Raw genomic sequence first — 128,816 nt, 5'->3', positions numbered from 1 at the left:
AGTTGGTTTTAACTTAAACAGTCACTTGGATCAAACAAAAAAAGATTTGGGTTGATGTGCAGGTTAATTAAAAATATTTCATTTTTCTCCCAAACACGTAGTTTGGTTGTTAAATTAGTGGTGTAAATGCTCTATATTGAAACAAAAACAACGGTTTTATTGTGTGTTGAGCCTAAAACTCTTTTCCATCAGAAAATAATCGTTCAATATGTTAAATTTACAAAACTTGTTTTATTTTGCTTATCTGAAGAGATATTGTAAATTCAGATGTCTTATTATGATAATCTAATTTAATCTAATTTTTACGAAACTTGTTTTATTTTGCTTATCTGAAGAGATATTGTAAATTCAGATGTCTTATTATGATAATCTAATTTAATCTAATTTTTACAAAACTTGTTTTATTTTGCTTATCTGAAGAGATATTGTAAATTCAGATGTCTTACTATGATAATCTAATTTAAACTACATAATTTTAGTTGGTTTTAACTTAAACAGTCACTTGGATCAAACAAAAAAAGATTTGGGTTTGATGTGCAGTTTAATTAAAAATATTTCATTTTTCTCCCAAACACGTAGTTTGGTTGTTAAATTAGTAGTGTAAATGCTTTATATTGAAACAAAAACAACGATTTTATTGTGTTTTGAGCTTAAAACCCTTTTCCATCAGAAAATAATCGATCAATATGTAAAATTTACAAAACTTGTTTTATTTTGCTTATCTGAAGAGATATTGTAAATTCAGATGTCTTATTATGATAATCTAATTTAAAGTGCATAATTTTAGTTGGTTTTAACTTAAACAGTCACTTGGATCAAACAAAAAAAGATTTGGGTTGGTGTGCAGGTTAATTAAAAATATTTCGTTTATCTCCCAAACGCACAGTTTGATTGTTAAATTAGTGGTGTAAATGCTCTATATTGTTACAAAAACAACGATTTTATTGTGTTTTAAGCCTAAAACTCTTTCCCATCAGAAAATAATCGTTCAATATGTAAAATTTACAAAACTTGTTTTATTTTGCTTATCTGAAGAGATATTGTAAATTCAGATGTCTTATTTTGATAATCTAATTTAAACTACATAATTTTAGTTGGTTTTAACTTAAACAGTCACTTGGATCAAACAAAAAAAGATTTGGGTTCGATGTGCAGGTTAATTAAAAATATTTCATTTTTCTCCCAAACACGTAGTTTGGTTGTTAAATTAGTAGTGTAAATGCTATATATTGAAACAAAAACAACGATTTTATTGTGTTTTGAGCCTAAACTCTTTTCCATTAGAAAATAATCTATCGATATGTAAAATTTACAAAACTTGTTTTATTTTGCTTATCTGAAGAGATATTGTAAATTCAGATGTCTTATTATGATAATCTAATTTACATAATTTTAGTTGGTTTTAACTTAAACAGTCACTTGGATCAAACAAAAAAAGATTTGGGTTGATGTGCAGGTTAATTAAAAATATTTCATTTTTCTCCCAAACACGTAGTTTGGTTGTTAAATTAGTGGTGTAAATGCTCTATATTGAAACAAAAACAACGGTTTTATTGTGTGTTGAGCCTAAAACTCTTTTCCATCAGAAAATAATCGTTCAATATGTTAAATTTACAAAACTTGTTTTATTTTGCTTATCTGAAGAGATATTGTAAATTCAGATGTCTTATTATGATAATCTAATTTAATCTAATTTTTACGAAACTTGTTTTATTTTGCTTATCTGAAGAGATATTGTAAATTCAGATGTCTTATTATGATAATCTAATTTAATCTAATTTTTACAAAACTTGTTTTATTTTGCTTATCTGAAGAGATATTGTAAATTCAGATGTCTTACTATGATAATCTAATTTAAACTACATAATTTTAGTTGGTTTTAACTTAAACAGTCACTTGGATCAAACAAAAAAAGATTTGGGTTTGATGTGCAGGTTAATTAAAAATATTTCATTTTTCTCCCAAACACGTAGTTTGGTTGTTAAATTAGTAGTGTAAATGCTTTATATTGAAACAAAAACAACGATTTTATTGTGTTTTGAGCTTAAAACCCTTTTCCATCAGAAAATAATCGATCAATATGTAAAATTTACAAAACTTGTTTTATTTTGCTTATCTGAAGAGATATTGTAAATTCAGATGTCTTATTATGATAATCTAATTTAAAGTGCATAATTTTAGTTGGTTTTAACTTAAACAGTCACTTGGATCAAACAAAAAAAGATTTGGGTTCGATGTGCAGGTTAATTAAAAATATTTCATTTTTCTCCCAAACGCGTAGTTTGGTTGTTAAATTAGTGGTGTAATTGCTCTATATTAAAACAAAAACAAGGATTTTATTGTGTTTTGAGCCTAAAACTCTTTCCCATCAGAAAATAATCGTTCAATATGTAAAATTTACAAAACTTGTTTTATGTTGCTTATCTGAAGAGATATTGTAAATTCAGATGTCTTATTATGATAATCTAATTTAAACTACATAATTTTAGTTGGTTTTAACTTAAACAGTCACTTGGATCAAACAAAAAAAGATTTGGGTTTGATGTGCAGGTTAGTTAAAAATATTTCATTTTTCTCCCAAACACGTAGTTTGGTTGTTAAATTAGTGGTGTAAATGCTCTATATTGAAACAAAAACAAAGATTTTATTGTGTGTTGAGCCTAAAACTCTTTTCCATCAGAAAATAATCGTTCAATATGTAAAATTTACAAAACTTGTTTTATTTTGCTTATCTGAAGAGATATTGTAAATTCAGATGTCTTATTTTGATAATCTAATTTAAATGCATAATTTTAGTTGGTTTTAACTTAAACAGTCACTTGGATCAAACAAAAAAAGATTTGGGTTCGATGTGCAGGTTAATTAAAAATATTTCGTTTATCTCCCAAACGCACAGTTTGATTGTTAAATTAGTGGTGTAAATGCTCTATATTGTTACAAAAACAACGATTTTATTGTGTTTTAAGCCTAAAACTCTTTCCCATCAGAAAATAATCGTTCAATATGTAAAATTTACAAAACTTGTTTTATTTTGCTTATCTGAAGAGATATTGTAAATTCAGATGTCTTATTATGATAATCTAATTTAAAGTGCATAATTTTAGTTGGTTTTAACTTAAACAGTCACTTGGAACAAACAAAAAAATATTTGGGTTTGATGTGGAGGTTAATTAAAAATATTTCATTGTTCTCCCAAACACGTAGTTTGGTTGTTAAATTAGTAGTGTAAATGCTCTATATTGAAACAAAAACAACGATTTTATTGTGTTTTGAGCCTAAAACTCTTTCTCATCAGAAAATAATCGTTCAATATGTAAAATTTACAAAACTTGTTTTATTTTGCTTATCTGAAGAGATATTGTAAATTCAGATGTCTTATTATAAAAATCTAATTTAAACTACATAATTTTAGTTGGTTTTAACTTAAACAGTAACTTGGATCAAACAAAAAAAATTTGGGTTTGATGTGCAGGTTAATTAAAAATATTTCATTTTTCTCCCAAACACGTAGTTTGGTTGTTAAATTAGTAGTGTAAATGCTCTATATTGAAACAAAAACAACGATTTTATTGTGTTTTGAGCCTAAAGGCATTTTTCCACTATGCGGTTTTTTCGGTATTTTTGTGTATTTTCGATGGGCAACGCGATAGGCGGACGTGAGGTGTTTCCATTGGCAAACGCGTCTGAAAACAGCTGTTCTGCTATTTTCATTTGCGAGCTGAAATAAACAATGGATTTAAACAATTTGTTATTGATAATTGTAATCGCAGAACAGCATTTGAACAGCGTGGAAACATTGCTGCAATGATGAAAGCAATCACGTCCCTCGTTATGCTGCTTGAACATTTATTGCGGCAGAAAGCAAAAGGATCTGCTGCAGAAGAAGTTCATATATATATATCTGAACAGTAATTTAAATAATTCTTTGACGCGACCCGCGACAGCAGTAGCTTCTGCGGCGGTAATAATATTTCCCGCTTCTTATCAGCCTCTTATCAGTTTCGGGTCCAGAAAAATGTCCATGCCTGGTTAATACTGCTAAAAAATACCACAAATTTCACTTTCTAGCCCTGTAACCGTTAAACGGTAAATGGATGCAAACGCGACGCGTCCATAATGAGCAGAGGGCATAAAACTCTTTTCCATCAGAAAATAATCGTTCAATATGTAAAATTTACAAAACTTGTTTTTTTTTGCTTATCTGAAGAGATATTGTAAATTCAGATGTCTTATTATGATAATCTAATTTAAAATGCATAATTTTAGTTGGTTTTAACTTAAACAGTCACTTGGATCAAACAAAAAAAAATTTGGGTTCGATGTGCAGGTTAATTAAAAATATTTAATTTTTCTCCCAAACGCGTAGTTTGGTTGTTAAATTAGTTGTGTAAATGCTCTATATTAAAACAAAAACAAGGATTTTATTGTGTTTTGAGCCTAAAACTCTTTCCCATCAGAAAATAATCGTTCAATATGTAAAATTTACAAAACTTGTTTTTTTTTGCTTATCTGAAGAGATATTGTAAATTCAGATGTCTTATTATGATAATCTAATTTAAACTACATAATTTTAGTTGGTTTTAACTTAAACAGTCACTTGTATCAAACAAAAAAAGATTTGGGTTCGATGTACAGGTTAATTAAAAATATTTCATTTTTCTCCCAAACACGTAGTTTGGTTGTTAAATTAGTAGTGTAAATGCTATATATTGAAACAAAAACAACGATTTTATTGTGTTTTGAGCCTAAAACTCTTTTCCATCAGAAAATAATCGTTCAATATGGAAAAATTACAAAACTTGTTTTTTTTTGCTTATCTGAAGAGATATTGTAAATTCAGATGTCTTATTATGATAATCTAATTTAAACTACGTAATTTTAGTTGGTTTTAACTTAAACAGTCACTTGGATCAAACAAAAAAAGATTTGGGTTGATGTGCAGGTTAATTAAAAATATTTCATTTTTCTCCCAAACACGTAGTTTGGTTGTTAAATTAGTGGTGTAAATGCTCTATATTGAAACAAAAACAACGGTTTTATTGTGTGTTGAGCCTAAAACTCTTTTCCATCAGAAAATAATCGTTCAATATGTTAAATTTACAAAACTTGTTTTATTTTGCTTATCTGAAGAGATATTGTAAATTCAGATGTCTTATTATGATAATCTAATTTAATCTAATTTTTACGAAACTTGTTTTATTTTGCTTATCTGAAGAGATATTGTAAATTCAGATGTCTTATTATGATAATCTAATTTAATCTAATTTTTACAAAACTTGTTTTATTTTGCTTATCTGAAGAGATATTGTAAATTCAGATGTCTTACTATGATAATCTAATTTAAACTACATAATTTTAGTTGGTTTTAACTTAAACAGTCACTTGGATCAAACAAAAAAAGATTTGGGTTTGATGTGCAGGTTAATTAAAAATATTTCATTTTTCTCCCAAACACGTAGTTTGGTTGTTAAATTAGTAGTGTAAATGCTTTATATTGAAACAAAAACAACGATTTTATTGTGTTTTGAGCTTAAAACCCTTTTCCATCAGAAAATAATCGATCAATATGTAAAATTTACAAAACTTGTTTTATTTTGCTTATCTGAAGAGATATTGTAAATTCAGATGTCTTATTATGATAATCTAATTTAAAGTGCATAATTTTAGTTGGTTTTAACTTAAACAGTCACTTGGATCAAACAAAAAAAGATTTGGGTTCGATGTGCAGGTTAATTAAAAATATTTCATTTTTCTCCCAAACGCGTAGTTTGGTTGTTAAATTAGTGGTGTAATTGCTCTATATTAAAACAAAAACAAGGATTTTATTGTGTTTTGAGCCTAAAACTCTTTCCCATCAGAAAATAATCGTTCAATATGTAAAATTTACAAAACTTGTTTTATGTTGCTTATCTGAAGAGATATTGTAAATTCAGATGTCTTATTATGATAATCTAATTTAAAATACATAATTTAGTTGGTTTTAACTCAAACAGTCACTTGGATCAAACAAAAAAAGATTTGGGTTGGTGTGCAGGTTAATTAAAAATATTTCGTTTATCTCCCAAACGCACAGTTTGATTGTTAAATTAGTGGTGTAAATGCTCTATATTGATACAAAAACAACGATTTTATTGTGTTTTAAGCCTAAAACTCTTTCCCATCAGAAAATAATCGTTCAATATGTAAAATTTACAAAACTTGTTTTATTTTGCTTATCTGAAGAGATATTGTAAATTCAGATGTCTTATTATGATAATCTAATTTAAACTACATAATTTTAGTTGGTTTTAACTTAAACAGTCACTTGGATCAAACAAAAAAAGATTTGGGTTTGATGTGCAGGTTAGTTAAAAATATTTCATTTTTCTCCCAAACACGTAATTTGGTTGTTAAATTAGTGGTGTAAATGCTCTATATTGAAACAAAAACTAGGATTTTATTGTGTGTTGAGCCTAAAACTCTTTTCCATCAGAAAATAATCGTTCAATATGTAAAATTTACAAAACTTGTTTTATTTTGCTTATCTGAAGAGATATTGTAAATTCAGATGTCTTATTTTGATAATCTAATTTAAATGCATAATTTTAGTTGGTTTTAACTTAAACAGTCACTTGGATCAAACAAAAAAAGATTTGGGTTCGATGTGCAGGTTAATTAAAAATATTTCGTTTATCTCCCAAACGCACAGTTTGATTGTTAAATTAGTGGTGTAAATGCTCTATATTGTTACAAAAACAACGATTTTATTGTGTTTTAAGCCTAAAACTCTTTCCCATCAGAAAATAATCGTTCAATATGTAAAATTTACAAAACTTGTTTTATTTTGCTTATCTGAAGAGATATTGTAAATTCAGATGTCTTATTATGATAATCTAATTTAAAGTGCATAATTTTAGTTGGTTTTAACTTAAACAGTCACTTGGAACAAACAAAAAAATATTTGGGTTTGATGTGGAGGTTAATTAAAAATATTTCATTGTTCTCCCAAACACGTAGTTTGGTTGTTAAATTAGTAGTGTAAATGCTCTATATTGAAACAAAAACAACGATTTTATTGTGTTTTGAGCCTAAAACTCTTTCTCATCAGAAAATAATCGTTCAATATGTAAAATTTACAAAACTTGTTTTATTTTGCTTATCTGAAGAGATATTGTAAATTCAGATGTCTTATTATAAAAATCTAATTTAAACTACATAATTTTAGTTGGTTTTAACTTAAACAGTAACTTGGATCAAACAAAAAAAATTTGGGTTTGATGTGCAGGTTAATTAAAAATATTTCATTTTTCTCCCAAACACGTAGTTTGGTTGTTAAATTAGTAGTGTAAATGCTCTATATTGAAACAAAAACAACGATTTTATTGTGTTTTGAGCCTAAAGGCATTTTTCCACTATGCGGTTTTTTCGGTATTTTTGTGTATTTTCGATGGGCAACGCGATAGGCGGACGTGAGGTGTTTCCATTGGCAAACGCGTCTGAAAACAGCTGTTCTGCTATTTTCATTTGCGAGCTGAAATAAACAATGGATTTAAACAATTTGTTATTGATAATTGTAATCGCAGAACAGCATTTGAACAGCGTGGAAACATTGCTGCAATGATGAAAGCAATCACGTCCCTCGTTATGCTGCTTGAACATTTATTGCGGCAGAAAGCAAAAGGATCTGCTGCAGAAGAAGTTCATATATATATATCTGAACAGTAATTTAAATAATTCTTTGACGCGACCCGCGACAGCAGTAGCTTCTGCGGCGGTAATAATATTTCCCGCTTCTTATCAGCCTCTTATCAGTTTCGGGTCCAGAAAAATGTCCATGCCTGGTTAATACTGCTAAAAAATACCACAAATTTCACTTTCTAGCCCTGTAACCGTTAAACGGTAAATGGATGCAAACGCGACGCGTCCATAATGAGCAGAGGGCATAAAACTCTTTTCCATCAGAAAATAATCGTTCAATATGTAAAATTTACAAAACTTGTTTTTTTTTGCTTATCTGAAGAGATATTGTAAATTCAGATGTCTTATTATGATAATCTAATTTAAAATGCATAATTTTAGTTGGTTTTAACTTAAACAGTCACTTGGATCAAACAAAAAAAAATTTGGGTTCGATGTGCAGGTTAATTAAAAATATTTAATTTTTCTCCCAAACGCGTAGTTTGGTTGTTAAATTAGTTGTGTAAATGCTCTATATTAAAACAAAAACAAGGATTTTATTGTGTTTTGAGCCTAAAACTCTTTCCCATCAGAAAATAATCGTTCAATATGTAAAATTTACAAAACTTGTTTTTTTTTGCTTATCTGAAGAGATATTGTAAATTCAGATGTCTTATTATGATAATCTAATTTAAACTACATAATTTTAGTTGGTTTTAACTTAAACAGTCACTTGTATCAAACAAAAAAAGATTTGGGTTCGATGTACAGGTTAATTAAAAATATTTCATTTTTCTCCCAAACACGTAGTTTGGTTGTTAAATTAGTAGTGTAAATGCTATATATTGAAACAAAAACAACGATTTTATTGTGTTTTGAGCCTAAAACTCTTTTCCATCAGAAAATAATCGTTCAATATGGAAAATTTACAAAACTTGTTTTTTTTTGCTTATCTGAAGAGATATTGTAAATTCAGATGTCTTATTATGATAATCTAATTTAAAATGCATAATTTTAGTTGGTTTTAACTTAAACAGTCACTTGGATCAAACAAAAAAAAATTTGGGTTCGATGTGCAGGTTAATTAAAAATATTTCATTTTTCTCCCAAACGCGTAGTTTGGTTGTTAAATTAGTTGTGTAAATGCTCTATATTGAAACAAAAACAAACGATTTTATTGTGTGTTGAGCCTAAAACTCTTTTCCATCAGAAAATAATCGTTCAATATGTAAAATTTACAAAACTTGTTTTATTTTGCTTATCTGAAGAGATATTGTAAATTCAGATGTCTTATTATGATAATCTAATTTAAAGTGCATAATTTTAGTTGGTTTTAACTTAAACAGTCACTTGGATCAAACAAAAAAAATTTGGGTTTGATGTGCAGGTTAATTAAAAATATTTCATTTTTCTCCCAAACACGTAGTTTGGTTATTAAATTAGTAGTGTAAATGCTCTATATTGAAACAAAAACAACGATTTTATTGTGTTTTGAGCCTAAAACTCTTTTCCATCAGAAAATAATCGTTCAATATGTAAAATTTACAAAACTTGTTTTTTTTTGCTTATCTGAAGAGATATTGTAAATTCAGATGTCTTATTATGATAATCTAATTTAAAATGCATAATTTTAGTTGGTTTTAACTTAAACAGTCACTTGGATCAAACAAAAAAAAATTTGGGTTCGATGTGCAGGTTAATTAAAAATATTTCATTTTTCTCCCAAACGCGTAGTTTGGTTGTTAAATTAGTTGTGTAAATGCTCTATATTAAAACAAAAACAAGGATTTTATTGTGTTTTGAGCCTAAAACTCTTTCCCATCAGAAAATAATCGTTCAATATGTAAAATTTACAAAACTTGTTTTTTTTTGCTTATCTGAAGAGATATTGTAAATTCAGATGTCTTATTATGATAATCTAATTTAAACTACATAATTTTAGTTGGTTTTAACTTAAACAGTCACTTGTATCAAACAAAAAAAGATTTGGGTTCGATGTACAGGTTAATTAAAAATATTTCATTTTTCTCCCAAACACGTAGTTTGGTTGTTAAATTAGTAGTGTAAATGCTATATATTGAAACAAAAACAACGATTTTATTGTGTTTTGAGCCTAAAACTCTTTTCCATCAGAAAATAATCGTTCAATATGTAAAATTTACAAAACTTGTTTTTTTTTTGCTTATCTGAAGAGATATTGTAAATTCAGATGTCTTATTATGATAATCTAATTTAAAATGCATAATTTTAGTTGGTTTTAACTTAAACAGTCACTTGGATCAAACAAAAAAAAATTTGGGTTCGATGTGCAGGTTAATTAAAAATATTTCATTTTTCTCCCAAACGCGTAGTTTGGTTGTTAAATTAGTTGTGTAAATGCTCTATATTAAAACAAAAACAAGGATTTTATTGTGTTTTGAGCCTAAAACTCTTTCCCATCAGAAAATAATCGTTCAATATGTAAAATTTACAAAACTTGTTTTTTTTTTGCTTATCTGAAGAGATATTGTAAATTCAGATGTCTTATTATGATAATCTAATTTAAACTACATAATTTTAGTTGGTTTTAACTTAAACAGTCACTTGTATCAAACAAAAAAAGATTTGGGTTCGATGTACAGGTTAATTAAAAATATTTCATTTTTCTCCCAAACACGTAGTTTGGTTGTTAAATTAGTAGTGTAAATGCTATATATTGAAACAAAAACAACGATTTTATTGTGTTTTGAGCCTAAAACTCTTTTCCACCAGAAAATAATCTATCGATATGTAAAATTTACAAAACTTGTTTTATTTTGCTTATCTGAAGAGATATTGTAAATTCAGATGTCTTATTATGATAATCTAATTTAAAATACATAATTTTAGTTGGTTTTAACTTAAACAGTCACTTGGATCAAACAAAAAAAGATTTGGGTTCGATGTGCAGGTTAATTAAAAATATTTCGTTTATCTCCCAAACGCACAGTTTGATTGTTAAATTAGTGGTGTAAATGCTCTATATTGTTACAAAAACAACGATTTTATTGTGTTTTAAGCCTAAAACTCTTTCCCATCAGAAAATAATCGTTCAATATGTAAAATTTACAAAACTTGTTTTATTTTGCTTATCTGAAGAGATATTGTAAATTCAGATGTCTTATTATGATAATCTAATTTAAACTACATAATTTTAGTTGGTTTTAACTTAAACAGTCACTTGGATCAAACAAAAAAAGATTTGGGTTGATGTGCAGGTTAATTAAAAATATTTAATTTTTCTCCCAAACACGTAGTTTGGTTGTTAAATTAGTGGTGTAAATGCTCTATATTGAAACAAAAACAACGGTTTTATTGTGTGTTGAGCCTAAAACTCTTTTCCATCAGAAAATAATCGTTCAATATGTAAAATTTACAAAACTTGTTTTATTTTGCTTATCTGAAGAGATATTGTAAATTCAGATGTCTTATTATGATAATCTAATTTAATCTAATTTTTACAAAACTTGTTTTATTTTGCTTATCTGAAGAGATATTGTAAATTCAGATGTCTTATTATGATAATCTAATTTAAAGTGCATAATTTTAGTTGGTTTTAACTTAAACAGTCACTTGGATCAAACAAAAAAAGATTTGGGTTCGATGTGCAGGTTAATTAAAAATATTTCATTTTTCTCCCAAACGCGTAGTTTGGTTGTTAAATTAGTGGTGTAAATGCTCTATATTAAAACAAAAACTAGGATTTTATTGTGTTTTGAGCCTAAAACTCTTTCCCATCAGAAAATAATCGTTCAATATGTAAAATTTACAAAACTTGTTTTATGTTGCTTATCTGAAGAGATATTGTAAATTCAGATGTCTTATTATGATAATCTAATTTAAAATACATAATTTAGTTGGTTTTAACTCAAACAGTCACTTGGATCAAACAAAATAAGATTTGGGTTGGTGTGCAGGTTAATTAAAAATATTTCGTTTATCTCCCAAACGCACAGTTTGATTGTTAAATTAGTGGTGTAAATGCTCTATATTGATACAAAAACAACGATTTTATTGTGTTTTAAGCCTAAAACTCTTTCCCATCAGAAAATAATCGTTCAATATGTAAAATTTACAAAACTTGTTTTATTTTGCTTATCTGAAGAGATATTGTAAATTCAGATGTCTTATTATGATAATCTAATTTAAAATGCATAATTTTAGTTGGTTTTAACTTAAACAGTCACTTGAATCAAACAAAAAAAAATTTGGGTTTGATGTGCAGGTTAATTAAAAATATTTCATTTTTCTCCCAAACGCGTAGTTTGGTTGTTAAATTAGTAGTGTAAATGCTCTATATTGAAACAAAAACAACGATTTTATTGTGTTTTGAGCCTAAAACTCTTTTCCATCAGAAAATAATCTATCAATATGTAAAATTTACAAAACTTGTTTTATTTTGCTTATCTGAAGAGATATTGTAAATTCAGATGTCTTATTATGATAATCTAATTTAATCTAATTTTTACAAAACTTGTTTTATTTTGCTTATCTGAAGAGATATTGTAAATTCAGATGTCTTATTATGATAATCTAATTTAATCTACATAATTTTAGTTGGTTTTAACTTAAACAGTCACTTGTATCAAACAAAAAAAGATTTGGGTTCGATGTACAGGTTAATTAAAAATATTTAATTTTTCTCCCAAACGCGTAGTTTGGTTGTTAAATTAGTTGTGTAAATGCTCTATATTAAAACAAAAACAAGGATTTTATTGTGTTTTGAGCCTAAAACTCTTTCCCATCAGAAAATAATCGTTCAATATGTAAAATTTACAAAACTTGTTTTTTTTTGCTTATCTGAAGAGATATTGTAAATTCAGATGTCTTATTATGATAATCTAATTTAAACTACATAATTTTAGTTGGTTTTAACTTAAACAGTCACTTGTATCAAACAAAAAAAGATTTGGGTTCGATGTACAGGTTAATTAAAAATATTTCATTTTTCTCCCAAACACGTAGTTTGGTTGTTAAATTAGTAGTGTAAATGCTATATATTGAAACAAAAACAACGATTTTATTGTGTTTTGAGCCTAAAACTCTTTTCCATCAGAAAATAATCGTTCAATATGGAAAATTTACAAAACTTGTTTTTTTTTGCTTATCTGAAGAGATATTGTAAATTCAGATGTCTTATTATGATAATCTAATTTAAAATGCATAATTTTAGTTGGTTTTAACTTAAACAGTCACTTGGATCAAACAAAAAAAAATTTGGGTTCGATGTGCAGGTTAATTAAAAATATTTCATTTTTCTCCCAAACGCGTAGTTTGGTTGTTAAATTAGTTGTGTAAATGCTCTATATTGAAACAAAAACAAACGATTTTATTGTGTGTTGAGCCTAAAACTCTTTTCCATCAGAAAATAATCGTTCAATATGTAAAATTTACAAAACTTGTTTTATTTTGCTTATCTGAAGAGATATTGTAAATTCAGATGTCTTATTATGATAATCTAATTTAAAGTGCATAATTTTAGTTGGTTTTAACTTAAACAGTCACTTGGAACAAACAAAAAAATATTTGGGTTTGATGTGGAGGTTAATTAAAAATATTTCATTTTTCTCCCAAACACGTAGTTTGGTTGTTAAATTAGTAGTGTAAATGCTCTATATTGAAACAAAAACAACGATTTTATTGTGTTTTGAGCCTAAAACTCTTTCTCATCAGAAAATAATCGTTCAATATGTAAAATTTACAAAACTTGTTTTATTTTGCTTATCTGAAGAGATATTGTAAATTCAGATGTCTTATTATGAAAATCTAATTTAAACTACATAATTTTAGTTGGTTTTAACTTAAACAGTCACTTGGATCAAACAAAAAAAATTTGGGTTTGATGTGCAGGTTAATTAAAAATATTTCATTTTTCTCCCAAACACGTAGTTTGGTTATTAAATTAGTAGTGTAAATGCTCTATATTGAAACAAAAACAACGATTTTATTGTGTTTTGAGCCTAAAACTCTTTTCCATCAGAAAATAATCGTTCAATATGTAAAATTTACAAAACTTGTTTTTTTTTGCTTATCTGAAGAGATATTGTAAATTCAGATGTCTTATTATGATAATCTAATTTAAAATGCATAATTTTAGTTGGTTTTAACTTAAACAGTCACTTGGATCAAACAAAAAAAAATTTGGGTTCGATGTGCAGGTTAATTAAAAATATTTCATTTTTCTCCCAAACGCGTAGTTTGGTTGTTAAATTAGTTGTGTAAATGCTCTATATTAAAACAAAAACAAGGATTTTATTGTGTTTTGAGCCTAAAACTCTTTCCCATCAGAAAATAATCGTTCAATATGTAAAATTTACAAAACTTGTTTTTTTTTTGCTTATCTGAAGAGATATTGTAAATTCAGATGTCTTATTATGATAATCTAATTTAAAATGCATAATTTTAGTTGGTTTTAACTTAAACAGTCACTTGGATCAAACAAAAAAAAATTTGGGTTCGATGTGCAGGTTAATTAAAAATATTTCATTTTTCTCCCAAACGCGTAGTTTGGTTGTTAAATTAGTTGTGTAAATGCTCTATATTAAAACAAAAACAAGGATTTTATTGTGTTTTGAGCCTAAAACTCTTTCCCATCAGAAAATAATCGTTCAATATGTAAAATTTACAAAACTTGTTTTTTTTTTGCTTATCTGAAGAGATATTGTAAATTCAGATGTCTTATTATGATAATCTAATTTAAACTACATAATTTTAGTTGGTTTTAACTTAAACAGTCACTTGTATCAAACAAAAAAAGATTTGGGTTCGATGTACAGGTTAATTAAAAATATTTCATTTTTCTCCCAAACACGTAGTTTGGTTGTTAAATTAGTAGTGTAAATGCTATATATTGAAACAAAAACAACGATTTTATTGTGTTTTGAGCCTAAAACTCTTTTCCACCAGAAAATAATCTATCGATATGTAAAATTTACAAAACTTGTTTTATTTTGCTTATCTGAAGAGATATTGTAAATTCAGATGTCTTATTATGATAATCTAATTTAAAATACATAATTTTAGTTGGTTTTAACTTAAACAGTCACTTGGATCAAACAAAAAAAGATTTGGGTTCGATGTGCAGGTTAATTAAAAATATTTCGTTTATCTCCCAAACGCACAGTTTGATTGTTAAATTAGTGGTGTAAATGCTCTATATTGTTACAAAAACAACGATTTTATTGTGTTTTAAGCCTAAAACTCTTTCCCATCAGAAAATAATCGTTCAATATGTAAAATTTACAAAACTTGTTTTATTTTGCTTATCTGAAGAGATATTGTAAATTCAGATGTCTTATTATGATAATCTAATTTAAACTACATAATTTTAGTTGGTTTTAACTTAAACAGTCACTTGGATCAAACAAAAAAAGATTTGGGTTGATGTGCAGGTTAATTAAAAATATTTAATTTTTCTCCCAAACACGTAGTTTGGTTGTTAAATTAGTGGTGTAAATGCTCTATATTGAAACAAAAACAACGGTTTTATTGTGTGTTGAGCCTAAAACTCTTTTCCATCAGAAAATAATCGTTCAATATGTAAAATTTACAAAACTTGTTTTATTTTGCTTATCTGAAGAGATATTGTAAATTCAGATGTCTTATTATGATAATCTAATTTAATCTAATTTTTACAAAACTTGTTTTATTTTGCTTATCTGAAGAGATATTGTAAATTCAGATGTCTTATTATGATAATCTAATTTAAAGTGCATAATTTTAGTTGGTTTTAACTTAAACAGTCACTTGGATCAAACAAAAAAAGATTTGGGTTCGATGTGCAGGTTAATTAAAAATATTTCATTTTTCTCCCAAACGCGTAGTTTGGTTGTTAAATTAGTGGTGTAAATGCTCTATATTAAAACAAAAACTAGGATTTTATTGTGTTTTGAGCCTAAAACTCTTTCCCATCAGAAAATAATCGTTCAATATGTAAAATTTACAAAACTTGTTTTATGTTGCTTATCTGAAGAGATATTGTAAATTCAGATGTCTTATTATGATAATCTAATTTAAAATACATAATTTAGTTGGTTTTAACTCAAACAGTCACTTGGATCAAACAAAATAAGATTTGGGTTGGTGTGCAGGTTAATTAAAAATATTTCGTTTATCTCCCAAACGCACAGTTTGATTGTTAAATTAGTGGTGTAAATGCTCTATATTGATACAAAAACAACGATTTTATTGTGTTTTAAGCCTAAAACTCTTTCCCATCAGAAAATAATCGTTCAATATGTAAAATTTACAAAACTTGTTTTATTTTGCTTATCTGAAGAGATATTGTAAATTCAGATGTCTTATTATGATAATCTAATTTAAAATGCATAATTTTAGTTGGTTTTAACTTAAACAGTCACTTGAATCAAACAAAAAAAAATTTGGGTTTGATGTGCAGGTTAATTAAAAATATTTCATTTTTCTCCCAAACGCGTAGTTTGGTTGTTAAATTAGTAGTGTAAATGCTCTATATTGAAACAAAAACAACGATTTTATTGTGTTTTGAGCCTAAAACTCTTTTCCATCAGAAAATAATCTATCAATATGTAAAATTTACAAAACTTGTTTTATTTTGCTTATCTGAAGAGATATTGTAAATTCAGATGTCTTATTATGATAATCTAATTTAATCTAATTTTTACAAAACTTGTTTTATTTTGCTTATCTGAAGAGATATTGTAAATTCAGATGTCTTATTATGATAATCTAATTTAATCTAATTTTTACAAAACTTGTTTTCTTTTGCTTATCTGAAGAGATATTGTAAATTCAGATGTCTTATTATGATAATCTAATTTAAACTACATAATTTTAGTTGGTTTTAACTTAAACAGTCACTTGTATCAAACAAAAAAAGATTTGGGTTCGATGTGCAGGTTAATTAAAAATATTTCATTTTTCTCCCAAACACGTAGTTTGGTTGTTAAATTAGTAGTGTAAATGCTATATATTGAAACAAAAACAACGATTTTATTGTGTTTTGAGCCTAAAACTCTTTTCCATCAGAAAATAATCTATCGATATGTAAAATTTACAAAACTTGTTTTATTTTGCTTATCTGAAGAGATATTGTAAATTCAGATGTCTTATTATGATAATCTAATTTAAAATACATAATTTTAGTTGGTTTTAACTTAAACAGTCACTTGGATCAAACAAAAAAAGATTTGGGTTCGATGTGCAGGTTAATTAAAAATATTTCGTTTATCTCCCAAACGCACAGTTTGATTGTTAAATTAGTGGTGTAAATGCTCTATATTGTTACAAAAACAACGATTTTATTGTGTTTTAAGCCTAAAACTCTTTCCCATCAGAAAATAATCGTTCAATATGTAAAATTTACAAAACTTGTTTTATTTTGCTTATCTGAAGAGATATTGTAAATTCAGATGTCTTATTATGATAATCTAATTTAAACTACATAATTTTAGTTGGTTTTAACTTAAACAGTCACTTGGATCAAACAAAAAAAGATTTGGGTTGATGTGCAGGTTAATTAAAAATATTTAATTTTTCTCCCAAACACGTAGTTTGGTTGTTAAATTAGTGGTGTAAATGCTCTATATTGAAACAAAAACAACGGTTTTATTGTGTGTTGAGCCTAAAACTCTTTTCCATCAGAAAATAATCGTTCAATATGTAAAATTTACAAAACTTGTTTTATTTTGCTTATCTGAAGAGATATTGTAAATTCAGATGTCTTATTATGATAATCTAATTTAATCTAATTTTTACAAAACTTGTTTTATTTTGCTTATCTGAAGAGATATTGTAAATTCAGATGTCTTATTATGATAATCTAATTTAATCTAATTTTTACAAAACTTGTTTTATTTTGCTTATCTGAAGAGATATTGTAAATTCAGATGTCTTATTAGGATAATCTAATTTAAACTACATAATTTTAGTTGGTTTTAACTTAAACAGTCACTTGGATCAAACAAAAAAAGATTTGGGTTTGATGTGCAGGTTAATTAAAAATATTTCATTTTTCTCCCAAACACGTAGTTTGGTTGTTAAATTAGTAGTGTAAATGCTCTATATTGAAACAAAAACAACGATTTTATTGTGTTTTGAGCCTAAAACTCTTTTCCATCAGAAAATAATCGATCAATATGTAAAATTTACAAAACTTGTTTTATTTTGCTTATCTGAAGAGATATTGTAAATTCAGATGTCTTATTATGATAATCTAATTTAAAGTGCATAATTTTAGTTGGTTTTAACTTAAACAGTCACTTGGATCAAACAAAAAAAGATTTGGGTTCGATGTGCATTAAAAATATTTAATGTTAATTAAAAATATTTCATTTTTCTCCCAAACGCGTAGTTTGGTTGTTAAATTAGTGGTGTAAATGCTATATATTAAAACAAAAACGAGGACGGAAGCTAACTTCGGCAAGCCGAAGTTTTAATACCCTTGCAGATTTCACCCTCTGATCTTGTAGCGAGTGTGGGCGTTAAAATGGGCGTGGCACATAAGCATAATAAACTTGCGCTGAATGGAAAGCAAATAATCCTAAATTTAAAAGCCCAACCCGATCAGAAAGAAAGTTCAATTATGATGGTAAAAAATTTGACAATTCCTTCAGGTTTATGGTCAAAAATTAGACAATTCCTTCAGGTTTAAAATGCATGGCGCATACACAACGGTTTTATGACAATATACTGATTTTGGGTGTTGCAGACTTTGCCGAAATTGCTATAATTGCAAAAGTTGCGGAAAAAATAAGAAAACTGTAAAATAAATCCGAAGTCTTCTTAATACAAAGGCCAAAGAACAAATATGTTAAAAACTGTTTCGGGAGTCACCACACTCCCTCATCAGCGACCTTATTAATCCAATGATGGATAAATGGTAGGTCGGACAGTTTTATACCTGCCAAGAGTATTAATCCTCTTTATTTTATATACCACCATATGATCTTTGCGTGGATTTTTCGTTATATTGTACGCCAAGTTTTAAGACCTTGTATCAAATATAATCTTGTAATAATATTTACAGCTGTTTTAACAGATTACTTACATACTAAATATTTTAATGATTACTTTAATATTGTGTGCCAAGTTTCATGCCCTTGTTCTAAATTTATACGCCAATATTAAATATGTTCACGCCAAAATGGCGTTTAATTTCTGAAAGCAGCCCTTCCGCTATGTTGTACTCTGCAAATTTGCATTTCCTTTTTGATTAGTTCATCGATCAACGATGAACTGTGTAGGTATATTAAACTATTTTAAAGTTATATTTTATATAACTGCCCTTGCGCTAAATTTATACCCGAATATTAAATATATTATTTAAATATATACAGATGTAACGTTTCAAACTTTACATATAGTAATGGAATATATATACATATACACATCGATATTAAACTATTTTAAAGTTATATTTTATATAACTTGTATAATAATATTAATTTGATTAACAATTAACTTTAATATTGTGCGCCAAGTTTCATGTCCCTGCTCTTAATTTATACGCCAATATTAAATATTTTATTTAAATATATACATAGGTAAAGATTCAAACATTACTTAGAGTAATGGAGAGTAATATATATACATATACACATTCCACTCAAGGAACACCATCCTTTTTGACTAGTTCGTCGGTTAGAAATAATTCCATTGCCGTCCAAAAGTCCTTCTCCCAGATTTATACGCCATACGTTAAGTTATATTTTATATAACTTGTCAAATATTAATACTTGGTTTAATCATATAGTTTTACTATTACTTACTAATTATATGTTATACATTTATCACAGGGAGAGAAAAATTCCGTCGTGATGACTGTAAGGAGTCTCATGCCCAATCTATGCTCGTGTTTTGTTTCGTTGTTGAAACTCGTTCCAAAAGCGCCGAGAAGTCTAGTTCATTTAGCTTCCTTTCCATTACAGATTCACTGGTTGAGCGGCATATATTAAAGTCACCCAAAATGACTATTTGATTTCTTACGCCCAATTCCTGCTCTAAGCAGTCTACAACTGCATTCCTTAACCTTGACACTGGAAATGAAGGATTTCTGTATAATAATACATATATGATTTGGAGGTGCTTAAATGCAATAATTTGGCATACCTCATTAATGTTTCCCGTTTCAATAGTTCGGTGAAAAATAAGTTCAATGTTTTGGAAAATGTGTGGCTTTGCAAATACAATTACTCCATTGTGAGCCCTTCTGTTTCCTTGGTTTATACCATTGATTTGAGCGACTTTATTAAATCCATTAATTTCGCAATCCTCTTCGTTAAGAGTCCAACTTTCGACAAAGCACAAGATGTCTGCTGATTTTATAAAAATGTCCGTTTGTATATCAGCCATTCGCAAATGTAATCCCTGAATGTTTTGATAGTAAATTATAATTTTCTCTTCGGGATTGTCAAAAATTTGCTTATGAAATGGTATAAGATTCTTCTCAGTTCTGAGGCTTTTTAGCTCAATATAAACTGAATCTGTTTCTTCCATTTTCCTGGGGGCAGAAAATTGTCCAATAATATATAAGCCAGAAGCTTTAGTTGCTCGGCTGCAGGCAACGTAAAGGGCAGCTCGGCTTATTCGACTTTCCACATTCACAACCACTTCGCTATATGTCGCTCCTTGACTCTTGTGTATCGTTATGGCTTCAGCAGGTACTACTGGAAACTGGAAGCGCTCTATCATAATTCGGTTACTATTACCGTATTGAAATGTTCTCAGAATTCGCTCTATTGGAGTCCAATCCGGGTGTGATCTGTTTGCTTTTTTTGTTCGAGCTTCGGATCCAATTGATGACTCTGTAAATTGCATCCAAAGAGTCGATATCGATCCGCTTGGTGTTTGGTCAATCTGCATAAGTTCACCACTTGCTCCATTTACTAATCCATCACTGGTGTCAATATTCACTGTTATCATATATTTAGCAGAAGTTTTTAATGTTAATGAATATGGGAGTCCTTGAGTATCCGACGTTTTATATGCCTTAACTTTTTCCAAAATCCTAAATTTATTTTCTGTTGAATCCGAAGCGGATTTTACCGTATCCTTTGCTGTTGATATAAACTCTTGTGTATCAATTTGCTCCAGTCTTAAGTAATTATATGCGTTTACTTTTGCGTTTGAATAGAATAGTCGAATCGCCTCTCTTGGAATTGATTCCAAATCTCTTGAATGAATCTCTCTCTCCTTTATTAAAGCAATGTCGGCATCTGTCATATTTCCCTCCGACATATTATTTAAGGCTACAGCAAAATCACAGTCTTCACGTTGTCTCATTATCTCCGTCAATTCAAAAAATTTAAACAAATCCCATAGTGGTGTTCCTATAATCGCGCTATATGCGTCTCTTGTGTTGGGTTTAAATATCCATTTGTCACCAACAGGCTGAAGCTGTTTAAGGTCTCCAAAAACTATTATGGAAATTCCTCCAAAATATTGGTTTGTTCTGAAAATTTGTTTTAACCGACAATCCAAATATGATAGCACTCTAGCTCCCACCATTGATATTTCATCAATTATAATTAATTTTATATCCATAAGTTTGGAATGTGTAGTATTCAACGTATCGGCGCTTAATGGCTTTAATCCAGCAGAAGACTGGTTTACGGGTAACGAAAACAATGAATGCAATGTATGTCCTTTTATTCCAAAGGCCGCTTTACCTGTTGGAGCGCAAAGTAAAACTTTAGCCGAATCTGGATTACTTCCAGCCAAAGTGTTAAATCTTAACATAAGTGACTGATAAATGGTCGAAATTAATCGACTCTTTCCTACTCCTGCGCCGCCTCCAATATACTCATAAACGAGGACGGAAGCTAACTTCGGCAAGCCGAAGTTTTAATACCCTTGCAGATTTCACCCTCTGATCTTGTAGCGAGTGTGGGCGTTAAAATGGGCGTGGCACATAAGCATAATAAACTTGCGCTGAATGGAAAGCAAATAATCCTAAATTTAAAAGCCCAACCCGATCAGAAAGAAAGTTCAATTATGATGGTAAAAAATTTGACAATTCCTTCAGGTTTATGGTCAAAAATTAGACAATTCCTTCAGGTTTAAAATGCATGGCGCATACACAACGGTTTTATGACAATATACTGATTTTGGGTGTTGCAGACTTTGCCGAAATTGCTATAATTGCAAAAGTTGCGGAAAAAATAAGAAAACTGTAAAATAAATCCGAAGTCTTCTTAATACAAAGGCCAAAGAACAAATATGTTAAAAACTGTTTCGGGAGTCACCACACTCCCTCATCAGCGACCTTATTAATCCAATGATGGATAAATGGTAGGTCGGACAGTTTTATACCTGCCAAGAGTATTAATCCTCTTTATTTTATATACCACCATATGATCTTTGCGTGGATTTTTCGTTATATTGTACGCCAAGTTTTAAGACCTTGTATCAAATATAATCTTGTAATAATATTTACAGCTGTTTTAACAGATTACTTACATACTAAATATTTTAATGATTACTTTAATATTGTGTGCCAAGTTTCATGCCCTTGTTCTAAATTTATACGCCAATATTAAATATGTTCACGCCAAAATGGCGTTTAATTTCTGAAAGCAGCCCTTCCGCTATGTTGTACTCTGCAAATTTGCATTTCCTTTTTGATTAGTTCATCGATCAACGATGAACTGTGTAGGTATATTACACTATTTTAAAGTTATATTTTATATAACTTATAGAATAATATTAATTTAATATTGTGCGCCAAGTTCCATGCCCTTGCGCTAAATTTATACCCGAATATTAAATATATTATTTAAATATATACAGATGTAAAGTTTCAAACTTTACATATAGTAATGGAATATATATACATATACACATCGATATTAAACTATTTTAAAGTTATATTTTATATAACTTGTATAATAATATTAATTTGATTAACAATTAACTTTAATATTGTGCGCCAAGTTTCATGTCCCTGCTCTTAATTTATACGCCAATATTAAATATTTTATTTAAATATATACATAGGTAAAGATTCAAACATTACTTAGAGTAATGGAGAGTAATATATATACATATACACATTCCACTCAAGGAACACCATCCTTTTTGACTAGTTCGTCGGTTAGAAATAATTCCATTGCCGTCCAAAAGTCCTTCTCCCAGATTTATACGCCATACGTTAAGTTATATTTTATATAACTTGTCAAATATTAATACTTGGTTTAATCATATAGTTTTACTATTACTTACTAATTATATGTTATACATTTATCACAGAGAGAGAAAAATTCCGTCGTGATGACTGTAAGGAGTCTCATACACGAAAGCTCTTGGTAAAGAAAAATTTGAAAATGCCCAATCTATGCTCGTGTTTTGTTTCGTTGTTGAAACTCGTTCCAAAAGCGCCGAGAAGTCTAGTTCATTTAGCTTCCTTTCCATTACAGATTCACTGGTTGAGCGGCATATATTAAAGTCACCCAAAATGACTATTTGATTTCTTACGCCCAATTCCTGCTCTAAGCAGTCTACAACTGCATTCCTTAACCTTGACACTGGAAATGAAGGATTTCTGTATAATAATACATATATGATTTGGAGGTGCTTAAATGCAATAATTTGGCATACCTCATTAATGTTTCCCGTTTCAATAGTTCGGTGAAAAATAAGTTCAATGTTTTGGAAAATGTGTGGCTTTGCAAATACAATTACTCCATTGTGAGCCCTTCTGTTTCCTTGGTTTATACCATTGATTTGAGCGACTTTATTAAATCCATTAATTTCGCAATCCTCTTCGTTAAGAGTCCAACTTTCGACAAAGCACAAGATGTCTGCTGATTTTATAAAAATGTCCGTTTGTATATCAGCCATTCGCAAATGTAATCCCTGAATGTTTTGATAGTAAATTATAATTTTCTCTTCGGGATTGTCAAAAATTTGCTTATGAAATGGTATAAGATTCTTCTCAGTTCTGAGGCTTTTTAGCTCAATATAAACTGAATCTGTTTCTTCCATTTTCCTGGGGGCAGAAAATTGTCCAATAATATATAAGCCAGAAGCTTTAGTTGCTCGGCTGCAGGCAACGTAAAGGGCAGCTCGGCTTATTCGATTTTCCACATTCACAACCACTTCGCTATATGTCGCTCCTTGACTCTTGTGTATCGTTATGGCTTCAGCAGGTACTACTGGAAACTGTAAGCGCTCTATCATAATTCGGTTACTATTACCGTATTGAAATGTTCTCAGAATTCGCTCTATTGGAGTCCAATCCGGGTGTGATCTGTTTGCTTTTTTTGTTCGAGCTTCGGATCCAATTGATGACTCTGTAAATTGCATCCAAAGAGTCGATATCGATCCGCTTGGTGTTTGGTCAATCTGCATAAGTTCACCACTTGCTCCATTTACTAATCCATCACTGGTGTCAATATTCACTGTTATCATATATTTAGCAGAAGTTTTTAATGTTAATGAATATGGGAGTCCTTGAGTATCCGACGTTTTATATGCCTTAACTTTTTCCAAAATCCTAAATTTATTTTCTGTTGAATCCGAAGCGGATTTTACCGTATCCTTTGCTGTTGATATAAACTCTTGTGTATCAATTTGCTCCAGTCTTAAGTAATTATATGCGTTTACTTTTGCGTTTGAATAGAATAGTCGAATCGCCTCTCTTGGAATTGATTCCAAATCTCTTGAATGAATCTCTCTCTCCTTTATTAAAGCAATGTCGGCATCTGTCATATTTCCCTCCGACATATTATTTAAGGCTACAGCAAAATCACAGTCTTCACGTTGTCTCATTATCTCCGTCAATTCAAAAAATTTAAACAAATCCCATAGTGGTGTTCCTATAATCGCGCTATATGCGTCTCTTGTGTTGGGTTTAAATCAGTGGTGGCCAGCAGAGGCAGCGCGCAGGGCCCACGGGATAGGCAATTTCTCTGCCGCTGCTCTGCCAGCGCGCTGCAGCCTTTCGACGCACATGTACACTGTCAAGCTGAAAAACGTCACGCACACAGGCAAATTCGTGCATGCTCGCACTCACACAAAAGCAATGCATTCTTTTATTGTATGTGTGCTGCTTCTGCTGGCCACCACTGGTTTAAATATCCATTTGTCACCAACAGGCTGAAGCTGTTTAAGGTCTCCAAAAACTATTATGGAAATTCCTCCAAAATATTGGTTTGTTCTGAAAATTTGTTTTAACCGACAATCCAAATATGATAGCACTCTAGCTCCCACCATTGATATTTCATCAATTATAATTAATTTTATATCCATAAGTTTGGAATGTGTAGTATTCAACGTATCGGCGCTTAATGGCTTTAATCCAGCAGAAGACTGGTTTACGGGTAACGAAAACAATGAATGCAATGTATGTCCTTTTATTCCAAAGGCCGCTTTACCTGTTGGAGCGCAAAGTAAAACTTTAGCCGAATCTGGATTACTTCCAGCCAAAGTGTTAAATCTTAACATAAGTGACTGATAAATGGTCGAAATTAATCGACTCTTTCCTACTCCTGCGCCGCCTCCAATATACTCATAAAAAATATTCTTTTGATTCATATTATGCATTAAATGGGCATAATATTGACGTTGTTTACTATTAAGAGATCGCACTAAACTAAAAACGTCATCAACTGGAATCAATGGAGGCAATTTTAAGACTCTTGGACCGTCTTCATCAGAACTGGGATCAGTAGGGTTTTCTTGAAACACATTCGGATTCCGTTCCACTTCGGGAATGGCAAATCCCCGAAATTCATCATCCAAAAGTTGTGTTGCGAGAATGTCATTTTCTTCGGGATCATCATTGTTGTTTTGTTGTATTTCTCTTATTATGTCCTCAAAGTCTTCTTCATTTATTTTGTCGTAGTTCTTTCTATTAGTTTCAATTAAGATTTTGTTAAGATTATACGTGTCTTCATTATTATTTTCCAGGATATCCAATTGCTCATTTCGCCAAGGATAAAAAAGCATTACCAGTTCTCGATAATAATCCGATCTTGAGGAATTTTTACTAAACCGTCATCTTCTTCATTTCTAGTTTTGCGGACTTTTCGATCGTAGAGTGCGACAAAATCCGCGAGACATACTTGCTCCATACTTTCCGGCCTAAGAGTATAATAGTCATTTATTCCTGCGACGTATATATCTGTAGAGTCTGAGGGCAGTCGCTCCAACTCCTTTTTTGACTTGACCATTCGGACTCTTTGCTCAGGAAGTGATGTATTTATGAACTTGCTTCCGTTACTGGTTTCTGACAAATGCAGCCCCAAAATATTGTAAACAGCTTCCTGAGCTGATATTTCGGTTCCATTTATGAACTTATTTCCAAGATGCTGCAGTTTCTCCTTTACAGATCTATCGCGATGTCCTCCTTCTGTTATTTCTTCCATGGCTTCTCTAAGCAATCTTGAAACTCCTCTATTTGATTTGTTGATGTAGTTTATGATATAGCTACAACAACCGTACGCGTCTAAAATGTATTGAATGTCCATGTTGGCTCGGTGAAGTTTTAATATGTCCTCATTGTAAGCATTTAGCATTCTATCCGAGAATTTTCTTCGTAGAAATATTTGCGGCTTCTTTAAAGTTGATCGAATAGCTAAAATATAGTCTTGGTAGTCGACCTCTAGTTTGTTGAGGATATTTTCAAATTGGTTTAAATGTTGAACTTCAACTTCGGTAATGATTCGTTTATCGTCCAATAGCTCTTGAATTTTCCTCCATGTGTTTTTTAGCCTTTCCGTAATTCTTTCTTCATCGGAAAATGGATATAGAATTTTTGTTTCGGGCATCGGCGGAAACGGCATATTAAAACGGCATTTTCCTTCTCGGTTGAATTCCCTTTTGCAAGTAGCTGTGTGCCTATGCAACTGATATTTAATGATGTCCTGCAGGTCAATATTATCTCCATTAGTTGAAATAAATCGGTCAATAAAAGCTATTACCTCCTCTAAATTACCGGGAACAATGTCACTCTGGATTTTTGGCGCATTTTGAAGCCAATACATTCCATGTGAGTGTGGGGACCCCCTATGTTGAAATTCAATTCTCCAATAAAAATGAGTTAAATTAAATTCCTCGAAAATATTTGATTTAAATAATTTCATCAATTGACGTAGTCGGTAATCAAAGTATCTTGCGCAAGTAACCGGGTCCGATCTAATCAATCTAGCTTTATCCGTACTAGAAAGATTGCCTGCTTCTTCTTCGGTGATGGTTCTGTTATCCAAAATTAGACTTAAATTCACAAGAAGCTCATTCCACTTGGTCTCAGCGGCCGAGAGCGTTATAAAAAAAGTGGGTAATCCAAATTGCCGAATCATAGCCAATACCTTTTTTTTCTCAGCTTCCCAATGAGCTGGAGAGGATCTTAAGCCTTTTAAAAGATGGTATCCATCATTATGCTGTATTAAGCCGATCACAAAGGTTTCATCCATCATATTTGAAGCGGTAACATGTGAGTTTCCAGACTTTTTCCTTAAGCAAATTGAGATTGCGTCTTTGATACGTGTAAGTTCATAGCATTTATACATATATAAAATTTTTGGAACTTTTGCACACCGTCGATCGTAAAACCGAATTTGAGACTTTACTTTGCGGCCATACGTTGTTTTGCATTTAAAGATTTCTCCACACGAAATGGTGGGAAAAGATAATTCCTCAGCATCTTCATCAGTTGTCATGTCCACCGGTCGACGACCTTCGCCGGGAGCCATTGCTATTATTTGATGGTTTTCTACTGGATCGTTTTCTAATAAAGTTTCCTGTCCTCCAGGATTTAAATTGTCTTCATCAGTGCTGATCTGTGGAGCAGGGTTGACTTCCATTTGCTCATTTAAAAGTTCCTCCACAATTGGGAGATCCCTATTGTCAGCAATAAACGCAACTTCATTATTACCTCGAAATTCATCGAGCCAGTTTTGAGAAACAAAGACATTATGCTTCTGGTATAATTCCGTATTGACCAAGTAACGCATCGCTTCCATAACTTTGCCTGGTCTAATAGTTTCAGTCATAAAACTATGCCGATACTCCAATTTTCGTTTTAGATGCACTTGAACTACATGTGTATTCTCAAAAGTGCGCGGCAGGGCAGTGACAGTCTCCGACACCGAAATGGGAATATTAATAACGGCTCCTCTTACTGCGCATTGCCTCTCATATCCCAATGAAACAATTCGCATAAATGGTATTCTCGGTGAAATCAATCTTTCTTCCAGACATGTTAGATCCTTTAAGCAAGGAGGGACTTCAGGTAGGTCGAAGCCCTGTGATAAGCATAAGTTTGGTATTTTCCCTTTGGAAATCCTTGCGTGACATGTATTACAGAAGAAATAACGGTCAGATGAATTGGGAAACTTTTCAGATAAGTAAAAGGCTTTTGAAACATCAAGTTGAGGATATTTAGATATTATAATCCTTTTGTTTAGCGCTTTAACCTGAAAGGGAAACCATAGTCCTCCACAACTTGTACATATTTTACTAGGACCCATCTTTATATTATTTAAATAGGTATTACGTGCTCCAGATCGTCTAATTTGCCCTTGTAGCTCTCTTTGTTCAATCTGCTCTTCAGGAGACAATCTAGCTCTCGCATCAATATTTCGCTGGGATTGTCTTTGAGACTCTGCTGCGCGATTTTGTGAATTATTTCGATAGTTTATAACTCGAGCCTCATTCATTTCCCGGACTTGCTCTACCATTATGCGGGTTTGCTGACGGGTCATTCTTCTTTGCGAAGAATTTATCCTTTGCTGCTGGCTTCTCCTTGCAAGATCACTCCTTGCCGTCCGATGGTATTCTGCATCTCGCTGACGGTAGTCATTTCTATAAGCAGTACTTTGCCTTCTTATAGCTTGCTCCCTGGTATTTCTTCCCTGTTCAATTATTCTGTAGTCCTCCAAAGAGCGCATCAGAGCGTGGCGCGCAGTATCAATTTCGCGCTCAGACTCTCTATAGGTCGTATTTTCCCTTCTTATGGCGTGCTCTACAGTATTTCTTTCCTGATCAATTAGTCTATAGTCCTCATAGGAGCGCATCAGGGCGTGGCGCGCAGCATCCACTTGGCGCTCAGACTCTCTATAAGTCGTATTTTCCCTTCTTATGGCGTGCTCTATAGTATTTCGTTCCTGTTCAATTGTTCTGTAGTCCTCCAAAGAGCGCATTAGAACGTGGCGCGGAGCATCATTATCGCGCTCAGACTCTCTATAGGTCGTATTTTCCCTTCTTATGGCGTGCTCTATAGTATTTCTTTCCTGTTCAATTAGTCTATAGTCCTCGAAGGAGCGCATCAGGGCGTGGCGCGCAGCATCCACTTGGCGCTCAGACTCTCTATAGGTCGTATTTTCCCTTCTTATGGCGTGCTCTATAGTATTTCGTTCCTGTTCAATTGTTCTGTAGTCCTCCAAAGAGCGCATCAGAGCGTGGCGCGCAGAATCAATTTCCCGCTCAGCCTCTCTATAGGTCGTATTTTCCCTTCTTATGGCGTGCTCTACAGTATTTCATTCCTGATCAATTAGTCTATAGTCCTCATAGGAGCGCATCAGGGCGTGGCGCGCAGCATCCACTTGGCGCTCAGACTCTCTATAAGTCGTATTTTCCCTTCTTATGGCGTGCTCTATAGTATTTCGTTCCTGTTCAATTGTTCTGTAGTCCTCCAAAGAGCGCATTAGAACGTGGCGCGCAGCATCATTATCGCGCTCAGACTCTCTATAGGTCGTATTTTCCCTTCTTATGGCGTGCTCTATAGTATTTCTTTCCTGTTCAATTAGTCTATAGTCCTCGAAGGAGCGCATCAGGGCGTGGCGCGCAGCATCCACTTGGCGCTCAGACTCTCTATAGGTCGTATTTTCCCTTCTTATGGCGTGCTCTATAGTATTTCGTTCCTGTTCAATTGTTCTGTAGTCCTCCAAAGAGCGCATCAGAGCGTGGCGCGCAGTATCAATTTCGCGCTCAGCCTCTCTATAGGTCGTATTTTCCCTTCTTATGGCGTGCTCTATAGTATTTCTTTGCTGTTCAATTATTCTGTAGTCCTCCAAAGAGCGCATTAGAACGTGGCGCGCAGCATCATTATCGCGCTCAGCCTCTCTATAGGTGGGGCTTTCTCTTTGAATGGCACGATCCGCGGTATTCCGATTCCGCTCTCGATCTGCGAACCTACGATTTCGTCTGCGTGCGGCATGAGCCTGTGCATCTTGCGAGCGTTCTTCTTCTCTGCCTTGCGTATCCGCTTCCCGAGCTTCTGCCAATCGTTGCGAATTTCGGGAACGTACTTCATTTAAATTATCCCTATAAAAAGCCTGACTACGAGTATTTATAGCCCGACGTCTTTGATCCGCAGAAGTTTTCTTTAAGCGCGGCATTTTGATAAAAATTCGTCAGAAATGTTTGTCAAATTGAAGATTAAGATAAAGATTTTAAATAAGAAATGTATGTAATAGATGAGATATAGATGCTTATAAAATAAACCTGAAACCCCTGAAAAAGATATATATGCATATAATATGAACCTGAAAAAGAAATATGTAATACTAATCTACAAATACAAATATTAAGTTAGAAACAAGAGAGAACGCTATAGTCGGGTTCGTGTCCCGACTATCTAATACCCGTCACTCAGCTAAAGGGAGTGCGAACGCTGTGTCGGGTTGGTGTCCCGACTAATAATCGTAACTCAGCTAAAGGGATTGCGAGGGAGATAGATATATGTTGACAATTTATAAAGCGTATAACTTTTTAATGAATGGTCCGATTTGAAAAATGTCTTCTACATTTTGATAGGTATAAATATACACAACAAAATTGCATTTCTACTTCTCGGAAATCTTTAAAGATGTGGGCGCAGGACCAATTTTAAAATCGTTAGTGGGCGATTGTGGGCGTTAGAGGGGGCGTGGCGCTCGGCTAAAATAAACTTGCGCTGCGTAGGAAGCCAAAGAATATGTGTGGGAAATCTCAACCTTCTAGCTTTTGTAGTTTCTGAGATCTCAGCGTTCATACAGACAGACAGACGGACAGACGGACAGACGGACAGACGGACAGACGGACATGGCTAGATCGACTCGGCTAGTGACCCTGATCAAGAATATATATACTTTATGGGGTCGGAAACGCTTCCTTCTAGCTGTTACATACTTTTGCACGAATCTAGTATACCCTTTTACTCTACGAGTAACGGGTATAAAAAATACAAATACTAAGTTAGAAAAATGCAAATATTTAAAAAGAAAACGTATCTTTTGATGGTGAAGTAGTCCAAGTGCCAATCCAAATCAAAGTACAAATCGTAAACCAAATCCAAATCCAAATCCAATCAAAGGGTGATGAAGTCCAAGTCCAAGTCCAAATCGAAATCCAAGTCCAAATCCAAGTTCAAATCCAATCCAATCCAATTTAATCCAGTTTACGATTTAGTCTTTAAAAAGACTGAAAATCACCAAAACCACTTCACCACAAAAGTATACGCACAGAAAAAGCTGAAAAGCGAGTGACGCAGCACTTAAATAAACAATTTTATTGCTCAACCCTCTACGTTTCTTTGAGAATCGAGGAGGAGAGCACATGTACCATCAAAAAGTTCATGGTCAAAAATTATGAGAATCGAGGAGGACAGCGCTGTAGAGTTGGCGTGGCACACACGCATAATAAACTTGCGCTGTATGGAAAGCAAAGGAAACTGAATCTAAAACGCCAACCCTCTAGCACTTATAGCAAATGTGGGCGTTAGAGTGGGCGTGGCACATAAGCATAACAAACTTGCGCTGAATAGAAAGCAAAGAAATCTAAATCTACAATCCCAAACATCTAGATCTTATAGCGAGTGTGGGCGTTGGATTGGGCGTGGCACATACGCATAACAAACTTGCGCTGAATAGAAAACAATGGAATCTAAATCTAAAAGTACAAGGCTCTAGCTCTTATAGCTTCCGAGATCATAAAAAAAAAGTTCAAATATGATCGTAAAAAATGAGACAATTCCTTCAGGTTTTAAATGCATGGCCCATACACAACGCTTTTATGAGAATCGAGGAGGAGAGCACCAATACCTTCAAAAAAGTTCATGGTCAAAAATTATGAGAATCGAGGAGGACAGCGCTGTACTATCGAAAAAAAGGAACTTTGTGTAATAATATATAAAAACGAGGACGGAAGCTAACTTCGGCAAGCCGAAGTTTTAATACCCTTGCAGATTTCACCCTCTGATCTTGTAGCGAGTGTGGGCGTTAAAATGGGCGTGGCACATAAGCATAATAAACTTGCGCTGAATGGAAAGCAAATAATCCTAAATTTAAAAGCCCAACCCGATCAGAAAGAAAGTTCAATTATGATGGTAAAAAATTTGACAATTCCTTCAGGTTTATGGTCAAAAATTAGACAATTCCTTCAGGTTTAAAATGCATGGCGCATACACAACGGTTTTATGACAATATACTGATTTTGGGTGTTGCAGACTTTGCCGAAATTGCTATAATTGCAAAAGTTGCGGAAAAAATAAGAAAACTGTAAAATAAATCCGAAGTCTTCTTAATACAAAGGCCAAAGAACAAATATGTTAAAAACTGTTTCGGGAGTCACCACACTCCCTCATCAGCGACCTTATTAATCCAATGATGGATAAATGGTAGGTCGGACAGTTTTATACCTGCCAAGAGTATTAATCCTCTTTATTTTATATACCACCATATGATCTTTGCGTGGATTTTTCGTTATATTGTACGCCAAGTTTTAAGACCTTGTATCAAATATAATCTTGTAATAATATTTACAGCTGTTTTAACAGATTACTTACATACTAAATATTTTAATGATTACTTTAATATTGTGTGCCAAGTTTCATGCCCTTGTTCTAAATTTATACGCCAATATTAAATATGTTCACGCCAAAATGGCGTTTAATTTCTGAAAGCAGCCCTTCCGCTATGTTGTACTCTGCAAATTTGCATTTCCTTTTTGATTAGTTCATCGATCAACGATGAACTGTGTAGGTATATTAAACTATTTTAAAGTTATATTTTATATAACTTATAGAATAATATTAATTTAATATTGTGCGCCAAGTTCCATGCCCTTGCGCTAAATTTATACCCGAATATTAAATATATTATTTAAATATATACAGATGTAAAGTTTCAAACTTTACATATAGTAATGGAATATATATACATATACACATCGATATTAAACTATTTTAAAGTTATATTTTATATAACTTGTATAATAATATTAATTTGATTAACAATTAACTTTAATATTGTGCGCCAAGTTTCATGTCCCTGCTCTTAATTTATACGCCAATATTAAATATTTTATTTAAATCACTATGGACGGCAGTCCATGTAGTGACGAAGCGCACCAGGAGAGTGTGCGAAGGCGACTACTATATATACACGAAGAAATGAAAATCTGCTGTGATAGTCAGATCGTAATGAGTAATACACCAATCGAAAGGTATTGCAAAAACTTAAAGGATTGCATACCAAGACTTTAAGAAAATCAATTGGATTGGGAGAGAGAGCGGTGAAAGTGAAAAAGTAAAAATTTAGAAATTTGGAGCTGTTGGGGCCGGTGGGGATAAATGCCCCCTCGCAATGATTTACTTGTATTCCTTTTGAAAATACCCGTCGAATGAGGGGTCATTTGTCAAAATCCGACGCTCCGTTCAAAAGTTATAGCCAAAATAAGATTTTCTTCTTCTTCCCAAAATGAAAATTTAATTCTGTTTGTCAGTTTGTCCACTTGTCCACTTGTCCACTTGTCCAAAACATGTTTTTTAAGTTCTGAAAATTTGATATGACGTTCATCACATCGATATAAAAAACTTTTGTTCTACCACTTTTGGAAAAACTCGCTAGTTTAGCGGGAAAACAGCTATAAATAGCTAAAATTCGGAAAGCCGTAACTTCTATACTACTAAAGCTACAGACTTGTGCTGCATCTCGTTTGAAAGGTATTTTGAAATGCTATAAACGCCTTCTATATGCAATTTGTGTAAATGTAATAGTTAAAAAAATATGAACAAAAGACAATTTTTTAAAACTTTTTTTTTAGCTTTTTTTTATTTTTCTCAAAAACGGCTCTAACGATTTTCTTTAAAACCTTAAACTGTATAGCCCTTGAGATTCCTTAAATTTTGGTATATAACACATTACTGTAAAAAGTCACGTTTAATAGTTATTTTTATACGAAAATAGCCACTGTTGCCAGCTCGAACAATTAACGCTCCCTGAGTATTGAATTTTGTGGGAGGGTATCCGAACTGTATTTTAGGGTCATGGAATCAGTAAATTTGCACTTAAGAGTTCCATATAGGAATCTTTTGTTCTACGACTTTTGGAAAAAGCCGCTACTTTAGCGGGAAAGAGCTAAAAATAGCTAAATTTCGTTAGTTTGTAAGTTCTACACTACTAAAGTTACAGACATGTGCTATACCTCGTTTAAAAGGTATTTTGAAATACTTCAACGCCTTTTTAACTCAATTTGTTAAAATACAATAGTTTAAAAATTATGATTGACCAATTTAAATTTAAATGTATATATTAGCTCCTATGAGAGCAAAAGTAAACAAACAAAAACTTCTGATATCAAATAAAAACACCTCTTAACGAGGTAAAAAACTAGTGACGACCGCACTTTCAACATACAAAAGTTCTGATATCAACATTTGTGACGAAAAATTATTACACTCGTCATTAAATAGACTTTCTAATATTTTCTCATTCGGCACGCTGCAATAGAAAATGCCTGTGAAGGGAAAAAGGTTGGAATAGTTTGCTAGGGCGGGCCGAATGAGAAAATATTAGAAAGTCTATTTAATGACGAGTGTAATAATTTTTCGTCACAAATGTTGATATCAGAACTTTTGTATGTTGAAGGTGCGGTCGTCACTAGTTTTTTACCTCGTTAAGAGGTGTTTTTATTTGATATATACATAGGTAAAGATTCAAACATTACTTAGAGTAATGGAGAGTAATATATATACATATACACATTCCACTCAAGGAACACCATCCTTTTTGACTAGTTCGTCGGTTAGAAATAATTCCATTGCCGTCCAAAAGTCCTTCTCCCAGATTTATACGCCATACGTTAAGTTATATTTTATATAACTTGTCAAATATTAATACTTGGTTTAATCATATAGTTTTACTATTACTTACTAATTATATGTTATACATTTATCACAGGGAGAGAAAAATTCCGTCGTGATGACTGTAAGGAGTCTCATGCCCAATCTATGCTCGTGTTTTGTTTCGTTGTTGAAACTCGTTCCAAAAGCGCCGAGAAGTCTAGTTCATTTAGCTTCCTTTCCATTACAGATTCACTGGTTGAGCGGCATATATTAAAGTCACCCAAAATGACTATTTGATTTCTTACGCCCAATTCCTGCTCTAAGCAGTCTACAACTGCATTCCTTAACCTTGACACTGGAAATGAAGGATTTCTGTATAATAATACATATATGATTTGGAGGTGCTTAAATGCAATAATTTGGCATACCTCATTAATGTTTCCCGTTTCAATAGTTCTGTGAAAAATAAGTTCAATGTTTTGGAAAATGTGTGGCTTTGCAAATACAATTACTCCATTGTGAGCCCTTCTGTTTCCTTGGTTTATACCATTGATTTGAGCGACTTTATTAAATCCATTAATTTCGCAATCCTCTTCGTTAAGAGTCCAACTTTCGACAAAGCACAAGATGTCTGCTGATTTTATAAAAATGTCCGTTTGTATATCAGCCATTCGCAAATGTAATCCCTGAATGTTTTGATAGTAAATTATAATTTTCTCTTCGGGATTGTCAAAAATTTGCTTATGAAATGGTATAAGATTCTTCTCAGTTCTGAGGCTTTTTAGCTCAATATAAACTGAATCTGTTTCTTCCATTTTCCTGGGGGCAGAAAATTGTCCAATAATATATAAGCCAGAAGCTTTAGTTGCTCGGCTGCAGGCAACGTAAAGGGCAGCTCGGCTTATTCGATTTTCCACATTCACAACCACTTCGCTATATGTCGCTCCTTGACTCTTGTGTATCGTTATGGCTTCAGCAGGTACTACTGGAAACTGGAAGCGCTCTATCATAATTCGGTTACTATTACCGTATTGAAATGTTCTCAGAATTCGCTCTATTGGAGTCCAATCCGGGTGTGATCTGTTTGCTTTTTTTGTTCGAGCTTCGGATCCAATTGATGACTCTGTAAATTGCATCCAAAGAGTCGATATCGATCCGCTTGGTGTTTGGTCAATCTGCATAAGTTCACCACTTGCTCCATTTACTAATCCATCACTGGTGTCAATATTCACTGTTATCATATATTTAGCAGAAGTTTTTAATGTTAATGAATATGGGAGTCCTTGAGTATCCGACGTTTTATATGCCTTAACTTTTTCCAAAATCCTAAATTTATTTTCTGTTGAATCCGAAGCGGATTTTACCGTATCCTTTGCTGTTGATATAAACTCTTGTGTATCAATTTGCTCCAGTCTTAAGTAATTATATGCGTTTACTTTTGCGTTTGAATAGAATAGTCGAATCGCCTCTCTTGGAATTGATTCCAAATCTCTTGAATGAATCTCTCTCTCCTTTATTAAAGCAATGTCGGCATCTGTCATATTTCCCTCCGACATATTATTTAAGGCTACAGCAAAATCACAGTCTTCACGTTGTCTCATTATCTCCGTCAATTCAAAAAATTTAAACAAATCCCATAGTGGTGTTCCTATAATCGCGCTATATGCGTCTCTTGTGTTGGGTTTAAATATCCATTTGTCACCAACAGGCTGAAGCTGTTTAAGGTCTCCAAAAACTATTATGGAAATTCCTCCAAAATATTGGTTTGTTCTGAAAATTTGTTTTAACCGACAATCCAAATATGATAGCACTCTAGCTCCCACCATTGATATTTCATCAATTATAATTAATTTTATATCCATAAGTTTGGAATGTGTAGTATTCAACGTATCGGCGCTTAATGGCTTTAATCCAGCAGAAGACTGGTTTACGGGTAACGAAAACAATGAATGCAATGTATGTCCTTTTATTCCAAAGGCCGCTTTACCTGTTGGAGCGCAAAGTAAAACTTTAGCCGAATCTGGATTACTTCCAGCCAAAGTGTTAAATCTTAACATAAGTGACTGATAAATGGTCGAAATTAATCGACTCTTTCCTACTCCTGCGCCGCCTCCAATATACTCATAAAAAATATTCTTTTGATTCATATTATGCATTAAATGGGCATAATATTGACGTTGTTTACTATTAAGAGATCGCACTAAACTACAAACGTCATCAACTGGAATCAATGGAGGCAATTTTAAGACTCTTGGACCGTCTTCATCAGAACTGGGATCAGTAGGGTTTTCTTGAAACACATTCGGATTCCGTTCCACTTCGGGAATGGCAAATCCCCGAAATTCATCATCCAAAAGTTGTGTTGCGAGAATGTCATTTTCTTCGGGATCATCATTGTTGTTTTGTTGTATTTCTCTTATTATGTCCTCAAAGTCTTCTTCATTTATTTTGTCGTAGTTCTTTCTATTAGTTTCAATTAAGATTTTGTTGAGATTATACGTGTCTTCATTATTATTTTCCAGGATATCCAATTGCTCATTTCGCCAAGGATAAAAAAGCATTACCAGTTCTCGATAATAATCCGATCTTGAGGAATTTTTACTAAACCGTCTCCACCTCAAAATATACGGCTTACTTCGTTTCTTAAGAGTACCCGAATTATTCAGCATAATTAGGTTTTCCGCTGCAATATTCTCCTCTTCATCTTCCTCATCATGCTCCGCATATTCATCTTCTTCATTTCTAGTTTTGCGGACTTTTCGATCGTAGAGTGCGACAAAATCCGCGAGACATACTTGCTCCATACTTTCCGGCCTAAGTGTATAATAGTCATTTATTCCTGCGACGTATATATCTGTAGAGTCTGAGGGCAGTCGCTCCAACTCCTTTTTTGACTTGACCATTCGGACTCTATGCTCAGGAAGTGATGTATTTATGAACCTGCTTCCGTTACTGGTTTCTGACAAATGCAGCCCCAAAATATTGTAAACAGCTTCCTGAGCTGATATTTCGGTTCCATTTATGAACTTATTTCCAAGATGCTGCAGTTTCTCCTTTACAGATCTATCGCGATGTCCTCCTTCTGTTATTTCTTCCATGGCTTCTCTAAGCAATCTTGAAACTCCTCTATTTGATTTGTTGATGTAGTTTATGATATAGCTACAACAACCGTACGCGTCTAAAATGTATTGAATGTCCATGTTGGCTCGGTGAAGTTTTAATATGTCCTTATTGTAAGCATTTAGCATTCTATCCGAGAATTTTCTTCGTAGAAATATTTGCGGCTTCTTTAAAGTTGATCGAATAGCTAAAATATAGTCTTGGTAGTCGACCTCTAGTTTGTTGAGGATATTTTCAAATTGGTTTAAATGTTGAACTTCAACTTCGGTAATGATTCGTTTATCGTCCAATAGCTCTTGAATTTTCCTCCATGTGTTTTTTAGCCTTTCCGTAATTCTTTCTTCATCGGAAAATGGATATAGAATTTTTGTTTCGGGCATCGGCGGAAACGGCATATTAAAACGGCATTTTCCTTCTCGGTTGAATTCCCTTTTGCAAGTAGCTGTGTGCCTATGCAACTGATATTTAATGATGTCCTGCAGGTCAATATTATCTCCATTAGTTGAAATAAATCGGTCAATAAAAGCTATTACCTCCTCTAAATTACCGGGAACAATGTCACTCTGGATTTTTGGCGCATTTTGAAGCCAATACATTCCATGTGAGTGTGGGGACCCCCTATGTTGAAATTCAATTCTCCAATAAAAATGAGTTAAATTAAATTCCTCGAAAATATTTGATTTAAATAATTTCATCAATTGACGTAGTCGGTAATCAAAGTATCTTGCGCAAGTAACCGGGTCCGATCTAATCAATCTAGCTTTATCCGTACTAGAAAGATTGCCTGCTTCTTCTTCGGTGATGGTTCTGTTATCCAAAATTAGACTTAAATTCACAAGAAGCTCATTCCACTTGGTCTCAGCGGCCGAGAGCGTTATAAAAAAAGTGGGTAATCCAAATTGCCGAATCATAGCCAATACCTTTTTTTTTCTCAGCTTCCCAATGAGCTGGAGAGGATCTTAAGCCTTTTAAAAGATGGTATCCATCATTATGCTGTATTAAGCCGTTCACAAAGGTTTCATCCATCATATTTGAAGCGGTAACATGTGAGTTTCCAGACTTTTTCCTTAAGCAAATTGAGATTGCGTCTTTGATACGTGTAATTTCATAGCATTTATACATATATAAAATTTTTGGAACTTTTGCACACCGTCGATCGTAAAACCGAATTTGAGACTTTACTTTGCGGCCATACGTTGTTTTGCATTTAAAGATTTCTCCACACGAAATGGTGGGAAAAGATAATTCCTCAGCATCTTCATCAGTTGTCATGTCCACCGGTCGACGACCTTCGCCGGGAGCCATTGCTATTATTTGATGGTTTTCTACTGGATCGTTTTCTAATAAAGTTTCCTGTCCTCCAGGATTTAAATTGTCTTCATCAGTGCTGATCTGTGGAGCAGGGTTGACTTCCATTTGCTCATTTAAAAGTTCCTCCACAATTGGGAGATCCCTATTGTCAGCAATAAACGCAACTTCATTATTACCTCGAAATTCATCGAGCCAGTTTTGAGAAACAAAGACATTATGCTTCTGGTATAATTCCGTATTGACCAAGTAACGCATCGCTTCCATAACTTTGCCTGGTCTAATAGTTTCAGTCATAAAACTATGCCGATACTCCAATTTTCGTTTTAGATGCACTTGAACTACATGTGTATTCTCAAAAGTGCGCGGCAGGGCAGTGACAGTCTCCGACACCGAAATGGGAATATTAGTAACGGCTCCTCTTACTGCGCATTGCCTCTCATATCCCAATGAAACAATTCGCATAAATGGTATTCTCGGTGAAATCAATCTTTCTTCCAGACATGTTAGATCCTTTAAGCAAGGAGGGACTTCAGGTAGGTCGAAGCCCTGTGATAAGCATAAGTTTGGTATTTTCCCTTTGGAAATCCTTGCGTGACATGTATTACAGAAGAAATAACGGTCAGATGAATTGGGAAACTTTTCAGATAAGTAAAAGGCTTTTGAAACATCAAGTTGAGGATATTTAGATATTATAATCCTTTTGTTTAGCGCTTTAACCTGAAAGGGAAACCATAGTCCTCCACAACTTGTACATATTTTACTAGGACCCATCTTTATATTATTTAAATAGGTATTACGTGCTCCAGATCGTCTAATTTGCCCTTGTAGCTCTCTTTGTTCAATCTGCTCTTCAGGAGACAATCTAGCTCTCGCATCAATATTTCGCTGGGATTGTCTTTGAGACTCTGCTGCGCGATTTTGTGAATTATTTCGATAGTTTATAACTCGAGCCTCATTCATTTCCCGGACTTGCTCTACCATTATGCGGGTTTGCTGACGGGTCATTCTTCTTTGCGAAGAATTTATCCTTTGCTGCTGGCTTCTCCTTGCAAGATCACTCCTTGCCGTCCGATGGTATTCTGCATCTCGCTGACGGTAGTCATTTCTATAAGCAGTACTTTGCCTTCTTATAGCTTGCTCCCTGGTATTTCTTCCCTGTTCAATTATTCTGTAGTCCTCCAAAGAGCGCATCAGAGCGTGGCGCGCAGTATCAATTTCGCGCTCAGACTCTCTATAGGTCGTATTTTCCCTTCTTATGGCGTGCTCTACAGTATTTCTTTCCTGATCAATTAGTCTATAGTCCTCATAGGAGCGCATCAGGGCGTGGCGCGCAGCATCCACTTGGCGCTCAGACTCTCTATAAGTCGTATTTTCCCTTCTTATGGCGTGCTCTATAGTATTTCGTTCCTGTTCAATTGTTCTGTAGTCCTCCAAAGAGCGCATTAGAACGTGGCGCGCAGCATCATTATCGCGCTCAGACTCTCTATAGGTCGTATTTTCCCTTCTTATGGCGTGCTCTATAGTATTTCTTTCCTGTTCAATTGTTCTGTAGTCCTCCAAAGAGCGCATCAGAGCGTGGCGCGCAGAATCAATTTCCCGCTCAGCCTCTCTATAGGTCGTATTTTCCCTTCTTATGGCGTGCTCTACAGTATTTCTTTCCTGATCAATTAGTCTATAGTCCTCATAGGAGCGCATCAGGGCGTGGCGCGCAGCATCCACTTGGCGCTCAGACTCTCTATAAGTCGTATTTTCCCTTCTTATGGCGTGCTCTATAGTATTTCGTTCCTGTTCAATTGTTCTGTAGTCCTCCAAAGAGCGCATTAGAACGTGGCGCGCAGCATCATTATCGCGCTCAGACTCTCTATAGGTCGTATTTTCCCTTCTTATGGCGTGCTCTATAGTATTTCTTTCCTGTTCAATTAGTCTATAGTCCTCGAAGGAGCGCATCAGGGCGTGGCGCGCAGCATCCACTTGGCGCTCAGACTCTCTATAGGTCGTATTTTCCCTTCTTATGGCGTGCTCTATAGTATTTCGTTCCTGTTCAATTGTTCTGTAGTCCTCCAAAGAGCGCATCAGAGCGTGGCGCGCAGTATCAATTTCGCGCTCAGCCTCTCTATAGGTCGTATTTTCCCTTCTTATGGCGTGCTCTATAGTATTTCTTTGCTGTTCAATTATTCTGTAGTCCTCCAAAGAGCGCATTAGAACGTGGCGCGCAGCATCATTATCGCGCTCAGCCTCTCTATAGGTGGGGCTTTCTCTTTGAATGGCACGATCCGCGGTATTCCGATTCCGCTCTCGATCTGCGAACCTACGATTTCGTCTGCGTGCGGCATGAGCCTGTGCATCTTGCGAGCGTTCTTCTTCTCTGCCTTGCGTATCCGCTTCCCGAGCTTCTGCCAATCGTTGCGAATTTCGGGAACGTACTTCATTTAAATTATCCCTATAAAAAGCCTGACTACGAGTATTTATAGCCCGACGTCTTTGATCCGCAGAAGTTTTCTTTAAGCGCGGCATTTTGATAAAAATTCGTCAGAAATGTTTGTCAAATTGAAGATTAAGATAAAGATTTTAAATAAGAAATGTATGTAATAGATGAGATATAGATGCTTATAAAATAAACCTGAAACCCCTGAAAAAGATATATATGCATATAATATGAACCTGAAAAAGAAAGATGTAATACTAATCTACAAATACAAATATTAAGTTAGAAAAAAATACAAATACTAAGTTAGAAAAATGCAAATATTTAAAAAGAAAACGTATCTTTTGATGGTGAAGTAGTCCAAGTGCCAATCCAAATCAAAGTACAAATCGTAAACCAAATCCAAATCCAAATCCAATCAAAGGGTGATGAAGTCCAAGTCCAAGTCCAAATCGAAATCCAAGTCCAAATCCAAGTTCAAGTCCAATCCAATCCAATTTAATCCAGTTTACGATTTAGTCTTTAAAAAGACTGAAAATCACCAAAACCACTTCACCACAAAAGTATACGCACAGAAAAAGCTGAAAAGCGAGTGACGCAGCACTTAAATAAACAATTTTATTGCTCAACCCTCTACGTTTCTTTGAGAATCGAGGAGGAGAGCACATGTACCATCAAAAAGTTCATGGTCAAAAATTATGAGAATCGAGGAGGACAGCGCTGTAGAGTTGGCGTGGCACACACGCATAATAAACTTGCGCTGTATGGAAAGCAAAGGAAACTGAATCTAAAACGCCAACCCTCTAGCACTTATAGCAAATGTGGGCGTTAGAGTGGGCGTGGCACATAAGCATAACAAACTTGCGCTGAATAGAAAGCAAAGAAATCTAAATCTAAAATCCCAAACATCTAGATCTTATAGCGAGTGTGGGCGTTGGATTGGGCGTGGCACATACGCATAACAAACTTGCGCTGAATAGAAAACAATGGAATCTAAATCTAAAAGTACAAGGCTCTAGCTCTTATAGCTTCCGAGATCATAAAAAAAAAGTTCAAATATGATCGTAAAAAATGAGACAATTCCTTCAGGTTTTAAATGCATGGCCCATACACAACGCTTTTATGAGAATCGAGGAGGAGAGCACCAATACCTTCAAAAAAGTTCATGGTCAAAAATTATGAGAATCGAGGAGGACAGCGCTGTACTATCGAAAAAAAGGAACTTTGTGTAATAATATATAAAAAAAACTTAACTTAATAATATATAAAAAAAAATATTTCCTACATGTAACCAATTTAATTATTAAACGGCAGCTTTAGTATACAGTTGTCTGATTAGCAAGAACTATTACCCTGAGCAACGTATACATAAATAAATAAGATTTGCATATTTTCATGTCAGCAGCTTTAGTACTGCAAAAATGTCATGTAAAAATAGAAAAAAAGGGATATTTTCACAGCATTTAACTATTGTTAATATGAAAAGTATGAGATATAGACGTTCGATCGGCACGCGCTTTTACCCTGATCAAGGTACGCACGAGGAGGACAGCGCTGTAGAGTTGGCGTGGCACACACGCATAATAAACTTGCGCTGAATAGAAAGCAAAGGAAACTAAATCTAAAACGCAAACAGTCTAGCTCCTATAGCGAATGTGGGCTTTAGAGTGGGCGTGGCACGTACGCATAACAAAATCTTATAGCGAGTGTGGGCGTTGGAGTGGGCGTGGCACATACGCATAACAAACTTGCGCTGAATAGAAAACAATGGAATCTAAATCTAAAAGTACAAGGCTCTAGCTCTTATAGCTTCCGAGATCATTAAAAAAAAGTTCAATTATGATGGTAAAAAATGAGACAATTCCTTCAGGTTTTAAATGCATGGCCCATACACAACGCTTTTATGAGAATCGAGGAGGAGAGCACCTATACCTTCAAAAAAGTTCATGGTCAAAAATTATGAGAATCGAGGAGGACAGCGCTGTACTATCGAAAAAAAGGAACTTTGTGTAATAATATATAAAAAAAACTTAACTTAATAATATATAAAAAAAATATTTCCTACATGTAACCAATTTAATTATTAAACGGCAGCTTTAGTATACAGTTGTCTGATTAGCAAGAACTATTACCCTGAGCAACGTATACATAAATAAATAAGATTTGCATATTTTCATGTCAGCAGCTTTAGTACTGCAAAAATGTCATGTAAAAATAGAAAAAAAGGGATATTTTCACAGCATTTAACTATTGTTAATATGAAAAGTATGAGATATAGACGTTCGATCGGCACGCGCTTTTACCCTGATCAAGGACGCACGAGGAGGACAGCGCTGTAGAGTTGGCGTGGCACACACGCATAATAAACTTGTGCTGAATAGAAAGCAAAGGAAACTAAATCTAAAACGCAAACAGTCTAGCTCCTATAGCGAATGTGGGCTTTAGAGTGGGCGTGGCACGTACGCATAACAAAATCTTATAGCGAGTGTGGGCGTTGGAGTGGGCGTGGCACATACGCATAACAAACTTGCGCTGAATAGAAAACAATGGAATCTAAATCTAAAAGTACAAGGCTCTAGCTCTTATAGCTTCCGAGATCATTAAAAAAAAGTTCAATTATGATGGTAAAAAATGAGACAATTCCTTCAGGTTTTAAATGCATGGCCCATACACAACGCTTTTATGAGAATCGAGGAGGAGAGCACCTATACCTTCAAAAAAGTTCATGGTCAAAAATTATGAGAATCGAGGAGGACAGCGCTGTACTATCGAAAAAAAGGAACTTTGTGTAATAATATATAAAAAAAACTTAACTTAATAATATATAAAAACGAGGACGGAAGCTAACTTCGGCAAGCCGAAGTTTTAATACCCTTGCAGATTTCACCCTCTGATCTTGTAGCGAGTGTGGGCGTTAAAATGGGCGTGGCACATAAGCATAATAAACTTGCGCTGAATGGAAAGCAAATAATCCTAAATTTAAAAGCCCAACCCGATCAGAAAGAAAGTTCAATTATGATGGTAAAAAATTTGACAATTCCTTCAGGTTTATGGTCAAAAATTAGACAATTCCTTCAGGTTTAAAATGCATGGCGCATACACAACGGTTTTATGACAATATACTGATTTTGGGTGTTGCAGACTTTGCCGAAATTGCTATAATTGCAAAAGTTGCGGAAAAAATAAGAAAACTGTAAAATAAATCCGAAGTCTTCTTAATACAAAGGCCAAAGAACAAATATGTTAAAAACTGTTTCGGGAGTCACCACACTCCCTCATCAGCGACCTTATTAATCCAATGATGGATAAATGGTAGGTCGGACAGTTTTATACCTGCCAAGAGTATTAATCCTCTTTATTTTATATACCACCATATGATCTTTGCGTGGATTTTTCGTTATATTGTACGCCAAGTTTTAAGACCTTGTATCAAATATAATCTTGTAATAATATTTACAGCTGTTTTAACAGATTACTTACATACTAAATATTTTAATGATTACTTTAATATTGTGTGCCAAGTTTCATGCCCTTGTTCTAAATTTATACGCCAATATTAAATATGTTCACGCCAAAATGGCGTTTAATTTCTGAAAGCAGCCCTTCCGCTATGTTGTACTCTGCAAATTTGCATTTCCTTTTTGATTAGTTCATCGATCAACGATGAACTGTGTAGGTATATTAAACTATTTTAAAGTTATATTTTATATAACTTATAGAATAATATTAATTTAATATTGTGCGCCAAGTTCCATGCCCTTGCGCTAAATTTATACCCGAATATTAAATATATTATTTAAATATATACAGATGTAAAGTTTCAAACTTTACATATAGTAATGGAATATATATACATATACACATCGATATTAAACTATTTTAAAGTTATATTTTATATAACTTGTATAATAATATTAATTTGATTAACAATTAACTTTAATATTGTGCGCCAAGTTTCATGTCCCTGCTCTTAATTTATACGCCAATATTAAATATTTTATTTAAATCACTATGGACGGCAGTCCATGTAGTGACGAAGCGCACCAGGAGAGTGTGCGAAGGCGACTACTATATATACACGAAGAAATGAAAATCTGCTGTGATAGTCAGATCGTAATGAGTAATACACCAATCGAAAGGTATTGCAAAAACTTAAAGGATTGCATACCAAGACTTTAAGAAAATCAATTGGATTGGGAGAGAGAGCGGTGAAAGTGAAAAAGTAAAAATTTAGAAATTTGGAGCTGTTGGGGCCGGTGGGGATAAATGCCCCCTCGCAATGATTTACTTGTATTCCTTTTGAAAATACCCGTCGAATGAGGGGTCATTTGTCAAAATCCGACGCTCCGTTCAAAAGTTATAGCCAAAATAAGATTTTCTTCTTCTTCCCAAAATGAAAATTTAATTCTGTTTGTCAGTTTGTCCACTTGTCCACTTGTCCACTTGTCCAAAACATGTTTTTTAAGTTCTGAAAATTTGATATGACGTTCATCACATCGATATAAAAAACTTTTGTTCTACCACTTTTGGAAAAACTCGCTAGTTTAGCGGGAAAACAGCTATAAATAGCTAAAATTCGGAAAGCCGTAACTTCTATACTACTAAAGCTACAGACTTGTGCTGCATCTCGTTTGAAAGGTATTTTGAAATGCTATAAACGCCTTCTATATGCAATTTGTGTAAATGTAATAGTTAAAAAAATATGAACAAAAGACAATTTTTTAAAACTTTTTTTTTAGCTTTTTTTTATTTTTCTCAAAAACGGCTCTAACGATTTTCTTTAAAACCTTAAACTGTATAGCCCTTGAGATTCCTTAAATTTTGGTATATAACACATTACTGTAAAAAGTCACGTTTAATAGTTATTTTTATACGAAAATAGCCACTGTTGCCAGCTCGAACAATTAACGCTCCCTGAGTATTGAATTTTGTGGGAGGGTATCCGAACTGTATTTTAGGGTCATGGAATCAGTAAATTTGCACTTAAGAGTTCCATATAGGAATCTTTTGTTCTACGACTTTTGGAAAAAGCCGCTACTTTAGCGGGAAAGAGCTAAAAATAGCTAAATTTCGTTAGTTTGTAAGTTCTACACTACTAAAGTTACAGACATGTGCTATACCTCGTTTAAAAGGTATTTTGAAATACTTCAACGCCTTTTTAACTCAATTTGTTAAAATACAATAGTTTAAAAATTATGATTGACCAATTTAAATTTAAATGTATATATTAGCTCCTATGAGAGCAAAAGTAAACAAACAAAAACTTCTGATATCAAATAAAAACACCTCTTAACGAGGTAAAAAACTAGTGACGACCGCACCTTCAACATACAAAAGTTCTGATATCAACATTTGTGACGAAAAATTATTACACTCGTCATTAAATAGACTTTCTAATATTTTCTCATTCGGCACGCTGCAATAGAAAATGCCTGTGAAGGGAAAAAGGTTGGAATAGTTTGCTAGGGCGGGCCGAATGAGAAAATATTAGAAAGTCTATTTAATGACGAGTGTAATAATTTTTCGTCACAAATGTTGATATCAGAACTTTTGTATGTTGAAGGTGCGGTCGTCACTAGTTTTTTACCTCGTTAAGAGGTGTTTTTATTTGATATATACATAGGTAAAGATTCAAACATTACTTAGAGTAATGGAGAGTAATATATATACATATACACATTCCACTCAAGGAACACCATCCTTTTTGACTAGTTCGTCGGTTAGAAATAATTCCATTGCCGTCCAAAAGTCCTTCTCCCAGATTTATACGCCATACGTTAAGTTATATTTTATATAACTTGTCAAATATTAATACTTGGTTTAATCATATAGTTTTACTATTACTTACTAATTATATGTTATACATTTATCACAGGGAGAGAAAAATTCCGTCGTGATGACTGTAAGGAGTCTCATGCCCAATCTATGCTCGTGTTTTGTTTCGTTGTTGAAACTCGTTCCAAAAGCGCCGAGAAGTCTAGTTCATTTAGCTTCCTTTCCATTACAGATTCACTGGTTGAGCGGCATATATTAAAGTCACCCAAAATGACTATTTGATTTCTTACGCCCAATTCCTGCTCTAAGCAGTCTACAACTGCATTCCTTAACCTTGACACTGGAAATGAAGGATTTCTGTATAATAATACATATATGATTTGGAGGTGCTTAAATGCAATAATTTGGCATACCTCATTAATGTTTCCCGTTTCAATAGTTCGGTGAAAAATAAGTTCAATGTTTTGGAAAATGTGTGGCTTTGCAAATACAATTACTCCATTGTGAGCCCTTCTGTTTCCTTGGTTTATACCATTGATTTGAGCGACTTTATTAAATCCATTAATTTCGCAATCCTCTTCGTTAAGAGTCCAACTTTCGACAAAGCACAAGATGTCTGCTGATTTTATAAAAATGTCCGTTTGTATATCAGCCATTCGCAAATGTAATCCCTGAATGTTTTGATAGTAAATTATAATTTTCTCTTCGGGATTGTCAAAAATTTGCTTATGAAATGGTATAAGATTCTTCTCAGTTCTGAGGCTTTTTAGCTCAATATAAACTGAATCTGTTTCTTCCATTTTCCTGGGGGCAGAAAATTGTCCAATAATATATAAGCCAGAAGCTTTAGTTGCTCGGCTGCAGGCAACGTAAAGGGCAGCTCGGCTTATTCGATTTTCCACATTCACAACCACTTCGCTATATGTCGCTCCTTGACTCTTGTGTATCGTTATGGCTTCAGCAGGTACTACTGGAAACTGGAAGCGCTCTATCATAATTCGGTTACTATTACCGTATTGAAATGTTCTCAGAATTCGCTCTATTGGAGTCCAATCCGGGTGTGATCTGTTTGCTTTTTTTGTTCGAGCTTCGGATCCAATTGATGACTCTGTAAATTGCATCCAAAGAGTCGATATCGATCCGCTTGGTGTTTGGTCAATCTGCATAAGTTCACCACTTGCTCCATTTACTAATCCATCACTGGTGTCAATATTCACTGTTATCATATATTTAGCAGAAGTTTTTAATGTTAATGAATATGGGAGTCCTTGAGTATCCGACGTTTTATATGCCTTAACTTTTTCCAAAATCCTAAATTTATTTTCTGTTGAATCCGAAGCGGATTTTACCGTATCCTTTGCTGTTGATATAAACTCTTGTGTATCAATTTGCTCCAGTCTTAAGTAATTATATGCGTTTACTTTTGCGTTTGAATAGAATAGTCGAATCGCCTCTCTTGGAATTGATTCCAAATCTCTTGAATGAATCTCTCTCTCCTTTATTAAAGCAATGTCGGCATCTGTCATATTTCCCTCCGACATATTATTTAAGGCTACAGCAAAATCACAGTCTTCACGTTGTCTCATTATCTCCGTCAATTCAAAAAATTTAAACAAATCCCATAGTGGTGTTCCTATAATCGCGCTATATGCGTCTCTTGTGTTGGGTTTAAATATCCATTTGTCACCAACAGGCTGAAGCTGTTTAAGGTCTCCAAAAACTATTATGGAAATTCCTCCAAAATATTGGTTTGTTCTGAAAATTTGTTTTAACCGACAATCCAAATATGATAGCACTCTAGCTCCCACCATTGATATTTCATCAATTATAATTAATTTTATATCCATAAGTTTGGAATGTGTAGTATTCAACGTATCGGCGCTTAATGGCTTTAATCCAGCAGAAGACTGGTTTACGGGTAACGAAAACAATGAATGCAATGTATGTCCTTTTATTCCAAAGGCCGCTTTACCTGTTGGAGCGCAAAGTAAAACTTTAGCCGAATCTGGATTACTTCCAGCCAAAGTGTTAAATCTTAACATAAGTGACTGATAAATGGTCGAAATTAATCGACTCTTTCCTACTCCTGCGCCGCCTCCAATATACTCATAAAAAATATTCTTTTGATTCATATTATGCATTAAATGGGCATAATATTGACGTTGTTTACTATTAAGAGATCGCACTAAACTACAAACGTCATCAACTGGAATCAATGGAGGCAATTTTAAGACTCTTGGACCGTCTTCATCAGAACTGGGATCAGTAGGGTTTTCTTGAAACACATTCGGATTCCGTTCCACTTCGGGAATGGCAAATCCCCGAAATTCATCATCCAAAAGTTGTGTTGCGAGAATGTCATTTTCTTCGGGATCATCATTGTTGTTTTGTTGTATTTCTCTTATTATGTCCTCAAAGTCTTCTTCATTTATTTTGTCGTAGTTCTTTCTATTAGTTTCAATTAAGATTTTGTTGAGATTATACGTGTCTTCATTATTATTTTCCAGGATATCCAATTGCTCATTTCGCCAAGGATAAAAAAGCATTACCAGTTCTCGATAATAATCCGATCTTGAGGAATTTTTACTAAACCGTCTCCACCTCAAAATATACGGCTTACTTCGTTTCTTAAGAGTACCCGAATTATTCAGCATAATTAGGTTTTCCGCTGCAATATTCTCCTCTTCATCTTCCTCATCATGCTCCGCATATTCATCTTCTTCATTTCTAGTTTTGCGGACTTTTCGATCGTAGAGTGCGACAAAATCCGCGAGACATACTTGCTCCATACTTTCCGGCCTAAGTGTATAATAGTCATTTATTCCTGCGACGTATATATCTGTAGAGTCTGAGGGCAGTCGCTCCAACTCCTTTTTTGACTTGACCATTCGGACTCTTTGCTCAGGAAGTGATGTATTTATGAACTTGCTTCCGTTACTGGTTTCTGACAAATGCAGCCCCAAAATATTGTAAACAGCTTCCTGAGCTGATATTTCGGTTCCATTTATGAACTTATTTCCAAGATGCTGCAGTTTCTCCTTTACAGATCTATCGCGATGTCCTCCTTCTGTTATTTCTTCCATGGCTTCTCTAAGCAATCTTGAAACTCCTCTATTTGATTTGTTGATGTAGTTTATGATATAGCTACAACAACCGTACGCGTCTAAAATGTATTGAATGTCCATGTTGGCTCGGTGAAGTTTTAATATGTCCTCATTGTAAGCATTTAGCATTCTATCCGAGAATTTTCTTCGTAGAAATATTTGCGGCTTCTTTAAAGTTGATCGAATAGCTAAAATATAGTCTTGGTAGTCGACCTCTAGTTTGTTGAGGATATTTTCAAATTGGTTTAAATGTTGAACTTCAACTTCGGTAATGATTCGTTTATCGTCCAATAGCTCTTGAATTTTCCTCCATGTGTTTTTTAGCCTTTCCGTAATTCTTTCTTCATCGGAAAATGGATATAGAATTTTTGTTTCGGGCATCGGCGGAAACGGCATATTAAAACGGCATTTTCCTTCTCGGTTGAATTCCCTTTTGCAAGTAGCTGTGTGCCTATGCAACTGATATTTAATGATGTCCTGCAGGTCAATATTATCTCCATTAGTTGAAATAAATCGGTCAATAAAAGCTATTACCTCCTCTAAATTACCGGGAACAATGTCACTCTGGATTTTTGGCGCATTTTGAAGCCAATACATTCCATGTGAGTGTGGGGACCCCCTATGTTGAAATTCAATTCTCCAATAAAAATGAGTTAAATTAAATTCCTCGAAAATATTTGATTTAAATAATTTCATCAATTGACGTAGTCGGTAATCAAAGTATCTTGCGCAAGTAACCGGGTCCGATCTAATCAATCTAGCTTTATCCGTACTAGAAAGATTGCCTGCTTCTTCTTCGGTGATGGTTCTGTTATCCAAAATTAGACTTAAATTCACAAGAAGCTCATTCCACTTGGTCTCAGCGGCCGAGAGCGTTATAAAAAAAGTGGGTAATCCAAATTGCCGAATCATAGCCAATACCTTTTTTTTCTCAGCTTCCCAATGAGCTGGAGAGGATCTTAAGCCTTTTAAAAGATGGTATCCATCATTATGCTGTATTAAGCCGTTCACAAAGGTTTCATCCATCATATTTGAAGCGGTAACATGTGAGTTTCCAGACTTTTTCCTTAAGCAAATTGAGATTGCGTCTTTGATACGTGTAAGTTCATAGCATTTATACATATATAAAATTTTTGGAACTTTTGCACACCGTCGATCGTAAAACCGAATTTGAGACTTTACTTTGCGGCCATACGTTGTTTTGCATTTAAAGATTTCTCCACACGAAATGGTGGGAAAAGATAATTCCTCAGCATCTTCATCAGTTGTCATGTCCACCGGTCGACGACCTTCGCCGGGAGCCATTGCTATTATTTGATGGTTTTCTACTGGATCGTTTTCTAATAAAGTTTCCTGTCCTCCAGGATTTAAATTGTCTTCATCAGTGCTGATCTGTGGAGCAGGGTTGACTTCCATTTGCTCATTTAAAAGTTCCTCCACAATTGGGAGATCCCTATTGTCAGCAATAAACGCAACTTCATTATTACCTCGAAATTCATCGAGCCAGTTTTGAGAAACAAAGACATTATGCTTCTGGTATAATTCCGTATTGACCAAGTAACGCATCGCTTCCATAACTTTGCCTGGTCTAATAGTTTCAGTCATAAAACTATGCCGATACTCCAATTTTCGTTTTAGATGCACTTGAACTACATGTGTATTCTCAAAAGTGCGCGGCAGGGCAGTGACAGTCTCCGACACCGAAATGGGAATATTAATAACGGCTCCTCTTACTGCGCATTGCCTCTCATATCCCAATGAAACAATTCGCATAAATGGTATTCTCGGTGAAATCAATCTTTCTTCCAGACATGTTAGATCCTTTAAGCAAGGAGGGACTTCAGGTAGGTCGAAGCCCTGTGATAAGCATAAGTTTGGTATTTTCCCTTTGGAAATCCTTGCGTGACATGTATTACAGAAGAAATAACGGTCAGATGAATTGGGAAACTTTTCAGATAAGTAAAAGGCTTTTGAAACATCAAGTTGAGGATATTTAGATATTATAATCCTTTTGTTTAGCGCTTTAACCTGAAAGGGAAACCATAGTCCTCCACAACTTGTACATATTTTACTAGGACCCATCTTTATATTATTTAAATAGGTATTACGTGCTCCAGATCGTCTAATTTGCCCTTGTAGCTCTCTTTGTTCAATCTGCTCTTCAGGAGACAATCTAGCTCTCGCATCAATATTTCGCTGGGATTGTCTTTGAGACTCTGCTGCGCGATTTTGTGAATTATTTCGATAGTTTATAACTCGAGCCTCATTCATTTCCCGGACTTGCTCTACCATTATGCGGGTTTGCTGACGGGTCATTCTTCTTTGCGAAGAATTTATCCTTTGCTGCTGGCTTCTCCTTGCAAGATCACTCCTTGCCGTCCGATGGTATTCTGCATCTCGCTGACGGTAGTCATTTCTATAAGCAGTACTTTGCCTTCTTATAGCTTGCTCCCTGGTATTTCTTCCCTGTTCAATTATTCTGTAGTCCTCCAAAGAGCGCATCAGAGCGTGGCGCGCAGTATCAATTTCGCGCTCAGACTCTCTATAGGTCGTATTTTCCCTTCTTATGGCGTGCTCTACAGTATTTCTTTCCTGATCAATTAGTCTATAGTCCTCATAGGAGCGCATCAGGGCGTGGCGCGCAGCATCCACTTGGCGCTCAGACTCTCTATAAGTCGTATTTTCCCTTCTTATGGCGTGCTCTATAGTATTTCGTTCCTGTTCAATTGTTCTGTAGTCCTCCAAAGAGCGCATTAGAACGTGGCGCGCAGCATCATTATCGCGCTCAGACTCTCTATAGGTCGTATTTTCCCTTCTTATGGCGTGCTCTATAGTATTTCTTTCCTGTTCAATTAGTCTATAGTCCTCGAAGGAGCGCATCAGGGCGTGGCGCGCAGCATCCACTTGGCGCTCAGACTCTCTATAGGTCGTATTTTCCCTTCTTATGGCGTGCTCTATAGTATTTCGTTCCTGTTCAATTGTTCTGTAGTCCTCCAAAGAGCGCATCAGAGCGTGGCGCGCAGAATCAATTTCCCGCTCAGCCTCTCTATAGGTCGTATTTTCCCTTCTTATGGCGTGCTCTACAGTATTTCTTTCCTGATCAATTAGTCTATAGTCCTCATAGGAGCGCATCAGGGCGTGGCGCGCAGCATCCACTTGGCGCTCAGACTCTCTATAAGTCGTATTTTCCCTTCTTATGGCGTGCTCTATAGTATTTCGTTCCTGTTCAATTGTTCTGTAGTCCTCCAAAGAGCGCATCAGAGCGTGGCGCGCAGTATCAATTTCGCGCTCAGCCTCTCTATAGGTCGTATTTTCCCTTCTTATGGCGTGCTCTATAGTATTTCTTTGCTGTTCAATTATTCTGTAGTCCTCCAAAGAGCGCATTAGAACGTGGCGCGCAGCATCATTATCGCGCTCAGCCTCTCTATAGGTGGGGCTTTCTCTTTGAATGGCACGATCCGCGGTATTCCGATTCCGCTCTCGATCTGCGAACCTACGATTTCGTCTGCGTGCGGCATGAGCCTGTGCATCTTGCGAGCGTTCTTCTTCTCTGCCTTGCGTATCCGCTTCCCGAGCTTCTGCCAATCGTTGCGAATTTCGGGAACGTACTTCATTTAAATTATCCCTATAAAAAGCCTGACTACGAGTATTTATAGCCCGACGTCTTTGATCCGCAGAAGTTTTCTTTAAGCGCGGCATTTTGATAAAAATTCGTCAGAAATGTTTGTCAAATTGAAGATTAAGATAAAGATTTTAAATAAGAAATGTATGTAATAGATGAGATATAGATGCTTATAAAATAAACCTGAAACCCCTGAAAAAGATATATATGCATATAATATGAACCTGAAAAAGAAATATGTAATACTAATCTACAAATACAAATATTAAGTTAGAAAAAAATACAAATACTAAGTTAGAAAAATGCAAATATTTAAAAAGAAAACGTATCTTTTGATGGTGAAGTAGTCCAAGTGCCAATCCAAATCAAAGTACAAATCGTAAACCAAATCCAAATCCAAATCCAATCAAAGGGTGATGAAGTCCAAGTCCAAGTCCAAATCGAAATCCAAGTCCAAATCCAAGTTCAAATCCAATCCAATCCAATTTAATCCAGTTTACGATTTAGTCTTTAAAAAGACTGAAAATCACCAAAACCACTTCACCACAAAAGTATACGCACAGAAAAAGCTGAAAAGCGAGTGACGCAGCACTTAAATAAACAATTTTATTGCTCAACCCTCTACGTTTCTTTGAGAATCGAGGAGGAGAGCACATGTACCATCAAAAAGTTCATGGTCAAAAATTATGAGAATCGAGGAGGACAGCGCTGTAGAGTTGGCGTGGCACACACGCATAATAAACTTGCGCTGTATGGAAAGCAAAGGAAACTGAATCTAAAACGCCAACCCTCTAGCACTTATAGCAAATGTGGGCGTTAGAGTGGGCGTGGCACATAAGCATAACAAACTTGCGCTGAATAGAAAGCAAAGAAATCTAAATCTAAAATCCCAAACATCTAGATCTTATAGCGAGTGTGGGCGTTGGATTGGGCGTGGCACATACGCATAACAAACTTGCGCTGAATAGAAAACAATGGAATCTAAATCTAAAAGTACAAGGCTCTAGCTCTTATAGCTTCCGAGATCATAAAAAAAAAGTTCAAATATGATGGTAAAAAATGAGACAATTCCTTCAGGTTTTAAATGCATGGCCCATACACAACGCTTTTATGAGAATCGAGGAGGAGAGCACCAATACCTTCAAAAAAGTTCATGGTCAAAAATTATGAGAATCGAGGAGGACAGCGCTGTACTATCGAAAAAAAGGAACTTTGTGTAATAATATATAAAAAAAACTTAACTTAATAATATATAAAAAAAAAAATATTTCCTACATGTAACCAATTTAATTATTAAACGGCAGCTTTAGTATACAGTTGTCTGATTAGCAAGAACTATTACCCTGAGCAACGTATACATAAATAAATAAGATTTGCATATTTTCATGTCAGCAGCTTTAGTACTGCAAAAATGTCATGTAAAAATAGAAAAAAAGGGATATTTTCACAGCATTTAACTATTGTTAATATGAAAAGTATGAAAAGTATAACTATTGTTAATATGAAAAGTATGAGATATAGACGTTCGATCGGCACGCGCTTTTACCCTGATCAAGGTACGCACGAGGAGGACAGCGCTGTAGAGTTGGCGTGGCACACACGCATAATAAACTTGCGCTGAATAGAAAGCAAAGGAAACTAAATCTAAAACGCAAACAGTCTAGCTCCTATAGCGAATGTGGGCTTTAGAGTGGGCGTGGCACGTACGCATAACAAAATCTTATAGCGAGTGTGGGCGTTGGAGTGGGCGTGGCACATACGCATAACAAACTTGCGCTGAATAGAAAACAATGGAATCTAAATCTAAAAGTACAAGGCTCTAGCTCTTATAGCTTCCGAGATCATTAAAAAAAAGTTCAATTATGATGGTAAAAAATGAGACAATTCCTTCAGGTTTTAAATGCATGGCCCATACACAACGCTTTTATGAGAATCGAGGAGGAGAGCACCTATACCTTCAAAAAAGTTCATGGTCAAAAATTATGAGAATCGAGGAGGACAGCGCTGTACTATCGAAAAAAAGGAACTTTGTGTAATAATATATAAAAAAAACTTAACTTAATAATATATAAAAAAAATATTTCCTACATGTAACCAATTTAATTATTAAACGGCAGCTTTAGTATACAGTTGTCTGATTAGCAAGAACTATTACCCTGAGCAACGTATACATAAATAAATAAGATTTGCATATTTTCATGTCAGCAGCTTTAGTACTGCAAAAATGTCATGTAAAAATAGAAAAAAAGGGATATTTTCACAGCATTTAACTATTGTTAATATGAAAAGTATGAGATATAGACGTTCGATCGGCACGCGCTTTTACCCTGATCAAGGTACGCACGAGGAGGACAGCGCTGTAGAGTTGGCGTGGCACACACGCATAATAAACTTGCGCTGAATAGAAAGCAAAGGAAACTAAATCTAAAACGCAAACAGTCTAGCTCCTATAGCGAATGTGGGCTTTAGAGTGGGCGTGGCACGTACGCATAACAAAATCTTATAGCGAGTGTGGGCGTTGGAGTGGGCGTGGCACATACGCATAACAAACTTGCGCTGAATAGAAAACAATGGAATCTAAATCTAAAAGTACAAGGCTCTAGCTCTTATAGCTTCCGAGATCATTAAAAAAAAGTTCAATTATGATGGTAAAAAATGAGACAATTCCTTCAGGTTTTAAATGCATGGCCCATACACAACGCTTTTATGAGAATCGAGGAGGAGAGCACCTATACCTTCAAAAAAGTTCATGGTCAAAAATTATGAGAATCGAGGAGGACAGCGCTGTACTATCGAAAAAAAGGAACTTTGTGTAATAATATATAAAAAAAACTTAACTTAATAATATATAAAAAAAATATTTCCTACATGTAACCAATTTAATTATTAAACGGCAGCTTTAGTATACAGTTGTCTGATTAGCAAGAACTATTACCCTGAGCAACGTATACATAAATAAATAAGATTTGCATATTTTCATGTCAGCAGCTTTAGTACTGCAAAAATGTCATGTAAAAATAGAAAAAAAGGGATATTTTCACAGCATTTAACTATTGTTAATATGAAAAGTATGAGATATAGACGTTCGATCGGCACGCGCTTTTACCCTGATCAAGGACGCACGAGGAGGACAGCGCTGTAGAGTTGGCGTGGCACACACGCATAATAAACTTGCGCTGAATAGAAAGCAAAGGAAACTAAATCTAAAACGCAAACAGTCTAGCTCCTATAGCGAATGTGGGCTTTAGAGTGGGCGTGGCACGTACGCATAACAAAATCTTATAGCGAGTGTGGGCGTTGGAGTGGGCGTGGCACATACGCATAACAAACTTGCGCTGAATAGAAAACAATGGAATCTAAATCTAAAAGTACAAGGCTCTAGCTCTTATAGCTTCCGAGATCATTAAAAAAAAGTTCAATTATGATGGTAAAAAATGAGACAATTCCTTCAGGTTTTAAATGCATGGCCCATACACAACGCTTTTATGAGAATCGAGGAGGAGAGCACCTATACCTTCAAAAAAGTTCATGGTCAAAAATTATGAGAATCGAGGAGGACAGCGCTGTACTATCGAAAAAAAGGAACTTTGTGTAATAATATATAAAAAAAACTTAACTTAATAATATATAAAAAAAATATTTCCTACATGTAACCAATTTAATTATTAAACGGCAGCTTTAGTATACAGTTGTCTGATTAGCAAGAACTATTACCCTGAGCAACGTATACATAAATAAATAAGATTTGCATATTTTCATGTCAGCAGCTTTAGTACTGCAAAAATGTCATGTAAAAATAGAAAAAAAGGGATATTTTCACAGCATTTAACTATTGTTAATATGAAAAGTATGAGATATAGACGTTCGATCGGCACGCGCTTTTACCCTGATCAAGGACGCACGAGGAGGACAGCGCTGTAGAGTTGGCGTGGCACACACGCATAATAAACTTGTGCTGAATAGAAAGCAAAGGAAACTAAATCTAAAACGCAAACAGTCTAGCTCCTATAGCGAATGTGGGCTTTAGAGTGGGCGTGGCACGTACGCATAACAAAATCTTATAGCGAGTGTGGGCGTTGGAGTGGGCGTGGCACATACGCATAACAAACTTGCGCTGAATAGAAAACAATGGAATCTAAATCTAAAAGTACAAGGCTCTAGCTCTTATAGCTTCCGAGATCATTAAAAAAAAGTTCAATTATGATGGTAAAAAATGAGACAATTCCTTCAGGTTTTAAATGCATGGCCCATACACAACGCTTTTATGAGAATCGAGGAGGAGAGCACCTATACCTTCAAAAAAGTTCATGGTCAAAAATTATGAGAATCGAGGAGGACAGCGCTGTACTATCGAAAAAAAGGAACTTTGTGTAATAATATATAAAAAAAACTTAACTTAATAATATATAAAAAAAATATTTCCTACATGTAACCAATTTAATTATTAAACGGCAGCTTTAGTATACAGTTGTCTGATTAGCAAGAACTATTACCCTGAGCAACGTATACATAAATAAATAAGATTTGCATATTTTCATGTCAGCAGCTTTAGTACTGCAAAAATGTCATGTAAAAATAGAAAAAAAGGGATATTTTCACAGCATTTAACTATTGTTAATATGAAAAGTATGAGATATAGACGTTCGATCGGCACGCGCTTTTACCCTGATCAAGGTACGCACAAAAAAATACGATTTGGAAAGTTTCATGGGAATAGCTTATATTCAACGCGAAATATCCTGAAAAACGACAAATTTTGACCGATTTCACCCTATTGTTCCTATGGGAGCTATAAGATATAGACGTCCGATCGGCACGCGCTTTTACCCTGATCAAGGTACGCACAAAAAAATACGATTTGGAAAGATTCTTGTCAATAGCTTTTACACTGAGCGAAATATCTTCATTTTGTGAAATCGATATCCGATTGTTCCTATGGGAGCTATAAGATATAGACGTCCGATCGGCACGCGCTTTTACCCTGATCAAGGTACGCACAAAAAAATACGATTTGGAAAGATTCATGCCAATAGCTCTTACACTGAGCGAAATATCTTCATTTTTGTGAAAGCTATATCCGATTGTTCCTATGGGAGCTATAGGATATAGACGTCCGATCGGGTCGGCTTTCAAACTTGATCTGCGTACACATGTTTTAGGACGACTGTGAAAGTTTCAAGGCGCTAGCTTTTAAACTGAGCTCGCAAACGGTATTGAAACAGACATACAGACGGACAGACGGACAGACGGACAGACGGACAGACGGACAGACGGACAGACGGACATGGCTATATCGACTCCCCTATTGATCCTGATCAAGAATATATATACTTTATGGGGTCGGAAACGTCTCCTTCACTGCGTTACAAACTTCTGACCAAAATTATAATACCCTCTGCAAGGGTATAAAAATATTTCCTACATGTAACCAATTTAATTATTAAACGGCAGCTTTAGTATACAGTTGTCTGATTAGCAAGAACTATTACCCTGAGCAACGTATACATAAATAAATAAGATTTGCATATTTTCATGTCAGCAGCTTTAGTACTGCAAAAATGTCATGTAAAAATAGAAAAAAAGGGATATTTTCACAGCATTTAACTATTGTTAATATGAAAAGTATGAGATATAGACGTTCGATCGGCACGCGCTTTTACCCTGATCAAGGTACGCACAAAAAAATACGATTTGGAAAGTTTCATGGGAATAGCTTATATTCAACGCGAAATATCCTGAAAAACGACAAATTTTGACCGATTTCACCCTATTGTTCCTATGGGAGCTATAAGATATAGACGTCCGATCGGCACGCGCTTTTACCCTGATCAAGGTACGCACAAAAAAATACGATTTGGAAAGATTCTTGTCAATAGCTTTTACACTGAGCGAAATATCTTCATTTTGTGAAATCGATATCCGATTGTTCCTATGGGAGCTATAAGATATAGACGTCCGATCGGCACGCGCTTTTACCCTGATCAAGGTACGCACAAAAAAATACGATTTGGAAAGATTCATGCCAATAGCTCTTACACTGAGCGAAATATCTTCATTTTTGTGAAAGCTATATCCGATTGTTCCTATGGGAGCTATAGGATATAGACGTCCGATCGGGTCGGCTTTCAAACTTGATCTGCGTACACATGTTTTAGGACGACTGTGAAAGTTTCAAGGCGCTAGCTTTTAAACTGAGCTCGCAAACGGTATTGAAACAGACATACAGACGGACAGACGGACAGACGGACAGACGGACAGACGGACAGACGGACAGACGGACATGGCTATATCGACTCCCCTATTGATCCTGATCAAGAATATATATACTTTATGGGGTCGGAAACGTCTCCTTCACTGCGTTACAAACTTCTGACCAAAATTATAATACCCTCTGCAAGGGTATAAAAACTTAACTTAATAATATATAAAAAAAATATTTCCTACATGTAACCAATTTAATTATTAAACGGCAGCTTTAGTATACAGTTGTCTGATTAGCAAGAACTATTACCCTGAGCAACGTATACATAAATAAATAAGATTTGCATATTTTCATGTCAGCAGCTTTAGTACTGCAAAAATGTCATGTAAAAATAGAAAAAAAGGGATATTTTCACAGCATTTAACTATTGTTAATATGAAAAGTATGAGATATAGACGTTCGATCGGCACGCGCTTTTACCCTGATCAAGGACGCACGAGGAGGACAGCGCTGTAGAGTTGGCGTGGCACACACGCATAATAAACTTGTGCTGAATAGAAAGCAAAGGAAACTAAATCTAAAACGCAAACAGTCTAGCTCCTATAGCGAATGTGGGCTTTAGAGTGGGCGTGGCACGTACGCATAACAAAATCTTATAGCGAGTGTGGGCGTTGGAGTGGGCGTGGCACATACGCATAACAAACTTGCGCTGAATAGAAAACAATGGAATCTAAATCTAAAAGTACAAGGCTCTAGCTCTTATAGCTTCCGAGATCATTAAAAAAAAGTTCAATTATGATGGTAAAAAATGAGACAATTCCTTCAGGTTTTAAATGCATGGCCCATACACAACGCTTTTATGAGAATCGAGGAGGAGAGCACCTATACCTTCAAAAAAGTTCATGGTCAAAAATTATGAGAATCGAGGAGGACAGCGCTGTACTATCGAAAAAAAGGAACTTTGTGTAATAATATATAAAAAAAACTTAACTTAATAATATATAAAAAAAATATTTCCTACATGTAACCAATTTAATTATTAATCGGCAGCTTTAGTATACAGTTGTCTGATTAGCAAGAACTATTACCCTGAGCAACGTATACATAAATAAATAAGATTTGCATATTTTCATGTCAGCAGCTTTAGTACTGCAAAAATGTCATGTAAAAATAGAAAAAAAGGGATATTTTCACAGCATTTAACTATTGTTAATATGAAAAGTATGAGATATAGACGTTCGATCGGCACGCGCTTTTACCCTGATCAAGGTACGCACAAAAAAATACGATTTGGAAAGTTTCATGGGAATAGCTTATATTCAACGCGAAATATCCTGAAAAACGACAAATTTTGACCGATTTCACCCTATTGTTCCTATGGGAGCTATAAGATATAGACGTCCGATCGGCACGCGCTTTTACCCTGATCAAGGTACGCACAAAAAAATACGATTTGGAAAGATTCTTGTCAATAGCTTTTACACTGAGCGAAATATCTTCATTTTGTGAAATCGATATCCGATTGTTCCTATGGGAGCTATAAGATATAGACGTCCGATCGGCACGCGCTTTTACCCTGATCAAGGTACGCACAAAAAAATACGATTTGGAAAGATTCATGCCAATAGCTCTTACACTGAGCGAAATATCTTCATTTTTGTGAAAGCTATATCCGATTGTTCCTATGGGAGCTATAGGATATAGACGTCCGATCGGGTCGGCTTTCAAACTTGATCTGCGTACACATGTTTTAGGACGACTGTGAAAGTTTCAAGGCGCTAGCTTTTAAACTGAGCTCGCAAACGGTATTGAAACAGACATACAGACGGACAGACGGACAGACGGACAGACGGACAGACGGACAGACGGACATGGCTATATCGACTCCCCTATTGATCCTGATCAAGAATATATATACTTTATGGGGTCGGAAACGTCTCCTTCACTGCGTTACAAACTTCTGACCAAAATTATAATACCCTCTGCAAGGGTATAAAAATATTTCCTACATGTAACCAATTTAATTATTAAACGGCAGCTTTAGTATACAGTTGTCTGATTAGCAAGAACTATTACCCTGAGCAACGTATACATAAATAAATAAGATTTGCATATTTTCATGTCAGCAGCTTTAGTACTGCAAAAATGTCATGTAAAAATAGAAAAAAAGGGATATTTTCACAGCATTTAACTATTGTTAATATGAAAAGTATGAGATATAGACGTTCGATCGGCACGCGCTTTTACCCTGATCAAGGTACGCACAAAAAAATACGATTTGGAAAGTTTCATGGGAATAGCTTATATTCAACGCGAAATATCCTGAAAAACGACAAATTTTGACCGATTTCACCCTATTGTTCCTATGGGAGCTATAAGATATAGACGTCCGATCGGCACGCGCTTTTACCCTGATCAAGGTACGCACAAAAAAATACGATTTGGAAAGATTCTTGTCAATAGCTTTTACACTGAGCGAAATATCTTCATTTTGTGAAATCGATATCCGATTGTTCCTATGGAAGCTATAAGATATAGACGTCCGATCGGCACGCGCTTTTACCCTGATCAAGGTACGCACAAAAAAATACGATTTGGAAAGATTCATGCCAATAGCTCTTACACTGAGCGAAATATCTTCATTTTTGTGAAAGCTATATCCGATTGTTCCTATGGGAGCTATAGGATATAGACGTCCGATCGGGTCGGCTTTCAAACTTGATCTGCGTACACATGTTTTAGGACGACTGTGAAAGTTTCAAGGCGCTAGCTTTTAAACTGAGCTCGCAAACGGTATTGAAACAGACATACAGACGGACAGACGGACAGACGGACAGACGGACATGGCTATATCGACTCCCCTATTGATCCTGATCAAGAATATATATACTTTATGGGGTCGGAAACGTCTCCTTCACTGCGTTACAAACTTCTGACCAAAATTATAATACCCTCTGCAAGGGTATAAAAACTTAACTTAATAATATATAAAAAAAATATTTCCTACATGTAACCAATTTAATTATTAAACGGCAGCTTTAGTATACAGTTGTCTGATTAGCAAGAACTATTACCCTGAGCAACGTATACATAAATAAATAAGATTTGCATATTTTCATGTCAGCAGCTTTAGTACTGCAAAAATGTCATGTAAAAATAGAAAAAAAGGGATATTTTCACAGCATTTAACTATTGTTAATATGAAAAGTATGAGATATAGACGTTCGATCGGCACGCGCTTTTACCCTGATCAAGGACGCACGAGGAGGACAGCGCTGTAGAGTTGGCGTGGCACACACGCATAATAAACTTGTGCTGAATAGAAAGCAAAGGAAACTAAATCTAAAACGCAAACAGTCTAGCTCCTATAGCGAATGTGGGCTTTAGAGTGGGCGTGGCACGTACGCATAACAAAATCTTATAGCGAGTGTGGGCGTTGGAGTGGGCGTGGCACATACGCATAACAAACTTGCGCTGAATAGAAAACAATGGAATCTAAATCTAAAAGTACAAGGCTCTAGCTCTTATAGCTTCCGAGATCATTAAAAAAAAGTTCAATTATGATGGTAAAAAATGAGACAATTCCTTCAGGTTTTAAATGCATGGCCCATACACAACGCTTTTATGAGAATCGAGGAGGAGAGCACCTATACCTTCAAAAAAGTTCATGGTCAAAAATTATGAGAATCGAGGAGGACAGCGCTGTACTATCGAAAAAAAGGAACTTTGTGTAATAATATATAAAAAAAACTTAACTTAATAATATATAAAAAAAATATTTCCTACATGTAACCAATTTAATTATTAAACGGCAGCTTTAGTATACAGTTGTCTGATTAGCAAGAACTATTACCCTGAGCAACGTATACATAAATAAATAAGATTTGCATATTTTCATGTCAGCAGCTTTAGTACTGCAAAAATGTCATGTAAAAATAGAAAAAAAGGGATATTTTCACAGCATTTAACTATTGTTAATATGAAAAGTATGAGATATAGACGTTCGATCGGCACGCGCTTTTACCCTGATCAAGGACGCACGAGGAGGACAGCGCTGTAGAGTTGGCGTGGCACACACGCATAATAAACTTGTGCTGAATAGAAAGCAAAGGAAACTAAATCTAAAACGCAAACAGTCTAGCTCCTATAGCGAATGTGGGCTTTAGAGTGGGCGTGGCACGTACGCATAACAAAATCTTATAGCGAGTGTGGGCGTTGGAGTGGGCGTGGCACATACGCATAACAAACTTGCGCTGAATAGAAAACAATGGAATCTAAATCTAAAAGTACAAGGCTCTAGCTCTTATAGCTTCCGAGATCATTAAAAAAAAGTTCAATTATGATGGTAAAAAATGAGACAATTCCTTCAGGTTTTAAATGCATGGCCCATACACAACGCTTTTATGAGAATCGAGGAGGAGAGCACCTATACCTTCAAAAAAGTTCATGGTCAAAAATTATGAGAATCGAGGAGGACAGCGCTGTACTATCGAAAAAAAGGAACTTTGTGTAATAATATATTAACTTAACTTAACTTAATAATATATAAAAAAAATATTTCCTACATGTAACCAATTTAACAAGAGAGAACGCTATAGTCGGGTGCCTCGACTATCAGATACCCGTTACTCAGCTAAAGGAAGTGCGAAGGAGATGGAGACAAAAACTTTGATCCGACGTAACTTCTTAACGAATGGTCCGATTTAAAAAATTTCTTCTACATTTCGATAGGTATTGATAAACACCATAAAACTGCATTTTTACTTTTCCGAAATATTGGAATTTTTAAAATCGTATATAAGCGATTGTGGGCGTTAGAGGAGGCGTGGCACCCTTTTGAAACAAACTTGCGCTGCGTAGGAACTCCTAGAATCTGCATGCAAAATGTCAATCTTCTAGCTTTTATAGTTTCCGAGATCTCAGCGTTCATACAGACAGACAGACGGACAGACGGACAGACAGACGGACAGACGGACAGACGGACAGACGGACATGGCTAGATCGACTCGGCTAGTGATCCTGATCAAGAATATATATAGTTTATAGGGTCGGAAACGCTTCCTTCTACCTGTTACATACTTTTGCACGAATCTAGTATACCCTTTTACTCTACGAGTAACGGGTATAATTATTAAACGGCAGCTTTAGTATACAGTTGTCTGATTAGCAAGAACTATTACCCTGAGCAACGTATACATAAATAAATAAGATTTGCATATTTTCATGTCAGCAGCTTTAGTACTGCAAAAATGTCATGTAAAAATAGAAAAAAAGGGATATTTTCACAGCATTTAACTATTGTTAATATGAAAAGTATGAGATATAGACGTTCGATCGGCACGCGCTTTTACCCTGATCAAGGTACGCACAAAAAAATACGATTTGGAAAGTTTCATGGGAATAGCTTATATTCAACGCGAAATATCCTGAAAAACGACAAATTTTGACCGATTTCACCCTATTGTTCCTATGGGAGCTATAAGATATAGACGTCCGATCGGCACGCGCTTTTACCCTGATCAAGGTACGCACAAAAAAATACGATTTGGAAAGATTCTTGTCAATAGCTTTTACACTGAGCGAAATATCTTCATTTTGTGAAATCGATATCCGATTGTTCCTATGGAAGCTATAAGATATAGACGTCCGATCGGCACGCGCTTTTACCCTGATCAAGGTACGCACAAAAAAATACGATTTGGAAAGATTCATGCCAATAGCTCTTACACTGAGCGAAATATCTTCATTTTTGTGAAAGCTATATCCGATTGTTCCTATGGGAGCTATAGGATATAGACGTCCGATCGGGTCGGCTTTCAAACTTGATCTGCGTACACATGTTTTAGGACGACTGTGAAAGTTTCAAGGCGCTAGCTTTTAAACTGAGCTCGCAAACGGTATTGAAACAGACATACAGACGGACAGACGGACAGACGGACATGGCTATATCGACTCCCCTATTGATCCTGATCAAGAATATATATACTTTATGGGGTCGGAAACGTCTCCTTCACTGCGTTACAAACTTCTGACCAAAATTATAATACCCTCTGCAAGGGTATAAAAATATTTCCTACATGTAACCAATTTAATTATTAAACGGCAGCTTTAGTATACAGTTGTCTGATTAGCAAGAACTATTACCCTGAGCAACGTATACATAAATAAATAAGATTTGCATATTTTCATGTCAGCAGCTTTAGTACTGCAAAAATGTCATGTAAAAATAGAAAAAAAGGGATATTTTCACAGCATTTAACTATTGTTAATATGAAAAGTATGAGATATAGACGTTCGATCGGCACGCGCTTTTACCCTGATCAAGGACGCACGAGGAGGACAGCGCTGTAGAGTTGGCGTGGCACACACGCATAATAAACTTGTGCTGAATAGAAAGCAAAGGAAACTAAATCTAAAACGCAAACAGTCTAGCTCCTATAGCGAATGTGGGCTTTAGAGTGGGCGTGGCACGTACGCATAACAAAATCTTATAGCGAGTGTGGGCGTTGGAGTGGGCGTGGCACATACGCATAACAAACTTGCGCTGAATAGAAAACAATGGAATCTAAATCTAAAAGTACAAGGCTCTAGCTCTTATAGCTTCCGAGATCATTAAAAAAAAGTTCAATTATGATGGTAAAAAATGAGACAATTCCTTCAGGTTTTAAATGCATGGCCCATACACAACGCTTTTATGAGAATCGAGGAGGAGAGCACCTATACCTTCAAAAAAGTTCATGGTCAAAAATTATGAGAATCGAGGAGGACAGCGCTGTACTATCGAAAAAAAGGAACTTTGTGTAATAATATATAAAAAAAACTTAACTTAATAATATATAAAAAAAATATTTCCTACATGTAACCAATTTAATTATTAAACGGCAGCTTTAGTATACAGTTGTCTGATTAGCAAGAACTATTACCCTGAGCAACGTATACATAAATAAATAAGATTTGCATATTTTCATGTCAGCAGCTTTAGTACTGCAAAAATGTCATGTAAAAATAGAAAAAAAGGGATATTTTCACAGCATTTAACTATTGTTAATATGAAAAGTATGAGATATAGACGTTCGATCGGCACGCGCTTTTACCCTGATCAAGGTACGCACAAAAAAATACGATTTGGAAAGTTTCATGGGAATAGCTTATATTCAACGCGAAATATCCTGAAAAACGACAAATTTTGACCGATTTCACCCTATTGTTCCTATGGGAGCTATAAGATATAGACGTCCGATCGGCACGCGCTTTTACCCTGATCAAGGTACGCACAAAAAAATACGATTTGGAAAGATTCTTGTCAATAGCTTTTACACTGAGCGAAATATCTTCATTTTGTGAAATCGATATCCGATTGTTCCTATGGGAGCTATAAGATATAGACGTCCGATCGGCACGCGCTTTTACCCTGATCAAGGTACGCACAAAAAAATACGATTTGGAAAGATTCATGCCAATAGCTCTTACACTGAGCGAAATATCTTCATTTTTGTGAAAGCTATATCCGATTGTTCCTATGGGAGCTATAGGATATAGACGTCCGATCGGGTCGGCTTTCAAACTTGATCTGCGTACACATGTTTTAGGACGACTGTGAAAGTTTCAAGGCGCTAGCTTTTAAACTGAGCTCGCAAACGGTATTGAAACAGACATACAGACGGACAGACGGACAGACGGACATGGCTATATCGACTCCCCTATTGATCCTGATCAAGAATATATATACTTTATGGGGTCGGAAACGTCTCCTTCACTGCGTTACAAACTTCTGACCAAAATTATAATACCCTCTGCAAGGGTATAAAAACTTAACTTAATAATATATAAAAAAAATATTTCCTACATGTAACCAATTTAATTATTAAACGGCAGCTTTAGTATACAGTTGTCTGATTAGCAAGAACTATTACCCTGAGCAACGTATACATAAATAAATAAGATTTGCATATTTTCATGTCAGCAGCTTTAGTACTGCAAAAATGTCATGTAAAAATAGAAAAAAAGGGATATTTTCACAGCATTTAACTATTGTTAATATGAAAAGTATGAGATATAGACGTTCGATCGGCACGCGCTTTTACCCTGATCAAGGACGCACGAGGAGGACAGCGCTGTAGAGTTGGCGTGGCACACACGCATAATAAACTTGTGCTGAATAGAAAGCAAAGGAAACTAAATCTAAAACGCAAACAGTCTAGCTCCTATAGCGAATGTGGGCTTTAGAGTGGGCGTGGCACGTACGCATAACAAAATCTTATAGCGAGTGTGGGCGTTGGAGTGGGCGTGGCACATACGCATAACAAACTTGCGCTGAATAGAAAACAATGGAATCTAAATCTAAAAGTACAAGGCTCTAGCTCTTATAGCTTCCGAGATCATTAAAAAAAAGTTCAATTATGATGGTAAAAAATGAGACAATTCCTTCAGGTTTTAAATGCATGGCCCATACACAACGCTTTTATGAGAATCGAGGAGGAGAGCACCTATACCTTCAAAAAAGTTCATGGTCAAAAATTATGAGAATCGAGGAGGACAGCGCTGTACTATCGAAAAAAAGGAACTTTGTGTAATAATATATAAAAAAAACTTAACTTAATAATATATAAAAAAAATATTTCCTACATGTAACCAATTTAATTATTAAACGGCAGCTTTAGTATACAGTTGTCTGATTAGCAAGAACTATTACCCTGAGCAACGTATACATAAATAAATAAGATTTGCATATTTTCATGTCAGCAGCTTTAGTACTGCAAAAATGTCATGTAAAAATAGAAAAAAAGGGATATTTTCACAGCATTTAACTATTGTTAATATGAAAAGTATGAGATATAGACGTTCGATCGGCACGCGCTTTTACCCTGATCAAGGTACGCACAAAAAAATACGATTTGGAAAGTTTCATGGGAATAGCTTATATTCAACGCGAAATATCCTGAAAAACGACAAATTTTGACCGATTTCACCCTATTGTTCCTATGGGAGCTATAAGATATAGACGTCCGATCGGCACGCGCTTTTACCCTGATCAAGGTACGCACAAAAAAATACGATTTGGAAAGATTCTTGTCAATAGCTTTTACACTGAGCGAAATATCTTCATTTTGTGAAATCGATATCCGATTGTTCCTATGGGAGCTATAAGATATAGACGTCCGATCGGCACGCGCTTTTACCCTGATCAAGGTACGCACAAAAAAATACGATTTGGAAAGATTCATGCCAATAGCTCTTACACTGAGCGAAATATCTTCATTTTTGTGAAAGCTATATCCGATTGTTCCTATGGGAGCTATAGGATATAGACGTCCGATCGGGTCGGCTTTCAAACTTGATCTGCGTACACATGTTTTAGGACGACTGTGAAAGTTTCAAGGCGCTAGCTTTTAAACTGAGCTCGCAAACGGTATTGAAACAGACATACAGACATACAGACGGACAGACGGACAGACGGACATGGCTATATCGACTCCCCTATTGATCCTGATCAAGAATATATATACTTTATGGGGTCGGAAACGTCTCCTTCACTGCGTTACAAACTTCTGACCAAAATTATAATACCCTCTGCAAGGGTATAAAAACTTAACTTAATAATATATAAAAAAAATATTTCCTACATGTAACCAATTTAATTATTAAACGGCAGCTTTAGTATACAGTTGTCTGATTAGCAAGAACTATTACCCTGAGCAACGTATACATAAATAAATAAGATTTGCATATTTTCATGTCAGCAGCTTTAGTACTGCAAAAATGTCATGTAAAAATAGAAAAAAAGGGATATTTTCACAGCATTTAACTATTGTTAATATGAAAAGTATGAGATATAGACGTTCGATCGGCACGCGCTTTTACCCTGATCAAGGACGCACGAGGAGGACAGCGCTGTAGAGTTGGCGTGGCACACACGCATAATAAACTTGTGCTGAATAGAAAGCAAAGGAAACTAAATCTAAAACGCAAACAGTCTAGCTCCTATAGCGAATGTGGGCTTTAGAGTGGGCGTGGCACGTACGCATAACAAAATCTTATAGCGAGTGTGGGCGTTGGAGTGGGCGTGGCACATACGCATAACAAACTTGCGCTGAATAGAAAACAATGGAATCTAAATCTAAAAGTACAAGGCTCTAGCTCTTATAGCTTCCGAGATCATTAAAAAAAAGTTCAATTATGATGGTAAAAAATGAGACAATTCCTTCAGGTTTTAAATGCATGGCCCATACACAACGCTTTTATGAGAATCGAGGAGGAGAGCACCTATACCTTCAAAAAAGTTCATGGTCAAAAATTATGAGAATCGAGGAGGACAGCGCTGTACTATCGAAAAAAAGGAACTTTGTGTAATAATATATAAAAAAAACTTAACTTAATAATATATAAAAAAAATATTTCCTACATGTAACCAATTTAATTATTAAACGGCAGCTTTAGTATACAGTTGTCTGATTAGCAAGAACTATTACCCTGAGCAACGTATACATAAATAAATAAGATTTGCATATTTTCATGTCAGCAGCTTTAGTACTGCAAAAATGTCATGTAAAAATAGAAAAAAAGGGATATTTTCACAGCATTTAACTATTGTTAATATGAAAAGTATGAGATATAGACGTTCGATCGGCACGCGCTTTTACCCTGATCAAGGTACGCACAAAAAAATACGATTTGGAAAGTTTCATGGGAATAGCTTATATTCAACGCGAAATATCCTGAAAAACGACAAATTTTGACCGATTTCACCCTATTGTTCCTATGGGAGCTATAAGATATAGACGTCCGATCGGCACGCGCTTTTACCCTGATCAAGGTACGCACAAAAAAATACGATTTGGAAAGATTCTTGTCAATAGCTTTTACACTGAGCGAAATATCTTCATTTTGTGAAATCGATATCCGATTGTTCCTATGGGAGCTATAAGATATAGACGTCCGATCGGCACGCGCTTTTACCCTGATCAAGGTACGCACAAAAAAATACGATTTGGAAAGATTCATGCCAATAGCTCTTACACTGAGCGAAATATCTTCATTTTTGTGAAAGCTATATCCGATTGTTCCTATGGGAGCTATAGGATATAGACGTCCGATCGGGTCGGCTTTCAAACTTGATCTGCGTACACATGTTTTAGGACGACTGTGAAAGTTTCAAGGCGCTAGCTTTTAAACTGAGCTCGCAAACGGTATTGAAACAGACATACAGACGGACAGACGGACAGACGGACAGACGGACATGGCTATATCGACTCCCCTATTGATCCTGATCAAGAATATATATACTTTATGGGGTCGGAAACGTCTCCTTCACTGCGTTACAAACTTCTGACCAAAATTATAATACCCTCTGCAAGGGTATAAAAACTTAACTTAATAATATATAAAAAAAATATTTCCTACATGTAACCAATTTAATTATTAAACGGCAGCTTTAGTATACAGTTGTCTGATTAGCAAGAACTATTACCCTGAGCAACGTATACATAAATAAATAAGATTTGCATATTTTCATGTCAGCAGCTTTAGTACTGCAAAAATGTCATGTAAAAATAGAAAAAAAGGGATATTTTCACAGCATTTAACTATTGTTAATATGAAAAGTATGAGATATAGACGTTCGATCGGCACGCGCTTTTACCCTGATCAAGGACGCACGAGGAGGACAGCGCTGTAGAGTTGGCGTGGCACACACGCATAATAAACTTGTGCTGAATAGAAAGCAAAGGAAACTAAATCTAAAACGCAAACAGTCTAGCTCCTATAGCGAATGTGGGCTTTAGAGTGGGCGTGGCACGTACGCATAACAAAATCTTATAGCGAGTGTGGGCGTTGGAGTGGGCGTGGCACATACGCATAACAAACTTGCGCTGAATAGAAAACAATGGAATCTAAATCTAAAAGTACAAGGCTCTAGCTCTTATAGCTTCCGAGATCATTAAAAAAAAGTTCAATTATGATGGTAAAAAATGAGACAATTCCTTCAGGTTTTAAATGCATGGCCCATACACAACGCTTTTATGAGAATCGAGGAGGAGAGCACCTATACCTTCAAAAAAGTTCATGGTCAAAAATTATGAGAATCGAGGAGGACAGCGCTGTACTATCGAAAAAAAGGAACTTTGTGTAATAATATATAAAAAAAACTTAACTTAATAATATATAAAAAAAATATTTCCTACATGTAACCAATTTAATTATTAAACGGCAGCTTTAGTATACAGTTGTCTGATTAGCAAGAACTATTACCCTGAGCAACGTATACATAAATAAATAAGATTTGCATATTTTCATGTCAGCAGCTTTAGTACTGCAAAAATGTCATGTAAAAATAGAAAAAAAGGGATATTTTCACAGCATTTAACTATTGTTAATATGAAAAGTATGAGATATAGACGTTCGATCGGCACGCGCTTTTACCCTGATCAAGGTACGCACAAAAAAATACGATTTGGAAAGTTTCATGGGAATAGCTTATATTCAACGCGAAATATCCTGAAAAACGACAAATTTTGACCGATTTCACCCTATTGTTCCTATGGGAGCTATAAGATATAGACGTCCGATCGGCACGCGCTTTTACTCTGATCAAGGTACGCACAAAAAAATACGATTTGGAAAGATTCTTGTCAATAGCTTTTACACTGAGCGAAATATCTTCATTTTGTGAAATCGATATCCGATTGTTCCTATGGGAGCTATAAGATATAGACGTCCGATCGGCACGCGCTTTTACCCTGATCAAGGTACGCACAAAAAAATACGATTTGGAAAGATTCATGCCAATAGCTCTTACACTGAGCGAAATATCTTCATTTTTGTGAAAGCTATATCCGATTGTTCCTATGGGAGCTATAGGATATAGACGTCCGATCGGGTCGGCTTTCAAACTTGATCTGCGTACACATGTTTTAGGACGACTGTGAAAGTTTCAAGGCGCTAGCTTTTAAACTGAGCTCGCAAACGGTATTGAAACAGACATACAGACGGACAGACGGACAGACGGACATGGCTATATCGACTCCCCTATTGATCCTGATCAAGAATATATATACTTTATGGGGTCGGAAACGTCTCCTTCACTGCGTTACAAACTTCTGACCAAAATTATAATACCCTCTGCAAGGGTATAAAAACTTAACTTAATAATATATAAAAAAAATATTTCCTACATGTAACCAATTTAATTATTAAACGGCAGCTTTAGTATACAGTTGTCTGATTAGCAAGAACTATTACCCTGAGCAACGTATACATAAATAAATAAGATTTGCATATTTTCATGTCAGCAGCTTTAGTACTGCAAAAATGTCATGTAAAAATAGAAAAAAAGGGATATTTTCACAGCATTTAACTATTGTTAATATGAAAAGTATGAGATATAGACGTTCGATCGGCACGCGCTTTTACCCTGATCAAGGACGCACGAGGAGGACAGCGCTGTAGAGTTGGCGTGGCACACACGCATAATAAACTTGTGCTGAATAGAAAGCAAAGGAAACTAAATCTAAAACGCAAACAGTCTAGCTCCTATAGCGAATGTGGGCTTTAGAGTGGGCGTGGCACGTACGCATAACAAAATCTTATAGCGAGTGTGGGCGTTGGAGTGGGCGTGGCACATACGCATAACAAACTTGCGCTGAATAGAAAACAATGGAATCTAAATCTAAAAGTACAAGGCTCTAGCTCTTATAGCTTCCGAGATCATTAAAAAAAGTTCAATTATGATGGTAAAAAATGAGACAATTCCTTCAGGTTTTAAATGCATGGCCCATACACAACGCTTTTATGAGAATCGAGGAGGAGAGCACCTATACCTTCAAAAAAGTTCATGGTCAAAAATTATGAGAATCGAGGAGGACAGCGCTGTACTATCGAAAAAAAGGAACTTTGTGTAATAATATATAAAAAAAACTTAACTTAATAATATATAAAAAAAATATTTCCTACATGTAACCAATTTAATTATTAAACGGCAGCTTTAGTATACAGTTGTCTGATTAGCAAGAACTATTACCCTGAGCAACGTATACATAAATAAATAAGATTTGCATATTTTCATGTCAGCAGCTTTAGTACTGCAAAAATGTCATGTAAAAATAGAAAAAAAGGGATATTTTCACAGCATTTAACTATTGTTAATATGAAAAGTATGAGATATAGACGTTCGATCGGCACGCGCTTTTACCCTGATCAAGGTACGCACAAAAAAATACGATTTGGAAAGTTTCATGGGAATAGCTTATATTCAACGCGAAATATCCTGAAAAACGACAAATTTTGACCGATTTCACCCTATTGTTCCTATGGGAGCTATAAGATATAGACGTCCGATCGGCACGCGCTTTTACCCTGATCAAGGTACGCACAAAAAAATACGATTTGGAAAGATTCTTGTCAATAGCTTTTACACTGAGCGAAATATCTTCATTTTGTGAAATCGATATCCGATTGTTCCTATGGGAGCTATAAGATATAGACGTCCGATCGGCACGCGCTTTTACCCTGATCAAGGTACGCACAAAAAAATACGATTTGGAAAGATTCATGCCAATAGCTCTTACACTGAGCGAAATATCTTCATTTTTGTGAAAGCTATATCCGATTGTTCCTATGGGAGCTATAGGATATAGACGTCCGATCGGGTCGGCTTTCAAACTTGATCTGCGTACACATGTTTTAGGACGACTGTGAAAGTTTCAAGGCGCTAGCTTTTAAACTGAGCTCGCAAACGGTATTGAAACAGACATACAGACATACAGACGGACAGACGGACATGGCTATATCGACTCCCCTATTGATCCTGATCAAGAATATATATACTTTATGGGGTCGGAAACGTCTCCTTCACTGCGTTACAAACTTCTGACCAAAATTATAATACCCTCTGCAAGGGTATAAAAACTTAACTTAATAATATATAAAAAAAATATTTCCTACATGTAACCAATTTAATTATTAAACGGCAGCTTTAGTATACAGTTGTCTGATTAGCAAGAACTATTACCCTGAGCAACGTATACATAAATAAATAAGATTTGCATATTTTCATGTCAGCAGCTTTAGTACTGCAAAAATGTCATGTAAAAATAGAAAAAAAGGGATATTTTCACAGCATTTAACTATTGTTAATATGAAAAGTATGAGATATAGACGTTCGATCGGCACGCGCTTTTACCCTGATCAAGGACGCACGAGGAGGACAGCGCTGTAGAGTTGGCGTGGCACACACGCATAATAAACTTGTGCTGAATAGAAAGCAAAGGAAACTAAATCTAAAACGCAAACAGTCTAGCTCCTATAGCGAATGTGGGCTTTAGAGTGGGCGTGGCACGTACGCATAACAAAATCTTATAGCGAGTGTGGGCGTTGGAGTGGGCGTGGCACATACGCATAACAAACTTGCGCTGAATAGAAAACAATGGAATCTAAATCTAAAAGTACAAGGCTCTAGCTCTTATAGCTTCCGAGATCATTAAAAAAAAGTTCAATTATGATGGTAAAAAATGAGACAATTCCTTCAGGTTTTAAATGCATGGCCCATACACAACGCTTTTATGAGAATCGAGGAGGAGAGCACCTATACCTTCAAAAAAGTTCATGGTCAAAAATTATGAGAATCGAGGAGGACAGCGCTGTACTATCGAAAAAAAGGAACTTTGTGTAATAATATATAAAAAAAACTTAACTTAATAATATATAAAAAAAATATTTCCTACATGTAACCAATTTAATTATTAAACGGCAGCTTTAGTATACAGTTGTCTGATTAGCAAGAACTATTACCCTGAGCAACGTATACATAAATAAATAAGATTTGCATATTTTCATGTCAGCAGCTTTAGTACTGCAAAAATGTCATGTAAAAATAGAAAAAAAGGGATATTTTCACAGCATTTAACTATTGTTAATATGAAAAGTATGAGATATAGACGTTCGATCGGCACGCGCTTTTACCCTGATCAAGGTACGCACAAAAAAATACGATTTGGAAAGTTTCATGGGAATAGCTTATATTCAACGCGAAATATCCTGAAAAACGACAAATTTTGACCGATTTCACCCTATTGTTCCTATGGGAGCTATAAGATATAGACGTCCGATCGGCACGCGCTTTTACCCTGATCAAGGTACGCACAAAAAAATACGATTTGGAAAGATTCTTGTCAATAGCTTTTACACTGAGCGAAATATCTTCATTTTGTGAAATCGATATCCGATTGTTCCTATGGGAGCTATAAGATATAGACGTCCGATCGGCACGCGCTTTTACCCTGATCAAGGTACGCACAAAAAAATACGATTTGGAAAGATTCATGCCAATAGCTCTTACACTGAGCGAAATATCTTCATTTTTGTGAAAGCTATATCCGATTGTTCCTATGGGAGCTATAGGATATAGACGTCCGATCGGGTCGGCTTTCAAACTTGATCTGCGTACACATGTTTTAGGACGACTGTGAAAGTTTCAAGGCGCTAGCTTTTAAACTGAGCTCGCAAACGGTATTGAAACAGACATACAGACGGACAGACGGACAGACGGACAGACGGACATGGCTATATCGACTCCCCTATTGATCCTGATCAAGAATATATATACTTTATGGGGTCGGAAACGTCTCCTTCACTGCGTTACAAACTTCTGACCAAAATTATAATACCCTCTGCAAGGGTATAAAAACTTAACTTAATAATATATAAAAAAAATATTTCCTACATGTAACCAATTTAATTATTAAACGGCAGCTTTAGTATACAGTTGTCTGATTAGCAAGAACTATTACCCTGAGCAACGTATACATAAATAAATAAGATTTGCATATTTTCATGTCAGCAGCTTTAGTACTGCAAAAATGTCATGTAAAAATAGAAAAAAAGGGATATTTTCACAGCATTTAACTATTGTTAATATGAAAAGTATGAGATATAGACGTTCGATCGGCACGCGCTTTTACCCTGATCAAGGACGCACGAGGAGGACAGCGCTGTAGAGTTGGCGTGGCACACACGCATAATAAACTTGTGCTGAATAGAAAGCAAAGGAAACTAAATCTAAAACGCAAACAGTCTAGCTCCTATAGCGAATGTGGGCTTTAGAGTGGGCGTGGCACGTACGCATAACAAAATCTTATAGCGAGTGTGGGCGTTGGAGTGGGCGTGGCACATACGCATAACAAACTTGCGCTGAATAGAAAACAATGGAATCTAAATCTAAAAGTACAAGGCTCTAGCTCTTATAGCTTCCGAGATCATTAAAAAAAAGTTCAATTATGATGGTAAAAAATGAGACAATTCCTTCAGGTTTTAAATGCATGGCCCATACACAACGCTTTTATGAGAATCGAGGAGGAGAGCACCTATACCTTCAAAAAAGTTCATGGTCAAAAATTATGAGAATCGAGGAGGACAGCGCTGTACTATCGAAAAAAAGGAACTTTGTGTAATAATATATAAAAAAAACTTAACTTAATAATATATAAAAAAAATATTTCCTACATGTAACCAATTTAATTATTAATCGGCAGCTTTAGTATACAGTTGTCTGATTAGCAAGAACTATTACCCTGAGCAACGTATACATAAATAAATAAGATTTGCATATTTTCATGTCAGCAGCTTTAGTACTGCAAAAATGTCATGTAAAAATAGAAAAAAAGGGATATTTTCACAGCATTTAACTATTGTTAATATGAAAAGTATGAGATATAGACGTTCGATCGGCACGCGCTTTTACCCTGATCAAGGTACGCACAAAAAAATACGATTTGGAAAGTTTCATGGGAATAGCTTATATTCAACGCGAAATATCCTGAAAAACGACAAATTTTGACCGATTTCACCCTATTGTTCCTATGGGAGCTATAAGATATAGACGTCCGATCGGCACGCGCTTTTACCCTGATCAAGGTACGCACAAAAAAATACGATTTGGAAAGATTCTTGTCAATAGCTTTTACACTGAGCGAAATATCTTCATTTTGTGAAATCGATATCCGATTGTTCCTATGGGAGCTATAAGATATAGACGTCCGATCGGCACGCGCTTTTACCCTGATCAAGGTACGCACAAAAAAATACGATTTGGAAAGATTCATGCCAATAGCTCTTACACTGAGCGAAATATCTTCATTTTTGTGAAAGCTATATCCGATTGTTCCTATGGGAGCTATAGGATATAGACGTCCGATCGGGTCGGCTTTCAAACTTGATCTGCGTACACATGTTTTAGGACGACTGTGAAAGTTTCAAGGCGCTAGCTTTTAAACTGAGCTCGCAAACGGTATTGAAACAGACATACAGACGGACAGACGGACAGACGGACAGACGGACAGACGGACATGGCTATATCGACTCCCCTATTGATCCTGATCAAGAATATATATACTTTATGGGGTCGGAAACGTCTCCTTCACTGCGTTACAAACTTCTGACCAAAATTATAATACCCTCTGCAAGGGTATAAAAATATTTCCTACATGTAACCAATTTAATTATTAAACGGCAGCTTTAGTATACAGTTGTCTGATTAGCAAGAACTATTACCCTGAGCAACGTATACATAAATAAATAAGATTTGCATATTTTCATGTCAGCAGCTTTAGTACTGCAAAAATGTCATGTAAAAATGGAAAAAAATGGATATTTTCACAGCATTTAACTATTGTTAATATGAAAAGTATGAGATATAGACGTTCGATCGGCACGCGCTTTTACCCTGATCAAGGTACGCACAAAAAAATACGATTTGGAAAGTTTCATGGGAATAGCTTATATTCAACGCGAAATATCCTGAAAAACGACAAATTTTGACCGATTTCACCCTATTGTTCCTATGGGAGCTATAAGATATAGACGTCCGATCGGCACGCGCTTTTACCCTGATCAAGGTACGCACAAAAAAATACGATTTGGAAAGATTCTTGTCAATAGCTTTTACACTGAGCGAAATATCTTCATTTTGTGAAATCGATATCCGATTGTTCCTATGGGAGCTATAAGATATAGACGTCCGATCGACACGCGCTTTTACCCTGATCAAGGTACGCACAAAAAAATACGATTTGGAAAGATTCATGCCAATAGCTCTTACACTGAGCGAAATATATTCATTTTTGTGAAAGCTATATCCGATTGTTCCTATGGGAGCTATAGGATATAGACGTCCGATCGGGTCGGCTTTCAAACTTGATCTGCGTACACATGTTTTAGGACGACTGTGAAAGTTTCAAGGCGCTAGCTTTTAAACTGAGCTCGCAAACGGTATTGAAACAGACATACAGACGGACAGACGGACAGACGGACAGACGGACATGGCTATATCGACTCCCCTATTGATCCTGATCAAGAATATATATACTTTATGGGGTCGGAAACGTCTCCTTCACTGCGTTACAAACTTCTGACCAAAATTATAATACCCTCTGCAAGGGTATAAAAATATTTCCTACATGTAACCAATTTAATTATTAAACGGCAGCTTTAGTATACAGTTGTCTGATTAGCAAGAACTATTACCCTGAGCAACGTATACATAAATAAATAAGATTTGCATATTTTCATGTCAGCAGCTTTAGTACTGCAAAAATGTCATGTAAAAATAGAAAAAAAGGGATATTTTCACAGCATTTAACTATTGTTAATATGAAAAGTATGAGATATAGACGTTCGATCGGCACGCGCTTTTACCCTGATCAAGGTACGCACAAAAAAATACGATTTGGAAAGTTTCATGGGAATAGCTTATATTCAACGCGAAATATCCTGAAAAACGACAAATTTTGACCGATTTCACCCTATTGTTCCTATGGGAGCTATAAGATATAGACGTCCGATCGGCACGCGCTTTTACCCTGATCAAGGTACGCACAAAAAAATACGATTTGGAAAGATTCTTGTCAATAGCTTTTACACTGAGCGAAATATCTTCATTTTGTGAAATCGATATCCGATTGTTCCTATGGGAGCTATAAGATATAGACGTCCGATCGGCACGCGCTTTTACCCTGATCAAGGTACGCACAAAAAAATACGATTTGGAAAGATTCATGCCAATAGCTCTTACACTGAGCGAAATATCTTCATTTTTGTGAAAGCTATATCCGATTGTTCCTATGGGAGCTATAGGATATAGACGTCCGATCGGGTCGGCTTTCAAACTTGATCTGCGTACACATGTTTTAGGACGACTGTGAAAGTTTCAAGGCGCTAGCTTTTAAACTGAGCTCGCAAACGGTATTGAAACAGACATACAGACGGACAGACGGACAGACGGACAGACGGACAGACGGACATGGCTATATCGACTCCCCTATTGATCCTGATCAAGAATATATATACTTTATGGGGTCGGAAACGTCTCCTTCACTGCGTTACAAACTTCTGACCAAAATTATAATACCCTCTGCAAGGGTATAAAAATATTTCCTACATGTAACCAATTTAATTATTAAACGGCAGCTTTAGTATACAGTTGTCTGATTAGCAAGAACTATTACCCTGAGCAACGTATACATAAATAAATAAGATTTGCATATTTTCATGTCAGCAGCTTTAGTACTGCAAAAATGTCATGTAAAAATAGAAAAAAAGGGATATTTTCACAGCATTTAACTATTGTTAATATGAAAAGTATGAGATATAGACGTTCGATCGGCACGCGCTTTTACCCTGATCAAGGTACGCACAAAAAAATACGATTTGGAAAGTTTCATGGGAATAGCTTATATTCAACGCGAAATATCCTGAAAAACGACAAATTTTGACCGATTTCACCCTATTGTTCCTATGGGAGCTATAAGATATAGACGTCCGATCGGCACGCGCTTTTACCCTGATCAAGGTACGCACAAAAAAATACGATTTGGAAAGATTCTTGTCAATAGCTTTTACACTGAGCGAAATATCTTCATTTTGTGAAATCGATATCCGATTGTTCCTATGGGAGCTATAAGATATAGACGTCCGATCGGCACGCGCTTTTACCCTGATCAAGGTACGCACAAAAAAATACGATTTGGAAAGATTCATGCCAATAGCTCTTACACTGAGCGAAATATCTTCATTTTTGTGAAAGCTATATCCGATTGTTCCTATGGGAGCTATAGGATATAGACGTCCGATCGGGTCGGCTTTCAAACTTGATCTGCGTACACATGTTTTAGGACGACTGTGAAAGTTTCAAGGCGCTAGCTTTTAAACTGAGCTCGCAAACGGTATTGAAACAGACATACAGACGGACAGACGGACAGACGGACAGACGGACATGGCTATATCGACTCCCCTATTGATCCTGATCAAGAATATATATACTTTATGGGGTCGGAAACGTCTCCTTCACTGCGTTACAAACTTCTGACCAAAATTATAATACCCTCTGCAAGGGTATAAAAATATTTCCTACATGTAACCAATTTAATTATTAAACGGCAGCTTTAGTATACAGTTGTCTGATTAGCAAGAACTATTACCCTGAGCAACGTATACATAAATAAATAAGATTTGCATATTTTCATGTCAGCAGCTTTAGTACTGCAAAAATGTCATGTAAAAATAGAAAAAAAGGGATATTTTCACAGCATTTAACTATTGTTAATATGAAAAGTATGAGATATAGACGTTCGATCGGCACGCGCTTTTACCCTGATCAAGGACGCACGAGGAGGACAGCGCTGTAGAGTTGGCGTGGCACACACGCATAATAAACTTGTGCTGAATAGAAAGCAAAGGAAACTAAATCTAAAACGCAAACAGTCTAGCTCCTATAGCGAATGTGGGCTTTAGAGTGGGCGTGGCACGTACGCATAACAAAATCTTATAGCGAGTGTGGGCGTTGGAGTGGGCGTGGCACATACGCATAACAAACTTGCGCTGAATAGAAAACAATGGAATCTAAATCTAAAAGTACAAGGCTCTAGCTCTTATAGCTTCCGAGATCATTAAAAAAAAGTTCAATTATGATGGTAAAAAATGAGACAATTCCTTCAGGTTTTAAATGCATGGCCCATACACAACGCTTTTATGAGAATCGAGGAGGAGAGCACCTATACCTTCAAAAAAGTTCATGGTCAAAAATTATGAGAATCGAGGAGGACAGCGCTGTACTATCGAAAAAAAGGAACTTTGTGTAATAATATATAAAAAAAACTTAACTTAATAATATATAAAAAAAATATTTCCTACATGTAACCAATTTAATTATTAAACGGCAGCTTTAGTATACAGTTGTCTGATTAGCAAGAACTATTACCCTGAGCAACGTATACATAAATAAATAAGATTTGCATATTTTCATGTCAGCAGCTTTAGTACTGCAAAAATGTCATGTAAAAATAGAAAAAAAGGGATATTTTCACAGCATTTAACTATTGTTAATATGAAAAGTATGAGATATAGACGTTCGATCGGCACGCGCTTTTACCCTGATCAAGGTACGCACAAAAAAATACGATTTGGAAAGTTTCATGGGAATAGCTTATATTCAACGCGAAATATCCTGAAAAACGACAAATTTTGACCGATTTCACCCTATTGTTCCTATGGGAGCTATAAGATATAGACGTCCGATCGGCACGCGCTTTTACCCTGATCAAGGTACGCACAAAAAAATACGATTTGGAAAGATTCTTGTCAATAGCTTTTACACTGAGCGAAATATCTTCATTTTGTGAAATCGATATCCGATTGTTCCTATGGGAGCTATAAGATATAGACGTCCGATCGGCACGCGCTTTTACCCTGATCAAGGTACGCACAAAAAAATACGATTTGGAAAGATTCATGCCAATAGCTCTTACACTGAGCGAAATATCTTCATTTTTGTGAAAGCTATATCCGATTGTTCCTATGGGAGCTATAGGATATAGACGTCCGATCGGGTCGGCTTTCAAACTTGATCTGCGTACACATGTTTTAAACTGAGCTCGCAAACGGTATTGAAACAGACATACAGACGGACAGACGGACAGACGGACAGACGGACATGGCTATATCGACTCCCCTATTGATCCTGATCAAGAATATATATACTTTATGGGGTCGGAAACGTCTCCTTCACTGCGTTACAAACTTCTGACCAAAATTATAATACCCTCTGCAAGGGTATAAAAATATTTCCTACATGTAACCAATTTAATTATTAAACGGCAGCTTTAGTATACAGTTGTCTGATTAGCAAGAACTATTACCCTGAGCAACGTATACATAAATAAATAAGATTTGCATATTTTCATGTCAGCAGCTTTAGTACTGCAAAAATGTCATGTAAAAATAGAAAAAAAGGGATATTTTCACAGCATTTAACTATTGTTAATATGAAAAGTATGAGATATAGACGTTCGATCGGCACGCGCTTTTACCCTGATCAAGGACGCACGAGGAGGACAGCGCTGTAGAGTTGGCGTGGCACACACGCATAATAAACTTGTGCTGAATAGAAAGCAAAGGAAACTAAATCTAAAACGCAAACAGTCTAGCTCCTATAGCGAATGTGGGCTTTAGAGTGGGCGTGGCACGTACGCATAACAAAATCTTATAGCGAGTGTGGGCGTTGGAGTGGGCGTGGCACATACGCATAACAAACTTGCGCTGAATAGAAAACAATGGAATCTAAATCTAAAAGTACAAGGCTCTAGCTCTTATAGCTTCCGAGATCATTAAAAAAAAGTTCAATTATGATGGTAAAAAATGAGACAATTCCTTCAGGTTTTAAATGCATGGCCCATACACAACGCTTTTATGAGAATCGAGGAGGAGAGCACCTATACCTTCAAAAAAGTTCATGGTCAAAAATTATGAGAATCGAGGAGGACAGCGCTGTACTATCGAAAAAAAGGAACTTTGTGTAATAATATATAAAAAAAACTTAACTTAATAATATATAAAAAAAATATTTCCTACATGTAACCAATTTAATTATTAAACGGCAGCTTTAGTATACAGTTGTCTGATTAGCAAGAACTATTACCCTGAGCAACGTATACATAAATAAATAAGATTTGCATATTTTCATGTCAGCAGCTTTAGTACTGCAAAAATGTCATGTAAAAATAGAAAAAAAGGGATATTTTCACAGCATTTAACTATTGTTAATATGAAAAGTATGAGATATAGACGTTCGATCGGCACGCGCTTTTACCCTGATCAAGGTACGCACAAAAAAATACGATTTGGAAATTTTCATGGGAATAGCTTATATTCAACGCGAAATATCCTGAAAAACGACAAATTTTGACCGATTTCACCCTATTGTTCCTATGGGAGCTATAAGATATAGACGTCCGATCGGCACGCGCTTTTACCCTGATCAAGGTACGCACAAAAAAATACGATTTGGAAAGATTCTTGTCAATAGCTTTTACACTGAGCGAAATATCTTCATTTTGTGAAATCGATATCCGATTGTTCCTATGGGAGCTATAAGATATAGACGTCCGATCGGCACGCGCTTTTACCCTGATCAAGGTACGCACAAAAAAATACGATTTGGAAAGATTCATGCCAATAGCTCTTACACTGAGCGAAATATCTTCATTTTTGTGAAAGCTATATCCGATTGTTCCTATGGGAGCTATAAGATATAGACGTCCGATCGGCACGCGCTTTTACCCTGATCAAGGTACGCACAAAAAAATACGATTTGGAAAGATTCTTGTCAATAGCTTTTACACTGAGCGAAATATCTTCATTTTGTGAAATCGATATCCGATTGTTCCTATGGGAGCTATAAGATATAGACGTCCGATCGGCACGCGCTTTTACCCTGATCAAGGTACGCACAAAAAAATACGATTTGGAAAGATTCATGCCAATAGCTCTTACACTGAGCGAAATATCTTCATTTTTGTGAAAGCTATATCCGATTGTTCCTATGGGAGCTATAGGATATAGACGTCCGATCGGGTCGGCTTTCAAACTTGATCTGCGTACACATGTTTTAGGACGACTGTGAAAGTTTCAAGGCGCTAGATTTTAAACTGAGCTCGCAAACGGTATTGAAACAGACATACAGACGGACAGACGGACAGACGGACAGACGGACATGGCTATATCGACTCCCCTATTGATCCTGATCAAGAATATATATACTTTATGGGGTCGGAAACGTCTCCTTCACTGCGTTACAAACTTCTGACCAAAATTATAATACCCTCTGCAAGGGTATAAAAACTTAACTTAATAATATATAAAAAAAAATATTTCCTACATGTAACCAATTTAATTATTAAACGGCAGCTTTAGTATACAGTTGTCTGATTAGCAAGAACTATTACCCTGAGCAACGTATACATAAATAAATAAGATTTGCATATTTTCATGTCAGCAGCTTTAGTACTGCAAAAATGTCATGTAAAAATAGAAAAAAAGGGATATTTTCACAGCATTTAACTATTGTTAATATGAAAAGTATGAGATATAGACGTTCGATCGGCACGCGCTTTTACCCTGATCAAGGTACGCACGAGGAGGACAGCGCTGTAGAGTTGGCGTGGCACACACGCATAATAAACTTGCGCTGAATAGAAAGCAAAGGAAACTAAATCTAAAACGCAAACAGTCTAGCTCCTATAGCGAATGTGGGCTTTAGAGTGGGCGTGGCACGTACGCATAACAAAATCTTATAGCGAGTGTGGGCGTTGGAGTGGGCGTGGCACATACGCATAACAAACTTGCGCTGAATAGAAAACAATGGAATCTAAATCTAAAAGTACAAGGCTCTAGCTCTTATAGCTTCCGAGATCATTAAAAAAAAGTTCAATTATGATGGTAAAAAATGAGACAATTCCTTCAGGTTTTAAATGCATGGCCCATACACAACGCTTTTATGAGAATCGAGGAGGAGAGCACCTATACCTTCAAAAAAGTTCATGGTCAAAAATTATGAGAATCGAGGAGGACAGCGCTGTACTATCGAAAAAAAGGAACTTTGTGTAATAATATATAAAAAAAACTTAACTTAATAATATATAAAAACAAGAGGGAACGTTATAGTCGGATGCCCCGACTATCAGATACCCGTTACTCAGGTAAAGGGAGTGCGAGGGAGATGGAGATAGAGATAGAAAACGTTGATCACGCATAACTTTTTAACGAATGGTCCGATTTGAAAAATTTCTTCTACATTTCGATAGGTATTGATAAACACAATAAAACTGCATTTTTACTTTTCCAAAATATTAAAATTTTTAAAATCGTATATAAGCGATGGTGGGCGTTAGAGGGGGCGTGGCACCATTTTGAAACAAACTTGCGCTGCGTAGGAATTCCTAGAATCTGCATGCAAAATGCCAATCTTCTAGCTTCTATAGTTTCCGAGATCTCAGCGTTCATACGGACAGACGGACAGACAGACAGACAGACAGACAGACAGACAGACAGACAGACAGACGGACAGACGGACATGGCTAGATCGACTCGGCTAGTGATCCTGATCAAGAATATATATACTTTATGGGGTCGGAAACGCTTCCTTCTACCTGTTACATACTTTTGCACGAATACAATATACCCTTTTACTCTACGAGTAACGGGTATAAAAATATTTCCTACATGTAACCAATTTAATTATTAAACGGCAGCTTTAGTATACAGTTGTCTGATTAGCAAGAACTATTACCCTGAGCAACGTATACATAAATAAATAAGATTTGCATATTTTCATGTCAGCAGCTTTAGTACTGCAAAAATGTCATGTAAAAATAGAAAAAAAGGGATATTTTCACAGCATTTAACTATTGTTAATATGAAAAGTATGAGATATAGACGTTCGATCGGCACGCGCTTTTACCCTGATCAAGGACGCACGAGGAGGACAGCGCTGTAGAGTTGGCGTGGCACACACGCATAATAAACTTGTGCTGAATAGAAAGCAAAGGAAACTAAATCTAAAACGCAAACAGTCTAGCTCCTATAGCGAATGTGGGCTTTAGAGTGGGCGTGGCACGTACGCATAACAAAATCTTATAGCGAGTGTGGGCGTTGGAGTGGGCGTGGCACATACGCATAACAAACTTGCGCTGAATAGAAAACAATGGAATCTAAATCTAAAAGTACAAGGCTCTAGCTCTTATAGCTTCCGAGATCATTAAAAAAAAGTTCAATTATGATGGTAAAAAATGAGACAATTCCTTCAGGTTTTAAATGCATGGCCCATACACAACGCTTTTATGAGAATCGAGGAGGAGAGCACCTATACCTTCAAAAAAGTTCATGGTCAAAAATTATGAGAATCGAGGAGGACAGCGCTGTACTATCGAAAAAAAGGAACTTTGTGTAATAATATATAAAAAAAACTTAACTTAATAATATATAAAAAAAATATTTCCTACATGTAACCAATTTAATTATTAAACGGCAGCTTTAGTATACAGTTGTCTGATTAGCAAGAACTATTACCCTGAGCAACGTATACATAAATAAATAAGATTTGCATATTTTCATGTCAGCAGCTTTAGTACTGCAAAAATGTCATGTAAAAATAGAAAAAAAGGGATATTTTCACAGCATTTAACTATTGTTAATATGAAAAGTATGAGATATAGACGTTCGATCGGCACGCGCTTTTACCCTGATCAAGGTACGCACAAAAAAATACGATTTGGAAATTTTCATGGGAATAGCTTATATTCAACGCGAAATATCCTGAAAAACGACAAATTTTGACCGATTTCACCCTATTGTTCCTATGGGAGCTATAAGATATAGACGTCCGATCGGCACGCGCTTTTACCCTGATCAAGGTACGCACAAAAAAATACGATTTGGAAAGATTCTTGTCAATAGCTTTTACACTGAGCGAAATATCTTCATTTTGTGAAATCGATATCCGATAGTTCCTATGGGAGCTATAAGATATAGACGTCCGATCGGCACGCGCTTTTACCCTGATCAAGGTACGCACAAAAAAATACGATTTGGAAAGATTCATGCCAATAGCTCTTACACTGAGCGAAATATCTTCATTTTTGTGAAAGCTATATCCGATTGTTCCTATGGGAGCTATAAGATATAGACGTCCGATCGGCACGCGCTTTTACCCTGATCAAGGTACGCACAAAAAAATACGATTTGGAAAGATTCTTGTCAATAGCTTTTACACTGAGCGAAATATCTTCATTTTGTGAAATCGATATCCGATTGTTCCTATGGGAGCTATAAGATATAGACGTCCGATCGGCACGCGCTTTTACCCTGATCAAGGTACGCACAAAAAAATACGATTTGGAAAGATTCATGCCAATAGCTCTTACACTGAGCGAAATATCTTCATTTTTGTGAAAGCTATATCCGATTGTTCCTATGGGAGCTATAGGATATAGACGTCCGATCGGGTCGGCTTTCAAACTTGATCTGCGTACACATGTTTTAGGACGACTGTGAAAGTTTCAAGGCGCTAGATTTTAAACTGAGCTCGCAAACGGTATTGAAACAGACATACAGACGGACAGACGGACAGACGGACAGACGGACATGGCTATATCGACTCCCCTATTGATCCTGATCAAGAATATATATACTTTATGGGGTCGGAAACGTCTCCTTCACTGCGTTACAAACTTCTGACCAAAATTATAATACCCTCTGCAAGGGTATAAAAACTTAACTTAATAATATATAAAAAAAAATATTTCCTACATGTAACCAATTTAATTATTAAACGGCAGCTTTAGTATACAGTTGTCTGATTAGCAAGAACTATTACCCTGAGCAACGTATACATAAATAAATAAGATTTGCATATTTTCATGTCAGCAGCTTTAGTACTGCAAAAATGTCATGTAAAAATAGAAAAAAAGGGATATTTTCACAGCATTTAACTATTGTTAATATGAAAAGTATGAGATATAGACGTTCGATCGGCACGCGCTTTTACCCTGATCAAGGACGCACGAGGAGGACAGCGCTGTAGAGTTGGCGTGGCACACACGCATAATAAACTTGTGCTGAATAGAAAGCAAAGGAAACTAAATCTAAAACGCAAACAGTCTAGCTCCTATAGCGAATGTGGGCTTTAGAGTGGGCGTGGCACGTACGCATAACAAAATCTTATAGCGAGTGTGGGCGTTGGAGTGGGCGTGGCACATACGCATAACAAACTTGCGCTGAATAGAAAACAATGGAATCTAAATCTAAAAGTACAAGGCTCTAGCTCTTATAGCTTCCGAGATCATTAAAAAAAAGTTCAATTATGATGGTAAAAAATGAGACAATTCCTTCAGGTTTTAAATGCATGGCCCATACACAACGCTTTTATGAGAATCGAGGAGGAGAGCACCTATACCTTCAAAAAAGTTCATGGTCAAAAATTATGAGAATCGAGGAGGACAGCGCTGTACTATCGAAAAAAAGGAACTTTGTGTAATAATATATAAAAAAAAACTTAACTTAATAATATATAAAAAAAATATTTCCTACATGTAACCAATTTAATTATTAAACGGCAGCTTTAGTATACAGTTGTCTGATTAGCAAGAACTATTACCCTGAGCAACGTATACATAAATAAATAAGATTTGCATATTTTCATGTCAGCAGCTTTAGTACTGCAAAAATGTCATGTAAAAATAGAAAAAAAGGGATATTTTCACAGCATTTAACTATTGTTAATATGAAAAGTATGAGATATAGACGTTCGATCGGCACGCGCTTTTACCCTGATCAAGGTACGCACAAAAAAATACGATTTGGAAAGTTTCATGGGAATAGCTTATATTCAACGCGAAATATCCTGAAAAACGACAAATTTTGACCGATTTCACCCTATTGTTCCTATGGGAGCTATAAGATATAGACGTCCGATCGGCACGCGCTTTTACCCTGATCAAGGTACGCACAAAAAAATACGATTTGGAAAGATTCTTGTCAATAGCTTTTACACTGAGCGAAATATCTTCATTTTGTGAAATCGATATCCGATTGTTCCTATGGGAGCTATAAGATATAGACGTCCGATCGGCACGCGCTTTTACCCTGATCAAGGTACGCACAAAAAAATACGATTTGGAAAGATTCATGCCAATAGCTCTTACACTGAGCGAAATATCTTCATTTTTGTGAAAGCTATATCCGATTGTTCCTATGGGAGCTATAGGATATAGACGTCCGATCGGGTCGGCTTTCAAACTTGATCTGCGTACACATGTTTTAGGACGACTGTGAAAGTTTCAAGGCGCTAGCTTTTAAACTGAGCTCGCAAACGGTATTGAAACAGACATACAGACGGACAGACGGACAGACGGACAGACGGACATGGCTATATCGACTCCCCTATTGATCCTGATCAAGAATATATATACTTTATGGGGTCGGAAACGTCTCCTTCACTGCGTTACAAACTTCTGACCAAAATTATAATACCCTCTGCAAGGGTATAAAAATGAGACAATTCCTTCAGGTTTTAAATGCATGGCCCATACACAACGCTTTTATGAGAATCGAGGAGGAGAGCACCTATACCTTCAAAAAAGTTCATGGTCAAAAATTATGAGAATCGAGGAGGACAGCGCTGTACTATCGAAAAAAAGGAACTTTGTGTAATAATATATAAAAAAAACTTAACTTAATAATATATAAAAAAAATATTTCCTACATGTAACCAATTTAATTATTAAACGGCAGCTTTAGTATACAGTTGTCTGATTAGCAAGAACTATTACCCTGAGCAACGTATACATAAATAAATAAGATTTGCATATTTTCATGTCAGCAGCTTTAGTACTGCAAAAATGTCATGTAAAAATAGAAAAAAAGGGATATTTTCACAGCATTTAACTATTGTTAATATGAAAAGTATGAGATATAGACGTTCGATCGGCACGCGCTTTTACCCTGATCAAGGTACGCACAAAAAAATACGATTTGGAAAGTTTCATGGGAATAGCTTATATTCAACGCGAAATATCCTGAAAAACGACAAATTTTGACCGATTTCACCCTATTGTTCCTATGGGAGCTATAAGATATAGACGTCCGATCGGCACGCGCTTTTACCCTGATCAAGGTACGCACAAAAAAATACGATTTGGAAAGATTCTTGTCAATAGCTTTTACACTGAGCGAAATATCTTCATTTTGTGAAATCGATATCCGATTGTTCCTATGGGAGCTATAAGATATAGACGTCCGATCGGCACGCGCTTTTACCCTGATCAAGGTACGCACAAAAAAATACGATTTGGAAAGATTCATGCCAATAGCTCTTACACTGAGCGAAATATCTTCATTTTTGTGAAAGCTATATCCGATTGTTCCTATGGGAGCTATAGGATATAGACGTCCGATCGGGTCGGCTTTCAAACTTGATCTGCGTACACATGTTTTAGGACGACTGTGAAAGTTTCAAGGCGCTAGCTTTTAAACTGAGCTCGCAAACGGTATTGAAACAGACATACAGACGGACAGACGGACATGGCTATATCGACTCCCCTATTGATCCTGATCAAGAATATATATACTTTATGGGGTCGGAAACGTCTCCTTCACTGCGTTACAAACTTCTGACCAAAATTATAATACCCTCTGCAAGGGTATAAAAATGAGACAATTCCTTCAGGTTTTAAATGCATGGCCCATACACAACGCTTTTATGAGAATCGAGGAGGAGAGCACCTATACCTTCAAAAAAGTTCATGGTCAAAAATTATGAGAATCGAGGAGGACAGCGCTGTACTATCGAAAAAAAGGAACTTTGTGTAATAATATATAAAAAAAACTTAACTTAATAATATATAAAAAAAATATTTCCTACATGTAACCAATTTAATTATTAAACGGCAGCTTTAGTATACAGTTGTCTGATTAGCAAGAACTATTACCCTGAGCAACGTATACATAAATAAATAAGATTTGCATATTTTCATGTCAGCAGCTTTAGTACTGCAAAAATGTCATGTAAAAATAGAAAAAAAGGGATATTTTCACAGCATTTAACTATTGTTAATATGAAAAGTATGAGATATAGACGTTCGATCGGCACGCGCTTTTACCCTGATCAAGGACGCACGAGGAGGACAGCGCTGTAGAGTTGGCGTGGCACACACGCATAATAAACTTGTGCTGAATAGAAAGCAAAGGAAACTAAATCTAAAACGCAAACAGTCTAGCTCCTATAGCGAATGTGGGCTTTAGAGTGGGCGTGGCACGTACGCATAACAAAATCTTATAGCGAGTGTGGGCGTTGGAGTGGGCGTGGCACATACGCATAACAAACTTGCGCTGAATAGAAAACAATGGAATCTAAATCTAAAAGTACAAGGCTCTAGCTCTTATAGCTTCCGAGATCATTAAAAAAAAGTTCAATTATGATGGTAAAAAATGAGACAATTCCTTCAGGTTTTAAATGCATGGCCCATACACAACGCTTTTATGAGAATCGAGGAGGAGAGCACCTATACCTTCAAAAAAGTTCATGGTCAAAAATTATGAGAATCGAGGAGGACAGCGCTGTACTATCGAAAAAAAGGAACTTTGTGTAATAATATATAAAAAAAAACTTAACTTAATAATATATAAAAAAAATATTTCCTACATGTAACCAATTTAATTATTAAACGGCAGCTTTAGTATACAGTTGTCTGATTAGCAAGAACTATTACCCTGAGCAACGTATACATAAATAAATAAGATTTGCATATTTTCATGTCAGCAGCTTTAGTACTGCAAAAATGTCATGTAAAAATAGAAAAAAAGGGATATTTTCACAGCATTTAACTATTGTTAATATGAAAAGTATGAGATATAGACGTTCGATCGGCACGCGCTTTTACCCTGATCAAGGTACGCACAAAAAAATACGATTTGGAAAGTTTCATGGGAATAGCTTATATTCAACGCGAAATATCCTGAAAAACGACAAACACCTATACCTTCAAAAAAGTTCGTGGTCAAAAATTATGAGAATCGAGGAGGACAGCGCTGTACTATCGAAAAAAAGGAACTTTGTGTAATAATATATAAAAAAAACTTAACTTAATAATATATAAAAACAAGAGGGAACGTTATAGTCGGATGCCCCGACTATCAGATACCCGTTACTCAGGTAAAGGGAGTGCGAGGGAGATGGAGATAGAGATAGAAAACGTTGATCACGCATAACTTTTTAACGAATGGTCCGATTTGAAAAATTTCTTCTACATTTCGATAGGTATTGATAAACACAATAAAACTGCATTTTTACTTTTCCAAAATATTAAAATTTTTAAAATCGTATATAAGCGATGGTGGGCGTTAGAGGGGGCGTGGCACCATTTTGAAACAAACTTGCGCTGCGTAGGAATTCCTAGAATCTGCATGCAAAATGCCAATCTTCTAGCTTCTATAGTTTCCGAGATCTCAGCGTTCATACGGACAGACGGACAGACAGACAGACAGACAGACAGACAGACAGACAGACAGACGGACAGACGGACAGACGGACATGGCTAGATCGACTCGGCTAGTGATCCTGATCAAGAATATATATACTTTATGGGGTCGGAAACGCTTCCTTCTACCTGTTACATACTTTTGCACGAATACAATATACCCTTTTACTCTACGAGTAACGGGTATAAAAATATTTCCTACATGTAACCAATTTAATTATTAAACGGCAGCTTTAGTATACAGTTGTCTGATTAGCAAGAACTATTACCCTGAGCAACGTATACATAAATAAATAAGATTTGCATATTTTCATGTCAGCAGCTTTAGTACTGCAAAAATGTCATGTAAAAATAGAAAAAAAGGGATATTTTCACAGCATTTAACTATTGTTAATATGAAAAGTATGAGATATAGACGTTCGATCGGCACGCGCTTTTACCCTGATCAAGGACGCACGAGGAGGACAGCGCTGTAGAGTTGGCGTGGCACACACGCATAATAAACTTGTGCTGAATAGAAAGCAAAGGAAACTAAATCTAAAACGCAAACAGTCTAGCTCCTATAGCGAATGTGGGCTTTAGAGTGGGCGTGGCACGTACGCATAACAAAATCTTATAGCGAGTGTGGGCGTTGGAGTGGGCGTGGCACATACGCATAACAAACTTGCGCTGAATAGAAAACAATGGAATCTAAATCTAAAAGTACAAGGCTCTAGCTCTTATAGCTTCCGAGATCATTAAAAAAAGTTCAATTATGATGGTAAAAAATGAGACAATTCCTTCAGGTTTTAAATGCATGGCCCATACACAACGCTTTTATGAGAATCGAGGAGGAGAGCACCTATACCTTCAAAAAAGTTCATGGTCAAAAATTATGAGAATCGAGGAGGACAGCGCTGTACTATCGAAAAAAAGGAACTTTGTGTAATAATATATAAAAAAAACTTAACTTAATAATATATAAAAAAAATATTTCCTACATGTAACCAATTTAATTATTAAACGGCAGCTTTAGTATACAGTTGTCTGATTAGCAAGAACTATTACCCTGAGCAACGTATACATAAATAAATAAGATTTGCATATTTTCATGTCAGCAGCTTTAGTACTGCAAAAATGTCATGTAAAAATAGAAAAAAAGGGATATTTTCACAGCATTTAACTATTGTTAATATGAAAAGTATGAGATATAGACGTTCGATCGGCACGCGCTTTTACCCTGATCAAGGTACGCACAAAAAAATACGATTTGGAAAGTTTCATGGGAATAGCTTATATTCAACGCGAAATATCCTGAAAAACGACAAATTTTGACCGATTTCACCCTATTGTTCCTATGGGAGCTATAAGATATAGACGTCCGATCGGCACGCGCTTTTACCCTGATCAAGGTACGCACAAAAAAATACGATTTGGAAAGATTCTTGTCAATAGCTTTTACACTGAGCGAAATATCTTCATTTTGTGAAATCGATATCCGATTGTTCCTATGGGAGCTATAAGATATAGACGTCCGATCGGCACGCGCTTTTACCCTGATCAAGGTACGCACAAAAAAATACGATTTGGAAAGATTCATGCCAATAGCTCTTACACTGAGCGAAATATCTTCATTTTTGTGAAAGCTATATCCGATTGTTCCTATGGGAGCTATAGGATATAGACGTCCGATCGGGTCGGCTTTCAAACTTGATCTGCGTACACATGTTTTAGGACGACTGTGAAAGTTTCAAGGCGCTAGCTTTTAAACTGAGCTCGCAAACGGTATTGAAACAGACATACAGACGGACAGACGGACAGACGGACATGGCTATATCGACTCCCCTATTGATCCTGATCAAGAATATATATACTTTATGGGGTCGGAAACGTCTCCTTCACTGCGTTACAAACTTCTGACCAAAATTATAATACCCTCTGCAAGGGTATAAAAATGAGACAATTCCTTCAGGTTTTAAATGCATGGCCCATACACAACGCTTTTATGAGAATCGAGGAGGAGAGCACCTATACCTTCAAAAAAGTTCATGGTCAAAAATTATGAGAATCGAGGAGGACAGCGCTGTACTATCGAAAAAAAGGAACTTTGTGTAATAATATATAAAAAAAACTTAACTTAATAATATATAAAAAAAATATTTCCTACATGTAACCAATTTAATTATTAAACGGCAGCTTTAGTATACAGTTGTCTGATTAGCAAGAACTATTACCCTGAGCAACGTATACATAAATAAATAAGATTTGCATATTTTCATGTCAGCAGCTTTAGTACTGCAAAAATGTCATGTAAAAATAGAAAAAAAGGGATATTTTCACAGCATTTAACTATTGTTAATATGAAAAGTATGAGATATAGACGTTCGATCGGCACGCGCTTTTACCCTGATCAAGGACGCACGAGGAGGACAGCGCTGTAGAGTTGGCGTGGCACACACGCATAATAAACTTGTGCTGAATAGAAAGCAAAGGAAACTAAATCTAAAACGCAAACAGTCTAGCTCCTATAGCGAATGTGGGCTTTAGAGTGGGCGTGGCACGTACGCATAACAAAATCTTATAGCGAGTGTGGGCGTTGGAGTGGGCGTGGCACATACGCATAACAAACTTGCGCTGAATAGAAAACAATGGAATCTAAATCTAAAAGTACAAGGCTCTAGCTCTTATAGCTTCCGAGATCATTAAAAAAAAGTTCAATTATGATGGTAAAAAATGAGACAATTCCTTCAGGTTTTAAATGCATGGCCCATACACAACGCTTTTATGAGAATCGAGGAGGAGAGCACCTATACCTTCAAAAAAGTTCATGGTCAAAAATTATGAGAATCGAGGAGGACAGCGCTGTACTATCGAAAAAAAGGAACTTTGTGTAATAATATATAAAAAAAAACTTAACTTAATAATATATAAAAAAAATATTTCCTACATGTAACCAATTTAATTATTAAACGGCAGCTTTAGTATACAGTTGTCTGATTAGCAAGAACTATTACCCTGAGCAACGTATACATAAATAAATAAGATTTGCATATTTTCATGTCAGCAGCTTTAGTACTGCAAAAATGTCATGTAAAAATAGAAAAAAAGGGATATTTTCACAGCATTTAACTATTGTTAATATGAAAAGTATGAGATATAGACGTTCGATCGGCACGCGCTTTTACCCTGATCAAGGTACGCACAAAAAAATACGATTTGGAAAGTTTCATGGGAATAGCTTATATTCAACGCGAAATATCCTGAAAAACGACAAATTTTGACCGATTTCACCCTATTGTTCCTATGGGAGCTATAAGATATAGACGTCCGATCGGCACGCGCTTTTACCCTGATCAAGGTACGCACAAAAAAATACGATTTGGAAAGATTCTTGTCAATAGCTTTTACACTGAGCGAAATATCTTCATTTTGTGAAATCGATATCCGATTGTTCCTATGGGAGCTATAAGATATAGACGTCCGATCGGCACGCGCTTTTACCCTGATCAAGGTACGCACAAAAAAATACGATTTGGAAAGATTCATGCCAATAGCTCTTACACTGAGCGAAATATCTTCATTTTTGTGAAAGCTATATCCGATTGTTCCTATGGGAGCTATAGGATATAGACGTCCGATCGGGTCGGCTTTCAAACTTGATCTGCGTACACATGTTTTAGGACGACTGTGAAAGTTTCAAGGCGCTAGCTTTTAAACTGAGCTCGCAAACGGTATTGAAACAGACATACAGACGGACAGACGGACAGACGGACAGACGGACATGGCTATATCGACTCCCCTATTGATCCTGATCAAGAATATATATACTTTATGGGGTCGGAAACGTCTCCTTCACTGCGTTACAAACTTCTGACCAAAATTATAATACCCTCTGCAAGGGTATAAAAATATTTCCTACATGTAACCAATTTAATTATTAAACGGCAGCTTTAGTATACAGTTGTCTGATTAGCAAGAACTATTACCCTGAGCAACGTATACATAAATAAATAAGATTTGCATATTTTCATGTCAGCAGCTTTAGTACTGCAAAAATGTCATGTAAAAATAGAAAAAAAGGGATATTTTCACAGCATTTAACTATTGTTAATATGAAAAGTATGAGATATAGACGTTCGATCGGCACGCGCTTTTACCCTGATCAAGGTACGCACAAAAAAATACGATTTGGAAAGTTTCATGGGAATAGCTTATATTCAACGCGAAATATCCTGAAAAACGACAAATTTTGACCGATTTCACCCTATTGTTCCTATGGGAGCTATAAGATATAGACGTCCGATCGGCACGCGCTTTTACCCTGATCAAGGTACGCACAAAAAAATACGATTTGGAAAGATTCTTGTCAATAGCTTTTACACTGAGCGAAATATCTTCATTTTGTGAAATCGATATCCGATTGTTCCTATGGGAGCTATAAGATATAGACGTCCGATCGGCACGCGCTTTTACCCTGATCAAGGTACGCACAAAAAAATACGATTTGGAAAGATTCATGCCAATAGCTCTTACACTGAGCGAAATATCTTCATTTTTGTGAAAGCTATATCCGATTGTTCCTATGGGAGCTATAGGATATAGACGTCCGATCGGGTCGGCTTTCAAACTTGATCTGCGTACACATGTTTTAGGACGACTGTGAAAGTTTCAAGGCGCTAGCTTTTAAACTGAGCTCGCAAACGGTATTGAAACAGACATACAGACGGACAGACGGACAGACGGACAGACGGACATGGCTATATCGACTCCCCTATTGATCCTGATCAAGAATATATATACTTTATGGGGTCGGAAACGTCTCCTTCACTGCGTTACAAACTTCTGACCAAAATTATAATACCCTCTGCAAGGGTATAAAAATATTTCCTACATGTAACCAATTTAATTATTAAACGGCAGCTTTAGTATACAGTTGTCTGATTAGCAAGAACTATTACCCTGAGCAACGTATACATAAATAAATAAGATTTGCATATTTTCATGTCAGCAGCTTTAGTACTGCAAAAATGTCATGTAAAAATAGAAAAAAAGGGATATTTTCACAGCATTTAACTATTGTTAATATGAAAAGTATGAGATATAGACGTTCGATCGGCACGCGCTTTTACCCTGATCAAGGTACGCACAAAAAAATACGATTTGGAAAGTTTCATGGGAATAGCTTATATTCAACGCGAAATATCCTGAAAAACGACAAATTTTGACCGATTTCACCCTATTGTTCCTATGGGAGCTATAAGATATAGACGTCTGATCGGCACGCGCTTTTACCCTGATCAAGGTACGCACAAAAAAATACGATTTGGAAAGATTCTTGTCAATAGCTTTTACACTGAGCGAAATATCTTCATTTTGTGAAATCGATATCCGATTGTTCCTATGGGAGCTATAAGATATAGACGTCCGATCGGCACGCGCTTTTACCCTGATCAAGGTACGCACAAAAAAATACGATTTGGAAAGATTCATGCCAATAGCTCTTACACTGAGCGAAATATCTTCATTTTTGTGAAAGCTATATCCGATTGTTCCTATGGGAGCTATAGGATATAGACGTCCGATCGGGTCGGCTTTCAAACTTGATCTGCGTACACATGTTTTAGGACGACTGTGAAAGTTTCAAGGCGCTAGCTTTTAAACTGAGCTCGCAAACGGTATTGAAACAGACATACAGACGGACAGACGGACAGACGGACATGGCTATATCGACTCCCCTATTGATCCTGATCAAGAATATATATACTTTATGGGGTCGGAAACGTCTCCTTCACTGCGTTACAAACTTCTGACCAAAATTATAATACCCTCTGCAAGGGTATAAAAATATTTCCTACATGTAACCAATTTAATTATTAAACGGCAGCTTTAGTATACAGTTGTCTGATTAGCAAGAACTATTACCCTGAGCAACGTATACATAAATAAATAAGATTTGCATATTTTCATGTCAGCAGCTTTAGTACTGCAAAAATGTCATGTAAAAATAGAAAAAAAGGGATATTTTCACAGCATTTAACTATTGTTAATATGAAAAGTATGAGATATAGACGTTCGATCGGCACGCGCTTTTACCCTGATCAAGGACGCACGAGGAGGACAGCGCTGTAGAGTTGGCGTGGCACACACGCATAATAAACTTGTGCTGAATAGAAAGCAAAGGAAACTAAATCTAAAACGCAAACAGTCTAGCTCCTATAGCGAATGTGGGCTTTAGAGTGGGCGTGGCACGTACGCATAACAAAATCTTATAGCGAGTGTGGGCGTTGGAGTGGGCGTGGCACATACGCATAACAAACTTACGCTGAATAGAAAACAATGGAATCTAAATCTAAAAGTACAAGGCTCTAGCTCTTATAGCTTCCGAGATCATTAAAAAAAAGTTCAATTATGATGGTAAAAAATGAGACAATTCCTTCAGGTTTTAAATGCATGGCCCATACACAACGCTTTTATGAGAATCGAGGAGGAGAGCACCTATACCTTCAAAAAAGTTCATGGTCAAAAATTATGAGAATCGAGGAGGACAGCGCTGTACTATCGAAAAAAAGGAACTTTGTGTAATAATATATAAAAAAAACTTAACTTAATAATATATAAAAAAAATATTTCCTACATGTAACCAATTTAATTATTAAACGGCAGCTTTAGTATACAGTTGTCTGATTAGCAAGAACTATTACCCTGAGCAACGTATACATAAATAAATAAGATTTGCATATTTTCATGTCAGCAGCTTTAGTACTGCAAAAATGTCATGTAAAAATAGAAAAAAAGGGATATTTTCACAGCATTTAACTATTGTTAATATGAAAAGTATGAGATATAGACGTTCGATCGGCACGCGCTTTTACCCTGATCAAGGACGCACGAGGAGGACAGCGCTGTAGAGTTGGCGTGGCACACACGCATAATAAACTTGTGCTGAATAGAAAGCAAAGGAAACTAAATCTAAAACGCAAACAGTCTAGCTCCTATAGCGAATGTGGGCTTTAGAGTGGGCGTGGCACGTACGCATAACAAAATCTTATAGCGAGTGTGGGCGTTGGAGTGGGCGTGGCACATACGCATAACAAACTTGCGCTGAATAGAAAACAATGGAATCTAAATCTAAAAGTACAAGGCTCTAGCTCTTATAGCTTCCGAGATCATTAAAAAAAAGTTCAATTATGATGGTAAAAAATGAGACAATTCCTTCAGGTTTTAAATGCATGGCCCATACACAACGCTTTTATGAGAATCGAGGAGGAGAGCACCTATACCTTCAAAAAAGTTCATGGTCAAAAATTATGAGAATCGAGGAGGACAGCGCTGTACTATCGAAAAAAAGGAACTTTGTGTAATAATATATAAAAAAAACTTAACTTAATAATATATAAAAAAAATATTTCCTACATGTAACCAATTTAATTATTAAACGGCAGCTTTAGTATACAGTTGTCTGATTAGCAAGAACTATTACCCTGAGCAACGTATACATAAATAAATAAGATTTGCATATTTTCATGTCAGCAGCTTTAGTACTGCAAAAATGTCATGTAAAAATAGAAAAAAAGGGATATTTTCACAGCATTTAACTATTGTTAATATGAAAAGTATGAGATATAGACGTTCGATCGGCACGCGCTTTTACCCTGATCAAGGAACGCACAAAAAAATACGATTTGGAAAGTTTCATGGGAATAGCTTATATTCAACGCGAAATATCCTGAAAAACGACAAATTTTGACCGATTTCACCCTATTGTTCCTATGGGAGCTATAAGATATAGACGTCCGATCGGCACGCGCTTTTACCCTGATCAAGGTACGCACAAAAAAATACGATTTGGAAAGATTCTTGTCAATAGCTTTTACACTGAGCGAAATATCTTCATTTTGTGAAATCGATATCCGATTGTTCCTATGGGAGCTATAAGATATAGACGTCCGATCGGCACGCGCTTTTACCCTGATCAAGGTACGCACAAAAAAATACGATTTGGAAAGATTCATGCCAATAGCTCTTACACTGAGCGAAATATCTTCATTTTTGTGAAAGCTATATCCGATTGTTCCTATGGGAGCTATAGGATATAGACGTCCGATCGGGTCGGCTTTCAAACTTGATCTGCGTACACATGTTTTAGGACGACTGTGAAAGTTTCAAGGCGCTAGCTTTTAAACTGAGCTCGCAAACGGTATTGAAACAGACATACAGACGGACAGACGGACAGACGGACAGACGGATCCTGATCAAGAATATATATACTTTATGGGGTCGGAAACGTCTCCTTCATTGCGTTACAAACTTCTGACCAAAATTATAATACCCTCTGCAAGGGTATAAAAATATTCTTTTGATTCATATTATGCATTAAATGGGCATAATATTGACGTTGTTTACTATTAAGAGATCGCACTAAACTACAAACGTCATCAACTGGAATCAATGGAGGCAATTTTAAGACTCTTGGACCGTCTTCATCAGAACTGGGATCAGTAGGGTTTTCTTGAAACACATTCGGATTCCGTTCCACTTCGGGAATGGCAAATCCCCGAAATTCATCATCCAAAAGTTGTGTTGCGAGAATGTCATTTTCTTCGGGATCATCATTGTTGTTTTGTTGTATTTCTCTTATTATGTCCTCAAAGTCTTCTTCATTTATTTTGTCGTAGTTCTTTCTATTAGTTTCAATTAAGATTTTGTTGAGATTATACGTGTCTTCATTATTATTTTCCAGGATATCCAATTGCTCATTTCGCCAAGGATAAAAAAGCATTACCAGTTCTCGATAATAATCCGATCTTGAGGAATTTTTACTAAACCGTCTCCACCTCAAAATATACGGCTTACTTCGTTTCTTAAGAGTACCCGAATTATTCAGCATAATTAGGTTTTCCGCTGCAATATTCTCCTCTTCATCTTCCTCATCATGCTCCGCATATTCATCTTCTTCATTTCTAGTTTTGCGGACTTTTCGATCGTAGAGTGCGACAAAATCCGCGAGACATACTTGCTCCATACTTTCCGGCCTAAGTGTATAATAGTCATTTATTCCTGCGACGTATATATCTGTAGAGTCTGAGGGCAGTCGCTCCAACTCCTTTTTTGACTTGACCATTCGGACTCTTTGCTCAGGAAGTGATGTATTTATGAACTTGCTTCCGTTACTGGTTTCTGACAAATGCAGCCCCAAAATATTGTAAACAGCTTCCTGAGCTGATATTTCGGTTCCATTTATGAACTTATTTCCAAGATGCTGCAGTTTCTCCTTTACAGATCTATCGCGATGTCCTCCTTCTGTTATTTCTTCCATGGCTTCTCTAAGCAATCTTGAAACTCCTCTATTTGATTTGTTGATGTAGTTTATGATATAGCTACAACAACCGTACGCGTCTAAAATGTATTGAATGTCCATGTTGGCTCGGTGAAGTTTTAATATGTCCTCATTGTAAGCATTTAGCATTCTATCCGAGAATTTTCTTCGTAGAAATATTTGCGGCTTCTTTAAAGTTGATCGAATAGCTAAAATATAGTCTTGGTAGTCGACCTCTAGTTTGTTGAGGATATTTTCAAATTGGTTTAAATGTTGAACTTCAACTTCGGTAATGATTCGTTTATCGTCCAATAGCTCTTGAATTTTCCTCCATGTGTTTTTTAGCCTTTCCGTAATTCTTTCTTCATCGGAAAATGGATATAGAATTTTTATTTCGGGCATCGGCGGAAACGGCATATTAAAACGGCATTTTCCTTCTCGGTTGAATTCCCTTTTGCAAGTAGCTGTGTGCCTATGCAACTGATATTTAATGATGTCCTGCAGGTCAATATTATCTCCATTAGTTGAAATAAATCGGTCAATAAAAGCTATTACCTCCTCTAAATTACCGGGAACAATGTCACTCTGGATTTTTGGCGCATTTTGAAGCCAATACATTCCATGTGAGTGTGGGGACCCCCTATGTTGAAATTCAATTCTCCAATAAAAATGAGTTAAATTAAATTCCTCGAAAATATTTGATTTAAATAATTTCATCAATTGACGTAGTCGGTAATCAAAGTATCTTGCGCAAGTAACCGGGTCCGATCTAATCAATCTAGCTTTATCCGTACTAGAAAGATTGCCTGCTTCTTCTTCGGTGATGGTTCTGTTATCCAAAATTAGACTTAAATTCACAAGAAGCTCATTCCACTTGGTCTCAGCGGCCGAGAGCGTTATAAAAAAAGTGGGTAATCCAAATTGCCGAATCATAGCCAATACCTTTTTTTTCTCAGCTTCCCAATGAGCTGGAGAGGATCTTAAGCCTTTTAAAAGATGGTATCCATCATTATGCTGTATTAAGCCGTTCACAAAGGTTTCATCCATCATATTTGAAGCGGTAACATGTGAGTTTCCAGACTTTTTCCTTAAGCAAATTGAGATTGCGTCTTTGATACGTGTAAGTTCATAGCATTTATACATATATAAAATTTTTGGAACTTTTGCACACCGTCGATCGTAAAACCGAATTTGAGACTTTACTTTGCGGCCATACGTTGTTTTGCATTTAAAGATTTCTCCACACGAAATGGTGGGAAAAGATAATTCCTCAGCATCTTCATCAGTTGTCATGTCCACCGGTCGACGACCTTCGCCGGGAGCCATTGCTATTATTTGATGGTTTTCTACTGGATCGTTTTCTAATAAAGTTTCCTGTCCTCCAGGATTTAAATTGTCTTCATCAGTGCTGATCTGTGGAGCAGGGTTGACTTCCATTTGCTCATTTAAAAGTTCCTCCACAATTGGGAGATCCCTATTGTCAGCAATAAACGCAACTTCATTATTACCTCGAAATTCATCGAGCCAGTTTTGAGAAACAAAGACATTATGCTTCTGGTATAATTCCGTATTGACCAAGTAACGCATCGCTTCCATAACTTTGCCTGGTCTAATAGTTTCAGTCATAAAACTATGCCGATACTCCAATTTTCGTTTTAGATGCACTTGAACTACATGTGTATTCTCAAAAGTGCGCGGCAGGGCAGTGACAGTCTCCGACACCGAAATGGGAATATTAATAACGGCTCCTCTTACTGCGCATTGCCTCTCATATCCCAATGAAACAATTCGCATAAATGGTATTCTCGGTGAAATCAATCTTTCTTCCAGACATGTTAGATCCTTTAAGCAAGGAGGGACTTCAGGTAGGTCGAAGCCCTGTGATAAGCATAAGTTTGGTATTTTCCCTTTGGAAATCCTTGCGTGACATGTATTACAGAAGAAATAACGGTCAGATGAATTGGGAAACTTTTCAGATAAGTAAAAGGCTTTTGAAACATCAAGTTGAGGATATTTAGATATTATAATCCTTTTGTTTAGCGCTTTAACCTGAAAGGGAAAAAATAGTCCTCCACAACTTGTACATATTTTACTAGGACCCATCTTTATATTATTTAAATAGGTATTACGTGCTCCAGATCGTCTAATTTGCCCTTGTAGCTCTCTTTGTTCAATCTGCTCTTCAGGAGACAATCTAGCTCTCGCATCAATATTTCGCTGGGATTGTCTTTGAGACTCTGCTGCGCGATTTTGTGAATTATTTCGATAGTTTATAACTCGAGCCTCATTCATTTCCCGGACTTGCTCTACCATTATGCGGGTTTGCTGACGGGTCATTCTTCTTTGCGAAGAATTTATCCTTTGCTGCTGGCTTCTCCTTGCAAGATCACTCCTTGCCGTCCGATGGTATTCTGCATCTCGCTGACGGTAGTCATTTCTATAAGCAGTACTTTGCCTTCTTATAGCTTGCTCCCTGGTATTTCTTCCCTGTTCAATTATTCTGTAGTCCTCCAAAGAGCGCATCAGAGCGTGGCGCGCAGTATCAATTTCGCGCTCAGACTCTCTATAGGTCGTATTTTCCCTTCTTATGGCGTGCTCTACAGTATTTCTTTCCTGATCAATTAGTCTATAGTCCTCATAGGAGCGCATCAGGGCGTGGCGCGCAGCATCCACTTGGCGCTCAGACTCTCTATAAGTCGTATTTTCCCTTCTTATGGCGTGCTCTATAGTATTTCGTTCCTGTTCAATTGTTCTGTAGTCCTCCAAAGAGCGCATTAGAACGTGGCGCGCAGCATCATTATCGCGCTCAGACTCTCTATAGGTCGTATTTTCCCTTCTTATGGCGTGCTCTATAGTATTTCTTTCCTGTTCAATTAGTCTATAGTCCTCGAAGGAGCGCATCAGGGCGTGGCGCGCAGCATCCACTTGGCGCTCAGACTCTCTATAGGTCGTATTTTCCCTTCTTATGGCGTGCTCTATAGTATTTCGTTCCTGTTCAATTGTTCTGTAGTCCTCCAAAGAGCGCATCAGAGCGTGGCGCGCAGAATCAATTTCCCGCTCAGCCTCTCTATAGGTCGTATTTTCCCTTCTTATGGCGTGCTCTACAGTATTTCTTTCCTGATCAATTAGTCTATAGTCCTCATAGGAGCGCATCAGGGCGTGGCGCGCAGCATCCACTTGGCGCTCAGACTCTCTATAAGTCGTATTTTCCCTTCTTATGGCGTGTTCTATAGTATTTCGTTCCTGTTCAATTGTTCTGTAGTCCTCCAAAGAGCGCATTAGAACGTGGCGCGCAGCATCATTATCGCGCTCAGACTCTCTATAGGTCGTATTTTCCCTTCTTATGGCGTGCTCTATAGTATTTCTTTCCTGTTCAATTAGTCTATAGTCCTCGAAGGAGCGCATCAGGGCGTGGCGCGCAGCATCCACTTGGCGCTCAGACTCTCTATAGGTCGTATTTTCCCTTCTTATGGCGTGCTCTATAGTATTTCGTTCCTGTTCAATTGTTCTGTAGTCCTCCAAAGAGCGCATCAGAGCGTGGCGCGCAGTATCAATTTCGCGCTCAGCCTCTCTATAGGTCGTATTTTCCCTTCTTATGGCGTGCTCTATAGTATTTCTTTGCTGTTCAATTATTCTGTAGTCCTCCAAAGAGCGCATTAGAACGTGGCGCGCAGCATCATTATCGCGCTCAGCCTCTCTATAGGTGGGGCTTTCTCTTTGAATGGCACGATCCGCGGTATTCCGATTCCGCTCTCGATCTGCGAACCTACGATTTCGTCTGCGTGCGGCATGAGCCTGTGCATCTTGCGAGCGTTCTTCTTCTCTGCCTTGCGTATCCGCTTCCCGAGCTTCTGCCAATCGTTGCGAATTTCGGGAACGTACTTCATTTAAATTATCCCTATAAAAAGCCTGACTACGAGTATTTATAGCCCGACGTCTTTGATCCGCAGAAGTTTTCTTTAAGCGCGGCATTTTGATAAAAATTCGTCAGAAATGTTTGTCAAATTGAAGATTAAGATAAAGATTTTAAATAAGAAATGTATGTAATAGATGAGATATAGATGCTTATAAAATAAACCTGAAACCCCTGAAAAAGATATATATGCATATAATATGAACCTGAAAAAGAAATATGTAATACTAATCTACAAATACAAATATTAAGTTAGAAAAAATACAAATACTAAGTTAGAAAAATGCAAATATTTAAAAAGAAAACGTATCTTTTGATGGTGAAGTAGTCCAAGTGCCAATCCAAATCAAAGTACAAATCGTAAACCAAATCCAAATCCAAATCCAATCAAAGGGTGATGAAGTCCAAGTCCAAGTCCAAATCGAAATCCAAGTCCAAATCCAAGTTCAAATCCAATCCAATCCAATTTAATCCAGTTTACGATTTAGTCTTTAAAAAGACTGAAAATCACCAAAACCACTTCACCACAAAAGTATACGCACAGAAAAAGCTGAAAAGCGAGTGACGCAGCACTTAAATAAACAATTTTATTGCTCAACCCTCTACGTTTCTTTGAGAATCGAGGAGGAGAGCACATGTACCATCAAAAAGTTCATGGTCAAAAATTATGAGAATCGAGGAGGACAGCGCTGTAGAGTTGGCGTGGCACACACGCATAATAAACTTGCGCTGTATGGAAAGCAAAGGAAACTGAATCTAAAACGCCAACCCTCTAGCACTTATAGCAAATGTGGGCGTTAGAGTGGGCGTGGCACATAAGCATAACAAACTTGCGCTGAATAGAAAGCAAAGAAATCTAAATCTAAAATCCCAAACATCTAGATCTTATAGCGAGTGTGGGCGTTGGATTGGGCGTGGCACATACGCATAACAAACTTGCGCTGAATAGAAAACAATGGAATCTAAATCTAAAAGTACAAGGCTCTAGCTCTTATAGCTTCCGAGATCATAAAAAAAAAGTTCAAATATGATGGTAAAAAATGAGACAATTCCTTCAGGTTTTAAATGCATGGCCCATACACAACGCTTTTATGAGAATCGAGGAGGAGAGCACCAATACCTTCAAAAAAGTTCATGGTCAAAAATTATGAGAATCGAGGAGGACAGCGCTGTACTATCGAAAAAAAGGAACTTTGTGTAATAATATATAAAAAAAACTTAACTTAATAATATATAAAAAAAAATATTTCCTACATGTAACCAATTTAATTATTAAACGGCAGCTTTAGTATACAGTTGTCTGATTAGCAAGAACTATTACCCTGAGCAACGTATACATAAATAAATAAGATTTGCATATTTTCATGTCAGCAGCTTTAGTACTGCAAAAATGTCATGTAAAAATAGAAAAAAAGGGATATTTTCACAGCATTTAACTATTGTTAATATGAAAAGTATGAGATATAGACGTTCGATCGGCACGCGCTTTTACCCTGATCAAGGTACGCACGAGGAGGACAGCGCTGTAGAGTTGGCGTAACACACACGCATAATAAACTTGCGCTGAATAGAAAGCAAAGGAAACTAAATCTAAAACGCAAACAGTCTAGCTCCTATAGCGAATGTGGGCTTTAGAGTGGGCGTGGCACGTACGCATAACAAAATCTTATAGCGAGTGTGGGCGTTGGAGTGGGCGTGGCACATACGCATAACAAACTTGCGCTGAATAGAAAACAATGGAATCTAAATCTAAAAGTACAAGGCTCTAGCTCTTATAGCTTCCGAGATCATTAAAAAAAAGTTCAATTATGATGGTAAAAAATGAGACAATTCCTTCAGGTTTTAAATGCATGGCCCATACACAACGCTTTTATGAGAATCGAGGAGGAGAGCACCTATACCTTCAAAAAAGTTCATGGTCAAAAATTATGAGAATCGAGGAGGACAGCGCTGTACTATCGAAAAAAAGGAACTTTGTGTAATCCCTAAAGATTATAAAATGAAAGACCGATTTTTAGGGGGATACGACCACAGCCTAAACCATAAGAGCTAGAGCAGCCAAATTTTTTCACAGTATTCCATTGGGGGCGTAGGCGCCCACTAAGGTCCGACATGTCCCCCCAGTGGCCCCAAACAGCTCCAATATCCATATTTAGAGCAAAAAATCATTAGATTTACTTAAGCTTAGCTTCTAAAGTGGTTGGAATTTCGAAATTTTGATTTTGCAGAATTTTAGGTCTTGAAAGGGCCTAATTAGAAATCTAAAAGAAATTTCGATATCCCCCATAATTTGGGGGCTACATTTAAAATTAACTTTTCGATTTAAAAAATCTAAACCGCTGCTCCGATCGAGATGATTTTTTGGTAAATGGTTATTCTATGGCCCAAATGCTTAAGTTTAATTTTTTAAATTTTTAACATTTTTTTTAAAGTATTTTTACCGAATTTATTTAGATTTCCTAAGTTATTGCGTTGCATTTCGTGGGAGCCCGCCGAGAGAGCGAAACCCAGAGAGCGGATGGCAAGAGAGCGACGGCCGAGAGAGCAGCAGCAAAATAAACTGTCGACGGGGTGTGGTAGTGCTGTGGGGAAGGGGAAGGGGAAAAGGGCAATTTTAGTTAAAATTTGTTTTGAATTTTAAAAACTTTAACTGCTGTTCCGATCAATATGATTTTCGATCAATAGTCAGTCCTGTGGATAAAATGCTTAGGTTTTATTTAAAAAAAAATATTTTTCATTTTGTAGCAGAAGTAAGAGCCTTATTTAATTTCCACCATGGAAGAAGATAAAAAATTACTACAAATTCTGTAAACAAAGCCAAAATGTTTCCAAGTTAAATATCTTAAGATTCGAACTTTAGCCCAAATACGTATGTATATTTGGATATGGTTTGAGTTGTACAATACATGTACAATACAATACATACACACAATGTGTGCTTATGTTTCTACTTGAAAGTCGATAATGTGCTCAAATACAAATAAAATTATTCATTTCCTTTCAGCCAATGGTAAATTTGACGAGTTTAATTTTAATAATTATCAATCAAATGTGGAATCGGAAAATAATAAGTTAGTTCGTATACATATTTGTGCGCAAATTAAAATTGCATTGATAACATTGTAACTGATAAAAAAATATACAAGTTCACCACTTTTACTTGGATCACATTCATTTATTATATTTGTTTAAGCAATCTGAATTTAATATATATATTAAAAAGATACTATATATATTTTCATCGACGATTTAACAAATTAATATCGCAAGTATTAGAAGAGGCGTATGCAAAAAATACACTTGCTCTCCTTTGCCACAATTCGATTTTTGGGAGTAAGAAGCAGGCAATTAGAAGAGGGCTATTTTATTATCGAGTATTATCGAGTATTACTATAAAAGAGTAGATGTCGATTTGCGTCATGTTCCCCCAGTCCAAACCATAAGACCTAAAATTCTGGAAAAAATTGGGTCTGAATCGTGTGTTAGAGGAGGTGTGCACTAAGAAAGGATTTTTTAAAATTCGGCTCCTAAGGACTCCCAGGACTCTCGAAAAATGCAAAATTGGTTGATTAAAACATCAACCATTCCCACAGTTTTTAACCAAACAAGTTGATTTTTTTTTTAAGCTTTCTTTGTGGAAATCTTTGAAAGCCCAGAAGATGAGCCCCCACCGACTTCCGGTTGGGGCACTTAATTAATTTTTCCGCACCGATTATGCGATCGCATCCGTTTTTGTTTTAAAGTGCGGAGCTATGCCATACAATTAGTAAGGTATTTTTTTTTCGTTTTTTGGACCCACGGTTGATTTTATATGATCCTTTTTGTTTGCGCGGGTTGCGGGGGGCCTCTTTGGCAGCACGTTGTTTTTGTTTTTCGCAGCACTCACGAACGTCAGCAAAAGCAGAGCGAGAGAGCAGTGAGCAGAGAGAGAGTCATTTGAAGCGAAAGAGACGCCGCCAATGTTTTGTTTCTGGCTTAGAAACACCTGATAAAATTTTTCTATTTGGATACCAGAACGGATTATCTAATGGATGCAATTCTAAGTCAAATTGTGTAGCCAACCCATTAAATTCATAAGGAATTTTGGTTTTGATTTTAAAAACATTTTGGATTGGCTTTCAAGGGGAGAGCAGGGAAAAACTTTCAGTCGTCACATTTGCATGTGAGAAACGCAATGACACACACACACATCGACAAATTGGCATGTACATACATAAGTATGTAATGATTAAATTAGGACAAAATAACGGATCACCCAATGCAGCCATTCTAAATCAAATATTTTGCAAAAATTTAAATTATGTTAAAGACGAGAGCGCACGACGAAAATTGCTGGCAAATTTCATCTCCAAAATTACACCTACTGTTTTCACCCAAAAGAGTTGGAGCTTTAGGTGCTTTTTTTAATTTTCCTCATTTCCCGAAATATTTAACTCCAGCTGTTGATCCCCAGCCGACATTGGGGCACTTCTTTTTTTGTTTACCTACCGATCCTGCGAGCGGATCCGTTTTTCGCTTAAAGCATTTTTGCCGTAGCCTTTCATAGGTATTTGTGTGTTATTTCTTATATATTCTTTTTTTATGTTTTAAAGGTTTTTGGGGGTTATATCTGTTCAAAATAAACGGTAAAAAAGAGTAAAAGTTTTTATCTGCATTCGCTTAGCTAACCAAATCTATAAAATTAAGTTGCGATTAAGGAGGTATTGGATAGATTAGGGTAAATGAACTGTAAGGGAAGGGTGAAGGTGAGAAAGATAAAGTTCGTTTGGACTTTAGTGAGGATAAGGTCAAGGTGACAAACAAGTTTTACTAAGAAAAAGTGAAGTTAAAGTAAGTAAGTAGAAACACCTCATTGCTCTATTTCAAAGCAATATAATATGACTGCAGTGTTTAAAGATTGTAAGTTTATTGTTTGGGATGAGTGCACCATGTCACATAAAGGTGGGCTTGAAGCCATAAATAGAACCCTGCAAGATATTAATGAGAATACTATGTTGATGGGTGGTATTACAGTCCTGCTAGCTGGAGACTTTCGCCAAACCCTTCCTGTTGTGCTACGAGGTGCAAGAGCTGACGAAATAAAGGCCTGTTTAAAATCTTAATTTTTATGGCCACAGATAAAAAAACTAGCGCTCACGAAAAATATGCGAGTGCACTTAAAAGGAGACAGTTCTGCAGGAATTTTTGCCGAAACTCTTTTAAAAATTGGGAATGGCGTCCATCCAACAGTTGATGGAAAAATAGTTATAACATCACGCTTAGGAAATGTAGTCAAAAACGTTCAAGATCTTACATCCAAAATATTTCCTGACATTTCTAACATATCAAGTAAAAGCTTAGATTGGCTATCTGAGCGCGCCATTTTGACAACGAAAAATGAAAGAGCAACCACTATTAATAATTTATTGCTAAACTCATTTGATGGTTTAGAACAGCGGTCGGCACACACATACGTTGACATTTTCTTTTATATTTGTGTGAGTAATTTGCACTGGGCAGCTCATCGATGTGTTTGTGCAGACCGCTGTTCTACGTTATACATGTGCGAGCAGCGCGGCGGCAGAACAAAACCCTATGCTCACTTAATAGGGCGCTGCCGACCGTTGGTTTAGAATGATGGTCTTCTATAAATCGGTCGACTCTGTTCCTGATGCTGATAATGCTGTTCATTACCCTGTTGAATTTTTAAATTCTTTGAATCCTCCAGGAATTCCTCAGCATAATCTGTCTCTTAGGATTGTAGCACCCGTAATGTTATTGGCAAATTTAAGTCCCCTAAAGTTATGCAATGGGACACGATTGCAGATAAAAGGTCTTCATAAGAATATAATCGAAGCAACAGTATTTACGGGATGCGCGAAGGGGAAAACAGTGTTTATACCCAGGATCCCATTAATACCATCCAGTCTGCCGTTTCAGTTTAAAAGGCTACAATTCCCTCTAAAAGTTTTCTTTGCAATAACTATAAATAAATCGCAGGGGCAGACTTTGAAGCTGGCTGGACTAGATCTTAGAGAAGATTGCTTCTCTCATGGACAATTTTATGTCGCATGCTCTAGAGCAGCGGTCGGCAGCGCCCTATTAAGTGAGCATAGGGTTTTGTTCTGCCGCCGCGCTGCTCGCACATGTATAACGTAGAACAGCGGTCTGCACACACACATCGATGAGCTGCCCAGTGCAAATTACTCACACAAATATAAAACAAAATGACAACGTATGTGTGTGCCGACCGCTGCTCTAGAGTTAGCTCTGCCAGTAGCCTTATTATTCTCGCTCCTGAAGGATCTTCTAAAAATGTTGTTTACACAGAGGTTTTAAAGTAATCTACTCAAAACTAATTTTAAGCGAACGAAGTCGCGCCGGGTACAGCTAGTAATATATAAAAAAAACTTAACTTAATAATATATAAAAAAAATATTTCCTACATGTAACCAATTTAATTATTAAACGGCAGCTTTAGTATACAGTTGTCTGATTAGCAAGAACTATTACCCTGAGCAACGTATACATAAATAAATAAGATTTGCATATTTTCATGTCAGCAGCTTTAGTACTGCAAAAATGTCATGTAAAAATAGAAAAAAAGGGATATTTTCACAGCATTTAACTATTGTTAATATGAAAAGTATGAGATATAGACGTTCGATCGGCACGCGCTTTTACCCTGATCAAGGTACGCACAAAAAAATACGATTTGGAAAGATTCTTGTCAATAGCTTTTACACTGAGCGAAATATCTTCATTTTGTGAAATCGATATCCGATTGTTCCTATGGGAGCTATAAGATATAGACGTCCGATCGGCACGCGCTTTTACCCTGATCAAGGTACGCACAAAAAAATACGATTTGGAAAGATTCATGCCAATAGCTCTTACACTGAGCGAAATATCTTCATTTTTGTGAAAGCTATATCCGATTGTTCCTATGGGAGCTATAGGATATAGACGTCCGATCGGGTCGGCTTTCAAACTTGATCTGCGTACACATGTTTTAGGACGACTGTGAAAGTTTCAAGGCGCTAGCTTTTAAACTGAGCTCGCAAACGGTATTGAAACAGACATACAGACGGACAGACGGACAGACGGACAGACGGACATGGCTATATCGACTCCCCTATTGATCCTGATCAAGAATATATATACTTTATGGGGTCGGAAACGTCTCCTTCACTGCGTTACAAACTTCTGACCAAAATTATAATACCCTCTGCAAGGGTATAAAAACTTAACTTAATAATATATAAAAAAAATATTTCCTACATGTAACCAATTTAATTATTAAACGGCAGCTTTAGTATACAGTTGTCTGATTAGCAAGAACTATTACCCTGAGCAACGTATACATAAATAAATAAGATTTGCATATTTTCATGTCAGCAGCTTTAGTACTGCAAAAATGTCATGTAAAAATAGAAAAAAAGGGATATTTTCACAGCATTTAACTATTGTTAATATGAAAAGTATGAGATATAGACGTTCGATCGGCACGCGCTTTTACCCTGATCAAGGACGCACGAGGAGGACAGCGCTGTAGAGTTGGCGTGGCACACACGCATAATAAACTTGTGCTGAATAGAAAGCAAAGGAAACTAAATCTAAAACGCAAACAGTCTAGCTCCTATAGCGAATGTGGGCTTTAGAGTGGGCGTGGCACGTACGCATAACAAAATCTTATAGCGAGTGTGGGCGTTGGAGTGGGCGTGGCACATACGCATAACAAACTTGCGCTGAATAGAAAACAATGGAATCTAAATCTAAAAGTACAAGGCTCTAGCTCTTATAGCTTCCGAGATCATTAAAAAAAAGTTCAATTATGATGGTAAAAAATGAGACAATTCCTTCAGGTTTTAAATGCATGGCCCATACACAACGCTTTTATGAGAATCGAGGAGGAGAGCACCTATACCTTCAAAAAAGTTCATGGTCAAAAATTATGAAAATCGAGCTTCTGCCAATCGTTGCGAATTTCGGGAACGTACTTCATTTAAATTATCCCTATAAAAAGCCTGACTACGAGTATTTATAGCCCGACGTCTTTGATCCGCAGAAGTTTTCTTTAAGCGCGGCATTTTGATAAAAATTCGTCAGAAATGTTTGTCAAATTGAAGATTAAGATAAAGATTTTAAATAAGAAATGTATGTAATAGATGAGATATAGATGCTTATAAAATAAACCTGAAACCCCTGAAAAAGATATATATGCATATAATATGAACCTGAAAAAGAAATATGTAATACTAATCTACAAATACAAATATTAAGTTAGAAAAAAATACAAATACTAAGTTAGAAAAATGCAAATATTTAAAAAGAAAACGTATCTTTTGATGGTGAAGTAGTCCAAGTGCCAATCCAAATCAAAGTACAAATCGTAAACCAAATCCAAATCCAAATCCAATCAAAGGGTGATGAAGTCCAAGTCCAAGTCCAAATCGAAATCCAAGTCCAAATCCAAGTTCAAATCCAATCCAATCCAATTTAATCCAGTTTACGATTTAGTCTTTAAAAAGACTGAAAATCACCAAAACCACTTCACCACAAAAGTATACGCACAGAAAAAGCTGAAAAGCGAGTGACGCAGCACTTAAATAAACAATTTTATTGCTCAACCCTCTACGTTTCTTTGAGAATCGAGGAGGAGAGCACATGTACCATCAAAAAGTTCATGGTCAAAAATTATGAGAATCGAGGAGGACAGCGCTGTAGAGTTGGCGTGGCACACACGCATAATAAACTTGCGCTGTATGGAAAGCAAAGGAAACTGAATCTAAAACGCCAACCCTCTAGCACTTATAGCAAATGTGGGCGTTAGAGTGGGCGTGGCACATAAGCATAACAAACTTGCGCTGAATAGAAAGCAAAGAAATCTAAATCTAAAATCCCAAACATCTAGATCTTATAGCGAGTGTGGGCGTTGGATTGGGCGTGGCACATACGCATAACAAACTTGCGCTGAATAGAAAACAATGGAATCTAAATCTAAAAGTACAAGGCTCTAGCTCTTATAGCTTCCGAGATCATAAAAAAAAAGTTCAAATATGATGGTAAAAAATGAGACAATTCCTTCAGGTTTTAAATGCATGGCCCATACACAACGCTTTTATGAGAATCGAGGAGGAGAGCACCAATACCTTCAAAAAAGTTCATGGTCAAAAATTATGAGAATCGAGGAGGACAGCGCTGTACTATCGAAAAAAAGGAACTTTGTGTAATAATATATAAAAAAAACTTAACTTAATAATATATAAAAAAAAATATTTCCTACATGTAACCAATTTAATTATTAAACGGCAGCTTTAGTATACAGTTGTCTGATTAGCAAGAACTATTACCCTGAGCAACGTATACATAAATAAATAAGATTTGCATATTTTCATGTCAGCAGCTTTAGTACTGCAAAAATGTCATGTAAAAATAGAAAAAAAGGGATATTTTCACAGCATTTAACTATTGTTAATATGAAAAGTATGAGATATAGACGTTCGATCGGCACGCGCTTTTACCCTGATCAAGGTACGCACGAGGAGGACAGCGCTGTAGAGTTGGCGTGGCACACACGCATAATAAACTTGCGCTGAATAGAAAGCAAAGGAAACTAAATCTAAAACGCAAACAGTCTAGCTCCTATAGCGAATGTGGGCTTTAGAGTGGGCGTGGCACGTACGCATAACAAAATCTTATAGCGAGTGTGGGCGTTGGAGTGGGCGTGGCACATACGCATAACAAACTTGCGCTGAATAGAAAACAATGGAATCTAAATCTAAAAGTACAAGGCTCTAGCTCTTATAGCTTCCGAGATCATTAAAAACAAGAGAGAACGCTATAGTCGGGTTGGTGTCCCGACTATCTAATACCCGTCACTCCGCTAAAGGGAGTGCGAACGCTGTGTCGGGTTGGTGTCCCGACTAATAATCGTAACTCAGCTAAAGGGAGTGCGAGGGAGATAGATATATGTTGACAATTTATAAATCGTATAACTTTTTAATGAATGGTCCGATTTGAAAAATGTCTTCTACATTTCGATAGGTATAAATATACACAACAAAATTGCATTTATACTTCTCGGAAATCTTTAAAGATGTGGGCGCAGGACCCATTTTAAAATCATTAGTGGGCGATTGTGGGCGTTAGAGGGGGCGTGGCGCTCGGCTAAAATAAACTTGCGCTGCGTAGGAAGCCAAAGAATATGTGTGGGAAATCTCAACCTTCTAGCTTTTGTAGTTTCTGAGATCTCAGCGTTCATACAGACGGACAGACGGACAGACGGACAGACAGACAGACAGACAGACAGACAGACAGACAGACAGACAGACGGACAGACGGACATGGCTAGATCGACTCGGCTAGTGACCCTGATCAAGAATATATATACTTTATGGGGTCGGAAACGCTTCCTTCTAGCTGTTACATACTTTTGCACGAATCTAGTATACCCTTTTACTCTACGAGTAACGGGTATAAAAAGTTCAATTATGATGGTAAAAAATGAGACAATTCCTTCAGGTTTTAAATGCATGGCCCATACACAACGCTTTTATGAGAATCGAGGAGGAGAGCACCTATACCTTCAAAAAAGTTCATGGTCAAAAATTATGAGAATCGAGGAGGACAGCGCTGTACTATCGAAAAAAAGGAACTTTGTGTAATCCCTAAAGATTATAAAATGAAAGACCGATTTTTAGGGGGATACGACCACAGCCTAAACCATAAGAGCTAGAGCAGCCAAATTTTTTCACAGTATTCCATTGGGGGCGTAGGCGCCCACTAAGGTCCGACATGTCCCCCCAGTGGCCCCAAACAGCTCCAATATCCATATTTAGAGCAAAAAATCATTAGATTTACTTAAGCTTAGCTTCTAAAGTGGTTGGAATTTCGAAATTTTGATTTTGCAGAATTTTAGGTCTTGAAAGGGCCTAATTAGAAATCTAAAAGAAATTTCGATATCCCCCATAATTTGGGGGCTACATTTAAAATTAACTTTTCGATTTAAAAAATCTAAACCGCTGCTCCGATCGAGATGATTTTTTGGTAAATGGTTATTCTATGGCCCAAATGCTTAAGTTTAATTTTTTAAATTTTTAACATTTTTTTTAAAGTATTTTTACCGAATTTATTTAGATTTCCTAAGTTATTGCGTTGCATTTCGTGGGAGCCCGCCGAGAGAGCGAAACCCAGAGAGCGGATGGCAAGAGAGCGACGGCCGAGAGAGCAGCAGCAAAATAAACTGTCGACGGGGTGTGGTAGTGCTGTGGGGAAGGGGAAGGGGAAAAGGGCAATTTTAGTTAAAATTTGTTTTGAATTTTAAAAACTTTAACTGCTGTTCCGATCAATATGATTTTCGATCAATAGTCAGTCCTGTGGATAAAATGCTTAGGTTTTATTTAAAAAAAAATATTTTTCATTTTGTAGCAGAAGTAAGAGCCTTATTTAATTTCCACCATGGAAGAAGATAAAAAATTACTACAAATTCTGTAAACAAAGCCAAAATGTTTCCAAGTTAAATATCTTAAGATTCGAACTTTAGCCCAAATACGTATGTATATTTGGATATGGTTTGAGTTGTACAATACATGTACAATACAATACATACACACAATGTGTGCTTATGTTTCTACTTGAAAGTCGATAATGTGCTCAAATACAAATAAAATTATTCATTTCCTTTCAGCCAATGGTAAATTTGACGAGTTTAATTTTAATAATTATCAATCAAATGTGGAATCGGAAAATAATAAGTTAGTTCGTATACATATTTGTGCGCAAATTAAAATTGCATTGATAACATTGTAACTGATAAAAAAATATACAAGTTCACCACTTTTACTTGGATCACATTCATTTATTATATTTGTTTAAGCAATCTGAATTTAATATATATATTAAAAAGATACTATATATATTTTCATCGACGATTTAACAAATTAATATCGCAAGTATTAGAAGAGGCGTATGCAAAAAATACACTTGCTCTCCTTTGCCACAATTCGATTTTTGGGAGTAAGAAGCAGGCAATTAGAAGAGGGCTATTTTATTATCGAGTATTATCGAGTATTACTATAAAAGAGTAGATGTCGATTTGCGTCATGTTCCCCCAGTCCAAACCATAAGACCTAAAATTCTGGAAAAAATTGGGTCTGAATCGTGTGTTAGAGGAGGTGTGCACTAAGAAAGGATTTTTTAAAATTCGGCTCCTAAGGACTCCCAGGACTCTCGAAAAATGCAAAATTGGTTGATTAAAACATCAACCATTCCCACAGTTTTTAACCAAACAAGTTGATTTTTTTTTTAAGCTTTCTTTGTGGAAATCTTTGAAAGCCCAGAAGATGAGCCCCCACCGACTTCCGGTTGGGGCACTTAATTAATTTTTCCGCACCGATTATGCGATCGCATCCGTTTTTGTTTTAAAGTGCGGAGCTATGCCATACAATTAGTAAGGTATTTTTTTTTCGTTTTTTGGACCCACGGTTGATTTTATATGATCCTTTTTGTTTGCGCGGGTTGCGGGGGGCCTCTTTGGCAGCACGTTGTTTTTGTTTTTCGCAGCACTCACGAACGTCAGCAAAAGCAGAGCGAGAGAGCAGTGAGCAGAGAGAGAGTCATTTGAAGCGAAAGAGACGCCGCCAATGTTTTGTTTCTGGCTTAGAAACACCTGATAAAATTTTTCTATTTGGATACCAGAACGGATTATCTAATGGATGCAATTCTAAGTCAAATTGTGTAGCCAACCCATTAAATTCATAAGGAATTTTGGTTTTGATTTTAAAAACATTTTGGATTGGCTTTCAAGGGGAGAGCAGGGAAAAACTTTCAGTCGTCACATTTGCATGTGAGAAACGCAATGACACACACACACATCGACAAATTGGCATGTACATACATAAGTATGTAATGATTAAATTAGGACAAAATAACGGATCACCCAATGCAGCCATTCTAAATCAAATATTTTGCAAAAATTTAAATTATGTTAAAGACGAGAGCGCACGACGAAAATTGCTGGCAAATTTCATCTCCAAAATTACACCTACTGTTTTCACCCAAAGAGTTGGAGCTTTAGGTGCTTTTTTTAATTTTCCTCATTTCCCGAAATATTTAACTCCAGCTGTTGATCCCCAGCCGACATTGGGGCACTTCTTTTTTTGTTTACCTACCGATCCTGCGAGCGGATCCGTTTTTCGCTTAAAGCATTTTTGCCGTAGCCTTTCATAGGTATTTGTGTGTTATTTCTTATATATTCTTTTTTTATGTTTTAAAGGTTTTTGGGGGTTATATCTGTTCAAAATAAACGGTAAAAAAGAGTAAAAGTTTTTATCTGCATTCGCTTAGCTAACCAAATCTATAAAATTAAGTTGCGATTAAGGAGGTATTGGATAGATTAGGGTAAATGAACTGTAAGGGAAGGGTGAAGGTGAGAAAGATAAAGTTCGTTTGGACTTTAGTGAGGATAAGGTCAAGGTGACAAACAAGTTTTACTAAGAAAAAGTGAAGTTAAAGTAAGTAAGTAGAAACACCTCATTGCTCTATTTCAAAGCAATATAATATGACTGCAGTGTTTAAAGATTGTAAGTTTATTGTTTGGGATGAGTGCACCATGTCACATAAAGGTGGGCTTGAAGCCATAAATAGAACCCTGCAAGATATTAATGAGAATACTATGTTGATGGGTGGTATTACAGTCCTGCTAGCTGGAGACTTTCGCCAAACCCTTCCTGTTGTGCTACGAGGTGCAAGAGCTGACGAAATAAAGGCCTGTTTAAAATCTTAATTTTTATGGCCACAGATAAAAAAACTAGCGCTGCAGGAATTTTTGCCGAAACTCTTTTAAAAATTGGGAATGGCGTCCATCCAACAGTTGATGGAAAAATAGTTATAACATCACGCTTAGGAAATGTAGTCAAAAACGTTCAAGATCTTACATCCAAAATATTTCCTGACATTTCTAACATATCAAGTAAAAGCTTAGATTGGCTATCTGAGCGCGCCATTTTGACAACGAAAAATGAAAGAGCAACCACTATTAATAATTTATTGCTAAACTCATTTGATGGTTTAGAACAGCGGTCGGCACACACATACGTTGACATTTTCTTTTATATTTGTGTGAGTAATTTGCACTGGGCAGCTCATCGATGTGTTTGTGCAGACCGCTGTTCTACGTTATACATGTGCGAGCAGCGCGGCGGCAGAACAAAACCCTATGCTCACTTAATAGGGCGCTGCCGACCGTTGGTTTAGAATGATGGTCTTCTATAAATCGGTCGACTCTGTTCCTGATGCTGATAATGCTGTTCATTACCCTGTTGAATTTTTAAATTCTTTGAATCCTCCAGGAATTCCTCAGCATAATCTGTCTCTTAGGATTGTAGCACCCGTAATGTTATTGGCAAATTTAAGTCCCCTAAAGTTATGCAATGGGACACGATTGCAGATAAAAGGTCTTCATAAGAATATAATCGAAGCAACAGTATTTACGGGATGCGCGAAGGGGAAAACAGTGTTTATACCCAGGATCCCATTAATACCATCCAGTCTGCCGTTTCAGTTTAAAAGGCTACAATTCCCTCTAAAAGTTTTCTTTGCAATAACTATAAATAAATCGCAGGGGCAGACTTTGAAGCTGGCTGGACTAGATCTTAGAGAAGATTGCTTCTCTCATGGACAATTTTATGTCGCATGCTCTAGAGCAGCGGTCGGCAGCGCCCTATTAAGTGAGCATAGGGTTTTGTTCTGCCGCCGCGCTGCTCGCACATGTATAACGTAGAACAGCGGTCTGCACACACACATCGATGAGCTGCCCAGTGCAAATTACTCACACAAATATAAAACAAAATGACAACGTATGTGTGTGCCGACCTCTGCTCTAGAGTTAGCTCTGCCAGTAGCCTTATTATTCTCGCTCCTGAAGGATCTTCTAAAAATGTTGTTTACACAGAGGTTTTAAAGTAATCTACTCAAAACTAATTTTAAGCGAACGAAGTCGCGCCGGGTACAGCTAGTAATATATAAAAAAAACTTAACTTAATAATATATAAAAAAAATATTTCCTACATGTAACCAATTTAATTATTAAACGGCAGCTTTAGTATACAGTTGTCTGATTAGCAAAAACTATTACCCTGAGCAACGTATACATAAATAAATAAGATTTGCATATTTTCATGTCAGCAGCTTTAGTACTGCAAAAATGTCATGTAAAAATAGAAAAAAAGGGATATTTTCACAGCATTTAACTATTGTTAATATGAAAAGTATGAGATATAGACGTTCGATCGGCACGCGCTTTTACCCTGATCAAGGACGCACGAGGAGGACAGCGCTGTAGAGTTGGCGTGGCACACACGCATAATAAACTTGTGCTGAATAGAAAGCAAAGGAAACTAAATCTAAAACGCAAACAGTCTAGCTCCTATAGCGAATGTGGGCTTTAGAGTGGGCGTGGCACGTACGCATAACAAAATCTTATAGCGAGTGTGGGCGTTGGAGTGGGCGTGGCACATACGCATAACAAACTTGCGCTGAATAGAAAACAATGGAATCTAAATCTAAAAGTACAAGGCTCTAGCTCTTATAGCTTCCGAGATCATTAAAAAAAAGTTCAATTATGATGGTAAAAAATGAGACAATTCCTTCAGGTTTTAAATGCATGGCCCATACACAACGCTTTTATGAGAATCGAGGAGGAGAGCACCTATACCTTCAAAAAAGTTCATGGTCAAAAATTATGAGAATCGAGGAGGACAGCGCTGTACTATCGAAAAAAAGGAACTTTGTGTAATAATATATAAAAAAAACTTAACTTAATAATATATAAAAAAAATATTTCCTACATGTAACCAATTTAATTATTAAACGGCAGCTTTAGTATACAGTTGTCTGATTAGCAAGAACTATTACCCTGAGCAACGTATACATAAATAAATAAGATTTGCATATTTTCATGTCAGCAGCTTTAGTACTGCAAAAATGTCATGTAAAAATAGAAAAAAAGGGATATTTTCACAGCATTTAACTATTGTTAATATGAAAAGTATGAGATATAGACGTTCGATCGGCACGCGCTTTTACCCTGATCAAGGTACGCACAAAAAAATACGATTTGGAAAGATTCTTGTCAATAGCTTTTACACTGAGCGAAATATCTTCATTTTGTGAAATCGATATCCGATTGTTCCTATGGGAGCTATAAGATATAGACGTCCGATCGGCACGCGCTTTTACCCTGATCAAGGTACGCACAAAAAAATACGATTTGGAAAGATTCATGCCAATAGCTCTTACACTGAGCGAAATATCTTCATTTTTGTGAAAGCTATATCCGATTGTTCCTATGGGAGCTATAGGATATAGACGTCCGATCGGGTCGGCTTTCAAACTTGATCTGCGTACACATGTTTTAGGACGACTGTGAAAGTTTCAAGGCGCTAGCTTTTAAACTGAGCTCGCAAACGGTATTGAAACAGACATACAGACGGACAGACGGACAGACGGACAGACGGACAGACGGACATGGCTATATCGACTCCCCTATTGATCCTGATCAAGAATATATATACTTTATGGGGTCGGAAACGTCTCCTTCACTGCGTTACAAACTTCTGACCAAAATTATAATACCCTCTGCAAGGGTATAAAAACTTAACTTAATAATATATAAAAAAAATATTTCCTACATGTAACCAATTTAATTATTAAACGGCAGCTTTAGTATACAGTTGTCTGATTAGCAAGAACTATTACCCTGAGCAACGTATACATAAATAAATAAGATTTGCATATTTTCATGTCAGCAGCTTTAGTACTGCAAAAATGTCATGTAAAAATAGAAAAAAAGGGATATTTTCACAGCATTTAACTATTGTTAATATGAAAAGTATGAGATATAGACGTTCGATCGGCACGCGCTTTTACCCTGATCAAGGACGCACGAGGAGGACAGCGCTGTAGAGTTGGCGTGGCACACACGCATAATAAACTTGTGCTGAATAGAAAGCAAAGGAAACTAAATCTAAAACGCAAACAGTCTAGCTCCTATAGCGAATGTGGGCTTTAGAGTGGGCGTGGCACGTACGCATAACAAAATCTTATAGCGAGTGTGGGCGTTGGAGTGGGCGTGGCACATACGCATAACAAACTTGCGCTGAATAGAAAACAATGGAATCTAAATCTAAAAGTACAAGGCTCTAGCTCTTATAGCTTCCGAGATCATTAAAAAAAAGTTCAATTATGATGGTAAAAAATGAGACAATTCCTTCAGGTTTTAAATGCATGGCCCATACACAACGCTTTTATGAGAATCGAGGAGGAGAGCACCTATACCTTCAAAAAAGTTCATGGTCAAAAATTATGAAAATCGAGGAGGACAGCGCTGTACTATCGAAAAAAAGGAACTTTGTGTAATAATATATAAAAAAAACTTAACTTAATAATATATAAAAAAAATATTTCCTACATGTAACCAATTTAATTATTAAACGGCAGCTTTAGTATACAGTTGTCTGATTAGCAAGAACTATTACCCTGAGCAACGTATACATAAATAAATAAGATTTGCATATTTTCATGTCAGCAGCTTTAGTACTGCAAAAATGTCATGTAAAAATAGAAAAAAAGGGATATTTTCACAGCATTTAACTATTGTTAATATGAAAAGTATGAGATATAGACGTTCGATCGGCACGCGCTTTTACCCTGATCAAGGTACGCACAAAAAAATACGATTTGGAAAGATTCTTGTCAATAGCTTTTACACTGAGCGAAATATCTTCATTTTGTGAAATCGATATCCGATTGTTCCTATGGGAGCTATAAGATATAGACGTCCGATCGGCACGCGCTTTTACCCTGATCAAGGTACGCACAAAAAAATACGATTTGGAAAGATTCATGCCAATAGCTCTTACACTGAGCGAAATATCTTCATTTTTGTGAAAGCTATATCCGATTGTTCCTATGGGAGCTATAGGATATAGACGTCCGATCGGGTCGGCTTTCAAACTTGATCTGCGTACACATGTTTTAGGACGACTGTGAAAGTTTCAAGGCGCTAGCTTTTAAACTGAGCTCGCAAACGGTATTGAAACAGACATACAGACGGACAGACGGACAGACGGACATGGCTATATCGACTCCCCTATTGATCCTGATCAAGAATATATATACTTTATGGGGTCGGAAACGTCTCCTTCACTGCGTTACAAACTTCTGACCAAAATTATAATACCCTCTGCAAGGGTATAAAAACTTAACTTAATAATATATAAAAAAAATATTTCCTACATGTAACCAATTTAATTATTAAACGGCAGCTTTAGTATACAGTTGTCTGATTAGCAAGAACTATTACCCTGAGCAACGTATACATAAATAAATAAGATTTGCATATTTTCATGTCAGCAGCTTTAGTACTGCAAAAATGTCATGTAAAAATAGAAAAAAAGGGATATTTTCACAGCATTTAACTATTGTTAATATGAAAAGTATGAGATATAGACGTTCGATCGGCACGCGCTTTTACCCTGATCAAGGACGCACGAGGAGGACAGCGCTGTAGAGTTGGCGTGGCACACACGCATAATAAACTTGTGCTGAATAGAAAGCAAAGGAAACTAAATCTAAAACGCAAACAGTCTAGCTCCTATAGCGAATGTGGGCTTTAGAGTGGGCGTGGCACGTACGCATAACAAAATCTTATAGCGAGTGTGGGCGTTGGAGTGGGCGTGGCACATACGCATAACAAACTTGCGCTGAATAGAAAACAATGGAATCTAAATCTAAAAGTACAAGGCTCTAGCTCTTATAGCTTCCGAGATCATTAAAAAAAAGTTCAATTATGATGGTAAAAAATGAGACAATTCCTTCAGGTTTTAAATGCATGGCCCATACACAACGCTTTTATGAGAATCGAGGAGGAGAGCACCTATACCTTCAAAAAAGTTCATGGTCAAAAATTATGAAAATCGAGGAGGACAGCGCTGTACTATCGAAAAAAAGGAACTTTGTGTAATAATATATAAAAAAAACTTAACTTAATAATATATAAAAAAAATATTTCCTACATGTAACCAATTTAATTATTAAACGGTCAAGGTACGCACAAAAAAATACGATTTGGAAAGATTCTTGTCAATAGCTTTTACACTGAGCGAAATATCTTCATTTTGTGAAATCGATATCCGATTGTTCCTATGGGAGCTATAAGATATAGACGTCCGATCGGCACGCGCTTTTACCCTGATCAAGGTACGCACAAAAAAATACGATTTGGAAAGATTCATGCCAATAGCTCTTACACTGAGCGAAATATCTTCATTTTTGTGAAAGCTATATCCGATTGTTCCTATGGGAGCTATAGGATATAGACGTCCGATCGGGTCGGCTTTCAAACTTGATCTGCGTACACATGTTTTAGGACGACTGTGAAAGTTTCAAGGCGCTAGCTTTTAAACTGAGCTCGCAAACGGTATTGAAACAGACATACAGACGGACAGACGGACAGACGGACAGACGGACAGACGGACAGATGGACAGACGGACAGACGGACATGGCTATATCGACTCCCCTATTGATCCTGATCAAGAATATATATACTTTATGGGGTCGGAAACGTCTCCTTCACTGCGTTACAAACTTCTGACCAAAATTATAATACCCTCTGCAAGGGTATAAAAATATTTCCTACATGTAACCAATTTAATTATTAAACGGCAGCTTTAGTATACAGTTGTCTGATTAGCAAGAACTATTACCCTGAGCAACGTATACATAAATAAATAAGATTTGCATATTTTCATGTCAGCAGCTTTAGTACTGCAAAAATGTCATGTAAAAATAGAAAAAAAGGGATATTTTCACAGCATTTAACTATTGTTAATATGAAAAGTATGAGATATAGACGTTCGATCGGCACGCGCTTTTACCCTGATCAAGGTACGCACAAAAAAATACGATTTGGAAAGTTTCATGGGAATAGCTTATATTCAACGCGAAATATCCTGAAAAACGACAAATTTTGACCGATTTCACCCTATTGTTCCTATGGGAGCTATAAGATATAGACGTCCGATCGGCACGCGCTTTTACCCTGATCAAGGTACGCACAAAAAAATACGATTTGGAAAGATTCTTGTCAATAGCTTTTACACTGAGCGAAATATCTTCATTTTGTGAAATCGATATCCGATTGTTCCTATGGGAGCTATAAGATATAGACGTCCGATCGGCACGCGCTTTTACCCTGATCAAGGTACGCACAAAAAAATACGATTTGGAAAGATTCATGCCAATAGCTCTTACACTGAGCGAAATATCTTCATTTTTGTGAAAGCTATATCCGATTGTTCCTATGGGAGCTATAGGATATAGACGTCCGATCGGGTCGGCTTTCAAACTTGATCTGCGTACACATGTTTTAGGACGACTGTGAAAGTTTCAAGGCGCTAGCTTTTAAACTGAGCTCGCAAACGGTATTGAAACAGACATACAGACGGACAGACGGACAGACGGACAGACGGACATGGCTATATCGACTCCCCTATTGATCCTGATCAAGAATATATATACTTTATGGGGTCGGAAACGTCTCCTTCACTGCGTTACAAACTTCTGACCAAAATTATAATACCCTCTGCAAGGGTATAAAAACTTAACTTAATAATATATAAAAAAAATATTTCCTACATGTAACCAATTTAATTATTAAACGGCAGCTTTAGTATACAGTTGTCTGATTAGCAAGAACTATTACCCTGAGCAACGTATACATAAATAAATAAGATTTGCATATTTTCATGTCAGCAGCTTTAGTACTGCAAAAATGTCATGTAAAAATAGAAAAAAAGGGATATTTTCACAGCATTTAACTATTGTTAATATGAAAAGTATGAGATATAGACGTTCGATCGGCACGCGCTTTTACCCTGATCAAGGACGCACGAGGAGGACAGCGCTGTAGAGTTGGCGTGGCACACACGCATAATAAACTTGTGCTGAATAGAAAGCAAAGGAAACTAAATCTAAAACGCAAACAGTCTAGCTCCTATAGCGAATGTGGGCTTTAGAGTGGGCGTGGCACGTACGCATAACAAAATCTTATAGCGAGTGTGGGCGTTGGAGTGGGCGTGGCACATACGCATAACAAACTTGCGCTGAATAGAAAACAATGGAATCTAAATCTAAAAGTACAAGGCTCTAGCTCTTATAGCTTCCGAGATCATTAAAAAAAAGTTCAATTATGATGGTAAAAAATGAGACAATTCCTTCAGGTTTTAAATGCATGGCCCATACACAACGCTTTTATGAGAATCGAGGAGGAGAGCACCTATACCTTCAAAAAAGTTCATGGTCAAAAATTATGAAAATCGAGGAGGACAGCGCTGTACTATCGAAAAAAAGGAACTTTGTGTAATAATATATAAAAAAAACTTAACTTAATAATATATAAAAAAAATATTTCCTACATGTAACCAATTTAATTATTAAACGGCAGCTTTAGTATACAGTTGTCTGATTAGCAAGAACTATTACCCTGAGCAACGTATACATAAATAAATAAGATTTGCATATTTTCATGTCAGCAGCTTTAGTACTGCAAAAATGTCATGTAAAAATAGAAAAAAAGGGATATTTTCACAGCATTTAACTATTGTTAATATGAAAAGTATGAGATATAGACGTTCGATCGGCACGCGCTTTTACCCTGATCAAGGTACGCACAAAAAAATACGATTTGGAAAGTTTCATGGGAATAGCTTATATTCAACGCGAAATATCCTGAAAAAACGACAAATTTTGACCGATTTCACCCTATTGTTCCTATGGGAGCTATAAGATATAGACGTCCGATCGGCACGCGCTTTTACCCTGATCAAGGTACGCACAAAAAAATACGATTTGGAAAGATTCTTGTCAATAGCTTTTACACTGAGCGAAATATCTTCATTTTGTGAAATCGATATCCGATTGTTCCTATGGGAGCTATAAGATATAGACGTCCGATCGGCA

At 35.9% G+C, this 128,816-nt stretch overlaps 5 protein-coding genes across 5 annotated transcripts; all 5 read right to left on the bottom strand.

Moving 5' to 3' along the window:
* Positions 1–28,132: 28,132 nt before the first annotated feature.
* On the bottom strand, positions 28,133–29,045 carry LOC138914131 (uncharacterized). The gene is made up of 2 exons (XM_070219371.1): positions 28,329–29,045; positions 28,133–28,258 (listed from the first exon to the last, which is right to left on the bottom strand). The coding sequence occupies exons 1-2, from the start codon at positions 29,043–29,045 to the stop codon at positions 28,133–28,135; spliced, it is 843 nt and encodes a 280-aa protein (XP_070075472.1).
* Positions 29,046–29,129: 84 nt separating this feature from the next.
* LOC138914130 (immunoglobulin G-binding protein H-like) lies at positions 29,130–29,990 on the bottom strand. The gene has a single exon (XM_070219370.1). It carries the CDS (start codon positions 29,988–29,990, stop codon positions 29,130–29,132), a length of 861 nt encoding a protein of 286 aa, XP_070075471.1.
* A 9,919-nt stretch (positions 29,991–39,909) lies between these two features.
* On the bottom strand, positions 39,910–41,641 carry LOC138914129 (trichohyalin-like). Its single transcript, XM_070219369.1, has 2 exons — positions 40,106–41,641; positions 39,910–40,035 (listed from the first exon to the last, which is right to left on the bottom strand). The coding sequence occupies exons 1-2, from the start codon at positions 41,639–41,641 to the stop codon at positions 39,910–39,912; spliced, it is 1,662 nt and encodes a 553-aa protein (XP_070075470.1).
* A 10,883-nt stretch (positions 41,642–52,524) lies between these two features.
* Positions 52,525–104,490, bottom strand: LOC138914128 (apical junction molecule ajm-1-like). The gene is made up of 4 exons (XM_070219368.1): positions 104,150–104,490; positions 102,019–102,931; positions 52,721–54,115; positions 52,525–52,650 (listed from the first exon to the last, which is right to left on the bottom strand). Exons 1-4 carry the CDS (start codon positions 104,488–104,490, stop codon positions 52,525–52,527), a joined length of 2,775 nt encoding a protein of 924 aa, XP_070075469.1.
* A 527-nt stretch (positions 104,491–105,017) lies between these two features.
* On the bottom strand, positions 105,018–106,875 carry LOC123003168 (apical junction molecule ajm-1-like). The gene is made up of 2 exons (XM_044394787.2): positions 105,214–106,875; positions 105,018–105,143 (listed from the first exon to the last, which is right to left on the bottom strand). Exons 1-2 carry the CDS (start codon positions 106,873–106,875, stop codon positions 105,018–105,020), a joined length of 1,788 nt encoding a protein of 595 aa, XP_044250722.1.
* Positions 106,876–128,816: the final 21,941 nt, after the last annotated feature.

Source organism: Drosophila takahashii, unplaced genomic scaffold, assembly GCF_030179915.1.
Source record: "Drosophila takahashii strain IR98-3 E-12201 unplaced genomic scaffold, DtakHiC1v2 scaffold_126, whole genome shotgun sequence".
Lineage (NCBI taxonomy): Eukaryota > Metazoa > Arthropoda > Insecta > Diptera > Drosophilidae > Drosophila > Drosophila takahashii.
This window is presented reverse-complemented; position numbering and strand designations above follow the sequence as displayed.

Bases quoted from the DNA above. Each gene is read 5' to 3' on its own strand.
- LOC138914131 (XM_070219371.1), bottom strand. From the start codon at position 29,045: ATGCGCTCTTTGGAGGACTACAGAACAATTGAACAGGAACGAAATACT. The intron at 28,259-28,328 runs GTAGAGCAAGTC...AAAATCGCGCAG, and splicing joins GTCAGCAAACCCGCATAATG to CAGAGTCTCAAAGACAATCC.
- LOC138914128 (XM_070219368.1), bottom strand. From the start codon at position 104,490: ATGCGTTACTTGGTCAATACGGAATTATACCAGAAGCATAATGTCTTT. The intron at 102,932-104,149 runs GTGTGGAGAAAT...CAAATCAAATAG, and splicing joins TTATCTTTTCCCACCATTTC to AGGAGTTTCAAGATTGCTTA. The intron at 52,651-52,720 runs GTAGAGCAAGTC...AAAATCGCGCAG, and splicing joins GTCAGCAAACCCGCATAATG to CAGAGTCTCAAAGACAATCC.
- LOC123003168 (XM_044394787.2), bottom strand. From the start codon at position 106,875: ATGCCGCGCTTAAAGAAAACTTCTGCGGATCAAAGACGTCGGGCTATA. The intron at 105,144-105,213 runs GTAGAGCAAGTC...AAAATCGCGCAG, and splicing joins GTCAGCAAACCCGCATAATG to CAGAGTCTCAAAGACAATCC.
- LOC138914130 (XM_070219370.1), bottom strand. From the start codon at position 29,990: ATGCCGCGCTTAAAGAAAACTTCTGCGGATCAAAGACGTCGGGCTATA.
- LOC138914129 (XM_070219369.1), bottom strand. From the start codon at position 41,641: ATGCCGCGCTTAAAGAAAACTTCTGCGGATCAAAGACGTCGGGCTATA. The intron at 40,036-40,105 runs GTAGAGCAAGTC...AAAATCGCGCAG, and splicing joins GTCAGCAAACCCGCATAATG to CAGAGTCTCAAAGACAATCC.